At 42.9% G+C, this 143692-nt stretch overlaps 5 protein-coding genes and 1 non-coding gene across 8 annotated transcripts; 3 read left to right on the top strand and 3 right to left on the bottom strand.

Annotated features, from left to right (window-relative positions):
• Window positions 1-20659: 20659 nt before the first annotated feature.
• On the top strand, window positions 20660-40674 carry hsd11b2 (hydroxysteroid (11-beta) dehydrogenase 2). Its single transcript, XM_004539850.5, has 5 exons — window positions 20660-21160; window positions 30089-30301; window positions 33868-34053; window positions 35140-35277; window positions 37747-40674. Exons 1-5 carry the CDS (start codon window positions 20881-20883, stop codon window positions 38148-38150), a joined length of 1221 nt encoding a protein of 406 aa, XP_004539907.1. The 5' UTR covers window positions 20660-20880; the 3' UTR covers window positions 38151-40674.
• A 5250-nt stretch (window positions 40675-45924) lies between these two features.
• Window positions 45925-45996, bottom strand: trnaq-cug (transfer RNA glutamine (anticodon CUG)). Its single transcript has one exon. It is a non-coding gene; the product is annotated as a tRNA-Gln (tRNA).
• Window positions 45997-48969: 2973 nt separating this feature from the next.
• Window positions 48970-56824, bottom strand: LOC101471606 (calcium and integrin-binding family member 2). 2 transcript variants are annotated; one of them, XM_076887188.1, is made up of 7 exons: window positions 56738-56824; window positions 54206-54505; window positions 53903-53937; window positions 52424-52535; window positions 52152-52299; window positions 51354-51549; window positions 48970-49629 (listed from the first exon to the last, which is right to left on the bottom strand). In XM_076887188.1, the coding sequence occupies exons 2-7, from the start codon at window positions 54254-54256 to the stop codon at window positions 49608-49610; spliced, it is 564 nt and encodes a 187-aa protein (XP_076743303.1). In that variant the 5' UTR covers window positions 54257-54505; window positions 56738-56824; the 3' UTR covers window positions 48970-49607. The 2 variants fall into 2 exon arrangements, with proteins under 2 accessions (XP_076743303.1, XP_004539909.1); XM_004539852.3 differs by having other exon boundaries at window positions 56684-56807.
• On the top strand, window positions 55492-64173 carry LOC101472079 (isocitrate dehydrogenase [NAD] subunit alpha, mitochondrial). Its single transcript, XM_004539853.6, has 11 exons — window positions 55492-55634; window positions 56758-56823; window positions 57003-57086; window positions 57676-57790; window positions 57884-58071; window positions 60510-60643; window positions 61314-61416; window positions 61710-61774; window positions 61859-61943; window positions 62720-62872; window positions 63718-64173. The coding sequence occupies exons 1-11, from the start codon at window positions 55608-55610 to the stop codon at window positions 63799-63801; spliced, it is 1104 nt and encodes a 367-aa protein (XP_004539910.1). The 5' UTR covers window positions 55492-55607; the 3' UTR covers window positions 63802-64173.
• A 2044-nt stretch (window positions 64174-66217) lies between these two features.
• LOC101472377 (ras-related protein Rab-8B) lies at window positions 66218-81369 on the top strand. Its single transcript, XM_004539854.4, has 8 exons — window positions 66218-66538; window positions 74820-74880; window positions 75016-75076; window positions 75623-75700; window positions 77097-77186; window positions 77463-77528; window positions 77613-77663; window positions 77884-81369. The coding sequence occupies exons 1-8, from the start codon at window positions 66415-66417 to the stop codon at window positions 77971-77973; spliced, it is 621 nt and encodes a 206-aa protein (XP_004539911.1). The 5' UTR covers window positions 66218-66414; the 3' UTR covers window positions 77974-81369.
• Window positions 81370-81834: 465 nt separating this feature from the next.
• Window positions 81835-126415, bottom strand: plekhg4 (pleckstrin homology domain containing, family G (with RhoGef domain) member 4). 2 transcript variants are annotated; one of them, XM_004539857.4, is made up of 24 exons: window positions 126317-126415; window positions 105333-105530; window positions 100806-103686; window positions 98709-98876; window positions 98402-98525; window positions 98232-98325; window positions 96973-97059; window positions 96772-96888; window positions 96122-96220; window positions 95125-95412; window positions 94099-94221; window positions 93736-93927; window positions 85751-86640; window positions 85375-85624; window positions 85167-85256; window positions 84851-85075; window positions 83956-84126; window positions 83692-83872; window positions 83502-83618; window positions 83269-83410; window positions 83097-83197; window positions 82819-82973; window positions 82612-82674; window positions 81835-82104 (listed from the first exon to the last, which is right to left on the bottom strand). In XM_004539857.4, exons 1-23 carry the CDS (start codon window positions 126317-126319, stop codon window positions 82636-82638), a joined length of 6735 nt encoding a protein of 2244 aa, XP_004539914.3. In that variant the 5' UTR covers window positions 126320-126415; the 3' UTR covers window positions 81835-82104; window positions 82612-82635. The 2 variants fall into 2 exon arrangements, with proteins under 2 accessions (XP_004539914.3, XP_012775971.3); XM_012920517.4 differs by having other exon boundaries at window positions 102732-103686.
• Window positions 126416-143692: the final 17277 nt, after the last annotated feature.

Below are 143692 nucleotides of genomic sequence, written 5' to 3'. Positions count from 1 at the left end.
AACTGGTTCACCCAGATCAAACAGGGTTTATCCCAGCAAGACATGCATCTCATTACCTGAGACGTCTTTTTGACATTATTTATTCCTCTAGGGATCCAGATAAAGACCTAGTGATATTGAGCCTTGATGCAGAAAAGGCCTTTGACTGTGTCGAATGGTCATATCTATATGCAGTATTAAGTAAGTTCGGAGTTGGACCTAAATTTGTTTCCTGGATTCAATTGTTATATAGTAATCCGTGTGCCAGAATACTCACAAACAATACCCTTTCCGAACCAATTAAGCTATTTCGTGGCACAAGACAAGGATGTGCGCTGAGCCCTTTATTGTTTGCCCTCGCATTAGAGCCATTGGCGGAAACAATTCGGAAACATAAAGAAATAATGGCTATAATACAGGATATACCTCCAATAAGATCTCACTGTATGCCGATGATATTCTGCTGTTTGTAACCAGACCATTAGACTCAATCTCTAAGGTGATAGTAACAACAGATTTATTTCAGGTTACAAATTAAATTGGGGATAGAGCGAACTGATAACAATTAAATGTAGTAATCTTGATTTACTAAATTGTTTTCCCTTTAGAAAAACATCAGAAAAATTTTCATATCTTGGAATTGAAGTTACTAAGTCATACAAGTCATTATATGAAGCCAATTTTGTGAGAATTCTGGATACATTTAACATGAGGTTGAATTTTGGAAATCACTCCCACTTTCCATGATAGGTAGGGTGAATGCGATCAAAATGATTTGTCTCCCCCAACTCCTATATCTGTTTCAAAATATCCCTGTGTATCTAAAAGCTACATTTTTTCAAAACTTGGATTCAGTCCTTATCCCTTTTATCTGGAATTATAAGAGCCACAGGATAAAAAAAGGCCCACCTTTGTAAAGAGAAAATACATGGTGGCCTAGCTTTACCAGACTTTAAAAATAACTACTTTGCAGCTAATATGCAATACATAGCTTATTGGCTAGATGATACAGTTATAATGGGAAGTTGGTTGGACATGGAGCAAGAGGACTGTATGCCTTATTCTCTTGGTGCAATTGCATTGTCTCCTGTTCGTTTTAAAAAGACGTACTACAACTGTAATCCAGTTATTCACAATACAATTCAAATCTGGAGACAGATCGTGAAAGAGTATAGACTCAGAGCCTTCTCGCTTTTGACACCTATTACAGCTAATCCTGCATTTAAACCCTCCGTTTTAGATGGGACATTTGATCGCTGGAAGGAAATGGGGTTGCGAAATGTGGGACACCTATATTTTCAGGGCTCTTTTGCTTCATTTCAACAGCTTAAGGAGAAGTACAATTTATTAGCCTGTGATATTTTTAGATACCTTCAAATAAGGTCCCAACTACAACAATTTGAGTTTGCAACTCCAGGTAAGCTTGACCAATGCCTGGTGGATTGTATAACAGAAAAGCATGCAGTTGCTTTTATATATGAGATATTACAGTCACTCCGGCAGAAGGATACAGGTAAAATAAAATCAGCTTGGGAAAAGGAATTAGGGTCAGACATTCATAATGATATCTGGACTAAAGGGCTACGTTATGTTAATTCCTGCTCTATCAACGCCCGACATAGATTCATTCAGTTTAAAATTTTGCACAGATTGCACTACTCGAAGACCAGATTACATCGGATATTTCCTGAAACGTCACCCATCTGTGATAAATGTCAATGTGCAGAAGCTGATCTGCTTCACAGTTTTGTAATGTGTACCAAATTACAAAGTTTTTGGGCTTCAGTTTTTTCTTTTTTTTTCCAAACTTTTTGATGTGCAGTTAGACCCCGACCCCATTTTGATTTTTATTGGACTATCGGGACAATCTAAAAAACTTAAGAGCACACAGATTCCCCTCCTGTCCTATGCAGTGTTGGTCAAGTTACTTGAAAAAAGTAATCAGTAACTAATTACTGATTACTCCCCCAAAAAAGTAATCCCGTTACTTTACTGATTACTTATTTTCAAAAGTAATTAATTACTTAGTTACTTAGTTACTTAGTTACTTTTTAAAAACACGATTTACAACCTGAAGAGGTGATAAAGTGATAGATCTTTCAGCCCAATTCTACTTTTTCTACATAATCCATCATACAAAATGTAATCAAATGGAAAAGTCTCTTTTTTTAACTTGTTTTATCAGTTTTAATCTTTTAACTTTATGCATCAAGCAAAACATTTAATTATATGCAACATTCTCTGACTTGAATAAATTAGTTTAACATTTAAACCTATTTTCTACACATTCCAGCACATAAAATAAAATATTTTTTGTGTTTTCACTCACTCTTTCAAACAGATGCAAGTAAAACACAGCAGAAAATAAATAAAGTCAAAGACTCAGCGGTCCTTTTGCTCTATTTTCACCTGTAAAGCAGGAGCAGGGTAGGCGGAGGGTTACCCTGGTGCAGGTGTGCTGCGGTCAGTTGAAGAATCCGCGCGAGTGTCTCTGTGAGTTTCCCATCACGTCGTAGCTACTCGGTGCTTGCTCGGAAGTTTAGGGGTTTTTTTCGCTGTAAAAAGAAGTTTTCTTCCCACGCACGATGGACGCTAATGTTTTTGTCACTTTTTATGGAATCAAACTCAAAGTAAGGTCAGTACTTCCACACTTTAAACGCTGCACGCTCGTACTCTCTCCCGCACTCGATATATTATCCATTGTTGATCTGCACACAGCTGCTGTCACCAACGTCGCACTTGCTTACGTCACTGTCATGAGACATTCTCGCAAAAAAAATCACGGTTTTAGTAACGCAGTAACGCAGCGTTCCTACGGGAAAGTAACGGTAATCTAATTACTGATTTTGCAATAGTAATCCCTTACTTTACTCGTTACTTGAAAAAAGTAATCAGATTACAGTAACGCGTTACAAGTAACGCGTTACTGCCCATCTCTGGTCCTATGGCCTGATGTGTGCAAAGAGACTGACTCTCCTCCTATGGAAGGGAAAAGAAGTGCCCTCCTTTAAAGTCTGGATTTCAGTACTGACAGATCATCTGGAGAGGATCCGCCACATTATAAATGACAAACTGGAGGACTTCGATCAGATTTGGAGGCCGCTCATTGAGCACCTGGAAACTATGAACAAATGAGAGCTATTATGTGGACTTCATCATTGCTTAAAATAAGCTGATAGCACTCTGGGATAAGGAAAGGGTGTAGGGAGGAGGGGTTTGTTTGTTTGTTTGGTTGGTTGGTTGGTTGGTTGGTTGGTTGGTTGGTTGGTTGTTTGTTTGGTTGTTTTTTTGACCGCCCTTTTTGGTGCGTTTTGTTTTTTCCTGTTTTTGTTTTTGGGTTGGGTTTTTTTTTTTGTTGTTCGCTTTGTTTTTCCCCTTTTCTTGATGACAAAACTGTAAAAAGGAAGCAATGTCAGTCTATGGGACAATTTGTGATTGTTATTTGTGCTTCACAATAAAAATATTTGAAGACGAAAAAAAACTGTCTGTGGGAAGAGACAAATTATATCAGGAAGAAACAAACTGGAGACAAAGAAAGGTGTTTACACTCGTAGTTTATCCAGTTTTGCGTGTCTTGAGGCTTTTGGGGGGGGGGGGGGGGGGGGTGTAGGAGAACAACATGTTCTTGATCTTTGGTAGGATATCCTTTGAGAAGAAACTGCTTTTGCTAATTTTTCTGATTCTGGTTCAAAGATGAGCACTGTATTGCACAAGTAAGCTTTTTTATTGGGGGAGGCGACCAGCAAAGTGTTAAACAGTTTGTCTGATATACCATGACAAACATATTTCTACACAGCAAAATCTCCAGTGTTAAATTAACACTAGAGAGTGTCTATATGGGTCCACACCTCTGAGTGTTAAATTAACACTTTTGACAGTGTTATATGTTTAAAAGTAACCTAGTTAGTTTTGAAGATTAACAATGGCTAACACTGAGCAGTGCTGGTATTCTAACACTGGAAAATAACTCAAAATGTTGGAAATATTCCAGTGTTAGAAAATCAGCACTGCTCAGTGTTAGTCTTTGTTAATCTTCAAAACTGACTAGGTTACTTTTAAACATATAACACTGTCAAAAGTGTTAATTTAACACTCAACAGTGTTGTGTGGACCCATATAGACACTCTCTAGTGTTAATTTAACACTGGAGATTTTGCTGTGTAGATATGAGAGCTACACTATCCTAAGTGAGATGGATCAGAGCAGGTTTTTACCAGAATCTTTCAATTAATCATGTTACACAAGATCCCAACATGATGCAAACTTGTGCCAAAGACTTCAAAGGCACCAGAAGGTTTGGCAACTCAGCCCTATGGGAAACCCCTTGATTGCCTCTGAGTGGTCCAGATGTCGGGTGAACAATGTTTCACAAAAACTTTGGGAGACCTTTTATTTCTTTCTCTTTTCATTTTTATTTTTTTGTGCTTCCAGAATAAAAGTTGAAGCTCTAAGCATAATATTTTGTGCATAATTTATAGAAAAAAGCAGAATCGTGTGACGCTGTATGCATGCACATGAAAATACATGAGGATTTGGGAGGTTAAATCCCAAGTCATGATCTGATTGTGTAAACTGAATTTAATTGGCTTGTGTGTTATGTAAAAACAAAAACAGCTAGGGGAATGCTCACATGCCGATCAAAGGCTGAGAGTGGTTGCTCCGATTGCAGCTCTTTGAGACCTCATCCAGCGAGCCTGTTATCAGTGAAAAGACAGAAAAGTTCCTCTGTGCTCACACGAGGTGGTGCCATCGATAATGGTGACAATAGGAGCTGCTGATCTGGTTGCAGCATCGCAGACTTGTGGGACTGGGACAAAGACGCAGGAAAGTACAGAAAAGCAGCTGGGAACAGAAAAAATGGAAAAACGGACCGAGCGTTAGTGAAGAAGAAAACTGCCAGAAACAATTAAAGCATTTCTCAAAGTCTCCCAGCGTCTCATTTAGGAGTCCACAAACAGGGATTTATGTGGTTCATACACTGAGTCATAACTGTGGTTAAGAAAGATGGTAGTTTGAGTAACACCAGAGCTTCCTCGTTTGCTCACTTTTCCCTGTAAAATCACAGCAACAAACCACACAGTGACCTGATTGTAAGATGACCCTCGTTTCTAACATCTGTTTTAGAGCAAAATGAAGGAAATAGTTTGACTCCTGCATATAATCATTAATAATCTCTGGATCACGTCCTCTCCTTCCAAGCTCATTGCCTGTGACAGCTGTAATTCTTCTGCTTCGTTTTTGCAGCTGTTCTTTACAGAAAATCATTATCTGTCATAAAATGAAAGAAAATACAGAGAAGCTAACACCGATACATTACAAACTGAGTAATTTAAATACTTTTAATTTGAAAGCAGAAAACTCCCACCAATGCCTGTGAATTATATACTTATGTACTTGTATTTTTTCATACAAGCCATAAAGGAGCCATTTCCAGCTTTTGGCTTGACAAGGATTCAGCAATGCTTTGACAAAGTGTTGAAAATACTGTCTTGAAACAGACTGAAAATAGTGAGGTTAGGTAAGAGTTAGTTAAATTCTGCATTTGCAGGTTGGAGCACAGTTGGAAGGTTGTTGGAGGATAAGTCACCTGACCTTTAATACCAGTGCCCCAAGTTCAAGTCACATTGCAGTTTTTTCATAAATCCTTCTCTTTTTTTTTTAAATATGTTACTAATTACAAATGTCCCACTTGGTTATGTTTAGCCATTAAAAACTGCTTGGTTCAAGTGAGGCATGAAAAGCTCTTGAAGAGGTTTACAAAAGTATTCTGTCTTGGATTGTGTGTCTTTTTTAAAATATCTGTTTGGGCAACTTCTGTAATGGTTAAGAGTAATTCTTGGTCTTTAGATTCTTTGGGATGTGTTGTTATTTAAGATGCTGGTATCAGTAAAACAGTGTGTGGTGAAGAAATAAATATCATCTTCAATTTGAGCCAGTGAGTAAAATGCTTTATGATGTCCAGCATCTCTCTTTGGTCTCAGGGTCCCATTTCAGCATTAGATCGTTCCTCTAATCTCCCAAGCATTTGTTTTATCACCCTGTTTAATCAAGATCTAATCTTCTGGAAGAGTCTGGAGCTCTGAAACTCTCCGATCGACGTACACCATAACAGCCAGCCGCGCCTAGGCCTGTATTTAGGCAGTTGTCCAAAATTAAATTGGATTCTAGGAACTGCTGACCGGCTGAAGACCTGAAGTTTTTTGTTTTTGGCAGCCTGGTCTTGGCCAGAAAATGGCAGGCTGTACTGGGTTTCTTTTATTCACAGAGAGTTCGAGGCATGTTTGGCACAACAAGCTACAATCAGACCCAGCTCGACCAGGCGGAGGAAAGCCGTTTTTTCTGGAAGTCTACTGTGGAACAAGTGCACTGTGGGACAGACAGAACTTTATTGCATAAGAGAAGATTTTTATCTAATTACACTCCAAGAACAATTTTTGTAGCCCCATGCTGCTCAGGCGAACTTTAGGTTAACCTTCAACTGGGAATCTCAAAGGAAACAAAGAACCAAAACTGGATGGGAACCCTATGAATATGAAGCAACTGATCAGGAGATTATTTCCATTTGATGAATGTTTAAATGTCTGGACCCAGACCCAGCCTCACTCTGTGGGGCTGTGTATTCACATCATGCGGTACCTAAAGAGCTTCATGGCTTTGACATCATCGTCACCAAAGTGATGAAGGCAGGTGCCGGTCATTTCAACACACTTATCAAGTGCTAACAACACAAAACAGAAACACACAAGTGGTAGTTACAGGCCAACTAGTGGATGTAGTGCAGCTTTCAATAGTTAAACACTGAGATATATCTGTTTGATAGAGCACAAAGCTAAAAACACTCCAAATTACTTAAAAGTTCACATGAATTTGTCTCTCGTGCAGCAGCAACAAGCCCCATGGATGATCTTCCTACAATGATACAACAATAAGACACAGCAGGTACGTCTCAGGTGAAATTATGAATTGTACCATTATCCCTGAAACTAAAGCTGCAGAGGGGGATCTTAGCAGAACAGGGAGCAGCTCACTGACAGAATTATGGAATAAAACCACCCAATTCATCAGATTTTTTTCAAATGAATATGACTCCATGATTTGCTTTTTTGTTGTTGTTTTAAATTATTTGTTTGGGAGTGTGAACATATTGTACCAGCTGCTTCACTTTAGCTGTCTCTAGACTTCAGTCTCTCAGCTAGGTGTGCCTGACCAGCACTGAAGTTGGTCTAATGGGGGCGTGTGGTATTTCAAAGCAATGAAACGGTGCACAACAGCGCAGCTTTGACTCCTGCATAATCTACAAAGGAATCTGTGTGTGTTTAAAATAAAAACAAACCAAAGTGTCCTCAAACAAATAAAACTCAACTAAAATTAACTCAAAGATAATCAAACTTGTCATGCTTGACTGTCTCCAACTGTGTCAAAGGCAACAAGCAATAGGTGGCTGAAGGTGAGGCTTGCAACAAACTTGCACAAAGGCAAATAGAGAGATAGCCGAATATGTTTTGGGTTTTTAAAAATGTTAGCAGTTAGCTCGCAAGCTTTCTGACTTAACTTGATTGATTTTTGCAGGAAATTCGAGAGTTAAAAACAGAAATAAGGAGCTTTTTTAATATTGTAAAATATATGGATGAAAATAAGAAAGCAGAATAAAATAACAGGATAAAAACAAAGTTTAATTGTGGTCAGACGTTTACATTCATTCATCATGACCATGAATGTCAATATTTTTAAAGATTTTAATGTGTTCTTTGAACTGTTGTATTTCCATAAATATGTACAATAAATTTGTACATTTACTTAATCTTTTAGTTAATGGTGCTAAATATTCCACATTGTCTATTAACTTGACAAGTCCAGTGTTTATTAACTTCTCGTTAATAAGCAACTGAAAATACCAAGATTACCAGTTCCAACAATTACACATAAGTACAAATTATTTTGATGTGTCACTAGTTCGCCAAGGTCAAACTGTCACCATTAGATGTAAGACAATTTGTTAGCATGTTCGAGAACAACTCAGGAACCACCAAGGCTCAAGTCTGCTATGAACGTGAACCCGCTAGTTTTATATCTCCATGGACTGAGAAGGTGCCAGCCAAGGAAGAAACCCCCTGTTTAAAAGTCAACACTTTCAAGCATGACTGAAATTTGCAGCTGTCCACATGGACAAGTCAAATGCTTTCTTGAGACAAGTTTGATTGTCATGTGAGACAAAGACTGAGCTGTCTGGCCACAATGATAAGAGGTTTGTTTGGAGGAGTAAAGATATCGTATCAGTTGTCAAGCATGATGGTGGTAGAGTCATGCTCTGGGGTTGTTTTGCTGCCAGAGGTGCTGGTACATTGTACAAAGTGGATGGAATAATGAGATCACCTCCTAATTCTTCCATTTCACTTCAGATCAACAGCTAGGTGGTTGAAATTTGGACACAGTTGGGAGTTTCAGCAATAAATCCAAAAACGTTCCCAAAGCTCTGTCCTCAGTTTGTCTTCCCGTTCTTAAGGATGTTTTCTTGACAGCCACGTTTCCACTGAGACCCTTTATGATGGCACTTCAGTGGATGGATCGACTGAAGGGCTAGATATACAGTTGCAGTCAGAAGTTCACATACACTCATCATCAACGTGAATGTTATGACAGTTTGGGGCTTTACGTGGTTTCTTTGAACTGGTTTTTGGTTTTTCTTGGTGGAGTGATTGTACAGATGTACAATATGATTTTACATCATACTGCATAATGACTTTAAAAAACAAACTTCACAGAAAAAGTATGAAAATATCAACTTTAAGGTGTATAAACACTCTCACCGTGGACACTGGTATATATTATACAATTGTGGGAAAAAGAAAGTACACCCTCGTTTTTATTGTAAGGTTTTATATACCAGGATGTAACTAAGGACCTGGCCACCTCAAAGTCACTGAGTCCACCTTGAACTTCAGCTGTCCGACAGCTAAAGCTGGGACCAAACTGGGTCATGCCATAGGGCAATGACCCCAGGCACAGCATAAAATCTCCAACGGAATGGCAGAAAAAGAAGAGAATCAATGTGCTGCAATTACTAGGGGTGCAACGATACACAAAATTCACGGTTCGGTTCGGTTCGATACTTTGGTGTCACGGTTCGATATTTTTTCGATACAAAAAAAATTGTTCATGCCTTTTTAATTTGTCATTTATTAAAATTATAAATATATATTTTAACTCAAAAGTACAGTTTTAAAATTTAATGTTGCTGAAACAACAAAGTAATAAAAAAATAAATCTATCTGATCGAGAAATCGCTCATCTTTGGAAAAGAGAGTTTATTACAGAGAAATGTCTCTTTCCAAAATAAAAGCTATTCTATACGCTTCTTCTGGGCTATATTCTCAGCAGCATATTAAACATATCAGGTCCCCATAAGGAGAATCATGTGCTAACAGCTGTCTAAATGACTCGGGTAAAGTTTGTAGCATGCGTGCTTGTTGTTTTTGTCTGCTTCCACTTGTCTTTGCACTAGGATGATGTTGGAGTAAATGTGCAGTCATATTCGTTGTGTTCCCACTAGTGCTGTCAGCGTTAATCTCATTAAAATGACTTTAACGCCATTAAACGGCAAATCTCCGTTAATGAGCTACTGCGGATCGTCCCGTGCGTGGGGCTGGACGGCGTCAACACGTTAACAAGCTAACGGCGCTAATGCACTAGTTCCCACCCATGTAATTGAGCATTGCGTGGCACATCCGACATACTGTTTTACTTTAGTCCATGACGCGCTTACCTTCAGGGTCATACGTCACATGAAGACCAAAATAGTTCCAAACGCCAGATCTGAATGAGGGTTGGGGAGGTTCAATTTGCCATGTTGCAACGAGCTTAGCTTCTGTCTCGCTAGCTTGCGTTGCGCTCAGTGGATCTGCGCTCGACAGTGCAGCCTAGGCGGAGTAGTCGAACGCAGGTCCACTGAGCTCTCAACACAGACAGCATCGTCAGAAGAAAAGTTAATAAAATAAATTAAAAATGTTGTATTGTTCGATACATATGCGCACCGAACCGAAAGCACTGTATCGAACGGTTCAATATCGATACAAGTATTGTTGCACCCCTAGCAATTACCCAGTCAAAGTCCAGACTGCAACTTGATTGAAATGCTTTGCCAGGACCTTCAGAGAGTTGTGCATAAACAAAATAATAATAATAATAATAATGGATACTTTATTGATCCCCATGGGGAAATTACTTGTTTTTCTCTGCATTTGACCCATTCACTCAGTGAAGCAGTGGGCAGCCCACTAAGCAGGCGCCCGGGGAGCAGTGTGTAGGGACGGTACCTTGCTCAGGGGTACCTCAGGGTAGCCGTTAAGTGGATTCGAACCGCCGACCTTCCGATCATGGGGCGACCACTTTACCTACTGAGCTATCCCTGCAAACCTCAATGAACCCAAGCCTGCTGTAAAGAAGAGTGGACTAAAATTCCTCCACAACAAGAGGAGACAGATAAAGTCACAGAGAAAAGCATTACTTGAGAGTTATTGCTACTGAAGTCGGTTACAGTGCAAAAATTTTGATCATGGGTTATCATTAGTTTCACAAACTCTAATAAGGACTAGATTATTTTCTAGTAATTGACAGAGGGTGAACTCTCTTTTCACTATGATGTTTGCCTCTTTCGGTTCTGTTTTGGACAGCTGGAAGCTCAGTGGTGCAGCGCTGAGAATTTAACATTACAGTTACTCAACTCCTCATTGCAGCGACAGGCTTTCATTGTATTTGGGGTTTAAAACCTCGTGTGTGTTGGGTTTTACAGCACACCATATATGATTTAACATGACATGATCTATGGGTAGAGTTTGAGCTCAACATGAAGCATTTGAGAGGACGACTTAAAAAGATTTTGACTCAGTGTGAATTCAACCAACAAGCCTTGGTAATATTAGTGCCTTGCTTTGTGCACAGTAACCTTCCCCTGACCCAAAAGCCCTTTGAATCAGTGTTGATGTCTCAAGAAAGAGGTTGGTTCAGAATGTCCAGATTATACGAATACTTTTCAGGGAAAGATTATGATTTGCAGGATTCGTGGCTTGGAGGCGTTGTGTTTTTGTAGGAACAGCACAGTCAGTGGGGGTTTGGAGCCACTGCTGAAGAACAACATGCAGCGGAACTAAAGCTGAATGAATCTGATTCATTTGGGAACAATAAACAATTGAGAGTGCTCTGATGATGGAGAGGTTATCAGGACTCAGCTGAGCGAGAAGAGAACAGCACGTGAAGACAAAGTGTTCTGACAGAGAAAAAAAGAAAATGGGGATTCCCTTTTGTCAAGCATGTCAGTCACACACAGGGAAACAACTGTTATTCTCATTAATCCCAAAGATATTTAGGTTTTTAAGAGAGTAATGACCAGCAAATATCAGCCCAGCTTTAAATATTATCTGTTTATAACAGTGAATGCTATAATTACAATATTAAAATAATAAAAACCAAACCAAACAATAAGAACTGGAGAATATTTCAGGAAAGAGTGAAAGTGGGGTTTTTTCTAATGTCACCTGGATGCTGACTCTTCGTTAAAGTGGAACATCATGGGAGTTCTGGCTGTTCCACCTTCAGTTACCAATTTACTTGCCGTCCCTGAACAGAGCTGACGGGCCCCTGAGGACATCAGATAAAAGTGACTTCAAGATCACACGTGACATGATAGATGATAGTGGCCTCTGGAAGGAATGTTTTACTGGAGGTCGGTCATAAAAAATTACTCCTAGGAGAGATTTTGGATCTCAGTGACATCTGGGCCGAGTACACACTGAGGGCCGAGACTTTAGCTTAGATTATGTGCATCTGCGCATTTACCGACTATGTAACCTGTGACACTGATTGTAATTGCACTTTATATTTCCAAATTTGTAACGCACTGGGGTTTGCTACGGCTTGTGAAGGTTATATTGTCAGTTTGAATATAAAACCTTGTCTTGTCCTGATGTGTGATTCCAGACGTGAGCTGGACCTGAGGTGGGAAGTAACAAACACTTCTTTACTGTAGTTAAGTACAATTTTCAGGTATCTGTACTTTACTTGAGTAAGTTTTTTTCTGACTACTTTTTACTTTTACTCCCTACATTTTTAAACAAACATCTGTACTTTTCATCTGTACTTTTAAACTGATTTCATTCTAAACAGAAATACATGTCTGCCAGTGCTGTTCATTTATTAATTATGACGTGTGATTCTTTTCCCCACACTGAACTGTTATAACCAGGTTAGTTTTCCCCACCTGCTGAATCCACTTTAACCCCTGGATGTAATTTTTCTTCACATTCTAGCTGAGTATAATAAAAATGTAAAAAAGTTAGACTAACGTTTTTATTCCTGTCTACTGATAATATTTTATCATTGTGTTAACACAGCCCAAGGTTCAGTTAGCTTTGCACAAAAACAGAAACGTCCTCCAAACAGCTACTATTTACTTTCTTACTTTGAGTACATTTCAGGGCCTGTACTTTTTTACTTTTACTTGAGTAAAGACGTTGAATCAGTACTTCAACTTTTACTGGAGTAGTTTTGAACAGTAGAATTTGTACTTCTACTTGAGTATACAGGGAGTGCAGAATTATTAGGCAAATGAGTATTTAGTCCACATCATCCTCTTCATGCATGCTGTCTTACTCCAAGCTGTATAGGCTCGAAAGCCTACTACCAATTAAGCATATTAGGTGATGTGCATCTCTGTAATGAGAAGGGGTGTGGTCTAATGACATCAACACCCTATATCAGGTGTGCATAATTATTAGGCAACGTCCTTTCCTTTGGCAAAATGGGTCAAAAGAAGGACTTGACAGGCTCAGAAAAGTCAAAAATAGTGAGCTATCTTGCAGAGGGATGCAGCAGTCTCAAAACTGCAAAGCTTCTGAAGCGTGATCATCGAACAATCAAGCGTTTCATTCAAAATAGTCAACAGGGTCGCAAGAAGCGTGTGGAAAAACCAAGGCGCCAAATAACTGCCCATGAACTGAGAAAAGTCAAGCGTGCAGCTGCCAAGATGCCACTTGCCACCAGTTTGGCCATATTTCAGAGCTGCAACATCACTGGAGTGCCCAAAAGCACAAGGTGTGCAATACTCAGAGACATGGCCAAGGTAAGAAAGGCTGAAAGACGACCACCACTGAACAAGACACACGAGCTGAAACGTCAAGACTGGGCCAAGAAATATCTCAAGACTGGTTTTTCTAAGGTTTTATGGACTGATGAAATGAGAGTGAGTCTTGATGGGCCAGATGGATGGGCCCGTGGCTGGATTGGTAAAGGGCAGAGAGCTCCAGTCCCACTCAGACGCCAGCAAGGTGGAGGTGGAGTACTGGTTTGGGCTGGTATCATCAAAGATGAGCTTGTGGGGCCTTTTCGGGTTGAGGATGGAGTCAAGCTCAACTCCCAGTCCTACTGCCAGTTTCTGGAAGACACCTTCTTCAAGCAGTGGTACAGGAAGAAGTCTGCATCCTTCAAGAAAAACATGATTTTCATGCAGGACAATGCTCCATCACACGCGTCCAAGTACTCCACAGCGTGGCTGGCAAGAAAGGGTATAAAAGAAGAAAAACTAATGACATGGCCTCCTTGTTCACCTGATCTGAACCCCATTGAGAACCTGTGGTCCATCATCAAATGTGAGATTTACAAGGAGGGAAAACAGTACACCTCCCTGAACAGTGTCTGGGAGGCTGTGGTTGCTGCTGCACGCAATGTTGATGGTGAACAGATCAAAACACTGACAGAATCCATGGATGGCAGGCTTTTGAGTGTCCTTGCAAAGAAAGGTGGCTATATTGGTCGCTGATTTGTTTTTGTTTTGTTTTTGAATGTCAGAAATGTATATTTGTGAATGTGGAGATGTTATATTGGTTTCACTGGTAAAAATAAATGATTGAAATGGGTATATATTTGTTTTTTGTTAAGTTGCCTAATAATTATGCACAGTAATAGTCACCTGCACACACAGATATCCCCCTAAAATAGCTAAAACTAAAAACAAACTAAAAACTACTTCCAAAAACATTCAGCTTTGATATTAATGAGTTTTTTGGGTTCATTGAGAACATGGTTGTTGTTCAATAATAAAATTATTCCTCAAAAATACAACTCGCCTAATAATTCTGCACTCCCTGTAGAATGTCTGTACTTTTTGCCAACTCTGCCAAAAAGGCAGTAAAAGAGCTGATGATCCTCTCAAATGTGCATCCTTAGCCAACATAAAGGACAAGTTAGCCACCTTAATGTGATAAAAGAAAGACTGTGCTGACCGGTCACTTGTGTGCTTCACTCTGATGCAGCTTCACTCCAGTACATCTGCCTACAGCAGGATACCTTCACTGTTTTCACTATTTATCTTGAAAACTGTTTAGATTCCTACTCACAACTGCTGCTCAGCAGATATCGACCCACATCATGGATCAATTCGCCAGATCAGGAACATGCAGCTGTGAATGCAGAGAAGAATCAGTACAAACGGGGGAGAGAAAAAGACACAAAGTTAAAAGTCACAGATTCTGCTAATTTTTTTCTTGGCCTCTACTAGAGTAACCTTGCTTGGTTCCCAGTTCAGGATAACCTTTATAATATATTTTATAGCCTCTCAGTTTATTCTGTCTTGTGGCCTCCTGCTTGGGACGTGCTCAGGATGCCTGTCTCACCTAAAACTTGGACTAAAATCTGTGACATGTCTGTTTCCATCTAATATATAAGTTAGTTGCAAGCATTAAGAAACATAATCACAGAGAAAATTGTTAAGTTTAGTTCTTTAATGCTCACCACTACCCACACAGTGGATATTCATCAGCAATAAGTCACTGTGGTGTCTGGGCAGCTGTCAGTGCTTTAGAGATTACATTTCTAATTCAGTAGATCGTCTTCTCTAGTAGAGCTCTGTTGCAGTGTGGTGGTAGATATACCACCACACTGTTGTTTTGAGCCTGAACATGAGGCTTCGTGGCCAGAAAGACACCAGACTGATCCTTTAAAGCTGCAGTGAGGTAGTGCGATCAGTTTAAGTAGTGGCTCGACCCCTGCAAGAACGTGTTATCCTCCAAACTGAAGTTTAGTCTGACTTAACAACTGATCACTGTCAAACATCCCGTGAGATTTTTCAAAGATCGTCAAGTTTTTTTGTTTGTTTGGTGTTTTCCTTTGGTAAAGTACAGTACATATCACTCTTTGGGTTTCAGTTCTGACATCAATTTAGCTTTTAATTTACATTTATAAACAGTGACCAGCACCTGGAAAATAAAGTCTTTTAATAGATAGCTTTAAAATGTTACTGGAAGCCCATAAAAAAGCGTCCATCAGCAGACCATCGGATTGGTTCCAGCACTGCCCCTAATTAGGAGCTGGGTCCTACCCAAGAGTTTGTGCTCGCCCTAGCATGTCCAGGCTCCAGTTTTTGCAAAGCTTCTTGTGACAATTTTAACTGTTGATGGTGCCTTACACAACACAAAGTAAATAGAACTAAACAGATAGGAGGAACAAACTGCAGCTTCACCAAGGTGACCCGACATCCTCTTATCTGTCGGTCAAGTTCCTGCAGTGCCTCTCCTGTCTTTAATCTTGCAGGTTGCAGGACATCCAGTTGAAACCGGCGGTCACGGTGTGAGTGGAAAAGCTGATCTGCAACACGTGGAGAAAGGCTCCTCGGCCCCTCCGGGGTGTGATACGTGTCAAACAGCACTGAGATTAAGGGAAGGGGGTTAGAGCTGCAGTGTGACCGTGCAGCTCAGCAGGCATGTTCGCAGCGGCGGGTAATCGTGTCAGACAGGTGACAAGACTTGCTGTGAACTGTTGACCTGAACCCGATGCTGCTCACGCCAAAGTCACAGAGGAGAAGGAGAAAAGAAGCAGGAACAGGGTTATTAGTGCTGAGACAATGGGCCTCGCTCTCAAACAGTGTGTACGACTGCTTTTCCTTACCTCAATCTGTTGCAGTACGCTGCAACCAAAGTTAGAGCTACCTTAGCAGCTTCCATATTTGTACCCAGAATGATTCATGTTTGGATATTTTACAAAATGGTAACATTTATGTTACAGTTTTTCAAAGCAACAATAAAAAATGCTTGTGAGTTTAAGTAAACAGCAATGAAGAAAGGTTTCATGCATTTACCACAGTGATCATAGCTCACATTTAAATGTTTGTCATATAAAATTAATATTCAGAGAACAATCAATTCTTGTTGGATTTTATCGCTTCCCCTCTGGTTTCAGAGAAACATCCCACATCTGGGTGTTTTTTTCTGTTCTCGTGGGGAGTTTCTCAACTCATGCTGACACATTAGGTGCTTTTTGTCCTCCAACCTCCTTCCTTCTTTTTCGTTGGTCTCTAATTCTCTTTTTGATGTCAAACCTTCTTTTGTTGATCTGAGCCACAGTCCCAGGGGGCAGGCAGCCTTCACCACCTTGATTATTCCAGCTTTAGCACTGGACTACTTCTGGCTTCAGCTTTTGTTTGACACTGATTTTTCAGACTTTTTCAGAACACATCAAATACATCACAGCTGTCACAGTGATGCACACACTAAGGTAAATGAATTTACTCAAACAGAGAAATGAGCTTGGACTGACTGCTAACGCTGGACACATACAACCAACAAATACATTTTCGATTAAAAATCATACTCAGTGTGTACCTTTAATTAATCTCGCTTAATCTACAGTTTTGTGTGTGAACAAGGTAAGAATATTTCACATCAGTGTCTCTGAACTAACCTTTTGTGCTTAAAGGTCCACAGGGACCTTTGCCCTATGTCCAGGGAAGACATAAGGAACACTGGAAAGATTTATTTACATTTTGGCTGAGGTGTAGTCATGTTTGAGAAGAATGCAGCTCATGAAGAGCAGTTTGCTCAATCCTCCTAATCCTGAATGTCCTCTCAGCCTGTCACAGTACTTTGCTTAGTCCCTGATTAATTTGGCCCACAGCAATTGAACTCTGAAGGTTTTAATACCAAAAGCAAACAAAAGCAACTCTCAAAACATTAGCTGTCCCCAATACAGAGTACAGCATGTTAATACTTGCTGAGATTTGAAAGCTCCAAAAAGTCCAAAGTGCAGCGTTCAGTGGAACAGCAACGGGTCTGCTTTGTGGTCTCAGTTCACCGTTACCTGCCTGTGCACAGATCAAAAGTCTACTGACTGCCTCTGAAGTCATCTGATACACCAGTCTTGAATGAAGTCTTGGTTTTCAAGTATATAAGCACTTAAAAAGAGAACAGCAGACTAATCCTGAGTCACCCTCTCTGCGCGCAGGACTTGATGAGATGCTGGAAAGCTTCCTCTGAGAGTCTGCTCAGGGTCCACATGATTCATCATCTCTTTCGTGCACATCGACGGTTTGCTCTGTTACTTCACAGTAAGGAGTTCCTGGGTTCAAAGCTGAGCTGTGTAAAGTTTTCATGACCTCCATCTGTGTAAGATGTTATCAAAAACATGCTAAATGCCCTTGACGTTTTGAGCTGCCCCCCTACAGATGCCAACCTACGCTTCCATCCATCTTTGTTCTTAACTGCTTGTTCCATTTGGGGGAGGATGGAGAGATCCCAGCATATCCGACATTGAGTGGGACTATGATGGTTTGGCTTTGACCATAGGACAAATGTGTTTTATCTGAGTACCACTTCTCTTCTCTCAGGTGTTGTGTCAGTTAGCCGTCTTCAGGTTTTTTCTTTTTGAGCTGTTAACTTTTGTAAATTAGAGCCAAATGAAATGTGGGACATAGGATAGAATCCAATACAGTCCTGCATGAAGTGGAAAAGCTAACGATCCTAACTTAGAGTTGCAGGGGGGCTGAAAGCTAATCCAGCTGTAATAGGATGAGATGTGGGCTGCACCTGTCCACCATGGGGCTGACGCAAAGTCAGACACACTCACTCTGACATCACAGGCTCAGGGAGGAATACGAACTTCACACAGAGATGGAAATGCTGACCGAGGGGCTTCTAGCTGTCAGGCGACTGCACTGAAAAACTGAAACTCTTTAGAAACAGCCTGGATGTTATCAAAAGGTTTCTCGTAAACTTGATGTGCAGATGCAGGTCTGTTCCCTGCAGCACTTTTATGGTGAGAAACATGAAAGACCACCTAAGGCCAGCAGCACCTGCTGTTTGTGGAGAAAGTAAATTTACTGTTGACTTTTCCATAAATTCTTGGAAGCAGCAGCTCACCTGAGATGACGCGTGCCATCGTGCTGTCTTTAAAACGTTTACAGGTCCAACAGGTTCTGGAAGAATACAATAATAAGCTTTATTTATAAAGATCACAAAGTGATTTACAGCATGTCCAGATAAAACAAATCAGCACAATAAAACCTGATAAAAATCAAACTTCTAAAGGCGTGGAAAACAAATAACCAAATTTCCCATCATCCTGTTCTCATATCAAATTCGTCTTCCTGAATTCTAGCTAATATTGTGATAAATAACCAAAACAAAACAAGTCTGATCGTAGAAATGTTACACAAGAATTTAAAAAGTGGCTACTCAGCATGTTAGATGTGAACACACGTGGGTTCAGAGAAGACCTAAACCGCTTTGATCAGATTAAAAGAAAAAACAAAAACAAACCTAGAGCTCCGAGACCAGCCCCGTCTCGTACAAATAACAAACCAAATTATTTGATGTCTTTCAGCAACACATTTATTCCTGTGTGTGCATGTTCAGTCCTTGAATGAGGTCCCTTGGCTGCAGCCCTGACACTGATGTGTAATTTACAGTTGTAGAAATAATGGATGAATTCATGTCAGCGTCCATCAGAGTACTTTCTTGGAAATGTATCACTTCTTTTTCAGAAATCATGAGCACAGTTGTCTGGAAATTAGTGTTACCCAATGCAATATACAAATGAAATCAATGACAGCATAAAAAGGGAAGCTTGATGGAAAAGAGAACAAAGTTAGTGTGAGCCGAAATAGTAAATTATGTAGAATTTGGCTCTTTGGAGCCAAAACAGAAGGAAATAAAAGAAAAGCTTCAGCATGCACTCTTTAGTGATGTTAGCTAAACAGCAAAAATTGCAACTTGTACTTTCCAGTTCTTATTCTATAAGTAATTTGGCCTCACTGGCCAGATTTAAACTGTGAGAATTTAGACTTTAGAGTAAACCCTGAAAAGACGTCATCAAATCCAGCTTGTCACTTCTTTTAATGTTCAAGCCTCTCGCCCCTGCAGTCAAAGCTCATCCCAGCTGTGTGTGGACTTGTTCTCCGAGTGTGCGATGGGATTTTCTGGCTTCTCCTGCTGTCAAAAACATACCAGGTTAACGCTCCTGTCAAAGTGGCGTCCTCACTCTGAGCCATCCTCAGATCAGCGGCTCTGAGTGCTTCTGCATTTTTTCAAATGATATAGGTTAAAGGCTTGGTTGGAGTTAGACAAAGGACAAAATATACTTTATTTTCTTTCAGCTCATCATTAAGAGCCAAACGTCAAACAAATGCAACGGCGCAAGAGTTAAGGGGTCGGCATTTGGCTGTTGCTCAACAGCTGTTAATCAGAGAACAGCCCAGCTCCTCTCTTTGTCGCTGGCTGGGAGTGTCAAGCACCAAATTGAAATGAGTCGAGAAAGTTGTTTCTGAGCCAAGTTTCAGTCAGAAGAAAGCCCAACAGTTCCAAGTCTCCTTTGTCTGGTCAATCTCAGCCGGCGCAACTGGAGCAGGTCGCGTTAACTGTTCGATGAGCAAACGTCGACCCATAAAAAGGAATATCCTGCATCCATTACTCAAAGGTATATAGGCATCATTACAGTGCAAATACAAATACAGCGATGCAAAGAACTTAAAGGAGACGAGAGAGGTGCAGGGGGGTGCTGGTGCTTGTTTGAAGGTTTCGATTTTTAAAAAAGAAAATGTGTTTTTTGCATGATGTGCGGCAGTGTGACAAAGTAACTCCAACTGGAGCTTTTGTGTTGACCTTTAAGAGTGCAGTGCAGTCGTTATTGACGTCACTAAATTCGATTCATCAATACACTAATCGGTAATCTGTCTCAGTCTTCTGATGAGCTCCATGTGGCGCTGTAATGACCTCATACAAATTTCAACATAAAGTTCAAGCACAAAAGTTCATTCTTAAACCACTGAGCCCAACATAAGGTCTGCTTACTGGTTTTTCCTGAACACCGGGCGCTCAGAGCTCTGGAATTGGGATTTTATTTGTTTGTCTTTTTTTTAAACAGTGAATGAGATTTTAATGCGAGCTGTCAGTCGAACAAAGGACTCAGTCTGTCCGCTGAGTGAAAACCTTGTATCTCCACTTCTGGCAGCTTTCCTGCTTTCAGATCAGCTGCTGCACAAGTCAAGGTCACATTCTGACCTGTGAAACTCATAAAAACATTATCAGTAGAAACAGAGAAGTAATATAAGACATGACGTTTCCCGCGCCGTGTGTGTGTTTCAGGTTTGTGCTTTGTTTTTATTTTTATTTTTTTATTGCATAAAAACTTTGATAAATGATCAGGTAATTCACACTCATGATTGTTCTTGAGCCAAACTTGCTCTCTCAGTGTGTGTGTGTGTGTGTGTGTGTGTGTGTGTGTGTGTGTGTGTGTGTGTGTGTGTGTGTGTGTGTGGGCTGCAGATTAGATGCAAGGCTACAGCCTTTAGTCCCTCCTCCTTCCCCTGCAGATCTCTATATATACAGTGAGTGAGAGAAGCAGCCGAAGAGCTCTGTACCGGCTGCTCGTCAGAACACAGAGTGTGAGAGGGAGTGTGTACAGCAGAGAGGGACAGCAACAAATAGACACACACTCAGACTGAGTTACTATCTGACAGAGGGGACAGCACGCTCTTGTTTCTTTAAACTTCAAACTTGCAGCTGCAGGAAAGAAGGACAGACAGGTAAAAATTAGGCAGACAGGTAGAACAGGTGAAAAAGCCACTCATACTCTCCTTCAGTGATGGAAGACTACACTCTCCCCTTCTGGATTTACCTGGCCATTGTGACTGTGTTCATCGGCGGAGCCATGAAGAAGATCTTGGCGTCCCACCTGAACACCACCTCCACCGTGGTGGCCTGGCTGGGGGCCACCGTGCTGGTGGAGAGGCTGTGGGCGTTCTGCCTACCGGCCATGCTGCTCCCGGTGCTATTTGGCATCACCTTCTGCATCTACTATGCAACCAAGACCAGCCAGCCACGAGCCATGCTGCCTGCCCACGGCAAAGCCGTAATCATCACAGGTAAGAGGAGGCACTGCCCACTCATTCGGGTGTTTTATCGACACTAGAAATCAGACGTTTGTGTATTTATTCTGGGTTGGGTCTTATTTTCACAACAGCGTGTGTATGCAGTCTTTTTAGTTGTTGTCAGTTGTGCACTTTAGGTGAAATCCTCCTAATTTCTCCTCAATGATAAGGGTTTCTGTCAGATTTAGGATCCTGGGTGTCGGGAAGATGGGGAACTGGTTGCTCCAAAAGCATGAAAACCAACAATCTTTGCTTGAAAACAAGCAAACTTTGTAAATTTCTGAAAAGTGCATCATCAGATTTTGCTCAAACTTGTTTTGAGTTTATCAACGTATCTATCAGCAGGAGCATGTAATTTAAGATATGCTTATTTTACCCCGAGAAAAATCTGTCCTGAAATTACAGTACATCGGTGTTCTCTGTCTAAAATAAACCTCAAGCTGGCAGGAATCCCAAAGCTTATAAAGATCCCTGATCCTGTAATTTGCAGTTAGAATTTCATGCAAGCATGCAAAAGCAGAGCAGAAAAATATTAAATGCAGCCTTAAAACTTAATATTATACTGTTTTCAACAGAGCCTCTGAGGGGAAGGGTAGAGGCGAGCAGGCTTTCAGAGGTGAAAAGGAGAAGTTTTGTAATCTTTAGTGTGACTGTAAATGATCACAGACGTGGTGAGGTCCCGGTGTACTGAGCCCTCTTTAAAAACCATTCGAATCACCGCTCGGATCAAGGAGGTGATCTGATCCCAAAGGAAAACAGTGTGTGTTGGCTCTCTGTTTGTGTGTGTGACAGGGAATAAACTTTATGCACAATGAGCGCCTGCAGGGAGGGGGTGGGGGAGTGTGGTGGTCAAATGGGATTTCCCTTCACAATAAAAGTCAGCGTATAAGGGAAACGTCAGCGGTGTGTTTGCTGATCACAGATGACTGTTTTTGCTGCGCTCTCTGTTATCTGAGCACTGTGGAGTGAGTCTAATAGAAGACTTATATTCATGGGTGTGTGTGTGTGTGTGTGTGTGTGTGTGTGTGTGTGTGTGTGTGTGTGTGTGTGTGTGTGTGTGTGTGTGTGTGTGTGTGGGCTGACCTCCGTCTCCATGCAGCCTTAATCACACTTTTGTTGCCTGACATCCAGCTGGCCCAGGCCTCTTTGTGTCATAGTTAACGAGATAATCATATCTACAGATTAATGCGTCACTTTAATCACACCACGCTTTGCTTTTGTGTAACTGTACTCTCCTGTAATCTCCGTAGAAGCACACATATAGTGGAAACTTTCCCAAACTGCTCCTCAGGTAACCCTGAAAGGTAGGAAACAGCCGTTACTGTGGAGACAGAAAGACGCTCAGCCGTTGTGTTAAATTACCTGTTGCTTCCCTGTAAATGTCAAACACAGATCACATTAAAAAATATAATGAAATCTGCCTTGATCTACTGAGAGGGTGTTCATTGTTATTCATTAGTCCTTACCTGTTGTTTTCTTAATTTATTACTTGTTTAGTTCTCCTAGCTTCACATTTGGAGAAGTTAAGCTCAGAAAATAGGCGCGAAGTTTCTTAATTTGGAGCCCAAGTTCTATCGACCAATCACATCCGAGCAGATAAAAAGTGCGTGTGGAGAAAAAACAAGAGGTCACATTTGCAATTTCATAACAGTGACAATGGTAAGTCTCGATAGCAGCCAGTGACATTCACTGCCATCCATCTAATTTCTTTCTAAATAATTATAGGGTGTGTTTATTTTTTATAGCTCACTTGATTAGATTCTATCAAGGCATAAAGTTAAAGGTGTGGTTCCAGCGATGTCTCTTCTAAGTGCCTGCTGAGCTTTCTTAATATTTGACTGACTGTGTTGGAGCCTATGGAGAATTTTAATGCAGTTATCCCCTGGCTTACATAATAACCTGACACTCCAGCCTCTGGCAGTCACTTTTGGCTGCAAACACTTAAGCTTCAAAACCAGACTTCACAGTGGCTACGGTCACTTTTTACAAACAGCTACTGTAATGATAATTTCCCATGACACACAGTTTCTGAGATTTTTTGACATATAAAAAACAGGCTATTACCAACGCACATATTTCCTGTAAGGCAGCACGGTGGTTAGCACTGTTGCCGCACAGCAAGAAGGTCCTGAGTTCAATTCCACCATCAGGCCAGGGTCTTTCTGTGTGGACTTTGCATGTGTTTGTGTGGGTTCCCTCCGGGTACTCCGGCTTCCTCCCACCGTCCAAAGACATGCAGCTTGTGGGGATAGGTTAATTGGATAATTGCCACTAGGTGTGAATGTGAGTGTGAATGGTTGTCTGTCCCTGTGTGTTGGCCCTGCGACAGACTGGCGACCTGTCCAGGGTGTACCCCGCCTCTCGCCCTATGACAGCTGGGATAGGCTCCAGCGCCCCCCGCGACCCTGAAAAGGACAAGCGGAAGCGAATGGATGGATGGATGTTTCCTGTAAGCTGCGCACGATCAAAAACCCAAATACTGGAGCAATTACATAAATACACACAGGTAAAATGCGTCTTGGGAGGTTTTCTGTGTATTTTTCAAACAAATAAAAGTTATGTTAATTATTATCATCCCAAACAAAGTGAAATGTCATTCAGCTGCACAGGATTGGCCCGTATTTCCTGTTATATTTTCTTGCTTTGTGGGGATGTCAGTTTGTTTGCAAACACCTTTACACTTTGAACAAAGGTGTGGTCCAGATCTCTGCCACTCACCTCCCACACAGGAAGGAGTGCTCCTTTGAACGGGAGGAAAAAAATCTAGGTTAAACAAATAAAGCCGTTCACGTTCACGCATTAAACTGCACCGGCACCAGTGAGTATAACACATCACACAGCATCCATCAAGCAGCACACCTTTAGAAAAACAGATGTTAGCCATAAACTGGTCTCGGTGTCAGTCAGTCCACTTCTCTCGTTAAGAGTGAAATGTCTGGATGAACTGGCACAACGTTTGTCTCCAGTATTACTTACCCTACAGGCACAAATGATGGTAGGATACTGGAGGAGCAGAAGTCTGCATGAACAAACTCAAATGAGACGACACCTTTAGGGTGAAAGGATGATGGGGGTATTAAACAGCAATAGCAGGAGCAATGAGATGAACTAAAACAATACTCTGACTACTCACCAAAAGACTACCTCTAATAGCAATGAAACAGCCAAAACTCTTAAACCAATTAGTTGGTCTGTGGATTTAATAGATCAATGAATAAAATATTACGTGTTCCTCTAACAGCTAAAAAGTCAGATTCTCACGTCTGTACTAGTCTGATTGTACACATTCGCCATGGCACAGATTCAAAGTAATCCCAAACCAGAACAAACATATCCTGCAGACTAAGCGGTCTGACACCGGAGCTGTAGGGCTTCAGGAGATGGTCTGTTGACATGGCAAGACATAAATCCCTAAGACACACACGAGCATGCATGAAGATCACCACAGCACACATGGCCTTTACAAGATACAGCCTCACATCTTTGCACACCAACCACGTTATCCTACTATCAAGTACTTCACGCAGATACGGTGCGGAGCTTTATTTGAGATCTGATTACAGCCTGAAAGCTCTCTCACTTACGTGGCCCTTTGAACATTGGCTTCAACCCAGTAGAAGGGGAAATATCTACGAGGAGATTTAAAGCTGGTCCAGATCCCAGATCTCAACCAACAGATCGTTCTTAATTGGCTCTGCCGAAAACTGTTAGGGTCAACGTTTGGTCATTTTGGAAATAAGAGCAGAGGGTGGAACAAAAGGCTGCAGTAAACCTCTTAGAAAGCAAGTTGATTTATTCTAAACAGAGCCACATTCTTCAAAGGATGAGGGCTGAAGTCACAGGGCTCGGTGACTGGGCAGCGCTGCAGGTTGATGTCCTGCCAACGTGTTAAGGAAACCTCTCAGAGCCTTTAGACTCTTTCAGAGGGAGGGAAGGGAGTCATGGTCAGAACTGCTGATGACGGACACCTTAAGATGGTAAGTTGATGAGAATCTAAGGTTTTCTAAAACGCCTGCAGTAGTCTCCTGCAGGAGATGGCCTAGACCAGGGGTGGGCAATTCCAGGCGTCGAGGGCCGGTACCCGGCAGGTTTTAGATCTCACCTTGGGTCAACACACCTGAATCACATGATTAATTCGTTACCAGGCCTCTAGAGAACTTCAGGACATGTTGAGGAGCTAATTTAGCCATTTAAATCAGCTGTGTTGGTTCAAGGACACATCTAAAATCTGCAGGGACAGCGGCCCTCGTGGCCTGGAGTTGCCCACCCCTGGCCTAGACAAATCCCAGTCCTCTACTAAGTCCAAAGCACCATCTTGCCAGAAGCCCACCAAAATGTAATGGTTTCTTTCATTGCTCGGGCTTCGTCTCTCCAAGTCTGATGAAATTTGATCCTGTTGACAGACAAACACAGCTAAAAACAAACTTGGTTCTGTTAGACACATTTGTATCAGAAGCATGAATGTCTAAACTACACATTTCATCAAACCACTTTCTCCACGTTGAAACAGCTGCGTTCAGTAACTAACAATCAAAATATTTCTGTAGCAAAACCTACATTACATCTATAATCCCTTAACTGTGAGTAATCAGATTTTCTTCCTTCTACTTATTCGATCTTTGCTCTTTTGTATGCCCGTCTTCTTTCATCATTTTATTCATGTTTTTCTCTCTCGTTCTCTGTATTTACTCAATTGTGCTCCATTTTCCTTCATTGTTTTCCATTTCTACATTTTACTTCCTTGTTTCATAGTGCTGTTTCCCTTTTTTGGAATATTTTTCACTTTCCTTTCCCATTTGACTCGTGCACTTTCTTATGCTTCCACCCCTCGTTTCTCCTCCCTCATCTCAGTCACTCGGTTCAACAGAAAGTTCATCAGAGTTCACCTTTTCATAAACGCAGACTTAGAGTTCACCTCATGTCGTAGTCAAGAGTTTTAAAAGTTTTAAAAACTGTTTGCAGCTGCATCCGGGGTGAAGTCTTGTGTAATACGCCTCTGCTTATTAACAGTCTAGAAACCGAGGCTTTGTTATTCAAAGGTTTGATTCTGCAAGCTTTGCAGTCTTGACCTCTGCTTACAGTTGGACAATTGCATTGATGAAGCAATGGCAACCTTCATCATGTCCTCACGTCGAGTTCACGCACAGAAAACTTTTCTTTCACGCAGTCAGGCAAATAATAGCAGGATATTAGAAAACATTGCTCAATGTTTGCACCAAAAGCATTTTGTTCATAAAAACACCACAGAAGGCAAGGAGTGAAAAAACCGTGTTCACTGATTCCACATCAACAGGAACAGTAAGTGAAACGTGGAGTCTCATTGTCAGCTTGGTCAGCAGAAACCAAAATGTCTTCAAACCCAGAAAGCTAAATCATAGATTTAAACTGTAGTGCAGTTTCCAGACAAATTCAATTTCTCAAGCTGAATCTTGATAAGATGACATGGAATATTTTCATTTGTAAACATGCAACCCTAGAATTTCATCTTGGATCCTTAAAACCTCTCTGTGAATCATAACAGAAGTATGCTTTAGACCTTTTAGTCCAAAAAGTCTAAAAGAAGATTGGAAACCACTGCATTCTCCCAAATGGTCCATAGAACTTCATAAAATACCCTTAAACATCTCTACAACCTCTGCGGAGACACCAATCATATTTCTCGTTTGCTCGTCCTAGAAGCTCCTGTGAGTTTCTTGAACTCTCGTGGTTACATTCCTGGGTTATTCCCTGTGTTAACGATGAAGTTCTCTGAACACAGATATTAGGTGTGAATGTGATATTACGACAGTTCTGATCACTTCCAGGTGTATCTCACAGCTGATTTATAGACCCCCATGACCTTCCAAGTCCAGCAAAAGGGAGAAATAGAAATCCTCAGACACATTTCTTTCACACCTCTTTAAACTTTTTCATGAAGCTCTAAACACTAAGCGATGGCTCACATTTCGTAGTTCAGCACAAACATTGGCTGTCACCCTTTTTCACTAACAGTGTTGTAACATCACAATCCTGACTTTTTCATCCCACATCTGTAACTTTTTGGGGTCATTTTTTAACCTCGTTTGATTGATGGCAGTCTTTGTATCCTATAACGTTTTCTGTCTGCAGGGTGTTATATTAACCAAAGGAGATTCCCCAGTACAGGAAAAATTGCCTTGGTAATCAAAGAAAAACGTTTTTCTTTCCCTTTTCCCCTTGATTAAAAGGGGAAAACAGTTGGAGGGTTTTTGGGGGGGTTTGTTTCTTTTTACAAAGACATATTATTACTTCTCTCCAAACCACAGGGTTAAGTTTAGGATTGCGAGCTGGTGTTGGGGTCTTCACTGATGATCACTTAGACCTCAGACTTCATGAGTGATTCGTGGTATTTTTGTCTTTTTCTTGGGAAGAACATTTGCCACACACTGTGCAAGTTTAATATCAACAAATTAAAATTTTAGTGGTTTTATGTGAGTTAGCTCTCCTGTCGGTGGCAGTTATTTAGGTCTCTACAAAGTGTCTTTTCGACCTTATTCATATTTGTTCTTCTCTGTCTCTGCACACATTGTTTTCTTAACCTCAGGAGCCTCTCAGAGCCTCAGCCATAAATTGCAGCGCTGCTCCCCTTTAGACCTGGAGCCTCTTTTCTGCAATACCGCAGTCACATATTCACCTCAAAACCTCTGACCACAAACACAAACATTTTTTTATTCCTACGTATTCGTTTTTGCCCTGATCATATCTCAAACGGTGTCACTACCTTGACGTACGAATCATGACAAAGCAAACCAAACAAACCATCTCAAATACGTTTTCCACCACAGCATGGTGCAACAAACAACAGGACTTACTGTTTCTGTAAATGTGGTTTCTCCTGTCGCTGTCCTTTAGCCATCAACCAAGAATCTGCAGCTCCCGGGGAACCTGAAGATGAATAGGATCATACGACGATTTGAGCGGACATATCAAATTAATTGTGTTATGTAAGGGGAAGGGGATCAGGGTCAGACAAACTTGTTTGTTCTTTGACGTGGCTAACACAGAAAGTGTTAAGCTGGGCTCAGCTTTTTCAGCACTGTGATGACGTGGTGAATTTTTCATTAGTCAGGCTTCCGCGTCTGCAGTCACACACTCGGTATACCGAGGATAGACCAGCGCATTAACAGGCGTGCTTTTCTTCTCTGCTCTTTGAGATGAAAATGCTCTTTAGGGGGGAAAACAAATTGGATGAATTCAGAATTTCACCAAAAAACAACAAAGATGAAGTACTTTAAATCTGCACACAGTATAGTTCCTTTTGAGACCCTCGGCTGTGTGTGGTGGCCCTTTGACTCAAGACTCAAGAGCTGGTCTCCTGGCCTTATGTCAATTTTGTTTGAGTCTGAGAGCTAAAAGACATCACAGCATGAAACCGGCTCCCCCTCCCCACATTCCCCTCTGTTATCAGATATCAAGCTGCTCACAATAACAAAGCACAGCTCAAAATATCCTGGCAGTTGAACAGCAAGTGGAACTCAGCAGAAAGCGTTTGCAGCTATGAATCAGGTGTTTCTGCAGCGTGGAGCAAAGCTGAGGTATTTATTTCACTCTCACTCAGCGGCTTTTTTCTCAGGACGTGACTCTGGAAATCCTCCAAGGACACGGATAGAAACAACTTGCCAACGCCTCGACACTCTCGCCAGCAGAGCTCTTTCAGACACCCGCTGCACAAAAGAACAAACAGAACAGCGAGTACCGCTGTGGATCAGGTTGTAGGACCAGGACTTCTGGGAAACTGGGCGAGCTGCGGGGTACGTGACAGATCCCCACGGTGGCTGTTTCTGAGGGACACTGCAGTCCTGCTGGAGGAACATATGTGGGTGTGTGAACACAACGGCTCTGCGGTTGGTTCCTCATAAAGTTTGAGGAAAAATAACAGCTCGCTCCACTGATCAGGGAATGAAGGAATTCAGGAATCTGTTAATTATTATTGACTAATTACTTAGTTTAAAAATGCAGTGAAACAGTTCCAAGAGCGTCTGAGACCGCATGCCTCTGCCAAGGCTGAAAACTCCTTTCACACCATGCATGTGTTAATGCCTAATCTTAGCCCAGATAACAGTAAGATTATTGTGTAATGATTAAAACTTTCCAGTTGTGCTGTAAAACATGTCCATATTATTTTCAGAAACAAACAAAAAACAAAACAAGCATTGGTGAAGGTAAAGAAAAAGGTTCACGCATTAACAAAGAACTTTGTGTTTGAGTCGATCTTTTGTCAGATTCTGTTCGAAATGAAAACTCTGCATTTGTGAGCTACACCTGAAGGACTGGATGGAGGAAGTGCAGGGTGCAATGCTGTGACACCAGAAACCAGGTTCACACCCAGACTCTTGCCTGTGGCTGAGCCAACAAAAGCTCTTTTGTGCAGGTTTAGGTACTTTTCAGGACCTGAACCAGGATCTGAGCAGAACCAGGAAGCCGTCATAATGCTGCAGGTAGTACAGGTGGAGCCTGGAGTCAGGAACAGACTGTCAGACACAAGATATGAAAACTTATCCCTAACCTGGCGGCGGTGTCTCACACGTGTTTCTCTGTAAGCATCTGAGTGGTCATTTTGCCTGTTTTGTAATGTTTTGTGTTTCCAACAAGAACAGTTAACAGATGAAGGTTCTGGTTCGGGGGCCATGAGCTGCGTGACTAGAGTCCCAGATTAGATATTGTGCTAGAACACTGTGTGATATTTTGCTGAAAGTATCATGTATTTATAACATAGGTATATATGATTTATATAAAGCAACTTTTTGGAGTCAAAGTCACATAAACCAAAACCAGTGTTTGCTTTCTTTTTTTCTTCAGAGGCAAAGACAAGTGCATCTCGTTTTCTTTTTCGTTGGCTCTGCAGCTTGACGTTAACAGTAAAGAGACATGAACTTGAAAAAAATGCTCGCTCTGTCCCTGCAGGCTGCGACTCTGGCTTTGGGAATGCAACGGCTAAACATCTGGACTCCCTGGGCTTTGAAGTGTTCGCCACAGTGTTGGATCTGAATGGAGACGGAGCCAAGGAGCTGCAGAGGACCTGCTCACACCGCCTCACCCTCCTCCAGGTGGACATCACCCAGCCACAACAAGTGCAACAGGCCTTGCTGGACACCAAAGCCAAACTGGGGCTCAAAGGTAAAGACGAACTGCTTTTTCTGAGTCTGTTCATACCAGACAAACCAGCTAGGATTAGGCTTAATGGATTTAATGGAGCTACCGCCACATTTATCAAGTGTTTCAGGGTCACAAGTTAGGATGATCGCGTGTTCTTATGACTGCGGTTTGAGATGTAACATTTAAATCTCAGCACGAGTTTGACATCTGAAATGGCTCGTGTAGTCTTCTCCAAACTGTACTCTGTTTTAGAAGTAGATCCAAAGAAAACAGGAATGATGCCAAGTTTTACTTTTAATATATTTTATATGGTTCAAAGTATGTTTGACAAAGGACAGATTATTTATTGAACTTAAAAGCTGAAATAAAACTTTTGAACCCCATAAAAAGAACAAATCTCTGCAGTCCAGATGTCGATAGAGCATAAAAAATAATCTCTGAATATCTTTCTGGATTTCGTTTGAAATGTTCTGACGAAATCGTCAGCAGCTTCAAGTACATCTTCACCTGTTGACCTGTTATCATCAAAAGTCTTGGGTATTAAAAAAATACAAAGAACTAAACTTCAAAGCGGCTCCATCAACATTAGCAACACTAAATTAGTGACATCTTGACTGCAGGGAGCTGAGTGATTATGAATGAAGTCACCGGGTGTCATGGTCCTGGGTCGTGCGACCCAGTGTTTTGTGTTTAGTCTATTTTGATGTTTATTGATTGTTTAGGTTCATTAAGTTAGTCCAGCCATCTGTATATACCACCCTTGCATTACATCTCCCTTGCCCTTCGTGTGTTTATGTCTGTGTGTCTTGTACTGTCAAGTTCATGCTGTCAGTTATGTCACCTCCCCCTGTACTACGTCTCCCCGGTTCATGTCTCATGTTTCCTGTTTTACTTTGAAGGCCTGCATTCACTGTCAGTGTATTCAGTTTCACTCCTCCTGTCCTGTCGTTAAGTTCATGTGTGTCAGCTGCGTTCCCATGTGTGGCCACTTCCCCTGATCATTCCTCATGTGTATTTAGTCTCTGTGTTTCATGTAGTCTGCGTCGCGTCGTCTGTGTTCCCACCCTCCATGTTTCCATGCCCGGTCTGTTGTATTCATAGCCTTACCTTAGTTCATTCCCAGTTTAGGTTTCTGTTTAGTTATTGCTTTTGAGCTGCCCTTATTCTTGTTTGTTTCTCTTGCGTTACCAGCCACAATAAAAGGCTCGCTTTTGTTTAAAGTTTACTCCCGTGTCACTCGTGTCTGCACCTGAGTCCTCCACGCACTCTCCACACGGTCTGTCACAGCGGACCGTGACACCGGGCAGTTAAGGGTTAAACAAAACTGGAACAGGAAGGAGTTCAGAAAAACAACAGCAATCTGCAGGGAACAGGTGTATGTAGCGAGGTGGCCTGTCAGTTAACTTGTGACTTGACACGCCGGTGTGATAAAGTTTAATCACCTGCTGAGCTTCTGGTGAACTTCACAAGATCAAGGTTCGAAGGGAGAGAGATTTATGAGCACCGGTAAATGCTGGACTGCTCCTTTAAATGGTCGGCTGATTCTGCACAGCGTGCTGGTTCAGAGCGTGCAGCGATGCACAGGAATGTGTGGTGGAGTTTGTCCAACAGCCTTCTAGGAAATCACAGTGGCAGAGGAGGCACTCAGGCAGCAAAACCACTGCAAATGGCTCGGACTGCTTTGCGAGTGGAGGACTGTTCGAGAGGTGTAGTGCAGGTGTCTCATATTTCACACACAGATATCAGAGTGTTGATTCAGTCTGTGATTGGCTCAGCCCTGCAGCACCCACTGGCTTTGTAATTAGACATCTTAGACCGCTGGCTTCATGTCCCAGTCATTTAAGGATACACACAGTGTGTGTGCGTGTGTGGATGTAATAAAATATCTGGAAGGAAAGGTCACTTAAACACACGCTGGAACTGCGCGTGTGGTTTATGTCCTTGCATGAGTGTGCACTTTTTTACTCGTGTTGTTGGGACATGGATTTGGCCACAGTCACACTGTAAGGATTCGCCTCCCTGCGAGACATAAATCATGAAACTGTTGTGTGGTTTGCTTGGAGATTTCTAAGAGCGGATTCAGAAAAAGATTCAGAAAGAATCCCCTCTTGCTTTATTTTAATTGAAGATCAATCGAGTTGTAGTTTTTCCATAAAATTTCCCAGCTATGAGAAAATAAAAACATACTTTTAGAAAATCCTGCAAATCTATTAAATGTCTCATTTAGAAACGAATTCTTTGTTCTGGCACCAAACGCCCATCTTCTGCATTCTGTTTGCTTGAATTGCCATTAAGATGTCCTGAAGCTCATTGGACAAAGTTTAGAAGGCTACACACCTGATTATGCAATAAAACATTGATAAGCAGAGATTATGGTGAGGCTAAAACACTCTATTTAAAGCCTCAAGTGTTCCCAGAAGCCAAAGAAAAGAAAGCTGGAGTGCCTCTTCATAGATCTGGCTATCAGACAAAACTAGTGATTGAGCAAGATAGTCCTTGACCAGGGAGGGAACCCAAAGATCACTCCAAGAGAGGGCTCTGTGGGGATGTCTGCCTTACATAAGGACTCTTAGAGTGGTAATAAGTGTTCATTAATAACCACAAAGACACATTAAGGTTGCCTTTCACAATAAAATTCTTTACTGCAGCTTATTTCAAGCAGCTTCGGTTTTACAATTTTAGTTTTATCCGAAGGTCACCTCCAGTTCCAGTTCACAGAACATGAACTGCTGCCTTCTGGTTTGGAAACTTTATGTTTGACCTTTTTACCGCTGACCCAGAGTCAAAGTTTGGCCTGTTGTTTGCCTGCTTATCATTCATCAGCTCAGACCTAAACAAAGTTCCCACAGCGGCCCCCGAAACAAACACTGTGATTCTGGGACAGCCGCTTCAGATGAGGACGAGTGAGGCTTATTTACACCAGCAGAGCGAGAGAGAGAGTTGTTGGTGTACTACAGCTGAATGTGTTGGCAGTCTGAGGGTCTGCGGAACAAATGTTACATAAAAGTTCTGAGAAAACACACCAGGCCTCCACATGTTCGCTGTGAATCCAAGAGATCAATCAAAAGTACTCAGACTCTCACCACAAAGGAAACATGGTCCATCATTAGAAAAGTAATGACTTATTTATTCAAATATACCCAAATTCTTCAAAAGTAAGGTACAGAAGATGATTTAAATTTTAAAGTTCTGTCAGTCAGCTCGATAATTAAAACTAAAACAATTAGAATGGTTCACATTATTTCACAGTATTTGTGCGCAAATATGTGTGTAAAATACAAAATAGCATCAAATACTTGGAGTGCAATTACCTTAAGTTTCACTTAAGTAGCAAGAAATAATACTAAAGTCAAACTCTTTATTCATTTGAATACCAAAGGTCAGCATCTACTAAAAAAGATTTTTCACAATCAAATCCGAAACGCTGTAATTAATTAAATGTATCCTGTCATGTCAGTAACTATTAAATTCGCCTTTTTGTTGTCCTCTGGCACACAAGCCATCTGTTTTACCATTAGTGCTTTCATGTGTCTGTGTCAACACACCACATTTCCTAACCTCTGCCGTGCGTTGGTTTGTCTTTGCAGGTCTGTGGGCTTTGGTGAATAACGCCGGCGTGTGTGTGAACTTCGGAGAAGTCGAGCTGTCGCTGATGTCCAACTACCGTGGGTGCATGGAGGTCAATTTCTTCGGCACGCTGAGCATCACCAAGGCCTTCTTGCCGCTGCTGCGACAGACCAAGGGACGCATTGTGACCATCTCCAGTCCCGCCGGTGTGTGTCTGAGACGTTCACACACACACACACATACAAAGATGCTGTGATAAATCTTACGTGAGTGCTCCAAAGTGAGTGAGCCACACTTAAACTGTTGCCTTCAAACAGCCAAAGCAAACAAACAGCGCTGCTGCCGGCCGTTTGTCCAACTCGACTCTGTCATCATGCCAAAACACCACAGTGCAACCAAATCAATCAGAAAGGTTCATCCCCAGGTGCAGTTAATGAGCTCAGCAGCTTCCACTGACATCTGCTGTTGGTTAGACTGTAAGACAGAGTTTAACATTTTCTCTGTATGTGGTGAGGTGGAAAGGGAACAGTTCATGCTCTGGGCCCTAAAAACACTAAACACATCTGCAGAAGATATATATCGTCCTCTTTCTTAGACTCACATTGTTACATCTAACACAGAAATGAATAACCAGGATATCCAAGAGTGGACTTAATGAGACTAATATATGCTGTTATAACAAAGCTAATTTGGCTACTGTGCATACGGAAGAAATGTTATAGTTAATTTTGACCATAATGTACAAATTTATTTAAGAATTTCTTCCCTGATCAGCTTTTTGCATTTTGTTGATTCAGTTTAATAAAAATTCCACTAGTTACATTTTCTTAGTTTAGTTTTTTATGTCAAATTTTTAGTCCAGTTGGATCCAGCAAAGTGAACTGATGTGGTTCTTTGACCACAACTCAGAAGCAAGACCCACTTTTTTCATTTTTTCATCTGGTAGATCTGTAACTTGAATCACAAGTTACTTTGATGGTTTGTTTATTATGTCTTATGAGCACTGTTGAGAGAAAGGTTTTCTGAATTAGTACCTGAGTAAGTGCAGGCGTTGCGCACCAGTGGATGAATACTCTGACAAATTAACCTGAGTAAGTTAGTTCAAGTGAAGGTTTAAAAAACAGGAAGGAAGGAAAGCACTTTAGGGCTCATTTGGTCTGGTTCTGTGGGTGAAGGCAGCTGCACAGCAGCAGAACAAACAAAGAAGAAAATGACCAATTCTTTTGTAGAGTATTTAGCCTTAATCTTACTACATGAAAGAGGTCATGCTGACGCTTTACCCGTGCTTCTAGGTGACCAGCCATTTCCCTGCCTGGCAGCATATGGAGCATCTAAAGCAGCTCTGAACCTCATCACTGAGACTCTGAGACATGAGCTGGAGCCCTGGGGAGTCCAAGTGTCCACCATCCTGCCATCCTCATACAGGACAGGTACCAGTACCAAACAGTACCCTGGACACCTCAACTCACCACAGTTTACAGAGGAATGAGCAGAGATTTGAGGTCAAACAGAGTAGTTGGGTTATTGGCTGCATTCAGTCAATTAAAAACCTGCATGAATGATTTATGTCATGCTGGTATTCGGACCTACTAAGGCACAATAGTCAACGGAAACAAATTGTTATTTTTATATGAAATGTGATAAGATGTAGGAGTTCCACAAGGCTCAATCAACGGTCATCCAATATTTTCATTTTCCAGTTAGAAGCTTTAATCAAACGAAATAAATCTGTTGTTACTGCATTATAAAACTAGACACGGGAAACTAAAAGAAACTTTATTTGACACTTTTTTAAGTTAAACTGTAGTATTTTTAATAGCTTCGTTTAATGGTACCAACCAGAGAATTCGATTTATTCACTGTTTTCAAAACCAACTCGTACTATTCACATCACTTCATATTCTTATCAAATAATTTTCTGTAATATTGACAGACCAAGAAATCTGTAAAAAACTAAAGTAAAAAATTTTTAAAAACTGTTCCACATTCTGGTTCAAAAAGTAAAAGTGATGAGTGGAATATGAAAACATTTGTTTGGCTGCCAAACCTTCCAGAGAAGATGACAAGTTGTGACGAAGGGCTCGCTAAGCGCTGAGGTGAGATGTAGAAATAAGCTTAAGATTTTTATTAATTCGGATCCATCGGGAATAAACTGCACTCCTCATCCTGCAGGAGTTGTACACTGTGGTTTGGCCTCATGTCAAACACAATGACAGCCCTCCTGCTGAGGAAAGTACGCTCGTGATGAGAAACACATGTGTGATGGACCATCTGTTTTCACACACGCACACACTCAGCGCTGACTTGGGATTTCGAAACTCTTCGGGGATGGATGGATATGATTAGAGGGAGGGAGGGAGCATGCCTCAGTAATTCACTTTGTCCTGCAGTTGCTGTGCTCAGGAGACAGATCAACATAACAACTCAACAACCTGATTATGTTGAAATGTAGAGACAATATCTAACTCACAATCACGGGCCAGTGATGGAGTAAGTACTTGCATAATTTACTTTAGGAAAATTAGCAGTAACGCATTAAAGTACTGACAATAAAAAGTCCCTGAAGTATTAAAAGTTCTGACTGTGCAATAGAGTATATTATACTATCAGTGCATTATTCTCTTCTGACTCAGAGTCTGTTGTAACCTGAGATGCAAAATTGCAGAAACTGGGAGAAAATAAACACCTGAGCATCAACCAATAGACGCATTGCTCCATGCAATTAAATTACGCTTTCTAATCTTTAGCAGTCTTAATGACTTTGTAAAGGGATCTAATTCAATGTTATGTCAAAGCTATTTATCATTTTTTCATAAACATTTAAAAAGCATGAAATATCTAATTTTCTTCCTATGCTTCTATAAGAAATTGACAAATCTTAAATAAATTGTTTGGCAGTAGCAAAAAGCAAGTTGCAACTTGTGCATAATCATCAGCATAGAAAGTGCATTTTGGAAAATAAAAATTAAATACTTAAATGCTGCTAGTAGGACTGTTAATATTGATCTAAACCACACAAACGCTGATTATTTTTTTCATTATTTATATGATTTGAAAAACAGTGTGATTATCTGTCTCAAAGGCCTTTACAAACCAGTGAAGACTGCAGTAAAAGAAAGTTAGTCTCCTTCAGGAAAACCCCTCGTTAATAGCTTACCAGTGTTTGCCAGGCAGTGATGGGATCAGCTTTAACCCTAAACTCTAAATTACTTTTGTACACTTTATTATCACACATTAGAGTGAAATGTGTTTCTTATTGGTCTGAAGGTAAAAGAAAATCTTTAAACAGTGAAAAAAGCTTTTAAAAGTCCACTTGCACTCAGCTGTAATAAAAACAGGTTGTAATGTTTACCACTGCAGTGTGACCAAAATTATTCTAGTCCTCCTGGGTCCTCACAAAAACAATAAAAGCAAACAGCAGCTTCAAACAGGAAAACGTAGGACAGCAAAAGAACCACAGAGAGGAGTTCCCGTCACGCCGGCTGTGGTGATGACAGGGATGTAAACACCGAGCTGGCTCACTTTCCATCTGTTTACTCTTTAATCCTGAAGAAACAGGTTTGCATTTAAGCTTCTTATCCCACTCTTCAACTTGAACTTTCCAAGACCTGCTGACACCATGTTCAACAGTTAAACAGCCAGTCCGCAGCTGAGTCAAGGCTCACACTGAGGCAGTGAAGTGTCAAAAGCTGCTGATTCTGTGCAGGCAGCTACAGCCGTCCCTTTTGTTGAAATTAAACCTGCATGTGAAGCAGAGATGCTGATTCTAAACCTAAAAAACTACACACCGAAGGCCTAAAATGGATTTTCACTTTAAATGTCGAAGTTAAAAAGCAAGCAATATTGGGGTTTGGTGTCATTGATGTTGCTATGGTAACACTGCCCTCTTCTGTCTGCAGCTCAGTCCAGTAACTCCGCCTACTGGGAGAAACAGCACAAGCATCTGCTGCAGAATCTGTCCCCGGCGTTGCTTGAGGACTACGGTGAGGAGTACGTGACCGAGACCAAGGATCTGTTCCAGACCTTTGCCAAACACACCACCACCAACCTCCAGCCTGTTGTTGACACCATCGTGCAGGCGCTGCTGGCTCCGCAGCCTCAGCCGCGTTACTTTGCAGGCTCTGGCTTGAGCCTCATGTACTTCCTCCACACCTACTTTCCTTACAGCATGAGCAACAACTTTCTGAAGAAAAGGTTTTTGAAGAAGAATGTGATCCCGCGCGCTCTGAGGAAGCAGTCAGCCTTTGATCTGAACCTCAGCCTTCATAACAACAACAATGAGGAGAAGCTACAGCAGATGTGAGACAGTCAACACAGAGGGTATTATCCTGCAGATAGAGGACCACTTCTGTAACACACTCATAGAGCTGTCGTTTTATGTTTTTTAAAATGTTGAAGGGAACATTGAGATGCACCAAAATGGTTTCTGTTTGTCTCTGTAATGTCTGGCCTGCATGGGGAGGTCAGGGGGTGGGGTTCGGCAGATGCAACCACAGGCCGATCACGGGACACCTTCACCTCTGCCAGCTGTACTGAATAAACACCGGAAGGATCACACTGATGTCATGTGCCTTTATCACATAGAAAGCAGCTTTGCAGGTGGAAGCAAACACTACAGCAGCTCATTAAACCAACACCAGCACAGCCATACAAAAATATCGTTTGCAGAAAGATATCAATTTTTATCACCTACATCATATTAAATTATTTAGCTTCATAATCATAATAAAAAGTTAATTTTCTATCAACCCATCAACAGTCAGTGTGATTCTTAGATTGAGACTAAGCTAGATGACATAAAATCTACTGACTCAGCACGACTCGTCCCGTGTTGAATCAAATTATATGCCTGATTCAAAGACTGCAGATTATTATAAATTCTCAAAAACCCCAGCAACAACAGTTTTCTTGCTGTCTAAAGGAGCTTTTACTGACTATCGCTCTGGAGTTTAACAAATCAAACACTGGTCTGGTCCATCTCCGGATGTCAGGTCTGGCCCCACACTGATTCGACTGATGCTGCTACCTGAACCTGATGTTCAGCCAAAATTAACGCACAAAAAAAGAGCCAAATCTGACATTTGTGTCCGGGCCAGAGCAACATCACAGCTGAGTCAAGCCACCTGTGAGCATCTTAAAGCAGCAAGTTACAAAGTCAAAGTTAAAAATCTAAGGGAAACCTCAGATCTGTAACTCAAATCTCGTCCGGCCAGCTCCACGTTTATATTCAGTACAGAAACTGGTAGAATGAGAACACACCTGCTGAATACTGTGTCTTTGCTCAACAGAGTCAACTGACAACAAGTCAGAGGCCCTTATTAGAAGCAGATTTCATTATTTGCAGGCCCTCATTTATGGTTCCTGATGTTCCATCGTCTCTAAGTCGCCTCTGTCAGTGCGCCCCAGGGTGGCTGTGGTTATAATGTAGCTTGCCATCACCAGTGTGCGAATGTGTGTGTGAATGGGTGGATGACTGGATATGTAAAGCGCTTTGGGGTCCTTAGGGACTAGTAAGGCGCTATATAAATACAGGCCATTTACCATTTACCATCTAAGTCATAAACACTTTTTAGTGAGGCACAAAGAACTGCGTCACAGTAAATTCATTACATACATGAATCGTTAGTCATGGCACAGTCAGGAATCATTTGGGATTTTTGCATTAAATAACAGCGTGTAGAAATACTGAATGAAACTTTTGTCTAATTTTTGCTAAAATCTTTGGCCTTCTGTGAAAAAACAAAAGAAAAAAGGAGTAAAAAGGGAACAAACAGTGAAATGAGCTGCTGCAGTGCTGCGTCCATCCACCTGCATCAGAGAGAAACATATTCTTCTTCAGGTATTTAAAGACTTTACTTACACTTGTGATCTCTGGGGTCCGGGTATTTTCTGCAGGAAGCAAATTGAGGCAAAATAATTTCAAAACAAAATCACGCTTTCAGTTTGACGTATTTTGGTTTCATTTTATATGCAAAACCAAAACACAGTGACTTTATTATCTGATTTTGGCTTGAGAAGTTTGCTCATCAACGCCAAACATGGTTATCAGACTTCCTGTTTGCATTTCGCCTTCGAAATAAAAGCACAACTAACTCTGGTGATGAATGTAGATAGTTGAGCTTAAACTTAATTTTGATCTTTTTAGCCTCTGAAATCCAGATGATCCAGCTACATTTTGGTTCTTGACAGTGAGCCACAGACACGTTTCTGTTATTCTCATGGAAACTAGAAAGAAACATGCTGTTTTCTCGCAGGACAGCCTGCTGGTTTCTCTCACTAAATGCCGACTTCATCTTCAGGATCTTTGTTTCTTCACCCTGTGTCGTCATTGTCTCTTTGATTAAATGTATAAACATGGATCAATAAATCATGTAGCAGTTTTTTTCTGCTGTTGTAAATGCAACAATTCAAACCTCAAAACTTTATACAACACATGTACAGAGCAGATATGGTATTATATGCTGGGGTGTTGCTATGAGTCATGCAGACACTACATAGCTAAAAAAACAAACTTTTGTGCACATGTTCAGGGTGTTGTGTTTCTGTGGTTGGAAACAGCCTGTCTCTCATCAGACTCACCTCCAAAAACATCCCCGAGTTTTTTCATTTTGTGTTTTTTGTTCTGTCTATTTGTGTGTTTGTTTTGTTTCTCAGCCCATTTCGAATCAAACTATTTATGGCATCTTTTCTTTTATCACCATTCAAATTGTGACTTTGTTTCTTTTTATAAAAAAAATTTAAGAAAACTAAAAAAAAAAAAAACATGATGTAAAACGTTCACTTGGTTGATTCTGTAATAGAAATAAAGTTGGCTTTTCAGACTTCTACCTTTGCGGCGATTTGTGAATTTGTGTAGAAATATGAAGATATCCCCTCTAGAACAGTACACAGTGGTCCCTCCCTATATCACGACGGTGCAATTTTCTCTGTTTTTTTGGTTAGGTTTGGGAGTTGTTGTTTTTTTTACAGCGCATTGTGCTCTGCGTCCTGATTGGCTGTAGACCATTTTCAATCAATCTCGTGCTGTGTCTCCTGTACAGTACAGAATGCGTTCAGCTTGTCAAATTTACATAAATCTTTGCCAGCAGAAGACAACAAACATAACGGTGTCGACGTCAAAGGATTATAAGGCACATTAAGCGAAACAAAACTGTCAGATAATTCAAACTTAACTTCCTCTACTTCCATACCATTAATAATAATGGATTGGATTTATATAGCGCGTTTCAAGGCACCCAAAGCGCTTTACAATGCCACTATTCATTCACTCTCACATTCACACACTGGTGGAGGCAGCTACAGTTGTAGCCACAGCTGCCCTGGGGCAGACTGACAGAAGCGAGGCTGCCATATCGGTGTGTTGGTGGTTCTTTGTGTCTGGGGGTGGGCGTCCGGGTACACACCGGCTCACTCCTTGGCGGCCGCTTGTCGGGGCCTGGGGCCTGGGGCTCGCTCGGGCCCCTTTGGAGGTGGGGTGCCCCCGGCCTCTCGGCCTGGGGCTCGGTCACTCAGGCACAGCTGGGGGCCGGCGGAGCTCACGGGCGCGTCACTGCAACTCCCCCTGACTTCTGCTCCGGGGCTGCTGGGTGAGCCCTCATCTGGGACTCTCCTCAGCTCTTACTGGGACAGTGGCGCGGCTGCCCCTCTGTTGGTCTTCCATGGTCTCTTGTGTTCTGGGGGCCTCTGGATGTCTGGAGTTTTGATCTCCTCCATACCCGCTTCACACCCTGGAGGACGGGGCTGTGGCCCCCCCACACTCCCTAGCAGATCATTACATGGAGAAACCTTTGGAATGCAAGCATGCTGATCCACACAGGTATGCACACATGGGTATTCACAGACGCGGACTACAGCTTTCTTGGCTGCTGCCTCAAAGCACACTGTGCGCTGTCTATCTTGCGTGCTGCACAATATCGTTTATTATTTAGTAAATATTGATATCTATGACTAGCTAGTTTATTGTGATGGTGCTTTGTTTTCTCTATTATTATGTTGCTCTTTGTTGTTTGCTGTCTCCTCTGTTTGTTTTTTTTGTTTGTTTTTTTTTTTTCTCCATACAGGTGACCCAGGAGTTCTTTTTTTTTCTCTCTCTCTTCCCCCCCCCCTTCTCACCGTCTCTTCTCCCCTTTGGTTTTCTTTCTTTCTCTCCCCCTCTTTCTCTCATTCATTCCCCCTGTCCTATTTATTAAAAAAAAAAAAAAAAAAAAAAAATGACAAAGGATGAACTGAAGCTCTGCCATCACGTAATGTCGCATACTGCTGTTTCTGATGTCATTTAGAAAAAAAAAAAAAAAAAAAAAAAAAGAAGCGAGGCTGCCATATCGCACCATCGGCCAACACCAGTAGGCGGTAGGGTGAAGTGTCTTGCCCAAGGACACAACGACCAGGACAGAGAGCTCGGGGATCGAACCGGCGACCTTCCGGGTACAGATACGCTTCCCAACCCCCTGAGCCACGGTCGCCCCATTGATTCATTAATGTTGAATTCTCTTGCAGCTGATCTATTCCCATGTTCTGGACCTGAAAACAGGGTTTTTCTACGAAGGTTTGATCTTTGAGAGTTTAAACAAGAAAGAAAAGTGTGGAAATGTCGATGCCTGTCTAAGAAAAGTGTATAAAGTGTGTAGAGAGGGGTTTTACAGCCTTAAAACATCTATAATAATTGTAAAAAAAATAAAGTTCCCTACTTCACCTATCGCGGGTTATTTTTAGAACGTAACACTCGCGATAAACGAGGGACCGCTGTATATAAAAAGTGCAACTTAGAGTGACTTGTTGTGGTTTTCACTCTGTACACTACCACAGTAGACCTGACTGAAGTGCAGACTTATAGCTTCAACTCAAGAGTTTGACAAAAGTATTGCATGAACTGTTGTCTCTCATTTTAAAGCCTCAAAATTAATTGGACAACTGGCTGACAGGCAGGTTCATGGCCAGGTGAGGTCTGTTCACTCATTATTTCATGACAAATTAAGGAGATAAATATCTAGAGTTTATTTCAAGTTGAACTTCATATCAGTGATGCACGTGTAGGAGGCCATCATTAGGCTGACAAACCTAAATAAAGCTATCAGAGAGATAGCAAAAAAATGTAGGAGTGTTCAAATCAACAGTCTGATACATTCCTAAAAAGAAGGAGTGCAGGAAACTCAACAACACCAAAAGTCCTCAGATGTACATGGGGATGTACAATAGCTGATAATGGGCCCAAGACATTTCTTATGAGACTAACAGTCTTAGTCGCTAAAAATGATAATGTCAAGTTTGTCATGGTTTAGTTTGAGAAAGTTCAAAGACATCCAGCAATTAATATTGTTAAGAAAATCTGAACCTTTCTGCAATGTGCTATCAGCACATGGTTTTAGACAGAGGTAGAACTGTGTATCATCTGCATAAGAGTGATAGGAAATTTGGTGTTTCTGAAAAATAGAGCCTAATGGGAGCATGTATAAGGAGAATAAGATGGGGCCCAGAATAGAGCCCTGAGGTATTCCACAAGTAAGTGTAGCAGGGGAAGAGTTTTGTTGCCCTGCATCAAGGAGTTCTGCTCTCTAAGTAAGAGGCAAACCATTTTAGAGCAGAACCTTGGATGCCGACGCACGTCTTCAAACGGTTTCATAGGATTGTGTGATCAACAGTGCTGCACTCAGGTCTAAAAGAATTAAAACAGTACTTTTCCAGAGTCAGCAGGGTAAAGGTCCTTTCGCACATAAAAATTAGATGTAAAGGATTTGTAAACAGCTGAATTCTGTCATTATTAACATTTTACACAACCTCCTAATTTTTTTTCATCCATGGTGAAAGATCTACCGTGACATCAAACGAACCCTGGTACGTGTTTGACGGCGCTGACAGTAATATTTGTCTAACTTTTCTGCGCCGTGTTAACACCTCAGCCCAGTCCAACACATCGGTGATGATCCAAATCCAGGTTTTTTGCAAAGAATCACTGCTGCAGATTTATGATCTGCTGGAAGCACCGAAGCCAGCAGAGCCCAGACTGTAAGAGCAGCACACATGTTCAAACACATGAAGTGAGAATGAGCAATGTCTAGATTTTTGGTTTCTTGTAAACGACAGAAGAAGAAGGAGTCGGGCTCAGGTTTGTGAGTCTCAAAGCTTTGTCCCTCGAAGCTGTAGCCACATTTCACTTTGTACTTCTGATATTCATCCCTTACGTTACATTTTTTTTAGCTTTTACACTGCACACATTAAACCGTCTCCTTTTGCATACCAGGGAAACCATATGCTCTGCACTGTGCACTCTTTTTATTTATTTTTGCCAAACGGCTCTTTTGTAAGCTCATTATGACCTCCTCAGTCTGACCTGCAGCTCTATTAAATAGGCCTTTCTCTCCTCTAGGCTGATAAGGTGATTTCGCTTCAGCTCTTAGACTGCTGACAGACTGCTGAGAGCGGACGGTTTGTCCAGTTAGAACTGATTTCCTGCTGATAAATCCAGAGCATGAACTCCTGCATAAATCACCGATGAGGTAACATCAAGGTCGTGTTCAGGTCAGGTTGACCTTGTCCATCCATTCTGCCAGGACTGCAACCCTCTGTGTCATTCCTGCTTTGTTTCCACTAATGAAGGCGATTTAATGAGGACATTAGGCGTTTTAATGAGGAACTAAGACTTTAAATCTATGATCTGATAAACAGAGAGGATCACCCACAGTCTGGCTCAATCTGGACCTCCAAACGTCTGACTGGTGGCCCGAATCCTCACCACTATACAAAGTGAGGGGTCATGTTCAGTTTAAGGGGCAAATAAGGAGACAGCAGCTTGAGACATCACTGCTTCTCATTTACAATGTTTAAAATAATGAGCCGTTAACCATGAGAGACATGTGGAACATCAAACATCCCTGCTTTGTTTCTGTGCACATTCTCTTACATTTGTCTTTGTGCATGACTATGAAATGTATGTGATTACTCAAGCTAATCACCTGATCTTAAAAGTTAAAGAAGTGAAGTACTGTGTAAAACTCTTGAGCCACACTTCACTTCTTTATCTTTTGCTTCCAAGGAGCCAGACCCGTCAACAGTTTGGACACACCTTCTCATTTTGTTTATTTTTGTGTTTATTTTTATTGCTTTCTACATTGTAGATACATACTGATGATATCAAATATATGAAGCAAGAATTATGTAGCAAAGAAAAAAACTGATAAATAACTCTAAATAAGTCTTTTAGATTCCTGAACCACCCTTAGCTTTGTTGACAGCGCTGCAAACCCTTGGCCTTTTCTCAATGAGCTCCATGATGTAGTCACCTGAAATGGTTCTCACTTCACAGACGCCTTATCACCCACTCACATCCTGGGCCTTTTGACCTCAGTAAATCACACGGCAGGGTGGGACTAGGTTTCACAATGGGTTCACCCGAAACCTTGTCTGATTGTGACCGACACCCATTTTCACACCTTGGCTTGGGTGATTAGGCAGAGGAACAGTGGGGGTCCATGATCCTCTTGGAGACACTCCCATAGGGCTTAAAATCTGGGACTCTCCACCAATTGCTTTTAGGACTGAAGGAGCTTCTCAGATGATCCACCATGCAACATCATGTGGAAAAACCTGACAGAAAACAACTTCTTTTTTTTTAACCATTTTTCAGTGTTTGGGACAAGGACTCCAAACACAGTGCCAGTGCAGTAAAAGCATTCTTGGATATAAAAACAGACAATGGAACATTATCAGTCATGGATTAGCCTCCCCAGAACCTGAAGCTCAACATTATCAAAGCAGTGCGGGATTCAACAAGCCTGTAAATCTATTCCTGAATAAGATTTTTTTTAAATGCTTAACAGAGTTAAGGTTGTGTTGAAGAATAAAGATGGTCATAGAAACCGGACTGCTGCATTTACATTTATATTTGCTCTTTTCAATAAACCACTGCATGTATTTCTTGTATTTCATATCAAAAAGTAAAGATATGAGGTATGAATGTCACCTGGTCCTATGACACTTGCGCACAGGGCTGCGCTTCTACTAACTGCTGTGACTTTATTCAGTCAATTTTATTTTTTATACTTGATGGATTTATTCCTGTGTATCAGGAGAAAAATGAGGGCAGGTTCCACCGAGATTTGAACTCGGATCGCTGGATTCAGAGTCCAGAGTGCTAACCATTACACCATGGAACCACGTGCTTACATCGTCGGAAATTTCATTATTTAAAAGTCGAACAGACATGACCTCCCCGATATGATTTATGTAAGCTGTTGGGAGGAATTTTTTCGCTGTACAACGATCCGTTTATTTACATACGAATCGTCTATAGATTTCATGTTAAAACCTCAAATCTAGCATCGCCTCTGACGTCACATCCCCCGGATTTTGGACGTAAAGGTTGTATATACAACTGTGAAACGTATTAGTTCCCGGGTCCATCAGCACGGTGGATAAAATCTGACAAAACAAACGAACGAACATGGTTTTGCGACCACACCGGTCACTAATAGTTCGGTCAGTGCTTATTTAATCGTTTTACTGTTTCAGTACAGAAACGTTTGTCAGTAAATCCACCACTCGCCACCAGGTGTCAGTGTAACACAGCAGAACAACTACCTGCAAACAATAAACGGCACAACACAGCCAGCACGGTGTGGAAGGTATCTGTTAGTCATCATTTTTCTTCTTCTTTATATTATTATGTTGTTGATCCGTGGAGTATTTTATTTTATTGCAAATTATTTTTGTCACTTTCTGAGGATGAATTCAACTCCATGTGTTCACTGCTGATTGCACACACGTGATTGCTAAAAACTAGAAGCACTGCTGGATGAATTGTTCTGTGGATGAATTGTGAGTTGGATGTGAAGCGCAGCTCCTGCTAAAATTCTACTGACCTCAGATCAACACTGGTCTCATGTTTCTGTCAGTGAAAACAGGTCGATGTTGTTGCTATCTGCTGATCATCAGCTGCTGTTTCATCCTGCCAACACATCGATGCTCCTCAGCTTCAGTTACACAACAATCTAATATCACACACTCTCCTCTGTGGTTATTTAAAGTCTGGCAGCGTGTAGTCTGCAGACTTTACCTGCTTCACCTCCAGCATAGACACCACATGGACAACAAAAGCACCTTACTGGTGATAATCCATGTGTATGCGTCCTGTTAGTTTTGAGGTATACTTACAGACTCGGTTTGATTTCAGATGAGTACAGTGATTAGAACTGCGACCTCAGAGCAAGATGGTTCTTTGCTCTCAGGTCCTGGTACCTGCTCTCCGTCTGTTCTCCCACAGTCCTGGCACACCTTCACGGGTTTTTCAAAAGGGAAAAAAAAAATCACACTGATAACAAAGAAGTCTTAAGTTGTCTGACCTTGGTGTGAATTTGCTGAGACGTCCACTCCTTTGTGATTGTGTTAATGCACAACGGCAAAATGTCAAAACCTCTGCTTTTATAGAGTTGCTCTAATTTATAGATGATCAGCTAAGTGCATTTGATTAGCAGCATCTTAATTCCAATGGAAGCAGTATGTTTGCTTAGTTTTACACATGACTGCATAGAGTCCTGTTAAAACGTGCCTTTTCACAGGACTGTACTATAAAATAGAAATAAATTCATGTTGTCTCAGCAGGTTGTATTGAAAAACATGATGACAATTTACCCACAAAAATGTTCCTTTGATTTTTTAATGTTTTGTTTTTTAAGTGTTTGAGTTCAAATTAGTTGTTAGTCTGAGGGCATCGGTCAACGATTCAAATTAGAGTGCTACTAAAGTGCTACTACTGCAGCTCCACCTGCTGACACACTAACATTACTGACTTCCTGTTTATTGTTGTTGTGACTCTTCTGACTCAGTATGCTAACCTCACGTTTCTCCACCATCACTGCAGAGAGAGAAACCTCGTTTGGCAAAAATCGACATTTAATCTTTTTGTTATTCTGGTTGAGATTAGCATATGCTGCATAGATCATTACAGACTGGTGGCCTTGCGGGGTGCTCATCCTGCCCTGCGTGCAGTGTGCTGTACCTGTAAATGTCAGGTGTGTCCTGGTGGAGGTTGTGTAATCCAGCAGATGAAGGCTGCTGTGCTGCAGCAGCAGGAACGCCGTGTCTTCACCACAGTTGGCTGCTCATGATAATCAGGACGGATGTGCCTCTGCAGCCTGAACTGAACAGCAGCTGCAGGAGGAGGCGCTTCAGCTTATTCACACCACCCAGAGTTCAAACTCACAGCCAGCTGACTGTACTGTGAAGGAGAGGTGAACTCATCTTGTACCTTCTAGTTTCCCAGTAATTCCAGGCCTCTTAGTACAGACGGATGTCTGAAGCTCCGTCTTTACACATCTATTTCTTATTACTTGAATCACTACAGCCGACTCTGACCCCACAGTTTACAGGAGACCACTAGCAGCTACGCTAACTGATCTGTAGACTGGATCACGTCTCTAGAGGTTAGAACAGGAGTAGTCATTCCTCTATTGTTAGACATGACTGGGTACAGATAATGCAAATGATTCCAGCCAGTAATTCCTCTTGGCTGCTTTTCTGCAGTCCTCGTTCAGAATTTTAGGGGAAAAATCTTTTGAAGACATTTGAGCTGGGTGAACTAGAAGGAAAGTTATAAATAGATTTGTGATAAAATGATTTTTGTGGGGTTTGAATCTTTCGGTGGATTAGCAGAGTATTTAAATCAAAAGTGATAAGTTTGAGATAACGTGTTATCTGCAGGCTCTAAAAGTGTAACGACTGAACGGCCCATCCAAACTGCAGCTCCTCCACCTCCTCCCCCAGCATGACAGTGCTCCCTGTAACCAACAGCCCAGTGAGAGTCCTACTAGGTGAAACTATGCAGTATTGTAAATCATTTCTCATATAAATTGTGCATTAAGAGAAAGGCTTACAGTGAAAGGTGCTTTGAAGTGTCTTCCTGTAGCAGAGCAAACCTTCAGACCTTCAAAGCTGCAGACCAACAGCATTCCTGGACCTCCTCCTGTTCTTCCTCTAGACACTTGATGGTACAAACCAATGTTAAGACCTGATGTGTTTAGCTGCAGGATGAGGAACAGCTCGCGCCCTCGCCTGAACCTGGATCGGTTTTCTCAGACAAGAAGCCTCGTGAAGCATCGAGTGACAGAACAACCTTTTATTTGATTCTAGCCATAAAATATTTTGTCTTGAAAGAGTGAAAGCTGTCATATCAAGTTAGTAGGAGGCAGGAAAAAGTTTTATCAAAGCCAGGAGTACAGGTGAGATGACAGAGAGAGCCCTTCCATCAACTGAGCTACAGTTTACTATGATTGTCGTTATGCACCAGAATGCTTCACTAAACCAGATGTACAAATTCACCAGCTAGAAGCAATTTACAACATGCACTTTATGGAGAAAGATTGCATAGCTCCTCACTGTTTTGCCCTTTAAAGATGTGCTTTTAAAAAGAATCCAGTTTTGGATGAGGCCTTTCTGAAAAGCACTAAATTCAGAAAAGCCCTGTTCTGTATCCACTGCGGCGCCGTCCTCACAGATGTTTCTCAGAAAATCGGAAACGTCCACAGGGGAGAAGAAAGTCAGCCCTGTCTAAGCTGAGTTCAAACTCCATCCCAGAGAGAGGCTTCATGCAGTAACCGTATCCCCTCTGGAATGACTGCGTGATCGAGACAGTCCAGGTCTCAGGATCTTTCAGGAAAGAAGACTCCCCGCCGGCAGTAGAAAGGACAGGCACTGAGTCGAGCTGGGTCCGAGGTTCAGGTGGAATCGGGGTCGAAGAGAGACGTCTTTCCTCTGCAGGATCTCAGCTGCCTCATATTCGTATGTGGAAATTGCTGAAGACACAAAGCAAGCAGATGTGGGTGACTTCTAGGACTGACTGAATCATCATTAACTGTTTGAACCTCTCAGGCTGTAACTGGATGAAACTGTGAAATTTAGCCTTGTTGTATCAACTGCAGGATGGTAATGGTGCATCTCAGTTGCTGTCAGGAGTCTGTTTTTACTCTTTAAATTAAAACTCTGACAATTATCTTTGCATGTAATGTTTCATAGGATTCACCTCCAGGGCAGAGCGACTGGAAAACATGCTCATGGAAAACATGCTCACTTTGAGCTGCCTCAAACTACTTTACAATGTCGGGTAAATACCCCACAGTGCTACAGAGAAAACTTCCACAATTAGACGACCCCCTATGAGCAAGTACTTGGTGACAATGGGAAGGAAAAAGTCCCTTTTAACAAGAAGAAAACTCTAGCAGAACCGGGCTCAGGGAGGGCCGGCCGGTTGGGGGTCCGCAGCAGGTGCTGCAGAGTCTGTTGTAAGCAGACATAAATGACTGGACGAGCGTAAATGCTGCTATCTGTGCGCCGCACCTTGCAGACGCGCGTTCACGCCGACGTTTATGACAGTCGAGCTGCTCGGCTTTGTGACGTCAGATTAACTGGCCGACCGTAACCAGGGTGACGCGGGAGGTGATGTACCTGCTAGTAAAAACATAATGGCTTTCCAGCTTTCTCTTTTTACAGTTTAACTGCTTCTGTTGCCATAGTAACACCAACCCTTGAGCCCAGTTTCCAGCTATTATCTCTGAGCGGCGGTCCAGTGTGATAGACAAATTAATGACTGAACTCAATGACTTGATAAATGCACCCTCCTCCTCCTCACTCTACTCTTCTTCCCCTTGTCTCTCCCTTCACCCCTCCTCTGTGCTCACTGTGGGACACTGTGATGGATTGCCAGCAGTAAAACTCGTGGGTTTTATCTCTGCAGCTTTATGCAGAGCAGCAGAAGACTCAGCAGCCTGAGTGAGAAACACTCACAGCCAGGATCAGGACCTGGATCAGGACCTGGATCAGGACCTGGATCACAACCATCCTCTGTCCTTTCAGGAGACATCCCGCCGGCAGCTTCACGGTGAAGCTTCTCATTGATTTGATGCTGTCCCTTCATGCAGCCCCTCAGTTCAGCCTCAATCGTGAAACAGCTGATGTGTGTTGAGCAGCAGATCAAACAAGAACTACAAATATCTTCCAGCGCACAGTAAGACTCATTTAGTAAGTTTGACACCGCTGCATTAGTGGGAGGATCATACTGAGCCGCAGCACAGTCTGTACGGCTGACTGTGAATTAAAAGGCTAAAATAGTGTGTGCCTTTGTGGTGGATGGATGAAAACTGTTGATAACCCTGCAGATCATCGTGTTTTAGTGATACTGCCAGCAGAACAGAAGAAAACTGACCCTAAAGCATATTTTCCTCCAAAAAATGCTGCTTCAAGAGCAGAGAGCAGAGAGCTGATGTGTTATGTGACATTATTGTGATGAGCTGGCAACAGCACCCCATGACAGCCTGGAGGGGAAATATAAGAAACAGTCAGACAACAGTCTGAGCAGCAAAAAACACTTCTGACCGATTCCAAACACAGAAATTAAGGATTAAAAAACCAATCACATACTTTTCTAACTTCGCGCTGTCACTGTGGAGGTTTGTGGGAGAGGAGCAGCCACGTCTCTGCCTTACTTTAAAAAATGAACACATAACAGAAGAGATGACGGTACCTCAGAAAGTCAGGAGCCTTGGAGATCATGTTCTCAAAGTCGGCGAATGAGAGCTTGTTGTCTCCGTCGAGGTCGGCCTCCTCGATGGCTTTGTCACACACCAGCGTGACCTCCTCGGGCGTCAGCTCCCCTTTGGTCAGCTTGTTCAGGGTCTTCTCCAGGTCCTCCTTACAGATGAAGTTGTCCCTGTTAAAGTCTGGACCAGATCCCCAACGAGACGACTCAGTACTGGGCTGCCACAAAAACCTGAACTTATTCTACGAATAATCTCCATGTAATCAACAGTAATAACTGCAAATAATGAAATCATTTTGTAAACTATACATTTTCTTAGACTTTATTTAGATTTTTCATATATTATTTTGAGACCATTTAAATCTATTTAGACATTTAATGTTAATTTAGTGACATTTAATTAATATTTAGAAGAATAATTTTTAGACTAATAATAATTATTTAAATTTTTTGATTATTTTGAATGATAATTCTTTTATTCACATATTTTTGGCCATTTTATTTACATTTAGGAGAGATTTGTGTATATTAACATTTTACTTTCTTTTAATATTTTCAGAAATTATAATAATCATTTTCCAGGAATTAATAATTTTCTCTTAATTATATACTTACGAAGTTGAAATAATTAATTAAAATAATCTTTTATATAGTCATGCTATTTTTGTTTAAATCGGGAAAACAGCACTTATTCTGAAGCGAGTACTCGCCGAGGCACATTGCTGCCACAGGTGTGTCATCTCAGACCCAACCCGAGCTTCTCCACCTGAAGGCGCACGTTACCGTATATCTTGAAGGCGTAAATGGTCTTGAGCTCTCTGGGTGAAGCTTCGCAGAGGGCAGAAAACATATCGATGAAGTCGCTGAAGCTCAGGTTCCCCTGTCCGTCCTCGGAGAACGTCTCCACGATTCTCTCTCTAAACGGGTTTTCCTGTCAGCACAGACGCAAAACATCACACAGTTGAACATAACGGCCAACAAAAACCGGGATGTGAGACACATTTGTTTTAAAGTCTTGCATCAGCCAGCAGAATTTTGACCTGTACAAACTGTACCTTCAGTTCAGGCATGGTGACGATGAGCGTCATCGGGACTTTGATGTCGGGGTTGTTGGTGTAGTCCAGCGGCACTAAATGTGGCGCCAGCTCACGATATCGAGCGTGTAACCTGCAGCACATTAGAGCAAAGTCAGCAGTTTACACAGGAGTCTAATACATTCACTTTAATAACACTTTACATTCAGGATCCCAAATTTCAGACTGATGAGAGAAAAGCAACAAGTTTCCATCAGTCAGTCAGTGATCAAAGCCTTCCTAACAAAATGATGCAACCTTAAGATAAAAGCTGCTGGAACAAGGAAGGAGAATCTGAAACACGCCGACGCTGTCCGTCTGTAGCTGTAAAGTGTTTGTCTGAGCGACTCCAATCTGCTCATTTCCACCTCTAGAGTTTCAGTCTTGACCTTTATTTATCCCACCCAGGGACTGTTTCTTGAAGGTCACCCCCTCTCATGCCATTTTCTTCTGATTGGTCAACTCGCAGAAGCCTGCTGAAGGGCAGCATCCAGACTTTTTGAGCTTTACTGGCACCAAATGATGGAATCAAAGCATTCAGAGCAATCTGAAGTTTGAGTGTTTGGCTCACAGGGATTTCCTTTAGATACGTTTACTCATTATTTTTCTAAACTGTGCAGGTTTAATATGAAGGTCTAACTCTGGGTCATGTGACAGGAAATACAGGAACGCTGAATCAGCCTACGTTACAAGTCATCTTAAAATAAGTTTAAAAATCCAGTTTTGATGTTTGAAATCAGCTCAGTTAATCTCACTTCAGTCTACTGAACAGTTTCACCTCATACTATGAAAACAGGTGGAGCTGCAGGTCCTGGAGGTGCATAGGTGTGGGTGGAAATTTTGCACAAATTTTTTTCCCAGCATTTTTGTTTCTTCACAACGTCATGACTACACGAGATCTTTCCAGTGCTGAAAAACTCATTTAAGCTCTGTTTAAAGCATGCAACCCAAATCCACTTTAAGCCCACTCAAGTGTCACAATCTGAAGCTAAAATGTGTTTTTTGTTTGGTACAATTCTTCCTGTAACCTTTTCTGAGCATTGGTAACATCCACTTTGATGTAGAGGAACAGAAATACCATCTGTACCATGGATGTTTGATCTGTTTCTAATTACTTATTGGAGAAAACTTCAAAAAGTGCATTTTGAGTAAACTTTGAAGGGTCGTATCACCATGCAGGACAGGTGTGTGAAGCATATAAAGTGTTTCCTTTTGTGCTTCGTTAAAATGAGTCAATCAGCTATTAAAATATACTCCAAGCGCGCTGCGTTCAGTGTGAGTTTAGTAGATCCCAGTACAGTAAAGCCAATCATCAAAACCATTGTGTAAACACATCGCGCCTACAATACACAGCAGGAAAAATAGCCGAGCTGCAGTCGTTCCTCTCCCTCAGTGAGTGATGAAGGTGTAGATTCAAAAAGAAAAGAAGACCAGCAGACTTTCGCCGTGCGCCACACTCACCGCAGGATTTCCTTCCGGGTGAAGAAGGTGCAGTCCTGGGAACAAACAGAGAGACGAAGAAAGTGAGTCAGAGCGGCCAGTCCTCAGGGAGGATCTGCTTTCACCATCAGTCAGCATCTTCACCACTACCACCACCACCATCATCATCATCATCCAGTGCAGCAGGATGCAGAGCCAATCAGCAGCAGGAGGCAGATCTGATGTGGTCTGCGTTCTGCTGAGCCATGAAGGCAGACACCTCTCCACCTTTCACGCCTCTCTGAAGGACATCCAGCTGTCCGCCTCCATCCTGCCCCCCCTCACCTGATACGCCTCCAGCTGTTCCTCGGTGAAGGTTGTCTGCTTGTTGCCCATCTTGGCCGGCGGATCCTCCCATCACACAGCTGCATCACACTCTGAGCTGGCTTTGCATCCGGCAGCAGGTCTGCGCACAGCCGGGACATCCACTCTTCTGATCCGGGTCTCAGTCTGCGAGCCTGATGCTGCTGCTGCTGCTGCTGGTCCCAACGCGGAGGAAAACAGGATTGTGACGCCTCAGAGGACAGGAGGAGGAGGTGCAGGCATCACAGTGCTGCTTTCAGCTGCTGCTTGGAAAACCATGAACTGTAAATGTAGGAAGAAATTCTGGAATTACATCATTAGATTAGTCTGTACGATGACTTTATCAGAATGTTTGTTTATTTTTTGTTTTGTTTATTTTTATGTTAAATAAATTACTTTTTATAACTTTACATCCATCTTTCTTTATTTCAACCACACATTTCTTCGATCTGCTTTCCAGCTTGGGTTCAATCAGCGTAAAAGTTGTAAAACCCATTTTCTTTTTCAACTGATTTTTCATGTATTGTTTGTTTCTTTTCCTTTTATAATAATAAAGTTATGCTAAAATAAATACAGAAATGTATGTTTGCAGATTTTCTTTCTCGAGATGAATGTTAGACTGGCTGTTCTGTGCCATCAGATCTCAGACATCATTTGAACACTAAGCCACAGCTCTGAGCTTAGAGCCACAGGTTCTAAGCTCACAGTAAACAAAGTAAAGTCAATAACAAAAGTGCACGCACACGAGTCTGAGTGTTTTTTTTGCATGCAGGTCTAGAAATTAAAGCTCTGACAGTGGACATCAAGTGTTGGGTAGAGCAGGAGCAGTGGCTCTTTCTCAAAATATAAACCTCAGAATCAAAAAACTACTCAGACACCAGGGGGTAAGTGATGTACACAGGTGTATTTTTCAAATGACATAAATCAAATTCTCTTGTTTCACACAAACATACATTTTGTCCAATAAATAAGTAAAGAAATAAAACTAAGTGAGCAACAAAAAAAAGATATAATAAATAGACATGGCAACCACTAAAAAAAACCAGCCTAATTACAGCAAATAAAAAAACAAAAAAGAAGTGAACAAACTTTTAATATGTTCTAATCACGGTGATGACTGGAGAGTAGCGCCCTTTTGCCTTGTTTGTGCAGATTCGGATCTTCCTAATTGCTCCTGAAGGCAGCACTAATTCTGATGGTGGTGCAGCGTCCAGCAGGTGGCGCCAAAAACAGCCTGTGGCGCCAATGACTCGTACAGCCACAAAACTCTCTCGGAGTGAGTCATCTTGCTCGCACAGGATCTTTATCCCGGCTGGTTTTCGGCAGCAGCTCGGAGTGAGTCATCTCTTCCACAGACGATCTCGGAGAGCTCTTCCTGAGCAGAATGGCAGGCAACGCGTGGAGGTCACTGGTAAGAAGCACCGTGTTTATTCCCGGTTTTAGACCACCAAAGCTCTGTGTGTTACAGATGAACGGGGCTGTGTGTGTGTCCTGAAGCCTGTGTTTGTGACTTTGTCTGTCTTTACGCGCTCTCCGCGTGTTTTTTCGGGCTGATGTACCTTGGTTAGCTCTTAGCCAGGAACCCACGTCCTTCACGTGAACGGAAGCTTCTGGAGCTGACGGAGACGTTTACCCTCGTCTCACCTGTCTAATACAACTTTGACTTTACATATTCCCCTCCGCCAACCTCAATCTGGTTACCTTGACAATACGTCGACCTGTCCCGCTATTTCTGCTCTTTAGTTCTCTGTGATCCCCAAATCCATACTAGAGTGACGGAGAAACCAACGTCAGCCTCCGTTTAAATTTGCACGAATTTAAGCTCAGTTTAGAGTTTAGATGGAATCATTAGATCGTAGAAGTTAGTTGAAAACATTTCACGAAAAGTGGATATCCTCTGATAACTTCTGCATACATGAAATTCAACATGTAGCTAGTTCATGGTAGACTCAAACTAGGTGTGGCTGCTGAGAAATGTTTGCTTTAACTAATGTGGAGACGAACACCAGACTCCCTTTTTAAATAAAGCAATTTACCTTAAACTCGTACTATGATTAAATTCCAGGTCCCGTTTTAACTGACGGAAAAGATGTCAAATAATGTGAGGCTCCTGAGATAAACTCGGCATTGAAAAAAGTCACCGTAATGTAATAGGCAGTAAAAAATGTGAGAGATATACTACATTATCCAAAAATAATCAGCATACAAAGGATCTACAAAACAGAACAGCGGAAGTGGTGGTAATAATTTTCTCCCTTCTTGTAATTTGTTACTGATGCTTGAATTTAGCCCTAGAACTTAAAGTTTGTACATATAAGCTCCTCAAGTCATTTTTAAATGTTATAATATGAATTATTAGGAGTGTTTCAAGCCTCAGCAGCAAATAATCAAGGTGATTCTTTGCAGTTTTGTTTTACACATCAACAGAAAGTGTTTTCAAACAGCTGAACACAGACTAACCATCATGATCAGGTTGTTTTTGAGCTGCTTTGGTGTGTTTTGTGTTGAGTTGACCTTTACGTCGTCTCTTCCAGCTGACCCAGGCAGTGGGGGTGGCGGTCAGAAAACCGGCTCTGGCTTCAGCCTCCTTTTCAAGAGGGGTGAGTAGATCCACCTCTGCCTTCCTGGGATGCAATCAAAGAGATGCTTTTCGCTTCACAACTCCCAGAAAATCCATTTATAAATAACAGGAAATGTTTTACATGAAAGCAGACACCTTGATCTCGGCTGGACTGTGATCTGCTCCAGCTGTCTGAGTTGTGTCTCTCTGTCTCTGCAGGTGAAGACAGTCACCATGATTCCCGGTGATGGAATCGGTCCAGAGATCTCCGCTGCTGTCATGAAGATCTTTGAAGCAGCAAAGGCAAGTTTGATCAGACTTTAGAGGCCAAATCTGGAAAATGATCTCACCTGAGTCCTCTCAGAGTCAGTGGATTTTTGGAACAGTAACTTTAACATATTTAATAAAGCCATGAAAAAATGTACTTTAATGCTGTGGGTATTTTCTGAGTTATAAGCACCTCGAAGTACATAGCTGGTGCGTTCTAATTTGCCTTGTTTTTTCCACCATTTTTCATCTCTCGTAACTTCTTTAGTTCTTTGTACCCTTCAAGGGTTACCCAAAATACACTTTTTATTTAAGTTTTCTCGAGTAAATGATCAGAATATAGAGCAAACCTTCAGGGGATCCATGCACTTTTCTGTTCCTCTGTGTCGAAGTCCAGGTCTCGAGGCCTGGACTTTGACACCCCTGCGTTAGAGCATTTTGATAAATCTTTAGTGTGTTTTCAGCCCTGAAAATTTCATGTGATATCACCTTTTCTTATAAAGTTATGTGAGCTCAACGTGCTGGAAATAAATAAATACAAAGCACTGCTGGCTATTCTAAGAGGGTCAGGTGGGAGGCACTGATTGGTTTTGGATCAGTTTCTAAATAGAATTTTCCTCTGAAGGCTCCAATCACGTGGGAGGAGAGGAACGTGACGGCGATAAAGGGACCTGGCGGCAGATGGATGATCCCTCCTGACGCCAAAGAGTCCATGGACCGGAGCAAGATCGGTCTGAAAGGTCTGCACGTGTCTGTTACCTTTAGACAGATTTCCTGGAAGATTCCTGCTCGTCAGTGTTTTTTGTTTTTTACATTTTTTTTTTCTCCATCAGGACCCCTGAAGACACCCATCGCTGCAGGTCACCCCTCCATGAACCTGCTGCTCAGGAAGACCTTTGACCTGTACGCAAACGTGAGGCCCTGCGTCTCCATCGAGGGCTACAAGACTCCGTACACCGATGTCAACCTGGTCACCATCCGGGAGAACACGGAGGGCGAGTACAGCGGCATCGAACACATGGTGAGTGAACGGAGGCCGAGTGTGCGACAGCTCCAAGCTGAGAGGGTTACAGCGGGCTGTCCTGAGTAATCCTGACAGCTGTGTGAAAGCAGCCGTCACAGGCGATGCACAAACTGCAGACAGAGAGGAGTTCTGCTTAATTTTCTGACACAGTATGTGAAACGTTTGGTAGTGCATTTGTTTAAAGTGCTTCATTTTGTTCTGTTTTTATTTGTGGACTGTGCCAGAGCAGCTTTGCATGATTCACATTTCAAAATAAGCCTCACTTATTCTACACAGTGGGCCTTGCTGCTGCTGTGGTTCATGGAAACAAGCTGTTTTAGCTCCTCCCCTTGTAAGTCAGCTTCCTTCCGATTGGTTGCCCCTCAAAAACAGTGTTTGAACAACAGGTGGGTGGGGCTTCTTTGCCTCAGATAACCATATTAGGGATTTCCTCTGTTGCTGACATCATTCAGAGCCAGGAGTAGAAAAAACTGTGTGAGGTCTTTTGGATCACGGGGGTTACTGTAGGTACACTGAGCTCATTATTAGAAGCTTTGGCCGTTTTTAAGGTGAACATCCACCACTGTTCATCAACAGCTAGCAAGTTTACACTTATTAAGGCTGTGCACCCTGCCAGGATTATCCACACCTGTTCATTTAGGAGCTGCATGGCATCCTTTTGTCCTTCAGCCTGTCAGGGTTTTTTTCTGTATTCAAACAAAAATAATCACCAATGAGCAAATGTGTGCAGGAATCTGTCACAGTGACTGTTGTCCAGTTCTTTAGCGTGTGAGTCAGGATGCTGCTGGAAGCTGTTAGCAGGTGTTGTTATCTGTGTTAACTGGTTGGTCTACCTGCCTCCTCACCTGTTCCCTGCAGGTCAGCTAGCAGCTGCAGGCAGGACGCTCTGCTCCTGTTCGTCTCTCCTGGTAAGAAGGAGGAAGCGGCGTCAGAGTCGTATTCACAGAGCACCTCGTTCCACCTCTGATAGATTCACTTTCATCCCAAAGACACAAACTAAGGACCTGAGACTGTTTCACATTCTGCTCACTGTGCTGCAGACATGATGAGCATGCTAACTATCATCCTGCACTGAGCAGCTCCCTTATTCAGACTGTGGATCCAGGTCTTTAATTCTCTGGACTCCTGATTGGACAGTTAGTTTCTTATGCTGATTAGATCCTTTGATATTTGTTATCAACTCAAGTTTAAAGCACAATCCTCTGAACCTTCAAATATTTCTGCTTCGTTTCAGCCTGTTCTGCTCTCCTTCACCTTTGTAAACATTTGGGCATAGACACACCATAGACAGGTGAATGGAAAGCACAGCAGGCTGAAATAAAGCGGAATGGTCCTTTAAATCTTCTTGGTGCTTCTGGATGTTTTGTGAATACGGCAGAACCACTGCCAGCTTCCTGAAGCTCACCTGTTCACCCACACATTCCCGACGTGGATCCGTCTGCATTCACACTGTCAGCTCAGATCTGGAGACGGTGTTAGCACGAAGCCCAGCAGCAGGGAGAACCTGTTAGCATGAACGCTGGTGTCCGTGTTCAAAGAACGAGGCATCCGAGCAGATCTTCCAGCTGGCAGTGAACGTGTGTGTGTGTGTAAAGTCTCACATCCATCCCCTGGGAACCTCCACCTGTTCTCCGTCTGGTGATTCGTGTCGCCCCTCCTCCTTGTCTCAACTTTTACCCACAGCTGACCTCAGGATGGACTAATAACTGCAGCAGCTGAAACTCTGTAAGGTCAAACCTTATTTGAGAACAAGTTTAACTTGGTAAAGACCTCGAATCTCATGGAAAAGATGTTTGCTAGTGTCCTAGAGGTCTGAAACCTCCCCTTGTATATATCTGATTAATTATGTCCCCAAAACGATGCTTTTATATCTTTGAAAGATTAGGCCTCCCCTCCCTGTGTGCGTCACATACCTCTTGTTTCCTAATCTGGAAACTGTTCCATGTATTTCCACAGAAAAGCTGTGGAGAAGCTTTTTCTGCACCGGCACGGCACCGAAACCTTGACTGAGCACAAAGGTTGAAGCAGCACAGGCTGCAGTTACAGGCTGCAGGAGGGTCTGTTACACTAATTTTCCTCTGCCTGAATTGCAGGGTCTCCTCGACTTCCTGTTTTAAAACGCAGCGTTTAAATCGATCGAACCAGCTGTAACCTTCTATTTTTTGCTCCGTTACCTATTGGCTAACGCAGCAGACACGCTTCCTGTTGCGTGCATGTGTGTGGAGGCAGGACGATCCACTATTAGAATTACCCCGTTTTCCACTGATTTCCACTAGTTTGCCAGATGTGTATTCAGCCACATCCATCTTTTCCTTCTGTGTTTCTGGTAATAGGTGCAGTCTCTTGCGTCCCTCCACAGTTTGATTGTTGATTCGATTGTGTTCTGTCCAGCTGTGAGTAACTTCAGTGCGTTTCTTATCTTTTTGTTGCCGTAGATCGTCGACGGTGTTGTTCAGAGCATCAAACTGATCACCGAGAACGCTAGCAGACGCATCGCTGAGTACGCCTTCGAGTACGCCAGGAACAACAAAAGAACGAGCGTGACCGCCGTCCACAAAGCCAACATCATGTGAGTGCAGCCCATCGCCCTGTGTGTCAGTCAGTGAGACCGGAATGTTTAGTCCTCGTGTGCCGAGGAAGAACAAATTCAGAAAACTGATCAGGCAACTCATTTGTTCACCAGTGTAAGGTTTGACTTCCTAATCATCAGTAACTGCCAACAAAAGCACTTTATTAGCAGGAAAGAAATGGAGGTGAGGTAGATTCATCCAGTCGGAGGCCCATGGGAGATGGACCAAACCCAAAGTCCATCTCACATGGACAGTGGGCAGCCTGCCTCCAGCGAGGGTTACCACCTGTTGATAGTCAGTCCACAGGTTACTGAGTTTCAGCTTTTAGGACGGGGCACAAGTGCACCTCTGTAAAGGAAAGGGGTCGATTAGAGATAACATACAGAAAGAAGGAGAGTGGAAATAAATGAACAAAGAATAGTTGTTGAAAGCCAAAATCCAAGTAATCACTCCACCTTAGCTTGCACGTCTGAGGGAGAGGAGTGATTAGAGGACTTATTTAATCGAATTACTTCAAACAGTTTGGGGGTTATTATTTATGTTTCCTTTAAATAAAATGTCACCCATGTTTTGTCACTCACACACTCAGACTCTGTCCCTGTCAGGCGTCGTGTTCCCCCGCAGTGCAGATGTTGTGTTGCTGTTGTGTAACTCCGACTCTGTTTGCAGGCGGATGTCAGACGGTCTCTTTCTGAGAAAGTGCCGCGAGGTGGCTGAAAACTACAAAGACATCAAGTTTACCGAGATGTACCTCGACACAGTGTGCCTCAATGTGAGTCCGCCAAACAGTTCAGCAGCCAGATGTTCTGCAGCTGTTTCACAGTCTGCATTTAATGTGTTTACCTCATTAATCCAGACAGTGAAATAATTATGTTTAATGAGTGTGTTCAGAGCTGGATGGACGTGGGGGTTAATTTCAGTATTCAGTAGTATTGCTTTTCCAGAATTCTGACTTTTTTCTCAGAAAGAAAGAAAGATGTGCCCACTTTTTGTTTAGTTTTGTTTCCAGTGGCCCTTATCCTCTTCCGTACTTTCCTGACATGTCCCGATGCTTGTGTTTTCCAGATGGTCCAGGATCCAACCCAGTTTGACGTCCTGGTGATGCCCAACCTGTACGGAGACATCCTGAGGTCAGTGAATTATTCGCTCTGAAACCTGTGTTGCCAATCAGAGGCTGTGATTGGAAGTGCTGAGGTCATGTGACTGTGTTTCAGCGATCTGTGCGCTGGTCTGATCGGAGGCCTCGGCGTCACTCCCAGCGGGAACATCGGCGCCAACGGAGTCGCCATATTCGAATCGGTTTGTATGGCGTTGTCTTTTTTAGTGCCGTGCAGCTTCATCTGAGTTTTGATACTTCATCTGTTTTTATTGTGCTTCATACACTGAGTACTTTACTCTTCATGCTGTAGTTTTACTGCACTTGCTTGTTGTTCTGCACAAAAAGCATGTACAATCTTTAAAAGCAGATGCTTTAAAAAGATTAAATATTCTTTTCTGATCTTCTGTAATTTGTTATATGATGTCAGGTGTTCTTAGTCTTTCAACCAATGAGGCAAATGACTCCCTGGGAACAAAAGCTCCATTCCCAGGGATTCATTTACTGCTGGTAGAAGTAGAAATTTAGGGAGGGGGCTCTCACCCCAGAGATGTCACTGTGGTCATTTGGGAATGAGTTTGAGAGTCTGTGCAGTTGCCTGAGTTGTAACCTTACTGTGGACACACACAGTCGTGTCCTTAAAGAGACAGGAGCTACTGAAAATGTCAGTAAAGGGATGAATAAGGATTTAATCTGAACTGTGAATTATGCAGAGCTGCTCCGGTCGAGCCCTGGGGTGAAGTAATGTTGAGCTCCACCTCGACCTGGTACACAGAAAAATCCCATCAGTAAAACTCTTTAAAAGATATTTTTCCCACAAAACTGAATGCTTGGATTGAACTTGTAACAGGCAGTTTTACAGTGTAATTATCTGAGTGTTAACCAGTCCTGTAATCCTGTGACCAAACGTCTGTAATCAGGAGACCTGCAGATTTATTGTTGTTTTGCTGACAAACTAAAATGAATGTTTGTGCTGCAGGTCCACGGCACCGCCCCTGACATCGCCGGCATGGACCTGGCGAACCCCACTGCCCTGTTACTGAGTGCTGTCATGATGCTGCGTCACATGGGTCTGCATGACCATGCCGACAAGATCCAGACGGCCTGTTTTGACACCATCAGAGACAAGAAGGTGAGGCTGAAGTCTCTCCTTGGAGGGCTCCAGTATTTTTGTTCCTTTAAGTCGAAGTTTCAAACAATGAAAGCAGCGTGTCTGTAACTCATTGTGCCAAAAGCTCCGACTGATCCAAACACTGAATTTTTACTCTTGGTTTTGGATGATGACAAAGAAAGGGGAGTGTCTTAGCAGCCCCACCCACCTACCTTCTATTTATGACGGGCAGCCAATCACGAGCAAGGTGGCCTGAAAAGCTCGAGAGAAAGCAGAGAAGCTTAAACGGCATGTATCAGGCGATCTGGTTGGTTTCATCGACGCCCAGAATAAATAGGATTATTTTCAGTTGTGAATCGTCCAAAGCCACTCTAGTGGAGTCTGAGAACCTCTGCTAATGTCATTAATAACAGCTGGAATGATATTGAGGACACCTGAAATGCTCTCAGAGAGAAGCTGCAGTTACTCCAGGACCGCCAGGAAAAAATCTTACACTTACTTTCAGTTGTGCATTCTGGAGGACGACCTCCTTAAAATCACACTTTGTATGATCTTTTTTCTAATGGTTTGTCACACTCCTGTATCTTGGAGCGAAGCAGATGGGAAACATGACACTCTGCTGACAGGGCTGCTTTTAATCTGAGTGGAGGCTGCTGGATACCTCCTGTTGAGCTCTTCTGAGATGACAGTTGATACATTGTTACGCCTTAGGAGGCTTATTCAACAGAAGTCAGTTTGAGCACCACCCAGTGGCTGTGGATGGGTCTGCACTTTAGTCCAGGCTGGCTGTCAGCAGCACCACCTGCTGGTTGGAGCAGATTCCTGTGAAATAAGAGCTGCTGCTCACTGATGTGTTTGTGTTTCAGGTTCTGACGAAGGACCTGGGAGGAAGTGCAAAGTGCTCTGAGTTCACAGCTGAGATCTGCCGTCGTGTCCAGGATCTGGGCTGAAGCTGCAGGGGAGAGGCCGCTGTTGGAGGCTCCCCCCCCCCCGCCCGCCCACCTATCCTGCTGACTCGTCATATCTCTCTGGAGCTGCTGGCTGTGGAGGGGTGGGGCTTCTGCAGCAAGATCTTGAGTCCTTAACATTCACAGCAAGCGTAACGCACAAGTTTCACCAAGAAGCATGAGATGAGCGTTTCTTACTGTAATATCAGATGAATGACGGTATCAGTGCTTCGTTCCATTCGCATATTCTTTATCGTATTTTTGTAACAGTAGTACTGCGGGTAAAAGGTCCTCTTATTTATTGTTTCCACTTCCTGTTACTGCTTTATTCACTCCTACTCACCCGGATATATAAAAATTCTACAAAGAAAGGTCTCTCCTCTGTTTTGTTTTTCTTTTGCACCTCAGACACTTGGACTCAAACATGCAGCTTTAATGCTTCAAGTTTAGCATCTGCTCTTAACACTCGTTTTTATTTGAAATTATTCAGAAACAGTTTAGCGTATCCTGTTAAAGTCAGAGTGGAACACTGAGCAAACCATCAGGAAACATGGCAGCACCAGAGAGAGGTTCTACTTAACTTCAATAAAGGTGCTTTTTGTAATTACTCTCAATTGGGCTAAATTTCCTAAAGAGGTTTTCTCCCAAGGCCATCACTGCAAACAAGAATGTCCTCATTATGACCTTGTTAAATCAATGCTATGTTGAGTCATTACGACATCTTGTCGTTCAAACTGGGATTATACATTTTAGCATTATTATTACCCAGAGTTGAGATCATTTAATAACCTTGCCCAATTAACCTAAATGAATTGTAAGAGAAATGGCTATAACTCTATGTATTGACCTTTTAAACAATACCAGTTTAAGGGGGGGGCAGGATCAGCAGCAGCATCAAGAAACTGTTTATTTAAAAACAGAAACCTGTCTTCACTCTTTTCCATACTCTGACCACTTTGTTAGGTACACGTTCTACAGTCTTAATATCCCAGTCCCTGGATTTCTACCAAAAATACTGCTGTCATCGCTCTAAACCAAAGTTGCTGGGCCCCAAATAAGGACAGAAGGGTTACTGCTAAAAATCCAGCTGTGATGAATCGCCATCGCTCCACTGAGACTGTTTCTGATGAGACTTTATCAGAAACAGTATGTGGATCAACTGGAGGGCCAGATGGCTCAAGACTTTTGCAGAGTGGGTGGAGCAGCTTTAATCCAACAACAGGAAGAAACTGAAACTGAACAGAAATAAGTCATGAACATGAAAATGAAACAAGACCTAACCTTGTGATGGAGTCAGTCTGAAAGTCCAGAGACGTTAGAATCATGATCCATTAGCAAGCACATAATTCATGTTTATAATAATAAACTAAACAGAAACCAATATAAATAATAATATTTATAATTATCACCCTTTCCCTCCCTGCAAATTACGTCATGTGACCCCGCCCCTATTTCCTGGCTGCGTCAAATTGCGGCATACAAACGGGAAAAAGAGCAGTTTTACTTTCAAAATATTATTTGTTTTTACCTGCAGAGCGCAGTGATCGAAATGAAAACTAAACTTTTGAAAACAAAATATAAAAATGTAGATAATTGTGAGTTATTTAATTTAAAACACGAATAACAGAAACATGTTGGAGATTATGTTAAAAAAAGGAGCTCAAAACCACTGTATAAAGTCACGGTAAATAATGAATAAAATTAATTAAATAATAAATATCAAACTGAAAAAGAAACAATTTACACATATAATATTTTTATATTTTTCATAAATATTCATAATTTGTTTTTAGAAATCCATAAATATAGAGATCAAAATAAACTTTTATATTCGCTGAATTTCAAGGGTAGTCTTTCACATGGAGCTGTTACACGCATCGTAAATGTTTTTGTGTTAGTACAATGCACACTGCAGATTTGCTTTATTATTATACTCATTTAATTATGTCACAGTCAACACTTAAAAACATTTTTATTACTTAGTTGTAAAGCACATACAAATTGTTTAGAGGCAGAGGGATACAAACGAAAAAAAATTTAAATAGCAAAAATACTTACTATATTATTATTATATAATATTCGGATGAGAGGTGAAACGTCTTCAAGCAACTTAAAGAAGTCCAGACGCTTTTCTTTGCAAGCTCCTTTGATTACTATATTAATTCATTACATTTAGAATAAAGAAATAAATAACCATTACTCTATTTTACTATCATAAACCCCTGCACACACCTATTTGCAAACTACTACTACTACTAAATAATAATAATAATAATAATAATAATAATAATAATAATAATAATTACCTATGATGTTGTTTCTGTTCCAGACTTTATACGTGTGAAATGTTATAATTACTAACGATCATCAATAACGGAGCACGCTGGGAGAGGTTTGCCTTATTGTGAAAAAAAGGGACCGGATGTGGGCGGGGTAGATTCAGGCTAGCTTGCAGCCGGAGCGCTTCCTGCTGCTTGTCGCTGCTCTCAGAGTGGAACCAACACGAAACCAGCGCTCCCAGTGAAGCCAGTCCGCCCAGCAGAAAGGGAGCAGGCCGCAGGTTCCCCGTGAACTCACCGGGACACACGGACGGACCGACGGACGAACGGCGGGAAAATGGCGAAGACGTACGACTACCTGTTCAAGCTGCTGCTCATCGGGGACAGCGGCGTCGGCAAGACCTGCCTGCTGTTCCGGTTCAGCGAGGACGCCTTCAACACCACCTTCATCTCCACCATCGGTGAGTCTTCTCCTCATCACCCTCTTCCCGGTGTACCGGCCGAACGGAGGGCTAGCTCCAGGCCACAAGCTAACTGACCGGAAAAGTGAAAGTGTTCGGGTGGGGTGGTGTGGAGCATGTGACCTCTGACCCCTCAGAAACATACAGTAGTTGTGAAGTGATGTATCTGTTAACTAATTAGTGATCGAGTATCACTTAATGGAGCATTCCCACGGTTTTTCCCATCCAGTTACTAATACTTATTATCATCAATATCATAAGCAATACTGTCATCAATAATATCAGCGCACGTGTCTAACAAACTCACAATCAGTGTGGTTAAAAACAACTTTATTTAACTTTAGAAAAGAAAAGAAACTCAGATGTTACGAAAATCAAAGGGATTTTTAAGAAGATCCACTAGAATTTTTGTTTGTTTGTTTGTTTGTTTTTAAAATGTGGACAAACTTCTAATAGAGTCCGCCTCAGTTTGCTTTGGTTAATCATTTTGTATGACCTTACTGAACAATTTTAAAGGAAAAATAATAATAATAATAACACAAATAGAGAGAACATTTTACCAAACAAAATGAAACTAGTAAACTGACTGAGACCAAACCAAGTGGAGAAATAAAGTAAATACAATTTGAAAATATGAAACTACAAAATTATAATAACTCTGGTTGGACCTATTTTTCATTTACTTTTTTAACATATTGTAAAAAGTAATCATCGCCTACGAAACCAAACTGAAGCTGATGAAAATGTATTTTTTTTTGTGATGAGCCCAGAGAAGTACGTCTTTTGTCCACTTATACAAAGTTTTTGATTTCTTTCAATAAACCCTAACTTTACTTTGAGGGGAAAAAATGTTTTGTTTCACTGACAGAAATCACAGCTCATACTTCATGAATCTGATTATTAATTAGACAAAATTTTGCTTTCATAAATCTTCATTTTTAAACAGACATTTTTAGATGAAGTCTAACAGTACTATTTTTTTTTTTTTTTTTTGAGTAATGCCAAAATCAGAGAGTAAAAGAATAAACGATTCAAAATATTTTTACAGAGTGTAGTTATCCTAAGAATTGTACTTTTAGTTTCCTTTTTGTATACACTATGTGCAGATACCACTGCATTGGGCTCTACGTTTTAGAGCTGATGATGTACATCTGAATGTACAATCATAAAAAGAGTCAAAAATGTACAAAATAGTCATGATTTATTTACGTTTTTTGTAATTATTGTCATTATTTTAATAATTGTCTGTTCTGTCTCCAAAAAATAATAGAAGTAGAATATGTGCCTTTGGGCTCTACATCCTGGGATGAACAGCTGGATAAAATAACAGCTGGACAAAGCAGATCCATGCGATGCTCTCAGATATCTCGGCTTCGGTTTGAAACTTGATGCCACTGGCAGAAAGGCTGCTTCACAGAGAAGAGCGTGCAGTTTGAAACATTAGAAAGATGGCACTGAGTTGCATCATGGGAAATGTAGGCTCCCCTTTTTGTGGTCTAACAGTGAGGATGTGTCCAGCTGTGTTGCTCAGATATAAACCTTCCTGTAGTTAATCTCACAGCAGAGAGTCGGAAACGACAGCAGGAATTGTGACGATCAAATGTGGATGAAAACACGACGGAAACGTCTGTTAATTTATTAGTTTTGTCGATTTTTTTTTTTTTTAATGGAACTTTTATGAGAAAGATTACTAACTTGTAATTCCCTGTTGTTGTGTTTGATTTATTTATATTACTTTTTAGATTTCTTCTTCATATAATGGCAGTAATAAAGCTCCTTTTTTAAATTTGGAGATGGTCGTGAAAAGCAGGTGGATGGAAACAGATCAGCTGCAGCTTTACTGATTTCCTGATCTTTAGTGAAGCAGTGGAGCTAATTAACATCAAAAAGTCCATCGATAAATTGCAGTAAGCAGCTGCATCAGGAAGCAGCTGTGCTGACGTTTATCTGGAGGAAGATGTTCTTACATGAGGCAGGTCAAAGGTCATATGAGGCCCTGGTGACGTCTCACATTGAGCAGGATGCAGTTTAGGCCTTCTGTCTTTGTGTGGACCCTCGGTGGTCCCTGACCGAGACCCTGAATCCTAAAGGTCCTCACAGAGATAGAGAAGCAAGACTGTGTGTGTGTGTGTGTGTGTGTGTGTGTGTGTGTGTGTGTGTTTCCGGTGCGTCAGCGGAGTGTGTCGCTCTGCTGTCTTCCTGGTGGAAACAGGAAGTGGGAGCTGTCTTCTTCTATCTGTCGGCGAGTGTTTAAGTAGTAGGGGGTGTGTTTGTGTCTTTGGTATCACAGTGAGGACATTTTTGGTGGTTCTTCAGGCTCTCCCCACAAGGTCTGAGGATTCAGAGTAAAATCAAATATAAGTGAGCGGTTATACAGAGGCTTAAGAACGTGTGTGCGTGCGCGCGCGTGTGTGTGGGATGGGAGACTGAACTGATAGAAGCTTTTATTTTGGGGAAAAAAGAAACAAAAGATTGAGGTCATCAAACTGGCTAAAGAGTTAGGTTATTGCTACTCCTATTTATTACTGATTATTTCCTTAACTTGTTTGGTTATTAAACTGCCAGAAAAAGTCTATGTGACGACTTTACATCCCTCAAAACCTCAAAGATTTTCAGCGGACACTCAAAGAGAGCAGCAAAAATGTGTCACGACAGAAGCAGGAAGTTCCTGAGGCCAGAAATATGACGCAGGATTTGGCGAGGTGACGTCGGGTTTAAGTGTGTTGGAGATGGTTCATTAGTGGGTGATGATGTCACATTTTTACTTTGTCCTGGTGGATCTGCACTGACCTGACTTCACCTGTTCGTCTTTAACTTGGAAGTAATAAACATTAAACGGCAGGTAATTTGCTTCATAGCTGACTGAGTGGATGCACAGCTCCGGATCTCTACAATTAAAGTATTTTTACATTATGTCAAAGTATTTAGCAAAATGAGATACAATTACAGCCGAATCTGATTACCGCATTTATCAGGGTGTCAAATACATGGCTGGGGGCCAGAGCTGGATCGTCAAAAGCTCCGATTGGGCCCCTTGGATGGCTGTGGAAAGTGTGAAACTGGAAGGAGGGCATAAATTTGGCCACAGCTGATGAGGTGTGAGCCTCTGCAGGTCACTGTGTTTAAAGCTGTAGGATGAGTCAGGTGTTACTGGTTTGAATTCTGGTTTTATTTTTGTTCTTTTATTTTTTTGCTCCCTGACAGTTTAACATCAGTCACATTTTAACACAGCTTTCCTTCAAGGCTTTAAATAAACTTTATTTATACAGCCTGTTTCCTGTCACGCTGAGCACTGAAAGATATTTGCTCTGCAGGCCAGCTTCTCAGATTCATAAAGCAGTTTATCTCTCACGCTCTTTGTTATGTGTTTCATTACAGTTTTGTCATCGGCCGCTCTGCTGCCAGTTGACCTGTCCATGTTTCTGATTGGTCAGAATTGGTTAGAATTATTTGTTAGATTGTTGAAGTCTAGGCTGATTCATCGAGCTGGTAACATCTTTAGCCTGATTGCTGATCTCAGGTTGCTTCATAGTGCGGGCATTCGATTGGTTAGCTATTATCTGAACAGCTGATTGGTGGGTGGACTCTCCTCACAGCTGAGCGTGAGCTGCTGAGCTCTCTGCCGTCTCATTATCTCGGTGTCGCCCTGATTTATTTATTTGATTTGTAAACTGAGGGGTTATTGTCTGTAAATTTCAGGCTTTCCACACAGCGACAACCCTGGTTTTTACAGTGGCACCTGAAGGTGTCATCTTCCTCTCACGGCGCTCCACTCTCTGCTGGGTTGTTCCCAGTTCATTTGCCGGAGCTGCATGAATGTTACATGAGCTCCCACAATCCTCTGCTGCGGCGTTTGGACAGAGGACGCTCTGTGGCTGCTCTGTCAGAGGTCTCGTGAGAGTCAGCTGACCTCTGAGCATGTGTGAGTGTATCTGGCTCTGTGAGGGCCACTTTTGAGGAAGTTGCATTAAAGAGCTGTTTTGAGGGGTCCAGACCTGGTACTAGAGCTCATAGGTCAAAGGTCACCTGCTGCTGCATACAGCAGCTACTCTTTGTGGGATTGCCAGTTACAGTCTTGGATCAATATATAGTTACTGCCTGTATCACAAATTTGACATCACATCCTTTTTCAGGCTGCATGGAGGTGAATTTTAATTGGCTGGAAACGTCATGTGACCACGCTGTAAACTGGTTAAACACAGAAAGTTTTTTTATTAATGCATCTGAAGACTGAACAATAAAAAGTGCACAGAGTGATTGATGATCAGCACTGCCAAAATAACAAAGAAGAAGAAATGAAAACTGTTATTATAGTGATGGAGTCTGGTACAGCCAGTGTGCTTGTCTGTGACGTAAATATGAAGTAGGAGCAGTAAAAACAGGTACGAGCAGAAGCACAAAGGGGGGTTTATGGTGATATTTAGAAGTATTGCTCACTATGATGTGGAGGATTGTCATGTGTGTGTACATACGTTTTTCATCATGCACACAGGAAGGCAGGAAGAAGGTATTAAATGTTATAAAAGGCAGTGATGTTGTGTTTAAGTGCTGCTTTGTGCTGAGTATTTAAACACTGACACTGAGTTACTGGTTTCCTCAGCTCTGATGCAGGCTGTGTGTGTTTGTGCGTGTGCATTCTTCGTGTTGTGTGGACATAAGACTTTACATGTTCTCACCGTGAGGACTTACTTTCCTACTGAGGACACAAAATAAAACCACCACGATGTAAATGTGAGCGCAAATGCTTAGAGTAGGAGCAGGAAATGAACGTGAGTCAACGTGGTGTGTGTGTGTGTGTGTGTGTGTGTGTGTGTGTGTGTGTGGTATTCATCTTCCTGTTTTTATTTCAGTGAGTGAGCGGTCGCAGACTTCTATAAAGCTCAAACAATGAGCTGATTGTCAGGTTGGTTAGTTAATTGACAAAAACACTCTGAGTTTGTTCTGTAGTTGTTGTGTTTGAGGCAGAAACTTTGCTTCTCATTGTTTTAAAAGGTAATTTTTAACCTCTCTGTCAGAATCGAAGGCATGTGGGCCAAATCCAGACATTCACAAGTTTGAGTCACTTTAGGTTTCTTAAACACGGCTGTAGGTGCGACTGGCACAGGGATGCAACCGAACTGAGCGAGCTGGCTAACAGCAGGCAGGCTGAAGCTGTGACGGCAGCCTACATGTTTTAGTCAGCAGACAGAAAAGTTTTAAAGTCACAGACGAGAAACTGAAGCTTCAGAAAGCAGCTGAACTGAAAAGAGTCACAACAGAATTGTACCTTCGCTTAAGCTAAAGCTCCACTTTGCAGAGCGTTAAAGGCAAGTTTCAGGGCGGAAGGCCCGGCTGTTTGAAAAACTACGGGGTCAAAGGTCTTTCACTTTTCTTAATTAAATGTTACAAAGGCTAAGGAGCTATTTTGGACTAGTTGAGAGTTTCATGTGTTTCTAAAGCAGCACACAGAGCTTTTCGATTAAATTTAAGCATGTCTGTAAAATATATTTGTCTGAATGTTTTTGCTGGTCGTCTTCTGCTCTTTGGCGAGTCTGTATATTCCAGTGTTTGTCTCTTTTCTGGAGTTTTTGTCCTTTTCTTTGATCATTTTGTGTCTTTTGTAACTTTGGCCATTTTGCATCTTTTTTTCTGGTTTTGTTTCACTCTTAGACAGTTTTGTCTTTTTGCAGTTTCCTTTTTTATTTGGCAGTTCTTCATTATTTTGGGGGTTTTGTTAAAGCTTTAAATACATGTTAATTCTTACTTCCAAAGAAATAAACAGTCTGTAATTCTTCTGGTAGTTTCATTTTAATGGACAGACTTGAAAGATATAAATTGATTTGCATGTCATATTGAGTGAAATAAGTAGTTGATCCCCTACACACCAGCCAGAACTCTGGCTCCTACAACCAATCAATCAGTCACTCAATCACAGACACTCCTGATCTCGTTATGGATATAAACTACACCACCGCTCTACCACCGCGGGCGAGAGCTGTCAAAGGACGTCAGGTACAGGATTGTAGATCTAAACAAGGCTGTAATGCGCTCGGGGAGAAGATGACAGCTGTTGGTGCAATTATTTGTAAATGGTAGAAATATAAAATGACCGTCAGTTGTCCTCAGGAGCTCTATGCGAGGTCTTGCCTCATTGGGTCAGGATGATTATGAGAAAAGTGGTGGATCAGCCCAAAACTACAGGAGCAGCTTGTTAATGCTCTGAAAGCAGTTTGGACCACAGACACCAAGAGCACCATTGACAACACTCTCTGCCATAATGGAGTGAAATGGATGTTTGTCAGAGAACGTAAATGATTCAGAGAAGGGTTGGAGAAAGTGCTGTGGTCGGGTGAAACCAAGGTTGAGCTCTTTGGAATCGGCTGCATCCGCCGTGTTGGAGGAAGAGAAATGCTGAGTACGACCTTTCCCTCTCCTCTCCTTCCCTCAGCCACAACACTGAGGATGGGTTGTTGGTGGGTCTTCCAGCATGACAATGATTCAAAACACACCACCAAGGCAACACAGGAGTTAACAGCATGGAGTGGGCTAACACGAGCCCACTCTAAAGTCTCATCTGACAATGATCAGCTGATGCCTGGGGGACTGTGACATTACTGTTTTGCTTCTTAAAGCAGAATGCTCGATTTATCAGCAGCAGACGAAACTGTTAGCTGCAGCATTATGTTGTGGGTGGAGATGGCGGAGGTCAGTGACCTCGTCCGCTGCATGTTTCCGTAACAGGCAGCAGAAAATGTTTCACTTCCTGGTGAGAGAATAGAAAGAGCTGCTGAAGAATGGAGGGAAGAGGAGAGGTTTAGTCTGAGCCGAAGAAGAGAAGCAAAGAGGAAATCAGCTGACTCATTTTCTGCCTTTGCTCACATTAAATTCAGTTCTCTACTTCCTACATCAGTGGATTCATAAGAGGAGAGATTGAGAAAGACGGCACATGGAGGCATCACTTTGATGGTTGATCATGTTGTAAGCACAGCCACAGCTCCAGCGCTAACATCCCAAAATAAGAAAAGTTGACACCTTTATAAACAGTTAATGTGCCGATGTGTTGCCTTTACGACGCATGGCAACGAAACAAAACACAGCATACACCAAAACCACAACAGGAAGAACTGATGAGTTACAACCTAATAACAGACTCTTCTAGTGTGCCACGATAAAAGAATGTAACACTTTAATAATCAGGCCCGTTGTGACCAGCGATGATACTCAGCGCAGAGAATAAACGTGAGCCGTGTGAGTCTTTACAAAGTGTTGAAACCTGCCCGTGTTCTTCTTCTCTAAAAGGAAACAGAGTAGCGTTTCATTTTTCTGTTTTTGGGGGGAGGGTGGGAGCTTTATTTTGGCGGGTCTGTGCTGCTCTCTTGAATGTTTGGCTCCTCGGTCGTGCGCCTCCTGTTGGTGGCTTTGTGCCACTCTTTGCTGGATTTCTTTGTATTTTATTGGTGGGGTTTTTTTTGTTGCTCTTTGGTTGTCTTTTGAGACAATGAAGTCATTAATTGAGAATGTGATGAAAGTTCACTTCTAGCAGGGCTCAGTCCTATCAGTCCAAGACAAAGTTAGTAATTTAACAGTGGGGGAAATAAAAATATTACCTGCTCTCTGCTTAAATCAGCACATCCTTCAAACATGAGACACTTAACCATAGAACGGGTCCATAAGAGCCAGGATGGTTTCATCAGTCATTCACTTCTTGTGTCATTAGTTGTAAGATCAATGAATGAATGAATGAAATCAGTTGCAGCTGATGGTGAAGTGGCGTGAGGAGGGAGGGGTTTGGTTAGAGCTGTAGCCCAGGGATTTGAACCAGCAGCCCAAACAGCTGTGAGCAGGAGGAACCCGAGCTGTCAGGGCTTCACATCCGCAGCTTCTTGGAAGCATTTCTTCTGCTCAGGCAGGAAGAAGTGTTTTTAAAAATATCTTCGACTTCCTCTTTGACCAGGCAGGCACAAACCCAGTCAGCTGACAGATTTAAGACGCAGAAGAGAAACAAACACGCCTCAGCGTTTGTTTTAACCACATGGCCCTGCTAGCAGGGCTTCCTCTGCATCAGACCGCAGTTTTTAAAAGCATAAAACTCCTGCACTCACTGACAGCCGCTTTTATCTTAACTGTTCATTATTCCATCAGTCCTGCTTTTCTGAGTCTGTCGTTGGGCAGAGAATAAGACGGAGTGAGCCCGAGCGCTCTCTGCGTCTGCTCGTGATCGTTGCTATGACGCTTTGGCGTCTCTGGAGCTGTAAATATGTTTGTGTCCGGAGCTTGAAGCTGACCGTTGTTTCTCTTTCAGGAATCGACTTCAAAATCCGAACAATCGAGTTGGATGGAAAGAAAATCAAACTGCAGATCTGGTGAGTGCCACTCTCTGCTCCAACGTCCGTGTGTGAGCTTTGAGAGGAGATGAACCTGAAATCAGGTGTTTTGTTGTGTGGATATTTTTAATGAGCCTCTCAGTGCGGGTGTGTAACAGTGGCTTCTTCCTGCAGGGACACAGCAGGTCAGGAGAGGTTCAGGACCATCACAACGGCCTATTATAGAGGAGCCATGGTAAGACACACCCCCTTCCTGTTACCCCTCTGCTGATGCACAGGTAACGTGTCGGTCACCAGTGAAACAAGCAAGAAAACCTTTATTTATACAGCAAATTTTATTCCAGCTGAAGCACAAACAAACAAAAGGCAATGATAACAGGAAAGACACATTCAAGCTAATCCATAAAGAAATAGAAACCAACAATAGATGAGTAAAACAATAAAAACATGACACCAATAGAAATAAAATGGAAAAACTTGGGAAGCTCAGCATTAGTCCAAATTAAAACCTAAAGTTTAAAACCATTAGAAAAGAAATAACATGATAACTGAGACCATGACTCAATTATCTACTTTAGTTGGATTTAAACTCTGATAATGTGGGAGCACACCTGTACACCTGATTTGCTTCAGTGCCAGGTGATTGGTTGAGACCAGCCACAACCAGGAGGCCTGAGCTGGTTCACATCATGCAGGGCCTTGTTAAAACAAGCTGGTCCTGACCTCAGGAATCAGCTTGCACTTCCTGTGCTGATGTCATTTCCTGTCTTGTGTTCATTAGGGCATCATGCTGGTGTATGACATCACCAACGAGAAGTCCTTCGACAACATCAAGAACTGGATTCGCAATATCGAGGAGGTAGGCCACGCCCCTTTGATGTCACGTGACTTTTGTTATTTTCAGAGCTCACATTGTTCAGTTGGATTTGAAGAGGTCTTCAGGTGAACTCCACACCTGCTCCCGAAGAAATGCTTGTATGACGTCATCACAGAGTCATGTGATCTGTTATATAATGAGACAGATGCTCTCCATCAGATCCGGCTGAGCTTGAGCTGTTTTTGCAACAAAGAATGGGGGAAAATTTCAGTCTCTAGATGCACACCCCAAAAGACTTGCAGCTGTGATTGCAGCGAAAGATGGCTCTACAAAGTAAGGACTCAGGGGAGCTGAATACAGATGCCACACTTTTCAGATTTTTATTTGCTTAAAATTTTGAAAACCATGTTATATTTGTACCACTTCACAATTATGTGCTGCTTTGTGTTGGTTTATCATAGAAAATCTCACCACGTTTGTGGATGTAAGATGACAAAAGAGTATGAATACTTTTTCAAGGCACTGCATGAAGGTTAGGGTGTAATTATATGGAAGCCCGTTTCCGCCACTAAATAAAAACAAAACAGCTAGTATCCATAACTTCGACTTATTAACTCGAAATTTCGAGTTAATAAGTCGAAATTTAGTAAGTAGTTTAGTAAGTACGCCATCCTTTAAGATGGTTGGAAGATGTGACATCCTCATGACTCATTTCTGGACATCAGACCTGCTGAGCTCTCGTTCCTTATGATGTGTGACAGAAGATAAGATCGGTGTTAGTACCGTTACTCGCGCTCACTCTGCAGGGTGACGGAATACGACCGTGTGCGTTCACTTCCACATTACACATCAATTCCAGCTGTAATCAATACTCAGTAATCAGATATTGAGATCCGTGATGAACAGCTGCAGTTATCTCCTGTTTGAGAGGCTGTGGTGTAGGCCCTCCTCACAAACACAGCACACAGAAATGCTCTAAATCCATCAGTTTGCTTTGAGTGTATGTGGTAGAAATGTGCAAACCTGACACGTGTTCAATTTCCATCACTTATCGAGGTCTTTGTGGCAGAGATGCCAAGACCTCCGTCTCCCCGGTCGCCTCCTGCAGCTCTTCTGGGGGGACACCGAGGCGTCCCAACCAGCAGAGAGATGTGATCTGTTTTCTATCCAGTGAATTCTTCTCAGAAAAACAAGAATTCACATTTTTGAGATCACACTTTTTTTTTTGTTCAAGGATGCAACTAAATAACTTTAATTTATAAATAAAAATTTATTTTCTTGTAAAGCAGTACATTTGAAAATTGAAGGATAACAACAATAATAATTATACTTTAGCGTTAAAAACATGGTGGATTAATCCGTGTGTGTGTGTGTGTGTGTGTGTGTGTGTGTGTGTGTGTGTGTGTGTGTGTGTGTGTGTGTGTGTGTGTGTTTTCAGCATGCCTCTGCAGACGTGGAGAAAATGGTTCTGGGAAACAAGTGCGACATGAACGACAAGAGACAAGTGTCCAAGGAGAGAGGAGAGAAGGTCTGAGCCGATCCCTGCAGAGAGCAGGACTCATTCGATCAAACTGAGTGAAAGCAGGAAACCTCCAGGAGATGATATCATCTTATTATTATGCATTTAGGAGCAGACGAGATTTTTACTCTTTGCTTTGCTTCAGGGATTCATTTGCTGACAGTTAGAAACGCTTCACACTGATTTCAGCCTTAATGAGAGAAAACGCTTCTGAACTTATGCTTTAAATGTCACTTCAACCTTTTCTTCTACCTGGGTGTAATCCCTTTCTCTTTGGTTTTCCAGCTCGCCATCGACTACGGGATCAAGTTCCTGGAAACAAGCGCCAAGTCCAGTATCAACGTGGAGGAGGTGAGTCCTGATCCCGATCCGCCGTCTCCTCCGTCAGTGCCGCGCACACGAGGCGACTAATTTCTGTCCCGTTTCCCTTCACAGGGCTTCTACACGCTCGCCCGAGACATCATGGCCAGGCTCAACAGGAAAATGGTGAGTTGAGCAGATTGAGGTCTGCGGAGGCGGCGCTCCGACTCGAGCAGCTGGCTCCAGATATGTAAATGACTTTATCAGCTGAACATGCAGGGGATGAACGTGCCGCTAAAATTAAAGACTGAGTTGGTCACCGTGAGCAGGAGATTGTTAATCGCCATAATCAGCCCCGCTGTGTTCTTATAACTGATGTGACCTTTGACCTCCTTTCTTCCTGCAGAACGACAACAACCCGTCAGGTGGAGGTGGGCCCGTCAAGATCACGGAGCCCCGCTCCAAGAAGAGCCTGTTCAGGTGTTCGCTGCTGTAGGCGGAGCCTCAGCTCAGACCTCCTCCTCCTGCAGCAGGAGCTGAGGAACAACCTGTGGACAGTTTAGAAGCCTGCTGTGACTCCTCCTCCTTTTCTTCTTCTTCTTCTGTTTTCTTGTTGTCTGCTGTCAGCTCAGCAGTTGGAGGCTGAGCCAACGCAGCATCTCAGTGTTTGTTGCAGCGAGAACACGGAGGCGACGATGATGATGATGGCGATGAAGGACAAGGCCGATGACTGTTTGTACCAAAGTGGGTGGGGCTGTGGCTCCGCCCTCTCCTCTGATTTTACGTGTTGAGGATGAAGCATTTAAGGATCAGACATGTAGCAGACTCTTGCAGAGGCTTCAGTCCGACTCTTACAGCAACTGACCAATCACAGACCAGCGGCCTGGACTACGAAGCAGGTAACCAAGGATACGAGGTGCGATTAAAGAGTTCAGCCAGGCGGTAACATTCAGTCCTGAGTCAGTGGGAGTCTAAGAGGTCAGGCGTGGACATCAGCAGCTCCACAATCACCCGCGATGACGGCTGGATCTCGCTCGGGTCTCTGTTCTGTCGGCATCTACAAATCCATCCGTCAGGCTCTCACTTCCTGCCTCCCTCACTCATGAACACACTTCTCCGATGGGGCAGCAACTCATTCCCAAAGAGTCTTCGACCAAATTCAAATCAGAATCAATGTTTTCCATTTTTTAATTTTTATTTTTTTTAATAAACACCGTAACTGAACTTTCCGATCGCACCTCGTATGTCTCATCTTGATCTAATCGTGAAAAGTGGGAACACGGTGGTTGTGAAGCCAAACCAGGTTTTCTGAATCTCTGTGCACAGGTTTACAGCCTCATGCACCGCCGTCACAAACCCCAAAACCTGGTTAAACCTGAGGTCTCTAAGCCCAGGTCCTGCTTCGTGGTTCAGGCCTGTGTCAGATCGCTTCAGCTAATCTCCTGCACGCCGCCTAAAAATAAGCTGAACTACAGGAACTTACCTGATGTTGGTTATCAGAGGCAAACTGTGCAGGACCTTTGAAAACGTCCTGAAATGTGCAGCTTTGTATTTTAGGAAACTTTGCAGGAAATCAGCTGAAAAAATTCAAATAAATATATATAAAAAATATAAATATATATAAAAATGTATAAAATCATTTTCATTTCAATCTTGAATTTCCAACTCAAACATAGGAAGTAAAAGCCCAGTAAGATCGGCGGGCTTCGAACAGACGAGTGGAAATCATAAAAATATTATCGAGTTTTAAATTTTGTGTTCACTAAAATGTCTTAACCTTCATGTGACCTCCAGCCTTCATTTCCTTTCAGAGTTTATTTTAACTAAACAGAACTAATAGTTTTATATTTTATCTTTTTTTTAATGCATCTTTAGTTAATTCTGTTCCTTTAAAACGTCTCTGTGATAAATATGTATGAAAGCAGAGAAAGTCCCTGCGAAGCAGCTTTTTCTTCTCTGTTCAAAGACGCGAAGAAGCTTCTGTTTTTACTTTTGATGCTTTTCTGTGTTTTTGTATTTAGTCGTTTAATAGCACACGTGCTACTTTTATTTTGTACGTTTTCAAAGGAACTGTACAACCTGCGCTTTTATTTTGAAGTGTTTTATTTTCATGTGCAGCTGCTGGTGTTAGATTTCCTCTTTCTGACTCCCGATCGGTTCATTGGCTGAAACTATATATTTATTATGATTGACAACAACGATTGATTAAATTCGATGAGCACGGCGTGGAAACGTAAAGTCAAACTTTTAGTTTCCTGCAGTTTTCTCTGAAAAGCTGTTTCCGCGGAAGGAGCTCGAGCTCTTAAACTTTTGCAGCCGATATTCTGCGATAACTTTGACCGTCACGACTATCCCAAAACACCCCAAACAACGGCGGGAAGCAAGATGGAAACACGGGATATAAACTGAAGCTACTTTCAGCTTTTTGGAAAGTCCTCGAATTCATATAATCCCTCCTGACTGTTTCCGTGAAGGCAGAGTGAAAACGGAAAGATTTTGTGACGTCTGTCCTGAGCCCGCCAAAAACGAGTGAGGCGCGTTGCCGTTGGTCGTTTTTGTCTGGCTTTAGATGGGTTTCTAGTTTTACAAATATCGTGAAGTATATCAGAAGCAGTGTTTTTTATATATTCAAGTACTTCATAAAGACCCTACAATAACAGAAAGCGCCCGTGTGCAAGTGGTGACAGTGGGAAGGAAAAACATCTTTTTAACAGGAAGTACCCTCCAGCAGAACCAGGCTGAGAAAAGACAGCCACCGGTGCCGGTTTAAGTGATTAAATATCCCATTTTTGTCTGAAATATGTCTGTACTCGTTTTTACTGGAGCCTGGTGAGATGCAAGGTGGTATCAGCAAACTTGGCTTACCCCCCTGAGCACTTCCTGCCCAGCTCAAAGCCTGCAGGATCTGTTCCTCCAGTTCCTTCGGAGGAAAAATACTTTCAGTGATTTAGCTTCTGGAAAATTCCTAAAAATTGAATTTTGGCTTGATCCCGAGTTCAGCGGGAACAGACGCTCAGCAGCTGCAGATGAAGCCCGTGTGCAGAAATCAGTGTTACAGCACGTTTGTTTACAGCAGTGCTTTTATTTTACTCCGCTCGGCTTCCTGTCACAGCCACAGACTGTAAATAAAGATGGATGACATGCCGCCTCTTCCTCAGAGTATCCGCCATTCTGGTTTAATGCGGAATAATTCTGACCTCAATCAGAGAAGCTGCCAATCACGGCCACAGACATCAGTTTAAAGCACACAATCAAAAAACAGTAAGAATGTACTTGGAGGGGGCGGGGTTTGTGACCTGTGTACCACGTTTCCTCACTTCCTGTCATCCATCTTTATGTCCAGTCCGAACGTCTTAAAGATTAATGAAGAGCTGAAGGAGGCGTGCTCGACGTGTTTTTGTACTTTTCAGCACTTTGTAATTCGCTATGCAAAAACCACTTTTTCCTTTTATCAGGAGTTTGTGTTACTGTGCTCTGATTGGTCACACAGGTCGTCAGACGCATCGATGTGTTTGTCAGAGGTCATACTTTTAGTAGGAAACTAGAGTTTATTTTAAATGTGACTTTCAGATTAAAAGCCTTGTCACTTCAGCACATGGAAAGACGGATGGTTTTAATAAAGTTTTATATTTGGGACTTTGGTGTCGGCTGGGATTGAAAGTTACTGATGAGGGTGAAACAGATGAAGGCTCTGAGGAGGAGCTGGATGTTTTCTTTTTTTAATCTGAATCAAAGAAAAGGGCTGCAGACCAGAGGCTCTTAATGTGAAATTCACAAGACTGATTCAGTAAGTTTCGGTGACCTCTGACCCCATCAGTGTCTTCCGTTTGCTCTGAGATGATTGGAGCGTCGTCGCTGCTTCAGCTGATGAACAATAAACAACTTTCTACCATCTGGTTTGTTTTTCATCTTTAATCGCTCAGCTGCTGCAGCGAGGAGAGGATGCCTCGGGTTCACTGAGGTGATCCGGGCTGAGGCTGAAATGATTTCTCCTACAGCTGTTTGAAACACTCGCCTGACCTCAACGTGTGCAGGACATGTTGGGTTATGTGATGATGAAACTTTGGTGATGCTTATTTAAAATGAGTTTTTACACTACATGTGTAACAGGTACAGTAATTTACTTTTACAGGTGGTAAATGAGATCCTATAGGTGTAACTCTGCATGTCACAGTACGATCAGAAGAGAGGTGCTGTATGATTCTTAAAGTTCACTGGAAAAACAAAAGTCGACATCATCATGACCTGCCTGATGAGGCTGTTGTGCTGTTGTCTCCGTATTATTCCGTAAAACCTAAAGAAATGAATGTGTTTGGCTCCAGGTCAGCTGATCTCCGAGAGAACACAGAACAGGAAGCATGTGAACAAACTCAGTTTATTATTCAAGTAAAAAGTGGCAGCAGACGCTCAGCTGAGGGTTTATTTACACACATGTACAGACACAAACCTGCCATCCTCACAGCACGCCGGCCCGCCCGCAGACTGACCCTGGGTCAGCATGACAAACGGACGCGGCGGCGAGGAGACGAACTCAAACTGTCCTTATTTACAACACAAATGAAAGCAGCTGTCCGACGTCCGGGTCAAACAGGAGGAAACGCAGAACTGCAGCAGGAAGCAGATGAACCTGCGCGCACACACAGACGGATTTAAGGTATGTATGGAGGTCTCGCGCATCACCTCAGAGACATGAGACTGGGGTCATCAGACCAAACAGAGACCAGTCGGTGACCTCCAGCAGACGCTGAAATCGTGTTGTACTCGTTTATATTTTTACCTGGTGATCAGTGTTTTCTTGGGGGCGGGGCTTAGATTAATGCAGATTACTTAAAGGCGACCATCCTGAGCTCACTTAGTCTCTGATCTGTTGCGAACTCATTGTTATAGCTTTTGCTTCATGTGTCAGCCTTTACGTCTGCCTGCCTGTCTTTAGAAAGACTCGCATGGTTAAAGTTATCATTAACAGTTTGCTCGGGTTGTATGCCTTTTTTTCTTTTGTTTCCCTTTTTGATTTTTATTCTCATACTTTGCTTTCCCGCTTTTTTTCTGCAATAACCCAAAAAGCCGTCAGGGTTTGCCCATTTCCAGTTTTCCCCCCCAAACACAATCCCTCTGTGAGGACCTGCAGACTTACAGGAACGTCATTCAGGCGAGCTGATCACACGATGGTTGCCGGGCTGATGACTGCAGCTGCTTTCTGAGGACAGACGGAGAACACCATCAACCAAACATTTATAAACTCAGAGAAATTCCCAGAGAATCACCGAGCCGCTCGGAGAGATGACAAACATATTTAAAAATGCTCTAACTCCGCCTCCTTCATGGCGCTGTCTGCACTCACAGCTGAAATGTACGGGCTGTTGAGGTGCTGTTTGCTGGGGGAAGAGGGGGAGGGCTCCTCGGGCAGCGCTTCCTGGAGGTGGGAGGACACGCAGCCGCTGTCGGAGCCAGTAGAGCCGGAGAGGCAGCGAGACGACGAACCTGAACTCTCAGTGGCTGAAGACAGAAAAAAGAAAAAGAAACTGCAGTCAGGCGTTAAAGTGAAGAGGCTGGAGGATTGGGACGAAGATTACTCAAACCTAATCTGAGACTCATGAGTTTAGGTGTGTGCTGACGTACTCATGGAGGGCTGGCTGCTGGTCTCGTGCTCCTGCTCGTCTTCCTCGATGCACGAAGCGCTGAAGGAGCTCTGAGTGGTGGGAGGAGGGGGGATGCTCTGACTGCAGGAGGGAGAGGAGGATGTTATAAAACCAGCACAAGAACCTTTGACAGCAGGACAGGTAAGTCTCACCTGTACATGTGCAGATTGAGCGGTCCCAGCAGGCTGGCTGAAGACGGGCCTAATGCTGCAGGGTCAGAGGTCACCGTTCCCCTTTTAAAAGGATTCGAATGGTCGAAGACGGAGACGGCGATGGACGCCCGCGTTCTGGCACCTGAAGGACCCAATCACAGTTTTACTTTTTGATCATCAGTAACTAACGAGCTAATTGGTGAATTCTAGTGAAAGTAAAGTCTGAGCGGCACCTCTGCTCTTCATCATGTAGTGAACGGCTCGGTCGCTGATGGCCGCGTCGCTCGGCTGGATGTCCAAGAACGGTTTGTTGCCCACGCCCATCGACACCATCTCCTTCAAACGCATCTCTGCTGGCAGAAAGACAAACGGGTGAGTTGATCTCCGACACCGACGCTCTCCTGAACGCTCCGCCATCCGCACCTTTGTTCCTCGTGGCCTGGGTCCACAGGATTCGGGCGATGTCGTTTGTCCAGGCGTGTTTTGCGTCCGTCGTTGTCGCCTGAAGGATGAAGGTCTGATTCTTGGATGTCCTCCTCCTGAACCAGATCTCAAACTTCAGCCCGCTGTCCCCCGTCGACTCTGTCAGACCAACGTCCGCCGTCTGCAGCACAGGCACACGTTTTCTGCTCAGAAAATTCCTCGCCTCACGGTTGGCGTGGGCTCGCCTGCTCTTGGAGAGCTTACCTTGAAGGAGTGTTTGTAGATGAAGACGTCCAGCCCTCCCTCCATCTTCTTAGGTTTACTGAAGAGGACGAGCTCCTCGAACAGGAAGATGCGACGCTGACATTTCCTCCTCCCACTCCAGACAGTGAACTCGTCCTGCCGGATCAGCTGACCCTGCTCCTTCAGGTTCACCTGCAGGCAGAAGAAGAGCTGATTGGGTTTAATTCCTAAGAGTAGCCGATTTAATTATGTTCATAAGGTCCATCGAAACTTAATTTAAGACGTTGTAGACTTGGGCACGAACGATGACGCTAAAACAGGATTATAAGAAAGTAAAAGACCGTAAAAGCGGCTCTGCTGAGGCTCATGGGACACAGCCCTTAGTTTGGTAATCTGAACACAAAGGAATGGCTGGTCAGGCTTTTTGGAGGCTACCCCCAGCCTCACAGGGAGCTGCAGTCTGCTGGAGGAAGCCTCTGAACTGGCTTCTGGAGTATTTCACAGCATATATGGAAAATAGTTTCTGATACTGTTACGCTGTTTAACTTAAAAGAGCAGAAAACACAAAGAGGGAGCTTTTAACGACACGGTCCGATTTAAACGTCTCACCTTGAGCTCCGTCTTTATCATGAAACCCACAAACACAAACCTCCCATCTTACTGTGGTAATCATGTCCATCAAGGCGGTCGTGTGATTGGTTTTTAGTTGGACTACTAAAAAAGTTTTTCAGGATTTTGGATCCAGAAATTTTTAGGAGACCATCATCAAGGATTTTGAAACAAGTGATCAGTTCCAGAAGTTCTGCTCCTTGAATTTGATTCATGTGTGATGTGGAGGGGACTTTCACCTCAGATCAATATTTCTGGTGAGTCTAGAACACGAGTTTCACCTGAGCTCAGATCAGGCTACACTTACGTCACAGTCTCGAATGGCGTCCATGGCCAACAGGTCGTTTCCATGGCGAAGCTGGAACTTGACCATATTGGTGGCAGACTGCAGTGCCGTAAGCTCCGCCTCTTGTGCCACGCCCACCTCCTTCATGAGGTCAGTGAGGAGCAGCGCGTATTTGCTCATCCTCTGAACGGGCTTCAGCAGGTAGGAGGACAGGTCCATCTTATCGCCCAGCTCCAGCTGCTTCCTCTGCAGGAACGAGGGGGGCAGGGGTTAGTGCGAGTACAAATATGAGGTCACATGAAGGTCAAAGGTCAGAGGTGGTGGTTGTAGTTCTCACTCTGAAGAAGGAGTGTCCGTGATTCGCCAGAAGAGCGTCAGACTTGGGTTTGTTCTTGCTGTAAAGAGCGTACAGACCGAACTGCTCCTGCTGTTCAACACAAACAACAAACACATTCACACAGAGTACGTGTGTGTGTGTGTGTGTGTGTGTGTGTGTGTGTGTGTGTGTGTGTGTGTGTGTGTGTGTGTGTGTGTCCGTCCCCTACGTGTCTGAGGAAGCAGTGTGGCACTCTGAGCGGATGCTTCGAGCAGGCCTCCAGCTCCTTCAGGAAAAACTGGCTGTGGAAGTCGAGGAGTTTCTCCAGGTTGCCGAAGACGACAGTGCGTTTCCCCCTGAGATCCTGCGGGAGGTCTGCTCGGTCCATCTCAGGGAAGTAGTGATGTATGATGTAACGCAGTGAGCGGACGTACTCGCGCTCCGTGTTCACCATCTCCTCCACAATGTGACGCAGCTTGCTGCACACACACACACACACACACACACACACACACACACACACACACACACACACACACACACACACAGATGTCAGCAGAGAAGTGTCAGTCTACAAATTCAGTCTGAGAACCAGGATTACCCACCTGCTCCTGGGTCGGGGTTCTCCGGTGGGTGTGCTGGGTGTCCCGGGGCTATGTGGCCCCTGTCCTCCCCAGCTGTGAGAAGGCGTCCTGGGGCAGAGCGTGCGGTCTGCTGCCTCAGTGCTGCTGACCTCCAGACCACGGATGAACACACCCGTGTTTCCTCTGCGCACTGGCTCGCTGAGGGCGCGAGCAGACGGGCTGTAGCGCGACGTCTCCGGGGTGGCGGGGCAGTCGAAACTCTGAGTCTTCCTGAGCTGCTGTCGTCTGCAGGAGAAGGAAGAGGAGGAAGAGGAGAGGGAGAAGGAAGACGACGATGGAGTGAAGCAGGGAGAAGAATCCAGGCGGGGGAGTCTGGGACTGCAGGAAGTGATATCCACACGGTCTGAGGACTCGTCTGAGGAGGAGCTGCGAAAAAGTCGCCGGAGGAGCGGCGTGTGCTGCGGGGTGGGAGGGGAGGCGGAGCCAGCAGGGGTGGAGGTAATGGAAAGAACCGAGGAGGCATTTGTTTTCTCCTCTGGCAGGCGGGAGGAGAGCCAGAGTCCTGACAGAGACTTCCTGGAGGAGATGGAGCTCCTGCTGGTGGCAGAGTCAGAGCGGCGCCTGTGGGCGGAGTCACGCGTCTTGAGTGCTGCCTCCATCTTCCTGTCAAACATCTTCTTGGTCTCTTGACACTTTGACCAAGCGAAGCTCCACTGACGAAGGCCTCGCTCGCCCCGCAGTTCACCCGCAGCCACCTTCATTTCCTGAAAACAGGCGTCTGAGATTGGTGGGTGCAGACGCTGGTAGTCCTCCAGGCAGCCAATCACAGCTTGGCATTTGTCTGGCAGTGTGCAGTCCTCCATACTGATCCCAGCTAGGTGACGCATACCCTGCAGCGCCCAGCCATAAGCCTGCAGAGAGAGAGGGGAGAGTCATATGGAGAGCCGATGGAAAGGTGCCATTCCACTTCCTGTTAAAATGACTGCAGTTTAGCTGAAGTACAGCAGGGGGCGCTCAGGAGAAAGTCAGACAGCATCAAAAATCTGTCAGAAATTAAATAAGACGACTAACTAAAAACAAAAAAACCCAAACAATCAGCAGTCACGCTGTAGTGCGTGCTCATTGGTTGGTTAAGGACAATAGAAAACACTCTCAGTGGCACCCTGTTCAAAATGATAACTAAACATCAGAACCAGAGCTAAAGCCCAGCAGGAACTTTGTGTCCAGCTGGTTGTGATGGATGAAGGAAACGCTCTCTGAGGCTGCTGCTCGCCCGACGCTTCAAATCAACATTTACAGACGCTGTGACACCCCAGCGCTCAGAGGTGTTTTACTATAACATGAAAAACAATCTGAAACTCAAATATCATCGTTTAAAAAATTCAAAGAGCAGAAGATCTATTTTGTCCAGATGACATGACCTTTGACCCTAGACAGCAGCCCACTGAAGAAATGTTTTTTTTTTCTTTGTTTTAATAAATTCAAAAGCAAAAAGACTGAAAAAAGAAAAAGGCAGGAAGTGATGGGGTTACTTTAGCTGGTTATGATGGGAACATTTTAAGTTTCCCCAATCAAGTTGAACACCCACCTTTTCCCCGCCCACTTTTTTTTTTTTGGCTAGGGTCACACACAAAGATGCCATGGTGCAGGTCCTCTTCTCACATGGAGGAGGTCCTAAAGGGCCCGCACTAAAACAGCTGATGTAACATGTAAACTTTTAAACCATCTCTCTGAGAAGACGTTTTCCTCGTTTGTTTTCAAAGTGATGATGTTTCCTGGTCCAAGCCGTTCCAGCTTTTCCTTTAAAGCGAGCAGAACTCGGACCCGACACTGAAACATTCAGGGCGTCTCCGTTTTTTCTGTCTGTTCGGACAAACAACAAGAACAGACCGACAATGACGTCACTCTGCAAGTGTGTAGTCAGAGAGCTTTGAAGTGTGAGCTTGTGTTTGTGTGCGCACCACGAAGGAGTCGACCGCCAATCTCCTTTTTGCTGAAGGCTGGAGGGGGAGGAGAGTGTGTGTGTGTGTGTGTGTGTGTGTGTGTGTGTGTGTGTGTGTGGTAAATTAAAGACCAGAGGCCTCCTGCTTCTCCACTGAAGAATGACTGAATGAGTCTTTACCTTCCTGACATGCAGCTAACATATTACTTCACCACTAAAACAGCAGGAGACACACACGCACACAAGGTCATGTGCAGGTTATTCCAAACTTTTCAAGGCCTGGAGAGGGAAAGTTCAGCAGCACTGACAGCGGGTTGGGTTTGGGCAGGGTGTGGCCAGCAGAGGGCGCTGGAAGCACAGCAGGGTGAGGGTTCACTGTGAGGGTGCAGACACCCTCTTCAGTGCCTGCTGAAAGAAAACAACCCACCAGCATCGCAGAACACTGAGGAGCAGCTCTGACACTTCAGTCTCGGCTGATTTGGTGACAGCGGCGATGGTTTGAGTCTAAACGTGCAAAGCACAGAGGTTTGTGGCACAACAATCATCTGCTGCACGCCTGCCTGAGAAGGTGGAGGTGTGCTCCAACATCTATCTCTACCTACACCAACTCTTCAATCAGTCTTCCCAGAAAGGCTCAAAGAGGAGAAAGTGGTCCAAAAACAGACGGATGTGTCAGTTAATATTTCATTAGATAAGGTCTAATAATAATCCATTCAGACGTCTTCATGAGGTCGACGTAAACAACCAAGGCGGTGACACAGATATGATCCGACAGGACGTGCTAACAATGAAACCATATGGACATCGATGTGGCAGGAGGCTACCGGGTCAGCGCTCTCCAGACCGATTAGCTGCTGATGTGTCCTGATCGCTGCAGCCGCTCACTTCCCACATGCACAAAGGTGTGTGTGTGTGTGTGTGTGTGTGTGTGTGTGTGTGTGTGTGTGTGTGTGTGAGAGAGAGAGGATCGTCACAGCAGTCCTTTATTGTAACTGTACTCTTTATCTTCGATTCTACAACACAACAACTGTGGGTACATTTTAGTTGTCAGCCAGGTTTAATCATTTTATTAAGATCTGATTGGACCACTTTAAATGAAGATGACTTGGGGTGTTTTCAGAGGACCTTTTTATAATGAATAGTTTACCTGCAGAGACCGTGGCAGACAGTGGTTGGACTGTGGAAATGACCAATGTAGATCTCAATATTCTGACTGTATAAAAAGCTTTTCATGAACCCAGATGCTGTGTGTCTTTGGACTATTTCAGCAGCAACAGGCTGGAATGTCTTCCACATGTAGCACACAGCAGGCGCTACTCTGTGGTTTAGGTAGAGAAACACCTGGTCGAGCGTGCAGGAGGCAGCACACATGATGGCCGGCCGTTAGCAGTGATTGTCTGGGACGGTTAGCATTAGCTGCCAGGTTAAAGACTGGAGAATTAACGGTTGGAAACTTGAACACGCGCAGCTTCTTTGGACCAAGTTGTGGGCTGCTGTGCATGTACCATTATTACCAAAGGCTGACCCTCCCTCTACTGGAGGTCTCTTCCTGTTAAAAGAGTGTTCTTCCTCCCCATCATCACCAAGTACTGCTCACAGAGCCCAGTGATCACATGAGCCTCTCTAATATTTAGGATCTTTACACTTCAATATGAAGGTCCTTCAGATAAGTGTTGTAAACTGTTCATATAATAATATGAGGAACAGATTGTTCCTTTGTTTTCGTCTACTTTCATTATTTTAGCATCGTTCACATCGATTTATAAAGTAAGGCTGAAGAAATGTACTGCTTTCCAAGTAAGGAAGCTTTGGATCCAGCGTTACTGGACCATTTCCACTTCACAAACCTGACAACATTTGCTTTTAATCTATTTTCAGGCCTCCGACAATCAATGATCAGAACAGATGCCGATTACGTTTCCGTCGATCAATAAATTGATTATTCGGCCGATTGTTTCAGCTCGCCTCTGGATGTTTCCAAACAAGAGAGGGAGTGAAAACGTGGGGCAGAGAAGAGGAGGACTCTAATTAAAATAACATGTGGTTGTTATGGTGCTGCAGAGGGGGGAGGCAGGAGGGGGAGGAGGGATAAACAGGAGCACACGGGCTGTGGTTTTGGGGACAGTGGCCCTGCAGGACTCCAGGCCTGGAGCCAGTCAACCAAAGAGGAGGAGGGGAAACAGAGGGAGGGCGGAGGAGGCCAAAACCCTCCAAACCATATAAAAGGAGGGGGTAGGGCTCCTTTCCTCCTCCTTCAGAGGAGTAGTGGTGAACCTACTTCAAACGGTTCTGCGGTTCCTGGAGGAGAGCGTTTTGTCTTCAAACTCTTGTTGATGTGAAAGAAGTCTTTTGTTTCACTTTGTTTCTTCACTCTTTGCTCCGTTTCTATATTCTGTGCTTTTATTCTGAAGTCTTCATATAAAAGGAAGAAATGTCAAACAAGGCAGAATCCTCCAATACCAGTGTTTTTATGCCCCGACGTCAGAAACAGCTGTGCCCAGAGCTGTCGTGTTTTCAGGTGTCCATTTGTCCCATTCTTGAGATACTTAAACATGGCAAAAAAAAATTACTTGAACTCGAAGATGGAGGGTAAGATTTTCATGGTCAAAGGTCACTGTGAGCTCACAATATTCAAGAATTCAGACACTACCTGACAAACTGTCACACATCGTTTTCGGTGCAAAACGGAAAACTTAAAAACATAAAACTGACAGATGCTGTATCCTGTCCAGATCAGAGGAAACTGATCTCCTTCCTTTCAATATAAAATCACTTATTATAAAAACACATCTACATGCTAGCATGTCATAGCTGACAGAAGGGAACTGCTGCCAGAACGCAGTCGGAGGAACTGATCCGAGGAGGTGTCGACGGTTTGGATCACAGCAGGTACCGACGAGGTTCAGAATGAACCCAATACTGTGTTCGAGTGGTGCGTATTAAATAAATGAGCTGACACATGACCAGATCTGGTGTATCGCCATCCGAGAAGAAACTAGGCAACGTGGTGAAACTATTCTGAAAACGAGCCCACGTGGAGCTGCTAGCGCCTGGCCAAACCTCGCTGCTGTGCTAAAAGCTGTTATTTTTAAAGACTCTTAAAGAGGTAACGGGTGAACTGGAAATGGATCAAAATTATAGAATTCATTATTTTTCCCCAATATCTAATCACGATTAAGTGATTTTACCAAAAATATTTAAAAATAAGTAAATACAAGAAAAAACAAATGTTTTCTCCGAATGCTGCTCATCCCCTCTGAAGAGAAAAGTTGGTATGAATCAAACTGATTTTGGAGACTGAGCTCTGATAGCTGTGGTGGAGCAGCTGGTTTACTGACTGGAAGGTTAAAGTTTCTTTACTGGCTCCTTGAAATGAAATGACAGTGTGTGTAGGTACAGCAGAATAAACCCGTAGCCTGAGATTGCTCCCTTTATCGTCCACCTATGAGCACAGAGCGCTCTGCCAGCTGTTGGAGTTTTTTCCTGCCACTCAGCTGTGAACAATGTGGACACGACAAAGCGGAAAAGGGAATGATGTTGCCGCTGTGACTGCTGTGAAATGGAGCAGACAGCCAGTTTTGTATTTGCTAATACCCATTTCCTTTCCTTTCCTGCAGACTCTAGCTGGAGTCTCCGTCCCCAAAACGCATGACAAGCAAAATTACCTCCGACACACCATCATCGAAACAGACAGCAACCCTGTGTTGCTTTATATGCAAAAAACACGAGTCAGGGTGGGAATGTCACTGAGCCGCAGCAACATGACAACATGCGTGATCTGGAAACGACACGATAACATCTGCAGCAGGTAAACTGGTAACACACACACACGCGCAGAAAGAGAGCGAGCAACAAGCAGCGAGAGCAGCTTCAAAGATCTCTCTGCAGTCAAAGTGACGCCAAGTTAACATCAAACGGCTGAAAAACTGCCACACACACACACACACGTGCTGATAAAACTTCTCCAAAGCAAACCTCAGCTGTGTGTGTTTTTAAAAAAACAACAACAAAAAACAGTAAGAAGTGTGTATCGTACCTGTGTGTTCAGCTGAAGCTCTGAAGCCTGAGTGATTCGCGCAGAGAGCAGCATCCTGACCACACACACACACACACACAGTGACCCCCCCAAACTTCATCAATGGGCTGAATGGCAGATGGGCGGTCCCAGGAGGAGAGGAGGGGGGGCATCACCACGGCGACAAAGACTTTGTGGTGAAAGGAATGAAAGGGGGATGGAAAGAAAACTTGGCACCGGAGTGATACCTGGACCGACCACACACACACACACACACACACACGCTTCATTCCTGTCTGTGTGTGTCAGGTCAGTACTGCCTGCTTAGTGTATCAGAGAGGAAACTTCAGCACACTCTGTGGTTGGTGTTGTGCAGAATTTGGTGGCGTGACTAAAGCATCCGAACAAACTTCACTGGTGAAAGTTTAAACATCGGTCTGAAACACGTGCCTGCCGACCGGCCGAGCCCACCACTGAGTGAGGCGGCTCGGATCCCCACAGGCTGATGTTTTCACCCACAGAGCAGACATGTCAGGACAGGACAGGAAGTGAGGCTTGAAAAGACTTCCACACAATGAAAAATAATCTTCTTGTCATCGCAATTTCAATTTTTGTTTTCCCCAAATAGAAATCTTCTATGTCTATGTTGCATTTCAACAGAGAGGCTGTTTCTCTCCTTTGGTTTAGTTCAACTTTGCAGCAAACCGAGCGAGTAAAAATGTGTCGGTCCGTCATGTTCATTCGCACGAGCTTATGAGCTATAGCAAAAACCATAATTACTTTGTTGGTAATTGTACGCTTGATTTCTGTACCAACTTATCATGAAGTGTCTTTTTACAGGGAATTTGGGATCATCCTTTCGAAAAACAAATGAAACAAATGAAATGAAAGACAAAGGTCTACGGACGTGCGAGGTCGTCAGAAGGGACTTTGGATGAGCGGCTGTTTTTTTTGAAGAGGCAGCAGGAGGCCCAGCAGCTGCTGCACCTCGGGAGATGATATAGAAAATATAGTTTGTTGCAGGAATGTGGACCATGTAACTTCTTCGGGCTAAGTGTGGCTGGGACCCAATGTGTGTGTGTGTGGTGGGATCTGGACAGATCAACTGGATTCTTGATTTTTCAGTTATCACAGGACTTGTTGCTGCCCCACGTGGAGGAGTTTAAGTATCTCAGGGTCTTTTTCACGAGTGAGAGACTGACAGACTAGATTGGGGTGGTGTCTGTAGTGATGTGGACGCTGTACCAATCTGTTGTGGAGAAGAGGGTAAAAGCAAAGCTGTCGATTTACCGGTCGATCTACGGCCCTGTCCTCATCCTACGCTGTGTACGTCCTAATATGACACGAGTCTGAATCTTTTCTGAAAGAAAACCGAAAGTGCGCCGGAGTTCACACCGTGTCGCTCTTGGTTATGATGTGAACAACGATCGAAGAAACTTTTGTGGTCGGTGCTTTGTTTTTATAGGATGTCTGAGGGACAACTTCAACTATTTCATGACTGAATTTCAAGAATCTGCACATTATAAAAATATCAGCATGACATAAAAACACACAAACAAACCTACAAGACAGAGTCATGTGGACAAAGACCATCACCCCCCTCACACCCCTTTACAAAGAGTCCAGTACACAAAGCAATATTGACACTCTCTCCCCCCTCTTCATCCTCCTGGCCTCAATACAAGCTGTCAGTTTCACTGCAGGGAGACGATATGAGGAGGAGTAGGAGAGACACGACAAACCAGCTGCTCCGATCCACATTTTACATGCAGCTAAAATTAGATTTCTGAAGATGGATTAGAAGCTGCTCAGACAGAGCTGACAGGCTTCTCAGATGGTTTAAACCGAGAGACAGTAAAACATGAAAAATCAGAGCACAGCTGGAGCTATAATCAGAAAGAGCAGCAAGTACTGTTCACAACACTGAAATTCACTTTAGCTAATCTCAGAAAGCACCAAATTAAATATAGATTTACACATTTAGATGACTGTGAGGCTCAAACTGCCATTAAAAACCGATCCGATGAGCCACAGCCTCAGTGACTGTACCTGATCTAAGAAGCCGTAGAGTCGGACGGCCCGCTCGATGTTCTGCCCGGTACTGCTGACCCGCTGAGTGAAATCCTGCAGCTGAGCCCAGAAGGAGTGAACTTTGTCCTCGTAAATGTGGAGGTCAGCGGACGGCACGTCGTCCCGGCGCTCCAGCCGAGACAGCAGCTCCTTCCCTCGTTTACACTGGTCCTGCACACAGAGGAAACAGACCTCATCCTCTGTGGGGACCAGTCCTCAGTATGGGCTAAAAGAAATGTTTGAACGAGTGAGAGAGAGAGTGTGTGTGTGTGTGTGTGTGTGTGTGTGTGTGTGTGTGTGTGTGTGTGTGTGTGTGTGTGTGTGTGTGTGTGTGTGTCGTACGTATGCTGTTGTGCAGAAGTCCTTGTAGTCCTGCTGTTTTTCATTCAGAAGCACCAGAGAGTCTGCCGGCTCTTCCAGACTCTTCAGACGAACTTCACCAACCTCCTGTAGCCACGTCTTCACCTGACACACACACACACACACACACACACACACACACACACACACACACTTCTTAAAAAACCAAACAGAACTCCAGTCGACACTTTTTTTTTATGGTTACGAAGTCAAAGAATGACAGAAAAACAAAAAATAAGGCTAAGAAAGGAAAAAGAGAACCAATCAATGCTGCAGCTCTGTCAGCTCGTCTATGCCTGAGGGCCGAATGTCTGACAGTTCATCCACACCCACAAGCAGCAAATCACTCACATATGGATCTACTTTAACCTGAATTACCCATTTATGAAATCCATATATCATCTAATGTTTATTCATTTTCCTAATCATTCATTTGTGAGTGTGCTCAGGGAGGGAAGTGTTTCATCCTGTCAAAGCTTCAGAAGACGAACTCGTTCCAGTTTAACTCCAAACACATAATTGGTGTTTTTCTGTTGATGGTTATTGATCTGATATTAATCTGATGTTATCAGGTAATAATTCGATTGCTTACAGCTTAGAGCGCATATTTCCAAACATGCCTCCATTTCACAAAAAAGATGTAGTAAGTTAAAACCTCCCTACATCTGACAACCACAACTCCACTTTAGTTTTTTCCTCCTACTGACAAGATACAAGACACCAGAGTTCAGGTTAAAAAAAAGAAAAACATCTGAAAATTATATTTTTTTAATGTATTTATTGTGCATTACTTCTTTTGGCCTACTTGCAGTACCTTCACAGCACACCAGGGGGCTGCTGTCCACACTTTGATCACTGGCTAAGAGCGTAACCAAGGAAACAAAGGAGGTGGGAGTGTCTCAGTGTCACTTAGAGTCACGGTTCATCATGAAGTCAACTCCTCACATTAAGACGACACTGATGTAAATGTCAGTATGAACGATGCATACTGAGCGTGCTCAGACTGACCTCGCTGAAACCTTGCTCCAGGTTCCTGAAGTCTGCGATGAAGTTCAGCTCCTGCGTTTTGGAGTTGGACAGCATCACCAGGCGGTGGAGCAGCTCGTCCACCTGCTCGTACAGAGCCGACACTGACTCCACCGCCGCCCGCTGGTCCACCGCCACGCCGACGCTGCTCTCCTCCCTGCGCAGCCACGCCAGCGAGGCGCCGCCTTCCTGCTGGAGCTGCACCAATCGGCTGTCTGCGAGGATGCTGCACATCACTGCCCTGTAGCGGGACAGCAGCAGCTCGGCATCCTGGCAAAGACAGAGAGGTTTGAGCTGGTGTCTGAACCTTTATGTGAGAACAGAGCAAAACCACAAACTGTTCAAGTGAATAAAAACACGCAGAGTGGATTTTAATACTTGTGAAGGGATCAACAGCCTCCTGTTGAAACTGTTCATGTTTTCAATGAGCCCAACTTTTAGACCTCATTTCCAGTTTTATATTAAACCCAATTTGTATAACATAAGAACAGGAAATGATAAACTTTACAAAAGTTTTGAAAAAGTTCTGGAATAGCACCGTGAATTTGGTCAGAGTTCCATTTGCCCAGAAAGGATTAGGAGCACGAGACAGTCTTTCAGTCATCCAATCAGATATCTTAAAAAGACGACTGTATCTCAAACTCCAAGCAGGGAAGATGGTTCAGAGTTCAACTGACTGAGTTGTAGTCCTTAGCTCTCCTAAAGACTACAACCTCCCCCCGATTGTTCTTATATAACTAACAAATTTGTTGTTAATTGGACAGATTTAGGTTCCTAAAGTAAAAATACTGGCTACCCCTCAGCAGACACACCTATGGTATCAATTTGAAGCTCCTCTGCTGCCTCACTCTCGCATGTACAAACTAAGGTGTCCACGCGCGCCCGGCTGGCGGGGTAATCACAGTACCCCGTCGGCCTTTTACAGGTGAGGAGTAGACACAGATCTAGCACTCTCTTTCCATGCCGTGTGTGTTTTTACCTCAGCGGTGTTCGGTAAAGGTGTGGATTGCAGCGCGTTGATGCTCTTCTGCAGCAGGCTGATGACGTCCTCACACTGACGGGTCAGCTGCTCCAGTCTCTGAGGGACAAACACACATTTTCATTGTGTGAATCGTTTCCAAAGCCGCACACTTAAACTCACTTATGAAAGAAGAAAAGAAGCTTTAAATAGTCAACTGGAAGGTGAATAAAACCTTCCACTCTACGATACAAACCTCATGTCATTAGCACCCCAGGAATGTGGGACAACCTGTCCAATTATTTTTTAATGAAGCATGCAACGTTTCAGCTGCAGAAAAGCAAAGAGGAGCTGTGAAAGTCCAGAATCAGACATGCCTCACCTGCACCAGCGAGCAGGGATTAACCTGTGCTGACTGATTTGGGTTTGTCGTGACACTGAGACGTCTGTCCAACACGCATCAGTACAAACATGGAATAATAGTCTGAGTCTTATACTCATGTAGGTGAAACAGTTTTCTGATGACTACAAATCATCGAAACACTTAAGAAAGGTTTGACATTGTTCTAACAAACAGACTTCACCGCGTTCGTGTGTTTCACTGTTACACGTCTGCCTTGTTGTTTCTTTTTGACTGTTCATTTTAATCTGTGTGCGAGTTTTACACTGACCAATCTGAAGCTGACCCAGCTGCTCTGACTGAAGATGAAGGATCCTCCAAACTCCACGGGAAGCTGTCGGAGCTCCACGTGTTTCTGGACAGACTTTGGAGAGCTCAGCACCTCCACCTGCACAACAGAAACATCAACGCACACTTTAAAACATACATTCACACAAAGGTGTTTGTGAGCAGCTGCGGTGTAAAGTGTTACCTGTGTAGCTGCAGGTTTGTCCACACGCAGAGATGAGTCCTTGTTAGCAAGGATCAAAACACCGTGGATGGAGACTGGTGTGTCCTCCTGCGCACACGCACGCACGCACGCACACGCACACACACACACACACACACACACACACAAGTTGTTCATGTATTTAGAACAAGAACCAATTGACCACATTTTCAGAGAAAACCACTAAAAACAGAATTAAACTAATAAAATACATCAGGAAACAAAACCGTTCTTAAAACGGGGCTAAAAACTGGAGTCTGGTTGATTTTCAGGTTGTTAGTCTGCTGGGGGTCGAGCTTTTCAGATGTTCTGCTTTCAGGATTTAAAGTTTGATTAATGCTAATAAATTCAGATAGAAATAGCCTGTGAGTCACTGAACCCATATATTAAAGAAAAGCACTGGTAGACAAAGAGTGCTGTTGTTGATGCGTTATACTCACGACCTCTGACCTCTCTGGGTTCAGTCTGTCAGTGAAACCAGCTGACTGGAACTATACAAAGCTGTGTGTGGACTTGTTTCTAATCCATAAACGATAAATTTCAAAAGCAGCAGCAGAGCAGTCCTCCAACCACCGCAGTTTGTAACTAACGCCCCCTGTTGGTCACTGACCAATCAGAGCACATCATTAAGGAGCTCAGTTGGCCTCTGTAACCACACTTCTCTCTTCCTAAGTTTTCCAGTGAGGTGGAGATAAAGTTTACGGGAAAAAAAACTTCTTTTTTTTAAACTAACTGACTGTCCCCTCGTTCCTGAAGGTCACTGACGATGTTCAGACCTGGATGCCAGAGGGGAGGACAGAGTAAGGATCCATAATCCATTTCCTGTTTGACCAGAAACTAAAAAAAACTGTGGCTGCACAGAAACCTACAGCTTCAACTTTGATACTTTAAACAGAAACAAGAAATCATGATTGAAAATGTAAAAAACATTCTCAGATTCATGGTCGATCAGAGATAAGGACGACATATTCTGCTCTCTACAAATGTTTCTCCACTATTCACGTTCTGCATGTATTCCTCATCAGGAGCAGCTGCATCATTGTTTTAATAGGAGCTGAGATGCTGTCTCTCACGAGTGCATGTTTCTCTAAATGACTCCTGGAGAATAAAACGACTCTGAGGGGCTGAAACATGAGAGAGACTCCAGAATTAGTAAAGCCACCTTTTCTCGCACGCGCTCAGTCTGCAGCTCCACAGCACAGAGCTCCTGTCTCCAGGTAGCTCAATCATAACCAACTCACCTGCAGCGACCTGAGGGCGGAGTACAGGGCGGGAGAGGGAGCAGCTCCACGGGCATCCACCAACACCGTCAGCCCCGAAGCTAGCACCTCCTTCCTGTTCCATGAAAGAAGTGATATCAGAGGGTGGACAGCACAGAGACCTGGGTAACAACAGTAACAGAGGAGTGTACCTGAGGGTGGAGGTGTAGTAAAGGAGGAGGCGGGGCAGCTCAGTGCTGTCACAGTCCAGGTGGGACCACACGGGGCTCGTGGTGGAGACGGTAAGCAGCGCTCGCCCACCTTTGTCTCTGGTTCCTGCAGGAAGACGCAGCAACTTCATTTACACACAGAAACAATGACTCCAACTCTGAAGTTCAGTCTCTGCTCCACCTGCCCAACTTTATAAACCTCAGGCTGGAGCTTCTGACTGCCCTGATCTTAGTCTAGTCGGGTCTGAGGCCTGAAACTGGTTGGTACATGACGTTTGTGTTTTCTCACCAGGCAGACAAACAGCTCCAGACCTCAGCAGCATACTGTACAGTCTGGACTGGGAGGACTGGGTGACAGGCTGGACTACCCTTGGAACAGCTGCTGGTTGTTCTGTCGGATTCGAACCAGCAGCCAGAGCAACCTCTGACTGGGCAGGACGCAGCTCACTGCAGAGGCCTGTGAAGAGATGCCGAAATGAACCTGTGTTACTTACAGTGTACTGACACAGCAGGCCTGTGAGGCCCAGTTTTCATGTATGACACAGATAATGGACATGTTCTCACAACTAGAAATACTGTGCTGCTGGGGTTCTCTCACAGATGCAAAAAAAAGAAAGAAAGACCATTTATAGTCCAATCTGGCCATCAAGGACATTTTCATTCTGAGATTCAGCTCCGCCGGGTCATGCCTGCTAAATTTCAGGGCTGCGGTTAATGTAGTTAATGAAGAACTTTAACCGTTAACCTCAAAACAGCAAAACAGCTAAGAACCAGACAAAAGTGTCCTCACTGTCAAGGTCTCCACGTCTGAGGACACAAATACAACAGTGCACGCACTGTTTTTTGTTCACTTAAGTCAAGATGTTGTAAATAAGCTGAAACTGAAGTGACGTACGCCCCTCACCTCACTCCTTTAACATTTAACAGAAGGTATCATCTCTTTTTTTTTCTCATTTTTCTCATTTAGTGAACTCGAAGAAAAGCAGATGATAAACAGTCTGTAACATCTTAAGATAAACAACAAACTCCAGCAGCAGATCTCAGTTTTTCCACACTACTGGACAGGCATGGAGGCTTCACCTGTAGAGTTTCTAAATCCACAAAACTAGAAATGCCTTCATCTTTCATAGACTATCGCTGGCGTCACTGCAACAGGAACAGCAGGGGATTTTATTGACCAATAAAGTAATTCATAATTTTACACTTTTTTTAAAGCCATCTATTAGGTCCCACTGGATGATATAATTTTGATTTTAAATAAAGAGAGAATGTTTTCAGTTAATTCTCAGAGTCCAAGGCTTCATCAGGGTTTCACAAAGTGCAAGTCAGTCGCAGGTGGGAAACAACCCCTGTGCTGTGGGGTATAACCCACAGGGGGTGCTATAATGAAAAGCAGAAAAGTGTACAAATATTAAAAGTGTGGAAAAACTTAAGTACAATAATATAAATATAAATAAATCATGCAGCTACTAAACAAAACAAAACAAAGTTTTCATGACGTTCATGTCTGAACTAACCAAATTGACCAAACTCAAATTACAAAACAAAATAAATCTATAGAGCAAAAAAGTTACGTGCTGATACACACATACAACGTAGACTCCCTGACACGCACTCTCACCAAACCTAACATGAAGACAGAGGATCTCAGCAGTTCCTGTGGTTATGCTTCCTCTGCATGAGATCTATCCAGGCTTCCGTGATTTTGTTCAGTAAACAAATATATCACCTGTGCATCCTTACTCAGTATGTTACTGTCAAGTGTTGGAGCCTATAAGGCAGCGCTCAGGGCAGCAGAAACTGACCTCTTACTGTTTTAGGTATTCTGGGTGATTTGTTTACATTACGATGCACAGAGTCGTTTTTTAGTTCAAAAGCTTGAGGTCATCAAGACTCTGCTGCATCTGAACACATCGTGATAAATCTGCATATTTTACTATTTGTTAAACAACCGGAGGGATGAGACGTTCAGCTTTCTCTGAACTGAAAGACACTGCAGAGAATTCCCCTTAATGGAGCCTGGAGCGAGAGCACAAGGCACACAACTTCCTGTCTGCTCTTGGGTAACAGAGGCAGAGCAGGCCGAAAAAAAAAGTGAATGGTCCTTTAAATGATCAACGCAGTCGTGTGAAATGTGAGATTTTATAGAAAAAACTGAAAACCTGACACAGACTCGTTCACAAGCTGCTCCTGCAGCCACACAGGTGAGTTAAAACAGGAGGTGAAGTCGAGGGTAGTTTTAGTGAAAGAGATGCAAAGGAAGAACCACTCAGCCAATGAGGAGGAGGAGGATGTGATAAAGGAGGAGAAAGAGTGAGTCTGATGGTCTGTGGGAGGAAAAGCAGGAGAGGAAAATGTACTGAGGAGGAGAAACGGGTTCATGTACCTTCAGTGTGACACTCTGAAGCTCCAGCAGCCTCCTCACAGCTCCACCGCTCCTCTTCTTTTTGGACTTCCTGTCCACTGTTGGACTCCTCAGCTTTTGTCGGAAGCAAGTTTTGATGTGCTGCTGGTGTGGAGACGCAGTGCAGTGTTTTACACTCCTCCGCATTATTCTCACCAGTACTGGATTGATCAGATTCTTCTGTGGGTCCCTGAAGTGCACTGCTTTCAGAATAAAAGTCATCGCAATGTGCTTTGTTTTTAGAATAAGAGTCCCCAGGGTCAGGTGTACTTTCAGAATATGTGCTTGCTAAGTGAGAGTCTTCTGTATTATTTTCAGAAGAGCTCTGAGGTTGTGTTTCTTTTTCAGAATTAAAAGTTCCTTGATGTGTTTGCAGTGTGTTGCTTTCACAATAAGAGTCCCTGTGTTGTGTTAGATGTGTGCTGTTTTCAGAAAACAAATCCTTGATCTGCTTGTATCCTGTGCTGGGCCCTTCAGAGCATGTGTGCTGTGTCTGTTTTTCAGAATAAGAGTCCTTGTAATATGGTTCTGTTGCTGTTTTTTCAAAATAACAGCACTCAGTGTGACGCCGTTTATTTTTTTCTGAGTCAGCGTGTCGTTCTCTCGCTGTACTTTCAGAATAATAGTCCGCAAAGTGCGTTTCTGGTGCTGTGTTTTCAGAATACGAGCCCTCAGTGTCTGTTTCTTTTATGTTGCTTTCAGAATAAGAGTCTCTTGCCATCTCTTGTTTGTTATTTTCAGAATTAAAGTCACTGGAGTCTGTCTGTTTAGTGTCACTTTCAGAATAAGAGTTTTTGTAATGTGCTTCTCGTACTGTGTTTTCAGAATGAGAGTCCACCGAGTATGTTTCTAGTACTGTGTTTTCAGAATAAGAGTCCTGAATGTGTGGTTGTTTGTTATTTTCAGGATAACAGTCCTCGCAACGTGACTCTGTAGCTATGTTTTCAAAATAAGACTGCTCAGATTTACTTTGTGGTTTGTTGCTTTCAAAATAAGAGTCAACAGCGTGTGCACGCTGTGTGGCATTTTCAGGATATAAGGTTTCTGAGTCTACGTTTTTTATGTTTTCCGAATAGTCCACAGAGTGCGTTTCTGGTGCTGTGTTTTCAGAATAAGAGTGCTCAGTGTGTAGTGGTTGTTTGTTATTTTCAGGATAACAGTCCTTGCAATATGATTCTGTAGCTATTCTTTCAGAATAAGATTCCTCAGAATGTATTTGTGTTTTGCAATTTTCAAAGCAAGAGTTACTGGAGTGCGATTGCTGTGCATCACTTTCAGAATTTGAGGTTTTTACTGGTTTTATGTTTTCAGAATAAGACTCCTCGTAGTATGGTTCTGTAGTTTTGCTTTCAGAATAAGAGCCCTGCCAGTGTTTCTGTTTTGTGTTATTTTCAGAATAAGAGTCTTTATAATCTGTTTCTGTTACAGAGTCGATGGAGTGTGCTTGTTGTGTGTTATTTTTTAAATAAAAGTTTTCAGATTGCTTTTGTTGTGCGTTACTTTCAAAATAAGAGTCTTTATCTGTGTGAACCTCTCCACATCCCTTTTCTTCTTCTGTCTCTCCTCCTCTTGCATCTTCTGTCACCATTTCCTCATCCTCATTTCTTTCTTTACTTTGTTGCACAATCACAACCTGTATCTCCTCCTCGACCTCTACTTCCTCTGGGCCTTCTTCTACCTCATCTTCTCCATCTTCATTCAACTCGTCTTCTCCATCTCCCTCTGTATCTTCACTTTCAGCTTCCTCCTCATCACTTGGGAACTCTTCCTCCTTTGGCACCTCCTCTTCTTCCTCAGCAGCTGAAATTACAGCTTCCTCCTTGTTACTTTGCTCCTCCCCCCCCTCCTCCACGCTCATTTCTGTGCAGGTTTCAGGTTTAGTGTTCAGATTTGTGCCTGTGTCAGTACCTTTTGTTTCTTCCGATTCACAGATGGATGTTCCTGTGACTTCAGGAGGGGCAGAGGAGGAGAAAGGGGTCGGGACCACAGCTTCACGGTGGTCCTGGTGGATGCTCTCTTCCATGAGCCTGCAGGTTGCATCCTCACAGGGCTGCGGGAAGTTGCTGTGTGCGTGAGCAGTGAGTGTGGAAGCAGCAGAGTGTATGTTGGTGGTTTGAGGAGTGTGTGCGGTAGCAGCAGACAGTGTGTGTGTGGTGGTATGTGTACTTGTCCTGGCTCGGTGCTGCAGGCTGATGGACTGGGTTAAAGAGCCTTTCTGTGGGGAGAAGCGAGGAAGCGGGAGCTCCGTCAGCTCCACGTACTCCCCCTCTGAGTCCTCGCCCCCGCTATTTGCTGGTGATTGGTCGGTTTTAGGCGAAGATGGGAGGTGCTTCACATCACTTGAAGAGGTTGCTTCTCTGTTGTTGTCAGATGATGTCTTGATTGCCACATCTTTGCCCTTAATGGAGGAGTCCTGGTCCTCCTTCGGAGCAGCACAGGGCCGACTGATGAATTGTGGGTAGACCAGATCTTCCCAGGGGACCCTAAAGACGTCTCCGTGGGCGGAGAGGAGGCAGCGCTCCAACCTGGATGCTCCGCGCTGCTCCCTCTCCCTGTTGACGGAGTCTAACCAGGCCATGCTAAAGAGCGACTGCAGAGCTACGCCAGACACCTCCTGCTGCTCCACATGATGGCTGCTGGCCGACTTGCTGCACAGGAGCAGGCGCGGTTTTAACGGGATGTCGCCCCTCCAGGAGGCCCTGTGTGCTCGAGGAGGGGGTGGGGCTGCAGAAGGAGAAACCAGCAGGTAGAAGTCTCCTGGACGGAGGAGGCGTGGGTCCAGATGACTGAGCTGAATGACTACCTTCTCGTGGATGCACAAAGGCCAGCCTTCATGACGAAACAGGAAACCACAGTACTGCAGCTGAGGAGAGAAGAGAGCATCCCAGTCAAGACAGAGCGTCATTAAAATCCTGGTTCTGAAGAATATCATCTGTATGGGTGCAAACTAACACCTTCTCCAAATATTGGAACAGAGCAACCACAGAGATTCAATTAAATCTGAGTAAAGTTCCCACCTGATCCCCTCAGAATCAGCTGATTTATCTCTTACAATAACTTTAATCTCTTTAAAGAAATCATGCAAAAGTTTACCTTCATTGTCAAATAACTTGCCCTAAAAGCACACGGGTATAAGTTGCCACTACATCTCTCCATGTGTAACAATGCAAAGCTAAAATCTTGCTAACTTTCAGCATCAGTATCACAGGATACATCATAGTTTTAATAGCAAAACCTGCACTAATTTAACATCTATGGCATAGAGCAGGGGTGTCCAACATGAGGAGCACAGACTCCAACCTGTCCCACTGGAGCATGTTGGAAAAGGTGAAGAAGAGGATAAATTTTGGAATTTCTTTCTTTAATGAAGCGAAATTCCTTTAACAGGTAGAAAAACACATAATTCTGAAATTGCAATGTGTAGTCAAACGTCTTTTCACTGCCACACACAAGAGATTCACTGATCCGACCCACTTAAGATGAAAGTGGGCTCCATGTGGCCCAGGTTGTAAAATCAACTGGACATCCCTGGCACGGAGGAACAGAAACGAGCACTGGAGCACGGAGGGCAGGTGGCTGGTCAAAACACTCCAACAGCTCCATTTTAAAACTTGTGAATTTCACTGTGAAATGAAGAAACCACACTGTTGTATATAACAGTCTCAACATGATGATCAAACAACTTTAGGCCCTGAAGATTTTCAAAGTTCGTGAAGGACACAGAGGATCCACGGATGATCTGTCTGCAGGTTGTTGCACCATCTCCTGTTCAGCTTGTGACAATTTTCTCTGGCGTAAGATGCCACGTCCCTTTTATTTGGTTTACTAAACTTTAGAGGGGAAACTAAAAGTTCTGCATCTTCATCCGCTATTCAGATCATGCAGTGATCCTGAGACTTCCTTTAAACCCACTCCTCTGTATTCTGAGGGCCTGTGACTTGGAACATTTTGCATAGCCTCATTAACAAAAGTGAAAAAATACAAAAAGTGAAAAAACACAAAAGCTTATTTTGAAGGGCAGGTACTGGTTGATCTGTCATTAATATTTTTTAACAAGAGAACAGTGCTTAAAAGTCCATGTTTGGCAGCTGTGGCACATCTGTATCCACTTAGGCTGCTGTAGCTGCTCAGTTAATGAGTCCCTCAAACAGTCTGACATCTTTCTGTTCATTTACAGTCAAAAGTTGCATCACGAAGAAAAACACGCAAACTAGAGAGCAGCAGAGCCTCCCCAAATCTGACGGGACGTGAACGCCCAGCAGCGAGCACGTGAGCTTTGGAGTCGAACACGTACGACAGGCAGGAACAGACACGAATATTCTGTGAGTCGTTTGATTCAGAAACAGTGATAATCTGTGCAGAGATTCCTGTCTGTTCTTGTGTTCACCATCCAAGCTGATGTAACAACAGACTACAGCAGAGGGAATCCACAACAAACAGACACTGAGCGTAAGTTAAGGACGCTTAAAGGTGTGACGAGATTACTCGGGGAAATGCAGAGATACTCACACAGGCATCCTGCTGGAGGTTTTGTAAGAACTGCTTTGCCGGCAGCAGGAAGTGGAGGAGGTAGCGGAGGCCGTCTCCTCGGTAACAGCGCTCCACAACGCTGAGGACCTGACAGAGGACAGTTGGGGATGTGGCTTGGAAGGGTGGGTAGAGGGCTGCCAGAGCCGACTGGATGCACCGGTCCAAAGATTCAGAGTCCTGCAAAGAGTATGAGACGTTTTACTTCAAAGGTAATTTATTTCAGCTGGCAAATCTAAGAGCTCTGCTACACTTTAACAGATGCCACAAATGAGAGTTTCACATTTTCAGATCCCAAAAAAAAAAATCAGACACACTACAGAAGAACCTTTAAACACACAAGGTTTCAATCTTCTTTAATCTGAGCTTCAGACGACACGATAACATCTCAACTGTGGATTGAAGTTAAGAGCTGGTAACAAATTGTCATCACCATCTGAATTTTATGCCTCTGTGCTTATCAAACAATCAATGCTGGCATGTTTTCCTGAAAGGTGGAGATTGCAAAACAGCAATGTCAAACTCACTACCCTGCGTTAAGAGACGGATAATAAAACAGTTGCGCTGACGCTGAAAACAATGTGCAGGCCTAATTCTTTCCAAGTTTACTTTTACTGTGCGCTGTACAGTACAGTATCTGATGCAGACTGACTGTTTTGTTTATTTGTTAGTTTAAGGAAGTCCTCTCTGGCTCCTCTGTCCTGATTTTATCATACTGCTGATAAAAGACGTCTCTCAACCAAATCACTCTATAATGAGCCGCTCAGACCAACAAAAGGTGCTTTCATGGTATTAAAGAATAATCAGTTTCAGCTCATGTGGCCTTAATGCTGGGCTGTGTGTCACAATCAGCAGTAGAACAGCCCAAACTGCAGAGGATACAGGAGAGAACATGTGAGTGTGTGTCTGCAGAACATCCAGCTGTTGTCTTTAAAAACGCCACACCTCTGCATCACATTCCAGAACAGACAACAGCTCCTCTGTTCCCATCTGTTCAGACTGATCAAAGGGACTGATCGGATCGCCTCGGAGACCACAGCAGCTTCCTCTCCCGCTATGACCACACGTCATGCGAGTGTGCTGCACCTCCACAGTCAGCTGTCGTGTGTCCGTAAAGCTGCTCTCACACTCATGTGCTTCCAATTGACACATTTGATTAATGTTTAAGGCCAAGCACAGAAGGCAGGCCCTGGAGGTGTGGCTGGGAGGCCCCGTCTGCAGCGGTAACTGGATCCACTGGTCTGGAAGTAGCGGCGACTGGTCAGGTAAAAATATCCGCACCCCGTCTGGCTCCAGACAGCCCTCTGAGGTGCGTGCGTCCATGCCTCCTCTTTAATTCAACATGTCTAACATTCCAGGCAGAAGCACACTGACTGGCAGCTCCACCCTCAGCGTCGGCTTCACTCACACAGACAAATAAGCTCAGTTTTCCTCCTTTTCCTGTCGTTAACGATCCAGGAGCAGCAGGTCGCCGCTGTGCAGCACCTGAGAAGCACCTGCAGCTACAAACCAGCAAGGAAGCGATAAGAAAATCTAATTTTCAACCAACTCTTCACCGTGAAGAGGAAGTAACACAACAGAGACCATTAAAGATCTGCAGTGGACAGTTATCGGCATTCAGTTTTAAATATTAAAAAAGAAAACCCTTTTCATATTTTCCTGTGTTTTTAGCACCGCCAGGAAGGACGTTTCTATGGAAATAAAGGTGACGCTAACACAGCTCAACACACCAACACACCAGGGTAAAGTGTGGTGGGATGGAGTGCCAAGTGTCAGAAAAATAAAGGAAAAAGAGGTTTTGGCATGAGTTGAATGAAACCTGCCACGGCCTCTCTTTTTTTTCTTCTTTTAATTGTTTCATGTCAAATGTCTTGCTTTCATAGTCGCTGGAAACCAGGATTGTAACCAAGATTACATTTTGATGAATTGCACAACTATACAGAACTATGCACAGCGTCACTGGAGAGTGGTTTGGGGTGGAGCGCGTTCTTGAATGAACAGTGTAATAGTTCCAGATAGCTGAAATGCCCATCCCTGATAATTAACTGTATTTATAATGAAGTTAAAAACAGGTTTACCAAGTGCTTTACAGCTATACATCCAAGCAAAGTTAAACAAACGCAGCACATTATAAAACAGAAAATACAGAAACTCAGTAATCGAGACTGATACATAACTTGTCGTAAAATACATAAAAAGCTGTTTTATAAGCTTTAAAAGTGGATACGAGCTCATGTGATTATCAGCTGAAGCTTGAAGTGGAGTCTGTCTGTCGCCTGGCCTTCGGGACCAAAGGCAACAGCTGGTCCGAGTCTACAAGGAGGCATGCGAGTTTAATATAAGACTGGGGTTGGGCAACTAATTTTAATGTCATGAGCGATTTTGGCATCCGATGGTTATGAAAACAAGATAATTGCTACAAAAGCTCTCCCTCTCCGGTTTATTTTTGGCATTTTAAGTCTTTATTTGACAGCATTGTGTAGCGAGAGGAAGATACAGAGAGAGGGGGAGGGGCAGCCCGGTGCTGCCCAAGTCCAGTCCAAACCCACGTCCAAAACCATCCTCACCTCCATCCATCCTTATCCTGTCTGAGCAGGACGTTCCAGATATCTCCTCCCAATAATGTTTTCCAGTTCTTCCCAGGGCATCCAAGTTGCTCCCAGACTAGACAAGATATGTAATCTCTCATGAATTGAAGGTCAATCCCGTTGTTTACTCCCAGTTGGGGTTGTTTGGAAAATTTAAGGCTGAGCTCAGTTTGGCTGCTTTTGTCCACCACAGCTCACGAGCACAGTTGAAGGCCGGAACAAAGATCAACTGGCTCCACTTTCTCTTCCCCACAACAGTCTGGTACAATGCCTCATGCTACCTCTACTTACCCATGTCATGCTCCACCATCTCTAGAGATATCTGCACTCCCTTGGTTGGTGCAGCAACGTTCCTCGATTCCCAGAAGGAGCAATCCACCATTTTCCAAGAGAGAAATGTGGCCTCTGACTGAGAGGTGCTGACCCTTATAGCAGTCACTTCTCACTTTGCTACAAACCGCCACATTGCAAGATCAAAGTCACATCCTGATGAACACGTCTTTCATTCACATTTCACTTAAAGTTCTAAATGCTTCGTGTAAAACACGTTCTTAAGTGAAAGCTGCTTCTTGTTTAAGTTTGTGAATACTCAGATTCAAGTACTGACCCAAATAAGCGCATGACTCCTGCTGTAATCAAGCAGTTTTAACATAAATCAGTTGAGATCGTCTCTGGTAGCAGTGCAGGGAGGGGGAAAATGGGAGACATGCTCGCCGTTCTCAGCTGCACACTTCGGCACATTCTGTTGATGATTTCTGGGACCGTTACAGAAATCCAGATCACTGCAGATAACAGCATGACAGAGTTTGTGCATCATCCATGGTCTCTGTGATAAAGGACGCCTTCAGTGTGTCTTCATACTAAACTGATACCATCAGTCACACCGAGTTGCGAAAGAAAATCTACCTTCATCTGTCCTCCAGAGGGCAGAACTCACGAGGCAGGTGCCTTCAGGCGCCAGCATTAAACGACTGGAGGCTTACAGGTGACAGTTGTTTAAGTCACAAAAGCTTATGTCATGATTTTTAATGCACCAGCATCTTTTTCTATTGAATGTAAGCACAACATCGGCAGTGAACTCAAGTCCAAGTTCAGTTTAAAGACAACCAGTGTTGACTAAATCATGGATATAATCCTGACAACATGGGTTATTCCTAATTTGCTAATAAATTCATAATAGTTTAATCAGAAAGATGTAAAAACTACAAATATGACAGAATGTGTAACTGAGTGTTTGTGTTTTCTTTTTCACAGCGCAGACAGATGGTGATGTAAGACAGCACCACGATCAACATCAGAGTCTTATTTATCTGCTGTATGAGTCTCAGATGCAGAGATTACATCACTGCATCACAGCAAAAAAATAAATAAATAAAATAAATTGAACATTATTTTCTGTTTTTCTAAGCAGCTTCTTTAGCGTTTAAATTCTCCTTATTTGACTTTGTCCTGACTGTAAAGTTTGACGCTTCTGTTTATCGCTGTATTTGCGCCGTATTCAAAGCGCCCACAGACCTGTTGAACTGACCCTGCGGTGATGTCACTAACAGTTTCCAGTTGTGTCGTCCTGCTCAGCCAGCGTTCCCCTTCAGCCTCGGCTGAATATTCTGGATGTGAATCAGGCGACAACTGGCAGCCAAATGCAACACTGAGGCCAATATTAGCAGCAGGATATCAGATGACAGCTGGTGCAGGGGGACAGGGGACCGGGGGGGGATTTTTGTGCTGCTGAAAAGCACCGCGGCAGGTTGTGGACGATCATGAGTTTAAAGTGCTGATGCAAACAGAGACCGATCGTAAACACAGCAGCGCTCCAAAAGTTACAACCGGAGTGAAAATAAATGGGCACTGATGGACGTCTCTGCTGACGTGACACTGACACAAAGCTGGCAGCTTCATCAACGACAGAAATTTACAGATTCATCGCTGCACCGCCAAACTTCAGATCGTTTTGTAAACCGTGGACAGTTCGTATTTACTACATTCATATCTTATACTGTCTATGGCCTACAAGTAAGAAAGCACTGTGAAAATACAGCATGCATATGTAAGAGCTATTTGAAAATGTGAAATATAGACATTCTTAACTCATCATAATAAGGCCAGTATGTTAACGTATGTTTAGATCATCTTCTCTGAGGTGCGATGAGCTAATGGTCTCTCCTTTTCTGCATTAGGACTCTTAATATGCATTAATACGTGTTTCAAGAACCAGAAAACCTCAGTGACACAGTCCAGGAGGAGTAAACCCATTAAACATACTTCACATCTTTTATGTTGCGGATATAAACTGTAAACCTACTCTGTTGTGTAACGGCATGAAAAGACTGTAGGAATCACGATGTATATAAAAGCGAGGATTACAGTATTAAGACTGCAGCTCAGACTTGCTTTGAGAGGGTGAGGAGGATGATGGGAGGGGGCCGCATCAAAGCAGGCTGAGAGAGGTTCCCATGGGAGAAAGAGAGAGGCCACCCACTCTGAATAATAACTTCATTATCCTCAACACACCAGAGTCCTGTGATAAAAACACTGCTTTTACTTTCATTCAGATTTACAGAGTTTCAGTCAGTTCGGCCTCTAATCCGGAGTGCAGCAACAGAAGAGTCTCACTCCTGAGATCACTTCACAATGTAAACACACCAATTAGGAGGAGGTCAGAGGTCAAACCAGTGGGTTTAAGCTCCTTCCTGTGTTGCGCCTCAGGCTGAGCAGTGATATGGATTCAGTGTCAGTGTGAAGAAACAGAAAAACAAGCAGAAATATTGGAGGTCAAAGCCTAAAATAATTGGGCCGACGTGGGACTGAAAGTGAAATTCTGGAGTTTAAGACAAGATTTAAACAAATCGTTTGCCGTCTGACTCACGAGCTCCAGGTGTGTAGGAACAGTGGAGAGATCAAACAGGCAAAGTAAACAGAGATAACTCTGTTACTGAGCTTACTGTACTGAGATTATTTTGGTATTGTGAACCGGAACGGGAGGGACCAGACAAACCTGATCAGCATACCTCATGCGTTTCACCACCCCTTTGGATAACACCACGCTACCAAGACAGAGGACAGTGTGTCTGTACAACAGAGACCACGACCAGCTGGAACTGGAGTCCAAAGCTGGTCGCATGAAGAAAAACCACAGGAGCTCGATTACTGCAGATATAGGAACTGAAGGAAAGACATCAACTACCAGGCGTCATTTTACTGACAACCAGCCAATCGCTGGGCTTCACGTTCTTTATAGAGCACACTATAAGTCACTATAAATAACCCACTGTCAATGGCAACAGCATGTAAGCAAGCCAGTAAACATAAACCTGCAGGCAATATGTGGACCAATAAGGAATATTTACACTTAACCAATCATGTGATGCCCCCTCAAGTTTAACAGCTTGTTAGTGACCAAACAGAGTAAGGGAAAAACGATGAGTGGATAGTCTGGTGACCTGTTCAGAGCATGCCCTGCCTCTCACAGTGTGACAGCCCTGAACATATGGCAACAATGGCTGGATGGATAAATATTACACCTACATTATTGTATGCTTAATGTTAAGCAGCTATCTGCAACCAGATGGTCCACGGTTGTTGGGAAATGCCAAAAATCTGTTATTCTCGGTCTGATCTCTTGTTAACAGTATTAGAGTGATATCTCTGACACAAGTAGTGGAAATTAGCTTTCTCCGAAAGGTGGATGGGCTCTGCCTTAGCGATCGGGTGAGCAGTTCAGTCATTCGGGAGGCGTTCAGGGAAGGGCCACCACTCCTCCACATCAAAAGGAGAGGACTAAGCCCGTCACCTCCTGGGTAAGGTGTTCCGGCCAGGCATGTGCTGCCAGTAGGAAGCCCCGGAGTGAAACCAAGGCAATTTGGAGAGCTAACATTTATAGGCTGGCCTCGGAAAGGCTCAACGTTATCGTTAGAAGGAGATGGTGAGATGGAAGTCTGGGCTTCCCTACTGCCCCCACGACCTGACTTTAGATAAGAGGAAGAAAATGGCGGGATGATTTATTGTTTTAGATTTGAACTTTTATTGAAATGGTTGGCATGAACTTTTGAACAGCCTGCATCATTCTCAGTGCACAGCACAAAGCACCATACTTTTCCGTCGCAATGTTTTAGTTTTTCAGATGTTAATTTAACACATTTTAATAATACGTCAACATCTTTTGTTGTAACATGTTTTCAAATCATTTTTAACATTTACGACTGCTCGTCATCTGTCTGGACTATAATGTTGATAATGCACAATGTGAGGTGCCGCACAGTTAAGCAGCATGATTCATTATTGAAAAATGTGTTAAATATAGGGCTGCCACAAACGATTATTTTGATAGTCGACTAGTCACCGATTATTTTTGCGATTAGTCGACTAATCAGATCATCATCCATTGAACGTAAAACTGGCTTATTGCACCAGCAGCATCTGCTCTTATATAACTATCATTAGCTTACAGCTTTAAGTGTTTAAGGTATGTTTCTAATTACTGGTTGCTAGAGCTGGGCGATATGAGATTTTTTCATATCACGATATGTTTTTTTCATTTCAGGCGATAACGATATCTATCATGATATAAGCCAAATAACTATATTTGTAAGATTTAAATGTGCTGTTGCTCACAAGTAAAATGTGAAATAATCAGCAGCTTGTTTTTATTTAAATATTTATTTCCCATAATAAGTTCAACAGGGTAGATGTACTTAAGGAACATGAGACTTTTTCAGATAAATAAAGGCAAATATTGCAAACTACACAAAAGGCAGCCGCTAAAGCGTTTAAGTTTCAAAACAGAACAAACGAAACAGACTAAACTGTCAATTCCACTTAGAAACAAAATATTAATTCTAAAAATAAATCTTAGTTTGTTTTACAGAAGAACAGACAAAACTGACTAACTTTTGTCAATATCAAATAAACTGAGAACTAAAAGGAAATTCTCAATCTCTCCTTGTTGTATAGCTTAGCTTTTCAAACAGTTTTAACAGTTACTTTAGTCTGACAAAAGCCGAATGAATTAGCGCTTCCAGTCAGAGACTGAGGCTACGTCCACATGTACACGGGTATTTTTGAAAACGGAGATTTTCCGTTTTCGTTTTAAAAAATAATCCCGTCCACACATAAAGGCAGAAATGAAGGAAAACGCTGCTATGAACATGCCAAAGCAGCAGGTGGCGCTAGATTCCTAACCGTGCAGAAATGTTGGCCAAACAGAAGTCTAGAAGCCTCGGTGGGAAAAAGTAAACAAAGCTGGGGCATAGAAGCAGAACCCAGTCGTATGTGTGGAGGGACAGTAACTGTGTGTATATGTAAGCATTTAAACACTGCAGAGAGTAGAATTAACAGTATTGTAGAAATTCATTTCACCGAAACAATAACGTGGCGCACAGTGTGACGCATGCACCAGTTTATTGTATTTCCAGACTTGCTTTCGGCACAATTTGCAGTGCGCGCTACTCTGTTTTTTGTCAGACTTGAAATAGCCGAAATACCTTCACACTACGGAGCTTCTATGGCTCTTCCGTTCGACAATCTCTCCGGCGTTGGAACCATCATCTGTTTTCTCTTCGGTCACGCTCGGTTGATTTTTCTAGTCGGCACACTCATTTCCTCCATTACCCGCTGGCTGCTTCCCAAACAAACACACGTGCGGCTTGGCACTTGTGCTGTACGTAACAAGTCACGCGACGTGACGCTGCGGCTGTGATTGGTTCGGCTCTGCGCTACTTAATTTGGATTGGCTGACCTTTTTTTTTTTTTTAAGAGGACAAGAGCGGCGAGGTCTATCGCGATAGCTTAATTTCTCTATCGAGTAAAAGTTATATCGCGATACATATCGTTATCGTTCTATCGCCCAGCTCTACTGGTTGCTGTGAGACTTTTTTCTGTAGCTACTTCATACTATATTTGAAATGTCCATTCAACCATCACGTTATGCTTTGCTCTCATTCTTCAGATGTTACTCTTTCAGTTTCACTGTTGCTGTCAGTACTTGGTGCCATTTTTAAATGAGCATGTGGATGGAAGAGAAAAGGGCTCCTGTTTAATAATCAGGATGGAACCTCTGAGATAAACTAATGTAATATCTCAGGTTCAGCTGGTTTTATGAATAGTTAGTGGCAGCCCGTGTCTCCCCTGAGGGTCATGATTCATCCTTCCAACTGTTCGGCTGACTGCTCAGCGGCAAACCAGTTCCTGTTGGGTGTGGAGGAGGAGGAGTCAGCGGCGTGCTGAAACTGTTCACATGTTTGAACAGCCAAGCCACAAAAGGGGGTCACGGTTCCACAAAGCAGAGGTCATGACTGTTTTAGTTACCAATCATGGTAACATGGCATGGGGAGGGAGGAGCTATATAGGCGAGGGACCCACAGGACATATGACCTTTTAACCCCCCCGTTCCAGAGACGTGAACAGTGACAGGCCAGCTGTCAGCTAAAGGAAAAGTAGAGATTTCTGACGGCACAGACCAATTCAACCAGCGACGGAGACGCGCTCAATCCAGATACTGAAAAAGCTGTACCTCATACCAGGCTCAGTCTGTCCAATCAAGGCAGTGATTGAGTAAAACACCCGATTAAGAAAACTGACCTCAAAGGTATCTTTAATGCTAGAGATTTTTCCCTTTCTCCTACATTTCCTTGCAGGGAAAAGCCTGATATGCACTTCTATTGGTCAAAGTCAGCCACATGTGAGGGGCGCAGAAAGGGAACATTGTGATGTTGATATATAAGAAAGCACGAGGTCTCTTAAGTCCTGCTTGCATCAAACAATGTTTTGTGCCACAATAATAAAGTCTATGAAATGATAATAAAAGGATGAAGTGATGTGCGCAGAGGGAAGTAATTATTTAATCCCTGTTGAATTTGTGAGTTTGTTCACTTACAAACTGAGTGAAGGTAACAACTGTTGCTCTCATTTTTTGGACATGGAACAAATAAAATGACCGTCAGTTGCCCTTAGTCTGGAGTATGGCTGGGCTATATCATACCGTTCACGGTAATACCGTTATAACGTTAGGCAACGATAAGAAAATGAAATATCGCGATAGAATATGGGTAAAACACGCATGCGCGGTGCCTTTGTTTTCATACGCACATGGCGGAAAAAGCATGGCGGTGACGCAGAATGAGAAGGGCGAAAGTGGACGGTTGTATGAAACGGATGAACCAGAACTGGTTTGTAAAAATGCTGCAACTTCAGTGGTGTGGAACTGGTTTGGCGTTCGTCCGTCAGATATGCACCAAAGCACTATTTTTGGTAGCGCATGCTAGCGGGCCGTCGTTATTACCGTGTTTTTCGGAAAATAAGGCACACTTAAAATCAATCCTTTGATTTTCTGAAAAAAAAAAAATCGACAGTGCCCCTTCCCGTGTGCCTTATGTATGAATTCTGGTTGTGCTTACTGACCTCGAATCTTACGTGGTACACAGCGCTCAGAAATCTGTCAAAACTGTACGTGTTGGCCTCCTTCACTGCATGCAAACAACACTCTGCACATAAAATAAAAAGATCCATATTCTCATATCTGCAGCTGTATTTGCACAAGACCACAGTTCAACAACAGCCTCATGCCACTCACATATTTATATCCATTTGATGTGGCTCCCTTACTCCGGACGAACACTATGAAACCTTCAGTGCAGATGGTTTCTGCAGAAACACACAGCCAACAGTTGATCACAACAAAAACACCCACACCACAGACACACACACGTCTGGCAGTTCATGTTGCCGATTGTGGCTGGGAGATAAAAATCAGATGCTATTTTCCTTCTCCTCTGTTGCGCTGCTGCGATGCGGCTAACCACAGGCGGCCCACCCTGATACAAAACACGCTGCTTTTGAAATCAGTGACGATCCTTAACAGAAAAACACCTCGACACGGTAAACTAGACAGATGTTTGATTGTCCCACAGGGATGTGCAGCCTCTGTCACTGTGGCTCCACATCCCTCATCACAGCACAGCGTCAGAGGTCTGTGAAGCCTTTTCAACAGCTTCATGTTATCTGATGACCTCTGGTGAAATGTGGAAATTACAAATGCAGACAACCTCTGTTTCCTTAACGATTACAAATCTAACAGGGCCTGCGGGTCACACAAGTCCCGTGTGAAAATAATAAAGCATGTCTGCATCGGGAAGCTCCACGGTGTCGTTTTTCATCTCCTGCTCCATTCATCAATATTTCCTTTAACCACAAACTGCCTTTTTCTCATTCAGAGACTTGTTTCTGTTTGCTGTGACCTGTTGCAGCTTGTTTAAAGTAGAAGACAATTAAAGTCTCCTCTGCCTGATTGTATCAGACAGATGAGACTTTAATTGTCTAATCTGCAAATGATGAGCAAGAATGAACAGAATGAGCATGCCTTTATTCTGAAAATCCCAGCTGTAAACTCATCATGAGAGGAAAACATGACAGATGAGACGACGTACCAGGCAGCGATCCACAGATAATAGGAAAGGAATGCTACAGATGCACATCCACAATCACACAGAGGAAATCAAAGCCCTCAGCCTCAGGCTCGGAGTCTGCTCAGGTATTCAAAGTCACCATCTAATTGGTAAAATGCCACTTGGTTACCACAGGTGAATATTTTAATCAACAGTGACTATTTGAATTATTTGATGGGATTTTCTGACAGATATAATAAGGCTTGCTGTGTGGTGCAGACAGTCCAAGAAGTCAGGTTCAATTCTTCAGAGGAAGTTCCAAAAGCCGATCGAGGCCTACTGCTGCTGCCGGAGTCCGACATGACTCAAAGTGGGAAGGCATCAGGAAGTTAACAGGAGGCAACAAGGGCCAAGAAAGCTGGTAATCAGCTACTGAAAAAGCAAATGCAGATCTGCCAGGTCGTCCACAGCACTCCAATCAAACTGGCATCAAAACAAAGCTTACTCTTAAGCACCGACAGCCAATGAGAGTCCCTCACGCCGACATCACAAGCTGAAACTTCTCTCAACACCTGTTAGCACTGCAAACAGATCTCACACCTGGGAAGAAGTTTTCCAGTTGGTCTGTTTCCAGTGACCTGGAACTCTGTTTTTACCTTCCATGCACTCAAAAAGCACGAAAGGTAAAAACACAAACGGAAATGCTGTTATGCAAGTGGATATGGGACCACCAGCCTAGAGTTTAACTCATACGCTCTGGACACCATTCAGGAAGGCTCCGTTTCAACATTTTGATCTCAATGGAGGAAAAAATAAAACTAGAGAACCGATACCAAGTCATGGAACCAAGCTGATTCTACTGCATGCCTTAGATTATCAGCTCTGTCAGCACTGGCAAGTTTTGTTTACTTTCCTCCACAGTTGTGCATTGCAAAATAATGATGTCATGAGCATATGCATTCATAGTTAAGCCTACCTGGTAATCCGTTTCCTCGCTGCCTTTAGACAGAGAATAATACACCTGCACTGACACTTTAAACCTGCACAGGGCTACTTTTTACCCATAGAAAATTCATTAGAGAAATCAATTACGGGATTGTGGTATCAATAAAATCTCATCAATCTTCTTTCTTGTGATTGTAGCACAAAGGAAGAGAAAAGAAGAAGAGGAAGACCTCAGGTTGTTCTCTGATGAAGCTGCAACTTAAAACTGACAGTCACAATCTGCCACAATAATAATAGCATAAAATGTCACAACAAAGTGACCGTGATGATCCCTCAGGTCAGACGCTGTCAGATTCATGGGAGGCAAACATGTCTGAAAGGGCCTTGTAATGAAATGCAGATTATCAGGAAATGTCTTCAGTTTGACTCTTCAGAACTAAAAGTGTGTTTGTATTGTAGTATACATTATTTAACTAGAGAAGAAGAAACAAAACTCAGACTAACAAAGCCTGAGCAACAAAACTAAACTGGAAGCAGCAAAGACGTGATATAAAATCAGCTAAAGTCAGCGAGGTCCTCGGCTTCAAAGCAAACACTCCTTTCACTTTGCTTTCACACTGCCTGTGGTCTTTGTTTCTGCCTCCTGTGGAGTGTTTTCACAGGAGTTCACACCTTCATGAGGCCAGGCAGCAGCTGAGCCACCATCCATCCCACATGAACACAAACCTTTCTCAAACCTGAAGGGGAACAAAAACGTCTCCGCGTCCGGCGCCACAGCGCTCAGACCGATAGCGTAGAGCCATGACCTTGACACACAGAGTTTCTAAAACATGAGATTAGATTTGCAAGTTTCTCACAGCGAAGAGCTGACAGGCAGCTCAATAAGCTGAGCTCAGCTGGCTGAGTGGGGAGGACAAAAAGCCCAACTTCAAGGCCCTTTATAGGGGAAAGAGGTAATGGCCGGTCCCTGTGGGACACGATTTGATTTAAGGGCCGAGCTAAACTCAGACCATTGAGAGGATCAGAGGGGCTGCAGGGGTACTCGACGGGGGAAAGTCTAAAGCAAGAAACATCTTCTCCTCAAGAGGAGAAAATCAAAAAGCCAGAAAAACAGTGAGCTGTCCCAAGTACCTGCACACAGTCAGAGCGAAATATTTCAGTTCATCTTCAAACTCAGCCTGAGGTGACTTTTAACAACAGAAGCTGGTCTAGGATCTGGTGTGGACAACCGCATGAAACCTCATGGTTCATCTGTGTATCACATTACAAAACCCCAGTATCCCACATCAAAGGTGTTCCTCATGTTTGCTTCACATGCTAATTATTACTGCAGCAAACTGAGCCAAAACTGAAGCTCAACCTGCAGCATGATGAACACTGCTGCACCCTTAAACCCCAAACTACAGACAGGACATGAAGGAAGTCTGTCTGCAGGATGGGGCGGCTTACGTTCAAGTGGCAGCAGGTAGGACTGTAAACAGAAACAATGCAGATTAATTGAAAGCCTCTCTCTGATGCGCCGACAATATGTTTTCCCTCAAACAACCTTCAGTGAATTCTGAATGTGTTTCAACTCCAGTGCAGAGAAGCAGCAGATTTCTGAACTCCATTAATCTGCTACTGCAGATTTCTGCAGGTGCTTCCACCATCTTTGACTTTGTTAACTCAAAGATGCCTGCAACAAGCTGCCAACAGTTCTTCATAACACATTGACCCAAAACAGTTTCAGCCACATCTGTCCATCTTAAAGACAAATTATCACCTAGTCATAATTCTGTCACCTCAAAGGTAAAAAGTCACCAAACAAGTCCACAGATACATAATCTGAGTGGATTTAACCTGATATAACAGAGAAGAAACATATTAACAAAAAAAAAAAAACAACACAAAAGGGGGTTTTTTCTTTTGTAAATAACTTCACTGAACACAAGAATCCTCGACAAACCAGCTGGTTTAAATAAAGTCATGTAAGGAGTGGGTCTAGGACAGCCGTGAGACGTTTGCGCTCAGCATTAAAGCTGCAGCTACTGTAAATACCACCATAAACGCCTTCATGTGGGCTGTTTAAAGTTGCCCAGTTACAGACCAGAAAAGCAGTCATGCTCACTTTATCGCCTTCTGTTTACATTAAATTGGCGGAGGACTCAACTGATGCACCGATTGTAACTCCAACTCCTACGTTTACCTCTGTGCATGCTGCAGACTCATCTCTGCCTCAGCACTGTTATTCATCATTATACATACATAACATTATTATGACTGATTACATCTGTAATGCAGTTGAAGTCTGATTACACCAGTCTGACATTTATAAAAACAGGTTGTAAAAAGTCATTAAAAAGAAGTTTAAAAAGTTTGATACTTGATATACATTATCAAGTATCAAACATACATTCAATTTACCATTTAATTTTTTCTTAAAAGAAATTCCAACACATAGGATCCATATGAAAAAAAACAAAAAAACAAAACAAAAAACACCTACGATCATTCATAAGTGATAGCGAATATGAGAGCAGACACAGGCCTAGAATCACCAGCTGCAGTCCAAAGTGGTGGAGTTGGAGTCTGTCAGGATGATCAGCATCCTCTCTGGGCAGCTGAATGATATCATGAACTGCCACGACAGCAACCTGCCACAGAGCCTTTAGAGAAAATGCACGACAAGAAAAAGCTGGGACCGGCTGCTCAGCTGTGACTGAACTTTTTAATCAAGTGTTGTTTGGATCCTGCATGATGAATGAAGATAATAAGATGAAGACAAAAATGCTAAAACGAGTAGGGAATTATAGTGCAGTGGACCACCCATGTAAAGTTTGTAAGTGGAAAACAATGAAATGGATCTAATATCCCACATGAGGGACCCTGAAGCTCTCTGCATGTGTGGCAGGATTCACCTCACACTGAAGTAGGTCAGAGAATTTATTGGCCTGGGGGGGAATCTTATTTTACGGGTGTTATATTCAGGTAGCGTGTTCTTCGGTGGAGGGGTGTTTTCCCAGACGGAGTTGAGGGTGAAGGGAGGGGGAAGAGGTTTCATGTTTCAGGCAGGCTGGGGCAGGAAGATGACAGGGTGCTGAGGTACGGTGAGGACCTGCAGGAACACTGGCTCTTTGTGCTGCCTCCTCCGAAGCGCATCGCCGCGGGTCCATCCCAACAACGCAGCACTCAACACCGCGGACGACGACCACTTCCTATCGCTGACGAGTCCCAAGAGATAAAAACATTTCCGGCTGAGCTGCAGCCTGCAGGTTCAAAGGCTGAGATTTTTTCCTCTGACATCTGACCCGAGAGGCAGCGTGAAAAACAGCTTCCATCAGGCGGTGAAGTGAAGCCCACTGGGTCAGTGTGTTAAACCCGATACGCAAGATGAGCAGCCCGCTCATGGAAACCTCTTCCATCAAATCCTGTTTACTGGAAGCGGATTTCTTTAACCGTTTTAAGAAGTATTACCAAATCTCATGTCATGAAATCTTTTTTTTTTTTTTTTTAAATCACCCAAACTAATTATCTTGAATTACACTGAGGCTTATCTGTGACATGTTTGTTGTAAGAATGTCAACGATCCATGACCACACCTTGTTTTCTGTCTGTAACCTCCATCAGTGCGAGTCCATTATCTGAGTGCCTCAAACATTCCTGCAGAACTTCAAGGCTCTGTAAATCAGAGGCGTTTGGGCTTGTCAAGGGTCTGCTGGGTAAAAAGACGGTGTCACAGGAAGAGCCTGAACACATCCGCTGATCTTTATATCTCAATTTAACCCGTGTGAGGTCCAAGGCATCAATGACGAGGAGTAACCCTAACCCCACTGTTTGAGAAAAATAAAAAGGCTTTTGGGGAAAAACTGAAATAATTTTTAGTGTGTGTGTTAACTAGGGCTGCCACGATTAGTCGACTAGTCACGATTATGTCGACTATTAAAATCGTCGACGACTAATTTAATAGTCGACGCATCGTTTGAAGCTTTGTAAGATCACAAAGGACGCAGGAATGAGTAGTAGGATTTAAGAGTGTAATAACGGACTGAAACAGAAGATGGCAGCACTGCATGTACAAGGATGCCAGCTGCCGTTAAACCCCGAAGAAGAAGAAGCTGTGTCCCAGAATTCATAGCGCAGCCCAGCGCAGTTTCCAACAATCGCGGCAGCTAGTTAGTTTTAATGTTACTCTTATTATTCTTTCTTGGTCACAATATAAACGTTTAACATATGTTCAGGCGAGAATGTAGCTGTGTAAACCTCAAATATCTGCTCAGTTTATCAGGACACCACATATTTTCAAAAGCGCTCCGACGTTTTCGGAGACGTCTGTTACCCACTAGCTCGTTAGCTAGGCGGGGGCTAGGCTCACTAGAGCCGTGAGAACACCGGACTCCCGGCAAATCGTTTTCAAACCCACCGCCGTCTTTCACTAGTCAGGTTAAACATATATGAGTCACTTAGATAAATTAAAAATGTTGTTGTTTGGCTTTCTTTAGTATTTTATTTGTTCCTGAGTAAATCGGTTTGGCTGAGATTAAAGTTATAGTTTTTGCACAGCTAAAACTGTCAAGCAGACAGCTGATTATCAGAAGTGTGAGATGCTGGAGAATTTACTCCGGTGTCCTGTTATATTTTAGAAAGCAAGGAGTTTATTAAACTTCACCGAAACAATCTGCAAATTTCATTAAAAATTAATAAACTACCATCTTGTCTTTATTTTTAGTTAGCACATACCTTGAACACTTAAAGCTGTAAGCTAATGATAGTTATATAAGACCAGATGCTGCTGGTGCAATAAGCTGTACGCTAGAGGTCTGCATTCCCGCGGCTGTCCCGCGGGAGCCGCGGGACCCGACCAGATTTCTTGCGGCGCGGGAATAAATTTCCAAATAAAATGCGGTAGCGGTCGGTAACTCTGGTGTAATTTGAACGGGAGCGGGCGGTCTGAAAATATAGCGTGCCCGACATTTTTTCGGAACAGCATATCTGTGATTTCCTCATTCTAATTGAGCACTGGTACAGCCAGTGCTCACGCCTGTTACACGCACTGAGCGCATGGATCAGTGCTTTTTGCAGTAGGCCACAATGCTGTATTCGTTTTTATTTATTTTATTTTTGCAACACGTTTTCCATGTTAAAAGATAAATGTTGCATGTTGACAGATAAATGCATCTTGTTTAAGAAAAATAAATACAATCATTGCACAACCTGCAGTTTTATCTGTTATCTCTATTTTTTGGTGGTACCCCATTTAAATGTGAGATTTTGGAAACCAGATCTAAATTTAGCGGGAACGGTCGGGTCGGGTAGAAAATTATTCTAAGCGGGCAGCGGGTGAACAAAGACTGAATATACAGCGGGAGCGGTCGGGTGCGGTACAAAACCTTGCGGGAGCGGGCGGGAGCGGGACTAAAAAAACATTCCCGCGCAGACCTCTACTGTACGCTGTACGTCCAATGGATGATGATCTGATTAGTCGACTAATCGCAAAAATAATCGGTGACTAGTCGACTATCAAAATAATCGTTTGTGGCAGCCCTAGTGTTAACGGGAACTTTTTCTTTTTTTGCCCCAAATGCTGGGTTGGTTTTCGGGGTTTGGATCAGGGGGTACTGAGCCCTCACCTTAAATCCAGTTAAATAAACACAGCTTATTCCACAGTTGCTCTGAGGAAAAGAGTACATTTATCTCTATCCTAACATCACGTGCAGACCGGCAGAGGTTATGTCAGGCTGTGTGTTGCTTCTGGCACTGTCAGAGCAGCAGTTTGTCAGATGAAAGCTGTGATGTGCTGAGATTAAATGTTTTTATCTTACAGAATAAAAATAATCAATGCAGGAATGTGTTGAATAATGTTAGGCGTTTCTGCTTATTTAATAGGCTGTTTATGGAGATGATGATAAGTGCGCATCACCAAAATCTCAAACACTGATTCGCATCACAGCATAGTGCCATTTGGATCATCCCAGCAGGGGGTTGATCTGCTAATCACAGAGAGAGGACTGCAGGCCAGGGAGAAAGCAAACTGCTATAAACCCGGTTAGAAACGGGTCATTCATGAGGGACGTTACAGACCAGTATGATGAAACATGATGGCATAACATCACAGTCTGAGTCAGCTGCTGGGGTGAGGACAACTTCAGTTCAGAGACAGGAACACGGAGCAAAACATCTGGAAAACTGACCAAAGATGGCTGTGCTGCGACTGTAGTGTAATTGAAGTGTTTTCTGAGTGATTTTCTGCTTTAAAAACAGTTGAGCAGGACAACCTCCTGTCTGGTGGACTCCTGGTTCTAACTCCTGCAGAACCTTTATGGTTCCCCAACATGCCTGAGCACGTGTTCTTCAGCCTCGCAATATTTCACCTTTGTGTCAAACACACCCAATCACACTCCTCCATGGCAACAACATTTCATCTCTGCTCAGGTGTGTGTGTGATTCAGCCTCCAAAATGTGACTCACTGAAACAACAGCCACACACTTATTTATCTCCATTGTTACCAAGTTGCACTGTGGCAATCGGAGCAGACTGGACATGAGATCCAGGGCCTTATTTTCAAGCCTTCTGGTCATGAAGAGTGACCAATCAGGGCTTTTACTGGATTAAAATGGACCTTTGAAGGGTGACTTATTACGACTGGTCCACATACAGCCAAGGCTGTGTCACATTACCTCACAGAAATCTGTGTATTTTTAGATATTTCATTTAAAATAAATAAAAATCATATATATATATATATATATATATATATATATATATATATATATATATATATATATATATCCATATCCCCTCAGGTAAAATAGTAGGAAAAGGGGCAAGACCTCCAGCGGGAGCCAACATTTCTGAAGTCTAACAATGAAGCACTGAAAGCCCGCAAAGCATTTCAGTCCATAATAAATCACGATCATTAATTTTGAGTTAATCCAAGCTTCGACAGATGACATTTTACTCAGCAGCTTCTCCTCTAAGACTTACAAACCACAAACAAATCCCAGTGAACCTGATATAAAGCCACTGAATTATAATGTGATTGGAGGAGGAACCCTGCATTCATGCAGACAAGCTTTTAACACCTTTTTTAACACCACTTCATTTACTTCACTGCTGCAGGAAAGCAGGAAGCTCTTAACTCCCTGAAAGAAAGGACTTCTTTAACGTGAAAGTCTTCAGGTTTTGATAAACTAAACTTTTTTACCCTCTGACTTTTGTTCCAGGCATTTTGTTCAGGCAAAGCGATCTGTTTATTACACTTTAATAAAACTGGAAAAACAGGAATGTTGTACAATTTTCTGGCCAGCAGTGAGAAACCTCACAGTGTACAGTGTAATAAGAGCTCACGGGAAAGACAGAGATATCTGTGGCAAACAGTTTTGTGTTGTTACACTTCTTTTCTTTTTACACTTCCCAGGCACTGGGATGTACTGCAGGGAGGGACGCTGCTGTGGCTCTTTGGGAACAAACTGAAGGTCAAACCAACACTGTGAACTTTCACTAAAACTTTGTCTCGCCTTCTTCTGAGTGTGATAAAATGTGCTCCTCGGGTCTGATGTTAGTTAATGAGCCCAGAGTGAACTAAACTACAAAAACACTACAGGTACAAATTTAAGTGTTCTACCATAAAATAAATGATAACCACTCTTCTGTTCACCCCCATATTAAAGCCATCTTTACACACAGACTACAACGTTTCTATAGCATGACACAAACAGGCAGTCAGTTAAATCCATTACGAGGCAGAGATGTTTTTGTGCCATTGCCATCCTGATGTTAGGTGTGACACTAGCTGTGACAAATGAGGGGTAGACAGTGAAGCCGCATGCTTACTGGCTAACGTGTGACTTTAAGTCATTAACCAATGAGCACCACCTGGATAATCCTCCTTCCTAACTGTGAAGGGGCTTCCACACAGGAAGTGAGTCACTCGTAGTGAGTCACTTTGCAGCTCACTCTTTGTTGCTAGCAAGATATTCCTGCAATTTATCTAATCACTTTGTGTTGTGTGGATTGATGGATCGATAGAGCTTGATATAATCTTCATAGCAATGATGAAAATGTATTTTATTTCAAATAATATAATATAATGCATGCATAATGCAAATAAAATTGGTCCTAGCATAGAACCCTGTGGAACTCCATAATTATTCTTGTGTGTGAGGAGGACTCCCATTTACAGTAAGTTTAAGACGTTGTGGCCTTAATGATCTTACTTTGGTAAAAGTCCATCTGATGCTAAATAGTCATAACTGACAGCAATAATAAAACTACAAATCTACTAACAGCTCAGTAAGAAAACCAAACTAGGTTTAAAGCCTATAAGGAAATCCTGAGAGGTGACGCACTGACCACAGGACCAAAACAAACAACCGATTTCAGGAGGAGCTGAGGGACAAAACAGGAGTACAATCCAAACCAGCATCATGACAGCCCACAACATCTAAATGCATTAAACATCACCACATTTTACATTTAACCCCAGGTTTCTCTGAAGGCTAGAGAAAAGCCCTCACGTTGTTGCAGCTCTTCATTAAAGACACACAAAGGTCCTGGTATACATAATTTTGGGGGGGTTGTTTGTTTTTTGGTTTTTTATGGAAACCTTCAACCACAAACTGACACTTAAAAACTTTAAAATAAAGATCTGAGAGTTTGGAAAAACACAAGAGGGTGAAGACAGGGACTCCAACTAAATGTGCATCCAAAAAAGCCATTACTGCTGCTTTTATTTACTGCACTTTAGCTGTCTTTGTGAACTGTTACATACTCGTTTTATTGCATTTGTTTTGCTTTTTCAATCATGGACATTTTAAACTGCTGAACCAACAGATGATTCTGCTTTTCTCTGTTTTGCTGCGAGTCTGAACTCAGAACTCAAGAGGTTTGAATTTAGAGGTTTATTTCAGCTGAACACAGACTCTGCTCCAAACCACACACACACAAACACACTCACACACAGTCACTGCAAGGACTTTTTAACTGACTGAACACACACACACACACACACACACACACACACACACACACACACAATGTGCTGCAGACTGCTGTTGGAGACTGAGTGTGTGATCTTACCATGTTTGCAGTGTGCTGTCAGTCGCTGTGTATTCCAGTTTAAGACCATTTTAGCTCCTCTCTTCCCGTCTGTCTGTCTGTGTGCCGTGTCTCTCGCCTCCGGTGAGGTCTGATTCACTGCAACTCTCAGTCTAGCCTCTCACATGTTAAGCCCCGCCCACCAGCTGCCAATCATGCATCTCTGGATCCTCCCCCTGCCCTCCTCACCTCACCTCTCTGTCACTCTCTGCTGGCAGAACTTAAGGTACATCAACAAGATTCAAGTTACAAATACTGCAAATAAATAATTTAAATACCAAACAAAGTTAATCCAGTTTCATCACAACCTGCAGAATAAAACCCAGGAAAACCCAACAAGGAACAGGTGAGGACGGATCCTCTGTCAGGGGAAATCTTGATAGCTCCGAGCAGGTTTATTTTTCTGTATTGTGTTCCTGAGACTTAAAACAGTTTGATTCAAAGAAGCCGTTCTAAACCAATTCCAGCTCATTTTAACTTCCCACACAGTAAAACATGATTTTTAGTGCTGTGTCAATGTGACTTGGACCTTCCTCAGAATGTGACAGGCCTGTTTTCCAGTATTACCAGCTATAAACACAGCACACCGATGAGACAGTGATAACTGTAACACAATATACCAAGCTAACTTTATCTCTTTTAATTTCTTTAGAGTGGACGTGTGTCGTTTTTTTCCCCACTTTAAAACTCTGATAATACAAACAGACGCAGTTTGTTCTAAAGTCTTCTCTTTGTTCTGTATCAGGAAAAAGCTGGTGTCGTTTATCAGCCCCAACTCCATTATGATCAGTTCGGTTTTACTGATAATGGCAGAAACCAACCTTCAGCCTTCATGTATCATTTTACTTCGCACTGAAGAATGATACTGACATTCCTAAGCTGGGCTCTGTATTTGTATTCAGTTACTTGTTTGTCCTGATTTGTCCTTATTTTTGTCTCGTGTCTCTTCATGTTCTGTTCTTGAGGCAAAAAAAAAATAAAAATTAAAGGACCTCTTTGTTAAATAAAAGTTTAAAAAAGGTCAATTTTGTTGTGAACAGACATGAAGCAAAGCCCCTGTGAAAAGACTTTCCACTTGTAGCCTTTTGAGCAAAGCCTTTCCCCAGCAAAGAATAGTCACCCAAATCTTATTAAAAAGACTCAGTTTGGTTAATTACTGCATTACTCTAATCACATTACATTTTCCACTCGTGCACTAAAGTAACAAAAGTTACCTATTCAGACACACATTAAGGATGCACTGGGATAACCAGGAGTTCAGCATCTTGCGGCACAGACCGGAGGAAGTGTGGATCAAACTTTCCGACTAACAGACGTCCAACAGCCGCCCCTAAGCTTACAGCACAGTTCCCAGGTGGTCTATGAGCGAGTGCTAAACAGGCAACATCCCACTTTGGTTCCAAGATCAGATAAGATCGAGTGTGCTCAGGATGCCCAAAATTATATTCATATGTTGAATACAGTAAGCCAAGACGGACAATATGCACACTCATTTTCTCAGACGTTGTAGAACGTTTGAGTAACAATGCAAAGAATTTCAGTTACACACACACACACACACACACACACACACACACACACACACACACACACACACGAAAAGATTTGTTTTAGTTCCACCAGCAGGTCAAAGTGTCCACAATGAAAACAACAGACATGCTATTTGTTTTCATGTAAACCCAGAGAAAATGTGTCCAAGAACACGGACGATCAATAAATGCTCTGAAATATTCGGCTGATTTATCAGCCCTGTGATTAATCCTTTTGCTCTCCAGTCTCCTCAAATTTTGGGATGTCTAGTGTTTCTGACAAGTATTCACTGAAATCAGGTATAAAACAGCTGCAGATGAGTCCATCGGCTGACTCCAAGCAGTAACCGAGGGACGCTTGCATCAAAAGTCCTGAAGGATCGTTTTTGGCTCCTGCTGCCACCGAGGCTGAATGTGGTCACTGTTAAAAACATCTGCCTTGTGAATGCACAGTAATGGCTGAACTGAAGGGCACTAGAGGCCTCTGCTGAATCCATTACTGCCCTAACAAGTCCCACATGTGACGCCGCACTGCTAACAGTTTGCCGGCTGGGAACAAAGACCCATACAGAACTGTACTGACTCCCACAGCCTCCAGTCTGAAACAAGTTGATGGTCACAGCTGGAGACAAACAGCTGCTGCTATCATCACAGCAGAGAGACCTCTGAGTTTGGGGTCGGGGGTCAGAGATAATGTATGGCAGTGGGCTAGTGAGATGCTGAAATGGGCCAATGCCTGAAGCAGAGTTCCTGCTGATATAGGTCACCTGATGACAGCTCAGACTGGACCAGAAACCAGCTGATGGTGACAGCGATGAAGGGTTTTCCCAAAGTTCTCAAAGCTCGAGAAGATTAATGCGAGTCATTTTTGCAGTTTCTAAGATGTTAAAGTGACTAAGCCGGTCATGAATGTCACACGATTCAGTTTGATAGTCAGAGAAAATGGAAACACAAAGCCTAAAGCCTGCTTTTAGTGCCTGATATTAGACTCCTGCACAGTGCTCAAACTGTTCACTGAAGCTGGACTCCACAGAGAAGCTGATGCACCACTGAGACCAGCATAGGGTCGAGGGGTTTGTGCTGGTTTCCAGGGTGCTGCTGGGAGTCTGTCTGTGGTTTCCAGGAGCTGCAGAGAAAAACTGCTTTCAGAGCGTCCGTGTGTAGAAAACAGAGACAAACTGGCAAGGTCACAATGGCTGAGGCTCTGAAAGGATGACATGGAGTCCCCCCACCACCAACACTACTACCCGGACGTTTATGATGGGAACACTGGGGACTCTGCCAGGGTCTCCTCGAATTCCCAGCTCTCCCTTCAAATTAGAATTGTGGCGATTGAAGATCTGCTTGTGTCATTCATCATGTATAATCGCAGGCAAATGAAAAACAAAAGACAGAGATGCCAGAGCAGAACCAGCAACGGGCTTTATTTTTAACCTTTCAGTAAAAGAAAAAGTCATCCTTTACTTTGAGGTAACTTTTAAATAATTTGATCCAATCAGAGAACGGTACCCACCTGTTTGTTCTGAGCAGCATTTCCCTACATACAGACTTTACTTGCTCGCTCTTATTTTGAAAGTTGGTAACCAGCCAGCCCTACCCTTTCCAGTGTTTCCCACCAGCAGGCTGATCAGGTTGCTGTTGTGACAGTCTGATATCATTCAGCTGCTCTCCAGAAGATTTTTCTTTACTCTTAGATTAAAAGAGTGCAGCTGGAGACCATAGTTCAGGTTCGGTCTACTCCTACTTAACCTCCAGAGAACAGGTTCGCCTGCTGAGCAGAATACAGTCTACCATCACTACCTGGATCTGGAGTCCATCCATGAACTGACTGAAGAAGCAGTTGAATATTGATCCTCTAGTTATTGTGTGCATATGATTTATTTACACATAAATACACTACAAAAGTTTCCTGTTGACTAATATACTACTCATTTAAACTGGAGAGAAAAGGAAGAAAGAGAAAACAGTTAAAACTGAAGAAAAGGACAAGGTTTACCACCACAAACTATTTCTGCAGGAAACACAAGATCATAACATATCCGAAAGGTGCGCAGGTGGAGGATACAAGCATCTATGCTCTATTAGCCCCACCTTTTTTATAAATGATGAGGGATTTAGGCAGGTCTCACACATATCCCGTTTCCCTGTGTCTTGGAGGAGTATTGCTCAGTTATCTGCTAACAACACAGATCAGGAGACGTGTCAGGATCTGGGGGGCTCCTCTTCTAAACAAATGCCTGAGGGGGGAACAAAACCCCCTCTCAGCCCCTGTTACATAAATGTTCCTGCAGCTTCACTTGTTCTCTCATGTCTGAATAAATGCAGGAACTTCTTTTATGTGAAAGTCCTGGCGGCGATGTGACCTGTAATGTTTCTGCTGCAGCACACAGAGACAGTCAGCGTGAGTCATTCACAGCACAGCAGGCCCCTGTTTAGCAGCTCTGACAGCCCCTCTTATGACCAGAGGCCAAATATCACCAAGTGCCGTGTCTCTACCTAAAATGAACATGAATGTAATCGACACCTGGGTTTTACCAGCAAGTGAGAACAAACGGTTAGGAAACTATAAGGAGGAAAATCTGTGAAAGATTTAAATTTGGGAGGGACCACTTTTAAAAACCGACACACGGTCCACAGTAGGGCTGCGACGATTAGTCGGCTAGTCACGATTACGTCGACTATCAAAATCATCGACGACTGATTTAATAGTCGACGCGTCGTTTGAAGCTTTGTAAGATCCCAAAAGACGCAGGAATAAGTAGCAGGATTTAAGAGTGTAATAACGGACTGAAACAGAAGATGGCAGCACTGCGTGTACAAGGATGCCAGCTGCCGTTAAACCCCGAAGAAGAAGAAGCAGCTCTGTCCCAGAATTCATAGCGCAGCCCAGCTCAGTTTCCAACAATGGCGGCAGCTACTTAGTTTTAATATTACTCTTATTATTCTTTCTGGGTCACAAAATAAACGTTTAACGTATTTTCAGGCGAGAATGTAGCTGTGTAAACCTCAAATATCTGCTCAGTTTATCAGGACACCACATATTTTCAAAAGCGCTCCGACGTTTTCGGAGACGTCTGTTACCCACTAGCTCGATAGCTAGCCGGGGGCTAGGCTCACTAGAGCCGGTGAGAACACCGGACTCCCGGCAAATCGTTTTCAAACCCACCGCCGTCTTTCGCTACTCAGGTTAAACATGATATATCAGTCACTTAGATAACTTAAAAATGTTATTGTTTGGCTTTTTTTGTATTTTATTTGTTCCTGAGTAAATCGGTTTGGCTGAGATTAAAGTTATAGTTTTTACACAGCTGAATAAACGTCAAGCAGACAGCTGATTATCAGAAGTGTGAGATGCTGGAGAATTTACTCCGGTGTCCTGTTATATTTTAGATAGCAAGGAGTTTATTAAACTTCACCGAGACAATCTGCAAATTTCATTAAAAATTAATAAACTACCATCTTGTCTTTATTTTTAGTTAGCACATACCTTAAACACTTAAAGCTGTAAGCTAATGATAGTCATATAAGAGCAGATGCTGCTGGTGCAATAAGCTGTACGTTTTATGTTCAATGGATGATGATCTGATTAGTCGACTAATCGCAAAAATAATCTGTGACTAGTCGACTATCAAAATAATTGTTTGCGGCAGCCCTAGTCCACAGGAACACTTTCACTGAGTCTCCTCAATGGTGTGGTGCTCGTTCAACTTGATATTTTCATTGTCAGGGAATGGATGAAGAGGCAAGGAAGCAAACAGGAAAAACAGGAAGTCGGTGTATCTGGTTAACCGTTAAATGTTGTCTCTCGGTTGCCTCGGGATGTTAAAGTCCACGAGGACAGCCTGACCTTGAAGGTCAAATCCATGGTGCATAACCTGATGAATTGCCATAGCTGGAAACGCAGTTTTCATAGCCAGAAATGTCCTTCACAGGACATTATAATTATAGTTGTGGGCCACAAGTTTGCCTCTCTTTCGTCCACTTTTGTCTCTAAACAACGTTACTCGGCCTCGCCTCTCCTTCACTGAACACAACTCCCCCTCCTCCCCCATCACTTCACCTGCAGGCAGCCACAAGATGGACACGGCAAATCTCCGTTAACAAGTTACTGCGCATCGCCCCGTGCGTGGGGCTGGACGGCGTCAACGTGCTAACGAGCTAACCACGCTAACGGCATGCACGGCCTGAAATCCTTTCATTTTCTCAAAAATTGACAGCGCGCCTTATGTATGAATTCTGATGTGCTTGATGACCGCGAACCGATTTTATGTGGAACACGGTGCTCAGCAATCTGTCAAAAAATGTTTCAGTACAACTTTGGTAAGCTACGGAGCTGCACCGCTTGATGGATTGTCGGAGCATTACGGCTACCGAGGAGCCTCGCGGATACGTACTGTGCTTCAACGTAATATTACCCTACTGTGTGTGTATAAGGACCATAAATGGCACCTGTTAAGAGACATGGTTACGAAGCGGATTTCAAACTCCAGGCTGTCAGTCACGAACTTGGGAACAGAGCAGCTGTGAAATCTGTCTTTGTTATTATGCTCAGCGTCTTTTAGTTTACATTTTGACTGCACAATTGTGAGCTCTTTGTTATGCACAAAACCAACATAGTTTTCTCTTATTTATGGAGCATTATTATTTAATAAATGCTCATAATTTATTTTTGAGTAGTTTTTTTCATGTACATCTGCTCTATGTTAATAAAAGTGCCCGTGTGACATCTGGGACACAGCTTTGACTAAGAACTCTTTTTGTTCTTACCTTGTGGCTTTAAAAAAAATATCGAGATATATATCTTATATCGCCATCCAGCTAAAAAAATATCGAGATATGAATTTTGGGTCATATCGCCCAGCCCTACCTTCAGGCTTAAGGACAGGAAGCGGCACACAAGACTGACTCACTGGTGGTTTATGCACCAGGCAGGAGAAACCTCACATCTGTGACGCCTCAAATCAAGACAAGTTCAAGTCTGCAGTGATGTGCAAAAACAAAGATGCTTTAGTGGAGTTTCAGAGTAAAAAGACAGTTCAAGATCATCATAACTGGCCCTCTTTAATAACCAACACTAAAATGAAGAGGTATAACATGAAACAACAGTGACACAATTCCACTTTAATTTTAAACTGCACGCATGACCACACCGTGGCCCATTATACGCCTACTCCTGCTTACACCGTCACATTGTTACCGGGCCACACGCCTTCCAGCACACCCTCTCACCTGAGACAAACAGGTGAGCTCAGCAGACCTGCACATGAGCACACAGAGCATCAGTCAGCGTCAGTGACTCATGACCGCAGAGTACACAGCTAAATAAGACTGCATGAATGGGTGTAGAAGCTTTCACTGGATTAGTTGAGACAACATGAACGGGTCAGCAGACGTGGATCAAACAGCTCCACCTCGGGCTTCAACACATTCCTCAGCACTGAAAAAGGTCCTGCACCCCATTCCTCATATTCAACAAAATAAGAATCCACAGTTTTTTCACATTAAGAAAATTTGAGGTTTTCACCTTTGACCAAAGGGAAGAAAACTGTGCAAGAAACTGTGTCTTCATCCTTTGGTTTACCCAAACCTAAATATATTTACGTATTTATCAAATGGGCAGAAGTGGCAGTAAAATGCAGACTTAAATTAGATACCAATCAAGGACCAACCATGTTAAAAACACTCTCCAAACACTGATTTCGAGCCAGGAAAAGACTAATCGCGGTTATTGACATCAGTCCGAGTCAGACTCCAAGGCATAAAACAGCAGACTGAAGGACTCGAGTGTTGTAGCTTAAGTCTAAACAAACATTTTGCTGGCTGTGCTTTTAATACACGTACAGTAACTGGAGCTCCATCACCTGTGAGTAATTCAGTGCCGACCCATTAACCGTGACCCTGACCCTGTGTATGTGTGCTCGGCCGAAGAATGGTGGTCCACACAATAACAGACAGCTGCTTCAGCACATAATGAGGTTTCTGTGATGGAGACAGTTGATGAATGTTTCCAATGTGACAAACAAACACACCCGATGGAAGGAGAACAAAAGGAAGATTAATGTGAATCCTGTTCAAACACTCCTGTTTCCATCAGGGTTAAATGAATCCTGTTTACCTTCCACATCCCACTCGGCTCCACAGGGCCTGCAGCGCTCAGTCGAACGCTCACAGAAGACGCAGTGCTCACGTGACTGCACAACATCTGTTTATTTGAAATGTGAATTTTATCTGTTTACTTTTGCTCATCCGAATTTGAGAGTAAAATATTACTTATTTTATTTGAAGTTTTTTTGCAGTTTTGATTTGAGATTAGTTTTCACCTTGATATCCATTTTCTTATACAGTATGTCTTATTTTATATTATTGAAGTACATGCCCTTTTATTAAGCTTTTTATTGTCTTAACTGCTGTGACTAAGGATTTTCCAACTTAAAAAAAAGAATATTGTGTATTTGTTTATTTATTTATTTTAGCAAAAAGCTTTCAACAAAATAAACGTTTTCCATTAGAGCTGTCAGGAGGTTAAAGGACACTCAAACATAACTTTGGGTAATTGTTTTCTTATTTTTATGTCTTTCAGGATCATATGCCACCTACTCGTGGGGAGTAGGTGATGAAAAAAAACTGATCAAAAATCCACAAAGAACATTAAAATTATAAAAGGCAAAACCCTGCAAAGTTGCAAAAAGGTCACCTGATTAATGCAGCAGAAAATCATTAATCTGGTGATTTAGTCCAAAGAGTGGTAAGATAAATATTTGAATTCAAGCTAACTATTTCATGACAGAGCGTGCTCTCAGTGCTCCTGTTTATTTTTTAGGTGATGGCTACACACTAGACCTCTAATATTTAAATATCTTCAGTTTGTCACAGATCAAATTCAAATTAATTTGACTGATTGAACAAGTATTCTTGGTGTGTGGTTATAACTGCAGCAGTAGAATCAAATTCATATAACCAACATTTATATAAATCACCTAATGTATACATGCACATTCCTGGGACAAAGCCAAGTTGTTTGCAGGTTACTCAGTTATTTCGGTAACCTGTGGCTTAACAAGCTGCACATATAAAACCTTTTCCCCCCGCACAGAAGCTATGATGCACTTAAAACATACGGTAAATAAAAGATGACTGATTTCTTACGGTTCAACAAAGAAAAGAGCTTCTGATTCCTTACATGATGACACAAAGCATTATGGGTGCACAGAGAAGGGGAGGAGGTGCTCTGAGGCTTCTGAGGAGGAAATCAAAGGAAGCTGCAGCAGCATGAGTGCAGACTGAAGTTAATATCCGGTTAGTTAGTGAGCGGGTCAGGTAAACTCAAACTATTCAACATACTCATCATGTGTGCAGCAGATCAAACAAAGAGCAGGAGCAGCTCTGCAGCATCTGTGAACATGGTTACTTTTCAACTGATGTAAAGCTAATGATCAATTTGCCCCCAGAGTCAGAGGAGGAGCAGGAAGACAGTTTCCTGTCTGAGAGACTCATTGATTTATACATTAAACACTGACACAGGGGGTCCGTGGGGGTCTGTGGGGGTCTTCAGAGCATTTGAAGTTTGGATACACAGGCCTACTTTTTAATACAGGCCAGGACAAAGAGAAACCTCCAGACTTTTCCCTCATTAGTGGGAGCAGGAGGTGAAGTGAAGGTCGTGGGTGTGACTCGCACTTCATTATACAGCTCAGTGCACATGAAGGGGGGGGGAGGAGGACACCACGGCTAGTATCCAGACAAACCAAAGGCCTGTATACAAATGAACACAGCTTTCAGGTTTCTGCTTTTCCTTCTCGTCTCTCATATAGATAGATCTCGATAGATCGATAGATCTCGATAGATATATATGGATAGTTCTAGTTCCTGTGTGAAACTGTGGGGATCAACAACTGTAAATATATTATTACAAAGAATGAGCCAATCACAATATTAACAAGCCTGGTTACTATGATCACATTGAGCCAATGAAAGTACTAACAAAAAAAAAGGCAAATATTTTAATCTGTTTTCCTAATTTATCATTCCTGCAGCTAAAGACTGCATGAAGTTAAGAGTTTATATATCATGAGACTGTGTGGAATTTTAGCTCTCCGTCACAAAAGCTGTCAGTGTTAAAGTATTACGTACACTTTGAGTCCGTGGATGCTGCCTGTAAACAAAAATGTGAATTTTTCAAACATTTATTTGGGAAAAATGAGACAGAACGCGTCACAACGTCTTGAGACATGACTACCAGACACCTAAACTTAAACAAAGAAATGCCTAACTGAAGTTGTTAGATGATGTGATGGTTTGGGGATATTGCAATCATCACACATGGAAGTATTTTTGTCTTCAACCATCAGCTACACTTTTTTTCTTTTTCTTCTTCTTAAATCAGTCTGCAGAAAACTGTTATACTTAAATCAAATAAAAGAATAAAGAATAATAATTTAAATAATGATATCTAAGACTATAGTCTGACTTCCAGCAGTCAGGTTTCCTCTCAGATACTGTGTGTGACACATGAGGCTGGCCAGATAAGATCAGTATCTGCTAAAGGCTACGTCCACACGTACAAGGGTATTTTTAAAAACTGAGATTTTACGTTTTCGTTTTAAAAAATAAAAATTGCATGAAATGCGCTTGCAGGAACAAAAACATAATATTCCAGAAGCTTTGCCGATCCGATCAGATGTTCGTAACACTTCCCACATTGAAAAAGACGTCAACACGAACTATCGCATTTCCTGCCTGAAACCGGAAGTGACGTCATTTTCGCGGAAAATGTAGTTTTTTTACTTGTAGGCCTTAAAAGCCTATACTGGTCATGTTTGACTTTTCTGAATGGTTTCTGGGATGCTTAGAACTCGAATTGCACTGCTGGAAATAGTTTATTTTGATGCACATGCTGTTTTCTTTGCAAATTTGCATCATAGGATTGTTTTTTTGTTTTTCCTGCAGTATATAAAAATTGCTGTGTCTCCAAAATAAAACTATGAAGACACTCAAAATAAATTTCCTGTTGTTGTAAACTATTTTTTGCAACTTTTTTGTATTTAAAGTTTTGAGGGATAAACCTCTTAAATTTCTCCAAGAAATATATGTAAAAAAACAAAAACGATTTTCAATTTTTTTGTAGTTTGTTGCACTTTTTTGCAATTAATGTAGTTACTATGGACTTAATACATACATATTATTAAAATATGGGCTATAACAGTTGTATTGATGTACAGCAACTTGAAATGCTCCCACAAATGGCACTACAACATGTAAAAAAAATAATAATATAAGCTCTGCCGGACTTGGTTCTATGGTAGGTCTTAAAGGGTTAAATAAATATCGTCAAATAATCGTGATCTCAATTTCAGTGAAAATAATCGTGATTATCATTTTTGCCATAATCGAGCAGCCCTAAATGTCACAGCCTCAAAGACACCAGTACAAAAAAAATAAACACAAAAAACTGCCTTCTACTTATATTTCGTGTATCAGAGAATTCACATTTGTCAACAATTTACAATACAGCGGACGACTAAAAGCATAATTCCCCTATGCTTAAACAGAACTTCACTGTATTTTATTTGAAATTAGAATGGAATTATGCAATTAATAACTACAATAAGGAGGGAACGAGTAGGGCTGGGCCATGTCATACCGTTCACGGTAATACCGGTATAACGTTAGGCAATGATAAGAAAATGAAATATTGCGATAGAATATGGGTAAAACGTAAGTAAGTAAAATTTTATTTATATAGCACCTTTCAAGATAAAATCACAAAGTGCTTTACAGAGGCAGAAAACAGACAAAACAAAATAAAATCAACCAAAAGCAAGTTTAAACAGATACATTTTTAACTGCTTTTTAAAAGACGTGACTGAGTCCACAGATCTCAAACTCAAAGGGAGCGAATTCCAGAGTCTGGGAGCCGCTGATACAAACACTCTGTCACCTTCTGTTTTTAACCTTGTATGCGGGACAACCAGCAACCCCTGGTCACAAGACCTCAGGGGCCTGCTGGGGTGATAAGGAAGAAGAAGATCACTTATGTAAGTTGGAGCTACACCGTGCAGGGCCCTATAAGTCATGATTATGATCTTAAAATAGACCCTGAACTTGACAGGGAGCCAATGCAGTTGAATCAGCAGGGGAGTGGCATGGGAGTATTTGTGATGCTTTATCAGAAGCCTAGCCGCAGCATTTTGAACACCCTGCAGTCGTTCCAGGGAGGCATTACTTAAGCAAGTAAACAAGGAATTACAATATCTAAGCGAGATGAAACAAAAGCATGAATAATCATTTCCCATTCGGAACGTGACACAATGGGACTCAGCGATATTTCTTAAATGGTAAAAACAAGAGCGAACCAAAGATTTGACGTGTGTGTCCAGCGTCAGAGCTGGATCAAGTGTAACACCAAGGTTCCTAATGGAGGATTTAATATAAGAAGCAAGAGGGCCTCGATTTTTAACCACGAGGGGAACAAATTTCTCAGGAGCAAAGACAATGACTTCCGTTTTATCAGCATTTAGTTGAAGGTAATTACCAGCCATCCAATCTGCAGGACTGCAAGATTTGGAGCTTAGAAACATCAGGTGGCCTAAAAGAGATCTATAGCTGAATATCATCTGCATAACAATGATATGAAATATCAGAGAAAGAGCTAAGAAGTTGCAGAAGAGGGAGTAAATACAACAAAAAACAATAACGGTTCCAAGACAGAGCCCTGAGGCACCCCAAAGGCAAGAGAGCTGACAGAGGATCTGAACTTAGAGGTAGCCACAGAGAAAGATCGAGTTGACAAATAGGATTTAAACCATTCCAATGCGGTACCCGATACATATATTAAACCACTGGGTGGGTGTAACAAAATAAGATGATCAACAGTGTCAAACGTGCATATGCAGTGCCTTTGTTTTCATACACATATGGCGGAAAAAGCATGGTGGCGACGGAGAATGAGAAGGGCGAAAGAGTATCGTTGTATGAAACATATGAACCAGAATTGGTTTGTAAAAAATGTGCAACCTCAGTGGTGTGGAACTGGTTTGGCTTTCGTCCGTGAGATATGCACCAAAGCACAATTTTTGAAAGCAATGCATGCAAGCGAGCCGTCATTATTACCGTGTTTTTTGGAAAGTCGCTCTTAAAATCCTTTGATTTTCTGAAAAATCGACAGTGCCCCTTATAATCCGGTGTGCCTTATGTATGAATTCTGGTTGTGCTTACTGACCTCGAACCGATTTTATGCGGAACACTGCGCTCAGAAATCTGTCAAAAAATGTTTTAGTACGACTTTGGTAAGCTACGAAGCCGCACCACTTGATGGACTGTCGGAGCATTGCGGGTACCGTAGTCAGGAACCTCGCGGAGTGATTGCACTGTTGAATTTTTATATAGTTTTAATGCACATAAAAACAGCTGCTTGTTTAAGTGAAAATACATTGATATTTTGGTGGGGGTTTTTGTACTAATAAAGTTGCGAAGTTGTAAAGTATTTTGTCTCGTGTCAATTATATCGTCAGTTATATTGTTATCGCAAATTTTCGAATATATATCGTGATAAATATTTTTGGCCATGAAATCACTTTATTTTTAAAAACCTCAGTTACAAACTGAAGAAAACCAGGAAACACATGGCCAGCCTGCAAAGTTGTGCTCTCTGATCCATCACCTCAGCAGCTCTTTAATCAGCACACACACACACACACACACACACACACACACACACACACACACACACACACACACACACACACACACACAGGCAAGCACCCACCTGCAGCAGCTTTGCAGCCTCCAGCCAATTACCCCACTCACATTTTTTAACCGCCTCAGTGAGAATTGCTGTGTGCTTATAACTTTGTGGAGACTTGTGTGAGATGTGATAAATTTGTAACTACAGTTATTCCAGCCCCCACTTTGAGATCTTCAGAGGGCTGTTTGAAGGTTCATCTCAGGGTAAGTTGATGCATTTAGTGAATAAAGGTCTTAGAAAAAATGTTTAACAAGAGCGTGTTTGACTTTTCCTGAAACTGTATTACGGCTTCAGCGTCTGTAAAGAGGAGAGACCAGAGATTGAGGTGCAGATCATCAGTCAGCCTCACACACACCACACAGAAATCCTACAGGAGAGGGCGGTTTGCCTCTGATCCAACATCAGATGGCAGAAACCATTACTGCCACTTCTGTGAGCCAATGAACCAGTGAAACCGACACAACGCTGATGTGCTGTGGATGCATATGAGTTTTATCTTGAGTTTAAAAAAAATAATAATAATATGAGTAAGGAAGGAGCTTTGGTGATGAAGTGGTATGGAGCTCTGGTTAGAGGAAGTTGCACTAATCAATGTGGGACGCGATCACAGTGCGAATGAGGACAGCAGTACTGAGCTTGGAAAGAAAGCGTGCCATCAAGCATGACACTGAAAGCTGGAGTTTGGTGGCACTGAGGAGAACCTCGGATTTTATCACTGCTCAGTTTGAGAAAGTTTTGGAGTAGATTGATACTAAATATGACAGATCCCTAGGGAACACCTGTAGGGATTTGAAAATGTTGAGACGAATTAACCGTTTGGCTCATGGTCTTCTTACTCCTTTGTTTGTTTCTTCTTCTGTTTATTATAATCATGATGTGGTGAACAGCAGCGTTGTGGCATCTTATATGCGAGGTTGCTTTGAGCCATGGATTTAGGGATTGTAATATAAAACAAATGAGACACACATTCATCATACAGTCTTTGAAGATTTCCCCCAGTTTTCCTCAAACTGAATTATCTGCTGCTCTCCGTCTTGAATCGTTTTGTCTTGCTGGCCTTTAGTGTGAGCGCAAACTCACATGTCATGTTACGTGTGTCATAGCAGTGTGGCTATGAAGCTTTTTAATTTCAAAGCACTTTCAATCCCAGCAGTAAATGCCATCTTATTTGCAGACAGGCTGATGCATCAGTGCATTCCTGTTAAACAATTAAAGCTAACTCCCAAGCAATAACAACTAAAACCAGTCGTGCACTTTAGATGCCCTAAATCTAATCTGTAATCACAGTAAGAGCTTGAATCCAAGCAACCGCAAATAAAAACTGGCCAGCCCCCGAGGTGGAGGACGGGGTTGCACTCAACCTCCATTTTGGCTCCTACATGAGGCTGCAGAGCTAATCTCTGCCTGCAATTCTCGGACTGTTCGCGCTGAACGTCTGACACCTCGAACAGCTTCTCCAAAACCACACACTTTCATTTCTGCACCACAGGACAGCAGCTGGATAAAACACAAGCTGCACATCAAAGTGGAAGAAAAGCAGAATATAATAAAGTCAACAAATCAAGATTTGATTTAAAGGCTTTTCCCTTTTTACTCAGTCTGGAATCACTTATGGAAGCTTCTCTCTTCCATCAACATCAATGTTAATGTTGTTTTATGGCTCATAAAAGCTGCACAACACATTTGTTTCTGCTCCAGTTGGACAGGAGAAAAAAAGAAAAAAAAAAAGACCCAACAGACTGCAACACAACAGTGAAATCAGCTGTGAAAACTCTTCACACGCACCGCTGGTCACACAAATTAGCACTTTTACCTGTCTGGAAAACATCTCTTGCAAAACTTGCCTGACATTCCAGGAATTCCCAGAGCCATAAACTTTGAAGGAGTAAACAGATGTTTTCTTTCAGTTCTTTTCCATTTTGTTCACTGTATTTATCACAGGGAGGGCGACTGATGGCTCCATCTGCCTCGATTCAGGTTTAAACAGTCTTTTAATGTCAACCAGAACAGAAAACATCAACAATTTTACCTGAAAGGGAGGATCTGACATACGTTCCATCAGAAAGAGAGAATTTCATCCGTTTTTACTCATCTGTAGATATATTCAGACATTCTGCAAACAAAGATGAGACTGTAACCGTTCAGCTGTGCTATTCACATATTTCAAACAACATTAAAAACAATCTTTTCCCTTTTTTTGATTGTGAATAAAGCCATCTTGCAGCACACCGACTGGAACTGCAGAACTCCTGGGAGAAGCACGAAAAAGCTGCAGATAAAGCCAGCACAGTGTGCAGAAACAGCAGGAGAAGAAGCAGGCTGACAGCTGAAAGGCACTCACTCACCCTGTGTTTGCAGCACGACGCCCACTCTCCTGCTCTCAGGACAAAGTTAATCCAAACTGAAACTCAAAAACACTCCAGATCTTGAGAGAGTAGCTGAGCTGTGACAGCAGAGCTAGCGAAGCTCCATGCATGTGTTCGCAGAGAAGCTGCCTGACAAAAATCAAGCCTGCAGGCTCATCCAGCTCCACCCCCGGCTCTCTCCCCTCTCTCCCCCTTCTCCATTTGAAGCATGCGAGTCTCTATCAGATTCTCTGGATTTACCAAACAGCTGATAACACTAACACACACACACACACACACACACACACACACACACACACACACACACACACACACACGGCCTGAAGGTGCTGGCAGCAGTTAAGAGGACATTCTTGGGACAGTAAATCAAACCTTTAAATAGTACAGCCGAATGCTGCTGAACACCAACACAGAGGGAGAGCTCAAAGAGGCAGCACAGGATTCACACCACAGCTGCTACAAAAGGCTGGATGTGTGAGAGTTTTACAACAAATGAACAAACACATTAAAGCCAAATAAATTCCCACTTTACTGATCCAGACCATCAGCTCCAGGTACATCACCATGCTCAGGCTCTACAGCATGGCTATTCAACTAAGAAGTTAGTTGGGCCAGATTTTCAAACCGAGGAATTTATCTGGGCCAGATATTTTTTTGCAGCCAGTAAGCAGCAGATCATGATCAATTTCAAACCCACACAATTGTATTGAAAAACAAGTAATTTTTTTTTATTCCTTTTTCCCCTGTTAATCTGGTGACCTCACAAATGCACACCAAAAGGTCCATTTAAAAAAGGGGAGCTATAACTAAACTATTTTTTTTGCACATTTGAAATAATAAAAAAAACATTTTGATAATTCCCTTTCAAATTAAAATAAATATTTTGCTGACCACTCACTTTTCCTGCCATGGATGGAGCCCCATCCGTCACAAGTATACAGACACGCTTCATATCCAGACCATTTTCCTCAAAAAGAGCTGAAATCTTCTCAAACATTATTTCGCCAGCTGTGTGTCCCTCTAACGGTAGCAAGCCGAGCAATTTCCCATCCAAAAAAAAACGGACATATATGCACAACTGTGCATTATCAGTTCTGTCTGTGAACCCATCTCCTGCTATAGATATTACATCAGTTTTCCTCAGGTCATCTAACAGCATTTCAAACTCGTTTGACGCCAGAACTTCATCTCTACGAACTGTCTGACAGGGGTACGTTTTTTATAGCAGATGTCACACTTACTTTAATTTTTTCGTCACTTATCACCGCATCCACCACAGCCAGCATGCAGTATTTCACTGTTTCAGAATCTGTGAAAGGCCTTTTCTTCTTCGCCAAGAAGCAAACATGAAGGAAAGCTGCTGCAACTCTCTCTTGGACTGTACAGGACCCTCACCATGGTAGTACAACTCCGGTTGTAAGATTATTAAACTCGCAGTTAAACTGTACTTTTGCAGCCCTCTCCTGAGATTGCTCTGGAAAGTTTGTGTAGAAAGTCTGGTGTTTGTCATTGTGGTGCCTTCGTAAGTACAACAACACACTCACTGCAAATTAAACACATTGGTTTGGCATTTGGATTTGGCGGTAAAATGAATAAGTATTTGTCAGTCCAGGCAGGGTTCATTGTCAATTTTGCGCTTTTGGACTGAGAAAGACATGCTGTTGTCGCATCATATATTACAATGATTGTTTAATATGTTTACATCACAGTGCATTGTGGG

This window comes from Maylandia zebra, linkage group LG1 (genome assembly GCF_041146795.1).
Source record: "Maylandia zebra isolate NMK-2024a linkage group LG1, Mzebra_GT3a, whole genome shotgun sequence".
NCBI lineage: Eukaryota > Metazoa > Chordata > Actinopteri > Cichliformes > Cichlidae > Maylandia > Maylandia zebra.
This window is presented reverse-complemented; position numbering and strand designations above follow the sequence as displayed.

Coding starts and splice junctions, on each gene's coding strand:
- LOC101472079 (XM_004539853.6), top strand. CDS start 55,608: ATGGCAGGCAACGCGTGGAGGTCACTG. Junction 57,791..57,883: donor GAGCAAGATCGGTCTGAAAG/GTCTGCACGTGT, acceptor TTTCTCCATCAG/GACCCCTGAAGACACCCATC. Junction 61,417..61,709: donor TCGACACAGTGTGCCTCAAT/GTGAGTCCGCCA, acceptor TGTGTTTTCCAG/ATGGTCCAGGATCCAACCCA.
- LOC101471606 (XM_076887188.1), bottom strand. CDS start 54,256: ATGGGCAACAAGCAGACAACCTTCACCGAGGAACAGCTGGAGGCGTAT. Junction 52,536..53,902: donor ACCCGGAAGGAAATCCTGCG/GTGAGTGTGGCG, acceptor AATGTGCTGCAG/GTTACACGCTCGATATCGTG. Junction 49,630..51,353: donor AAGGCTCCTGACTTTCTGAG/GTACCGTCATCT, acceptor TTGTGTCTTCAG/CAATTTCCACATACGAATAT.
- plekhg4 (XM_004539857.4), bottom strand. Junction 98,326..98,401: donor TACTACACCTCCACCCTCAG/GTACACTCCTCT, acceptor TTCATGGAACAG/GAAGGAGGTGCTAGCTTCGG. Junction 83,619..83,691: donor CCAGGCCACGAGGAACAAAG/GTGCGGATGGCG, acceptor TTCTGCCAGCAG/AGATGCGTTTGAAGGAGATG.
- hsd11b2 (XM_004539850.5), top strand. CDS start 20,881: ATGGAAGACTACACTCTCCCCTTCTGGATTTACCTGGCCATTGTGACT. Junction 30,302..33,867: donor AGCCAAACTGGGGCTCAAAG/GTAAAGACGAAC, acceptor TTGTCTTTGCAG/GTCTGTGGGCTTTGGTGAAT. Junction 34,054..35,139: donor GACCATCTCCAGTCCCGCCG/GTGTGTGTCTGA, acceptor CCGTGCTTCTAG/GTGACCAGCCATTTCCCTGC.
- LOC101472377 (XM_004539854.4), top strand. CDS start 66,415: ATGGCGAAGACGTACGACTACCTGTTCAAGCTGCTGCTCATCGGGGAC. Junction 75,701..77,096: donor GGATTCGCAATATCGAGGAG/GTAGGCCACGCC, acceptor GTGTGTTTTCAG/CATGCCTCTGCAGACGTGGA. Junction 77,529..77,612: donor CCAGTATCAACGTGGAGGAG/GTGAGTCCTGAT, acceptor TTCCCTTCACAG/GGCTTCTACACGCTCGCCCG.